This window comes from Phlebotomus papatasi, chromosome 3, assembly GCF_024763615.1.
Source record: "Phlebotomus papatasi isolate M1 chromosome 3, Ppap_2.1, whole genome shotgun sequence".
NCBI classification, from domain to species: domain Eukaryota; kingdom Metazoa; phylum Arthropoda; class Insecta; order Diptera; family Psychodidae; genus Phlebotomus; species Phlebotomus papatasi.
The window spans coordinates 79,517,951-79,625,418 of record NC_077224.1 but is presented as its reverse complement, the minus strand read 5'-3'; the positions used below and the strand labels follow the sequence as shown (position 1 = coordinate 79,625,418).

Here is a 107,468-nt window from a genome sequence, read left to right as displayed (position 1 = left end):
ACTTTTTCTCACTATTCTTCTTCTTTTGAACATCAAACCAAATTAAATTTACTTCAGGCCAATTTTGCGACCGAAAGAATGGGATATAGTTACGCAAATCTTTTGATAAAGAAGGGGACGTGTGCCGTGGGAAGGTGTGCCGAACGCATTAACTGACTATAATCGATTTCTTACTGATCAATTTTGCATTTAATTTAACCAATTTAATTTCTTTACTGATCAATGGAGTTTTTATTGGCTACTTTTACTAAAATACTTATTGAATCTCTAATATTTTTCTGTGGAAAAGTAGATATGAAAATATGAGACAAAGTTCAGTAAATTACGGTGCGAAATGTACATAGGTATTCTAAATACACTTAATAAAATTGCCTTTTCCTTGTATTTTTGACCTAATGGCCCCGGCACACCTTTTAGATCGGGAAAATTTCATAAAGTCAAAATTTACATCCCTTTTTTTCTTGAAAGTTTTGCATATGTCTATCTTATTCTTTCATACTCTTCTTCTTCCCTTTAACATCACACCAAATTAAATTTAGTTCAGTCTAATTTCGAGTCGGAAAGAGTGGGATAGACTTATGGAAGTCTTTCGATAAAGAAAGGGACATGAATTTTACTTTCATGAAATTTTACCGATCTAAAAGTTGTTCTGGAGGCATAAAGGACAAAAACTTAAAAATTGAAGTTCGTTTTGACCAGTAGATTACAGATTATTTTTTTTTTATTTTCTATAGTTCACAAATATTGCTTTTTTCAGGGAGCTATTCGGGAAAACTACTGCATGGTACTTACTTTCTCAATTCTCCTGATCTTGGTGTTTATCCTGGAATTGGCAGCTGGTATCAGTGGTTACGTTTTGCGGAATGAAACAATGGAACTTGTGGAAACGAGTCTTAGGGGTAGTATGCAGTCCTACGTCCACAACGAGACTGAAGCCATCCATACCACAATTCTTTGGGATAGTATTCAGAGAAATGTACAATTCTTCATGTGAATTCTCTATTAGTAACTATTTTAAAATTGAGAATTATTTTTCAGTACCATTGCTGTGGAATTCACAATCTAACGGACTGGACAACAATTGAGAACGTAAAAAACAACGATATCCCGATTTCTTGCTGCGATCTACCACCAGCAGCCATGGGTAACTTTACGTGCAATGACGATATTGTGGACCGAACAGGATGTTTGGAAGAGTTTGGGAACTTCATTGAAGCGCATGCTGTTAGCCTGGGAGCGGCTGGAATAGCCATTTGCATAGTCCAATTCGTGGGTATTTTCTTTGCCTGTTACCTTGCGAGGCAGATAAAGAATAAGCAAGGCGGTCATTCGGGCTTCTGAGGTGATGGTTGAGGGTATATAAGGTTGTCTTCTAGAGTAAACATCCTTCTAAAAATTGAAATAATCATAAATTGAGGATGTTTTTTGTTCATGCAAATACTGTATTCTTTTCTTTATTTATTCAACAGCTCCATAAAACCAGGTTAACATTAAAAGAAATTTTACATTTTCATTTAAATTTAGATAGAAATTTCTTTGACTTTTTTTTTCAAATACAGCAAATATTTGCCAAAAAAACCAAATGATTTTCCACAAAGAATTGCAATTGTAAGACTTCTGTGTTAAAAATTTGCGACAGAGATAATAAAAAAAAAGATTAAATTGTGATTCAACTGATATTTGGATTGTTTTTTTTTTCCTGGAATTTTTGTCTTGAAGCTCAGATATACCAACTGAAATGATTCACCAAATTTATTGATAAAGATTACGATGGCTGATAAAAGTTTAAGTGCTGCATTTTTGTAGCTTTTGAATGTCTTCACGTGAAGCAATAGTAAGGTTTATTTTATAAAATTAGTATCTTCTTGTACGAATCAGTAAGACAATTCTGTATAACTTTTCTTGAAGATAAATTACACGTTTTATAGGCGATGAAAACTACGTACTAGAATTTTTAAAATTTAAAGAATACTAAAACAGAAATTAAAAGAAAAATAGATGTATTTATATGTCGAAATAAATATTTTTATTTTGTCAAAAAGCTATTTAGAATAGATAAAAGATTAAATGTTTCGAATTAAAGCAACATTCACATGTTATCGAATATTTAATACCATGAAAAATTTTGGATCCAACGTATTTTCATATTTACTGAAGTTGTTATACCAAGTTGTAGCAAATCAGAAAAACATAATTTAATAATGCTGAAACGGGTTAGACTCATTAGACCAAATATGCACATTTGAGATAAGGGAGGTTCAGTCAGTTTCAGGTAAATATTTTTTTTTCAAAATTGTAATTATTTTAATAATAAATTAATAATCGGATGTGCATTTTCAAATATAGTCATAAGTCATGTCATTACCCAAGAGCATACTTTTGGGAAATTAGTCTTGAAGCTGCCCGATATTCATTTCATAGATTAGGCTGCATTTAGAATTTGATATAACATCTTTGCAATTGTTATTTGCCTTTTTATAGGTCTCCTTTATCTTTTTCAAAAAGCATAATAATTATACTGTGTTGTATAAAGGCCTCTACACACTAGTAGAAATTTCTTTAAAAAATGCACTTTTAAAGAAAATTTCCCTTATCCTTGTAGGCAGACACGTCAGATTTTTTTTAAAAACGCAATTTTTGACGAAAACTGCTTCTAGTGTGTAGACACCATAATACAAAAAATTGGTGTGATTAGAAGGAATCACACCTAATTCAAGCTATCTGTCTCACAATGGGGAATAAAAAAAAACCGGGATTGTAAAAAATCTCAGCTAAATAGAGTTTTAGTTGCATGCCTATATTAAATCTGAATATTTAGGATGAATTATTCTAAATTTTTATCGCTATAGGGTAAAATTTTGAATTCTGAACAACTCACAATTCGGGACAAATAAACTTAATTAGGACAACTTAAACTTAATAAAATATCGATTACGTAATTTTCACTTGAGAATTCCGTAATTCCTAAATTATCAAATTTCTAACTTTCAAAATATATTTTTTTTCGAAATTTTGGGTTATTCGGATATTCAAATTTTACTCTAATTATTCTTATTTTAATCTTTTGTGATTTAAAAAAAATTGAATAATATTTTAGACCAACATTTATTATTTTAGTACTCTAAAATTTGTGTGGCAGGTATTTAAATTAGGCTTATGTCATATTAAGGTTTCTACATCTTGGCAGCAATTTATTCAAAAATAGCATTTTTCATAGAATTTTGACGTTTCCACCAACACTCTACAGGCAATTTCCTTAAAGAAAGCAATTTTTGACGAAAATTGCTGTCAATGTGTACAGGTCTTTTAACCTATCTTGCAATATAACCCTACTTTTTGACATAAATTTTGTCTATTATTGACAAAATTTTCTTATTTTTATATGATAAGGGGGCGAGATAAAAAATGTTCCACTAATATACAGAGTGAGAGTTTTCAAAATTCATAATTTCTTTTTTAATTTAAGAAATTATTTAGCAATGTGAGGTTATGGTGAACATAACCATCAATAACCAATTTTGACTTACAAGTAAACAAAACATGAAGACTTTATTTATAAGGAAGATTTATTTTTAAAATTTTGTATATTAGATTTGAAATTATTACGTAAGAGATTTTAAACTTTTGAAGGAGTTTTCTTATATTTCAAATCATGGAAGATTCTTAAATTATAATAGGGGAAATCGCGCTACCTTCGGATGATTTATGCTTCGCAAAAATAATTTTTTTTTTCAATGTGTTATAAATGAATTTGACCCATTATAATATTATATTTTAATATCTAGTCAAATGCCTTGAATTTACAGAAAAGAGCTATGGGTGAAATCCATAAGGAACATAGAGAAAAATTGATTTGTGCGAAGCTTGAGTCGTCCGAAGGTAGCGCGATTTTTCCTATTATAATTTAAGAATCTTCCATGATTTGAAATATAAAGAAAACTCTTTAAAAAGTTTAAAATCTACTTGAATTTAAACTTCAATCAGTGGAATAAGGCTGTTATAATGTTTTCTTTTTTGGAAAAAATTTTATAACTAGCCATAGGGTTGAAATAAAATATAGAATCTCGAAAATCTGACTTTGAGGAAAACTTTCAATTTGCAATTATTCGAAAATAAATATTTTTCTTTTAAATTTTAGGTCAAAGATGTTAAAGTGATTTTTTTTAGAATTTCGAAATATTTTTCTTTGTTTTTTTTTGCATAAGAAAATCAAGCTTGTATATTAGTTGTTGCAAGAGGTTATTCATAAGCAATTAGAGTAGATCGAGTTTCCGGTTCTTTAAAAAAATATACGGGTTCCCTGAAAAAATGTATGGATTCCCCGAGTTCCCTGTGGATTCCCCGGGTTCCCCATGGTTTTTTTTTATGGCCAGATTGGCTCCCGAGTTTCCCGAAATAAGCTACCCCTTGTATTGTTAAATGACTTTAAATGACCTTAAATGACTTCAGACATTGACAATTTTATAATAAAAATAATGATCACTGTATTTAAAATTTTAAATTTGCAAATAAAATGTACTTAAGACGGTAATTTGACAACCAACGAAATTTTGATTTTTGATCAAACTTAGTTTGACATCTTCTAACATAATTTGTTATCAGTTCAATTAATAAGAGTACAAAAAATCAGAATAATTAATTTTGCACAAAGAATGACCTATGATAAGTTCAGTATTTCTAGCTAATTGAGAAGTTTCATTCGCGTCATCGTTAGAAATATGCAGCTCGCTTTATTAAATTGATACCATTATAAAAATTTTCAATTTGAATTTTTCTCATTTATTGATGATTCTAAAATTAGAAAATTGTATTATACTGTGTTTGTCGTGTGACCTACGAATTATTAACTTACATTAAATGCTGACAAGGACGTTTATCTAATGAAATTTACATGAAAGGGGAACTAATACTTTGAAATTATACTCTTCTTATTGCTCGAATTCTGAAAAGACGGGAACCTAATTTTGTTCATACACATATTTTGAGTGGTATAATTTAAGAATTCAGAAAATTTTCCCAAATTGTTTGTCTCGAGATCAAACGCTTAGAGATAGTGACTTGAGGTATTCTGGAAAACTCGCTAAGTTGACATGATCGACATGATCTTTATTTTCTCCTAATCATCCCACTTTATTTATCTTGAAGCGTACACATTTAAAGATTTCTTCTTTGGAGAACATACTTATCAATTGATTGGTATATATTTGAATTCATTTGTCTTTGAATCAATCGGTTATAACTTGTTATTTCTTTTGTCTTAGCATTACTCATGTTAATTTACACAGATTTAGAGGTCATTTATAAATCAATCTAAAGGGATTGTGGATCGTGAAGTATAAAAAAGGAAAGTAAAGTGGATTAGATTTCGCGTAGGGTAGCGGCATTACTTGTGGCCTGTCTTTACTTATGGCCTCGTCTCAATTTTTGTCAGAAAATCTTTCCGAAAACCAAAAAAAAATGTAATGTGCTATTGAAATATACATAAAATATTCTGTATTTTGAAGTTTTTCGAAATTATTCTGTGACATTGTAAAGTGTTTTGTGACGAGGCCATAAGTACAGAAGGCCACAAGAAATACCTTAATGCTTAAATTTCCGCTAAACAACTTTATGAAGCTGTAAAAAACATTATCTTTAGAAGTTTGTCCATTTTCACACAGCCCCCTCCAACTCCCTGAAAACTATATTTTTGGTTTTTCTTAAAGATGGCTCAAGATTTTTCAATGATATTCGGATATGTTTCGGAGGTATCCTAAGCGAACATTTCGTCCAAACATACCTATGACCGGAAAGTTCGTCATTTTGAATTATTCAAGATCAAAGGTTGGAGGGCTCATTTTTTATCAAAAATGATCAAACTTTAGAGGGCTTATTTTTTAACCGATTCGGTTAAATTTGATTTTTTGGAAAGGTATTGAAATTTCGAACCCAGCTATTCAGTCTTCATCGGCAATGAATAGGCCAAGTAATCGTAATTAATTAATTACCTCAAATTTTCCATGTTACAGATAGTGAACGGAAAAATAGACCTCTTTTGATTTTCACTCTTTAATTCTTCACGACGTTTCGAGGATGAATGGAGGAGAAATCACGTACAGGTGGGAAAATTTAGTGCTACACTTCACTTGGACTTTTTTACAATTTTGCACTGAGATGCTCACTATCCAAAAGGCTTCTGTGTCAGCCTTTCCGTCCACTAGGGTGGAGTAACCACTTATCGCCATGCTTAGGAAAAAGGGGAATTAATTTTATTATAACTTTTGAACCCTTATTACAAGATAACTCAAATTTGACACAAAGTTACTTAGATGTATTGGTTGTAGATTCGTGAAAACAATAGTCCTCCAATTTAACCCTGGACTACTTAAAAAAATGGTTTTTATTAACAATGCAAAAATAACCACTTCGTCGCCATTTTTTACCACTTTTCGCCAGTTCTGTAACCACTTGTCGCCACCCATTTGAAAAAGTTCAGACTCGATTATTTTGGGCAATATTATGCAAAGAACATTTAGTATTTCTTTTTCCCCAAGATCATCCTATTATTAACCACTTTAAATAATTTTTCTTCGCTTTTATTTGAGAAATCGAACTATTGGACTATTGCATAAATAAATTAAACAATGCAACAATCAACTAATAAGAGATGGCGACAGGTGGTAAAATCAATTCCAGAATATAACCACTTCTCTCCATGCCTCATTTTAAAATACAAATTTTATGTATTCCACAAGTGTAATTAAATATTCAATAGACAAATTATTTATCCAAAAATGTACATTTTGCTCGATGAAAATTTGATGACACTTAGTATATTTGGTAAGAAATATTGGATTCGATGCACTTGCTTAAAAAATTGCTCTAAAAATTACTCAAAATCGTAATTATAAAACGAATAATAATTATTTTTCGACTATATACGTAGCAGCAATAAAAATGCAAATAACTTTGCGGCTCATTTATTTCATAAATCGCGAAAAATAGCGATTTCAATATAAGTGGTAAGAAGTGGGGCACTGGCGAGAAGTGGTGATTCCACCCTATCCACTACATCCCATCAGACCGAAAATTTCTTCATTCCATTTTACTAATGACATGTCACTAGCATGTTACTAACGGCAAGAACATTATAAAATGCACAGACCATGCATTGTTTCTTAGCCAATTTTCTAGTTCGTAATTGTTTTCCGATTTTTAAATGACTTTAATCGTTAATAAACAGGAATAAGAAAATTCACGGGTAGCTTTATTACTTGAGTTCAAGCATCCCGCAAAGCTGGGACGCTTTGCCATCTTTTTTATTTACCAAACACTTACCAAATTTGCTAATTTATTTATCAATTTATCAATACAATAATATGGGCCAATCCATCTCAAAACGACCGAAAAAATCGCAAATCGAGAGGTCATGGTCTTAGATGTTTTTGAATTTTACATATGTTAAAGTACACGATAAAATAATATACCCCTATTTTTTTTTCGTCTGAAAAAAAATCCTGGCCGGAGATAGGGGAAATGCTTCTAATTTTGTCCAGTTTCTTATTTTGGACACTTTGAGGATAACATTGGACACTAAAAATAAATTGATTAAAATGATGGATTTTTATTCCAATATTTGATGAATAATGAATTCTATCTAAATATTTGTTCTTTTTGGAAGATTTTAACACTAAATACGTTAAAATTTGAATATGATTTGAGTTGAAATTGCTTTGTTGAAAATTCAATGTGAGCAATTGCTTACGAGAAATATGACAGAACTTCGTGGCTTACTTCAGTCTTATTTAGTTTTGGTGAAGTACTAACAAAGTTTGTTCGCTGTTTTTGAGTGATATTATTGAATATTTATTGAGTATTGTGTTGATTCACGTTACTGATGATTTGTACATTTGACCTGAAGTGAGATTTGCCTTGTGAATTATATTTTTCGTGTGAAAAATGGGAAATTTTTTAAGACATTCACCAGTGAGGTGATGATTCTTATTTTGGACAGGTGTTTTTCTCACGAAATTTCGTGAAGTTTTAGCTTTTGTGATGACTAGGTTGGACAAATGCCTGGAGAAATGAAGGAGCATCATCTCTACGAAAGAGATGCAGTGAGAAATGCCTTGAAAGGCTCCCGGAAAGGGCAGGGAATGAGCGAATCCGCACGTACTTGGAGTACCGAAGTCAACTCACTTTAATGAATGATATGGAAAGTTTCTGGGCGTCTTGTGACATTCCACGTTTCCCTTACATGACCAGGAAGAGGACTTGGTAAGATTGGTTCATAAAATGAAGAACTATGGGCATCCTGTTGAGGCGGATTATCTGTCCAAATTTACAGACAAGTTGTAAAAATTAATAACCAAGTTGTCCAAAATAAGAGTCAAATTCACCTCTACATATCAATTCATTTTTAAACGTATTAAAACTAATTTTAGTAAAAATGAGATGATAAATAGCTTGCCAAGTTTCTAAACAATCCTTCTGAAAAGAGAGTAACAAGAAAAGTCAATTAGTATTGAAAATATGGCACTTCAAACTTAGGATATCGATGCTTATATGCAGACTGTCCAAAATTATAAGCACTTCCCCTACATGGCGTCAAAGATGGCGCCTCGCGCTTCATTCCTCAATTGCGATTTTTAGCAAATATTTTAAAATGCTCTATTTCGGGAACGGGTTGAGATTTCTTCTTACTCTTTTTTTTATTTGAAAGATAATTTTATACTCTTTAAAACGATATACTTGATTTTGCATTATCTGCTTAAGTTTTTTTGTAACGGTCTTTTAAAAAAATTTTAAAAAAATTTAAAAATTAATTTTTCTCAAAAACCCCATTCTAAAAAAATTTGATTTTTTTACTGTTGATCAGTAACATTGGGTACTATATTCCCTGAAAAGGCGAGTTTCCACTTTTGCACTTACTTTTTTTTAAAAATATTTGAAAAATTACCATATTTTCAAAATAAAAAATAACCAGCTAAACTCAAAATTTTGAGTTCAACTTTTCAGGGAATATAGTACTCCACAATACTTATAAACAGCCAAAAAATCAAAATTTTTCGAAATCAAGTTTTTGAAAAAAAATTTTTTTTTGAGTTTTAAATAAAAATGTCTTTTATTGACAAAAATCAAACTTTAAGATACATTTGACACATGTGTCAATATGTATATTTTTTTTAAACGGAATTTCAAAAAAAATTTTTTTTTTAATTTTTTCAAAAATAATCCAAAAAAATTTCCAAATTTTTTTTTTGAAAAACTAAAAGAAAACAAAAAAACATAATTAGTACATGTGTTTAATATGATTTAAAGGCCTTTTTTTGTCAATAAAAGACATTTTTATTTAAAACTCAAAAAGAAAATTTTTTTCAAAAACTTGATTTCGAAAAATTTTGATTTTTTGGCTGTTTATAAGTATTGTGGAGTACTATATTCCCTGAAAAGTTGAACTCAAAATTTTGAGTTTAACTGGTTATTTTTAATTTTGAAAATATGGTAATTTTTCAAATATTTTAAAAAAAAAGTAAGTGCAAAAGTGGAAGCTCGCCTTTTCAGGGAATGTAATACTCAATGTTACTGATCAACAGTAAAAAAATCAAAATTTTTGAGAATGGGGTTTTTGAGAAAAATTAATTTTTAATTTTTTTCAAAATTTTTTTAAAATACCGTTACAAAAAAACTTAAGCAGATAATGCAAAATCAAGTATATCGTTTTAAAGAGTATAAAATTATCTTTCAAATAAAAAAAAAGAGTAAGAAGAAATCTCAACCCGTTCCCGAAATAGAGCATTTTAAAATATTTGCTAAAAATCGCAATTGAGGAATGAAGCGCGAGGCGCCATCTTTGACGCCATGTATCTCCGGCCAGGAATTTTTTTCAGACGAAAAAAAAATAGGGGTATATTATTTTATCGTGTACTTTAACATATGTAAAATTCAGAAACATCTAAGACCATGAAGGGTACCCCTATGGTCGTCTTGAGATGGATTGGCCCATATACAATATTTTAATTCTCTTTTTATTATCGGGATTTATTTAAAATTTCTGTCCAGAATTAATTTAGTACAGGCATGTTCTAAAAATGATCATGGTGTTATTTGAATTCTTTTCAATTTTTAAAAAAAAATTTTCAATGTAACAATTCTATGATATATGCAGATTAATAACTAGAAATTAATTTGACGAACATATTAAACATATTACATAAAAGTTAGAAATTCGAGCAGTCTGCGATGTTCATTTGTCTACCCCTCAAACAAATCAGTTTTATTTTGCTATATCCATGAAATCCATTAAGTTTTATCTTCTGCGGAATGATGAAAATCAGTATTTGTAATATCTGATCTATATTTCATAAATTTGCAGAGTTTTTTCCGCCTAGTGTTAATGAAAATTGAATTAGTGGAGTTTCCGCACGATTCCAACATGACTCTTCAAAAATTCAGGTATTTTCCAAAGAATCTTCAGTTGCAAAATGTTTAATTTTTTTTTTGAGAGTGCGAATTTCGTTAATATTAGTTTGCTTTAGTGCGAACAATGAAATTAATTTCGTGGCCGATGGATGAGGTATTGTCGTGCGTAAAAGCTCAAACATCAATTTTCTTTTTATCAGGGCAACAATGGGAAAATACATAGTTTTCTGATAGGAAAGGTGTGATTCGAGCCAGCGTTATTACACTGTGTTTCACCTCGCTAGTCAATTGAAGTGCTAACACTTGCGCATACTGGATGTTTGCTCGCGACGTGGACTTGTGGATTGAGTTTGTGTTGGGCTTCTGATATACTTCAGTCGCACCATTTGGGCTGCCTGAGGAAGTGCGAGAGGACTAGCTATTCGCCGAGATAAGATAATGATAAGAGTGAGCTTTTGCCACCTCGATACCTTTTCGTGCTCAACTGTGGGTGCACCTATTCAGTTAGTGTGAAGACAAAGTGTTAATATCAGTTGGATTTATTGTGTTGCACGACGAAAAAAAAACTTTTTTCTTTTGGTGGAGGAATTGGAAAAGCAGATAAAATGACTGCAAATTCAAATAATCTCAACGTTGGGATGCGTTGCATCAAATACATGCTGTTTGTCATCAATTTTATGTTTGTCGTAAGTACAAGAAGGGCTTTTCCATCATGCGTGACGACAAATTGCGTCCAAATGTCTTAACCTTGAGTTGTTCTTCAGAATAATAGCCCTCAAGGCAAATTAATCGATACCAAGTGCAATTTTTCACAAAGCGAGTCCTTTTAATAATTCACTGACCAACACCATAAAACCACTTTTCCACTCTTTTTCCCCCAACAAAAAAAAGAGTCTAACTCATCGATAATTTCTTATCTGAATTTCGTGATAGCGATACGATATAGCGCGTTGTTGTCGAATGAAACAGAAAAAATGTAGAAAAACCCAATAATTATTTTCAGGAAATATTAGGATAATAATAAAGTAATTTTGAAAAATAAATTACTGTGGTAATATATTTATTAAAACTTTAAAAGTGAAAATTCTCTCTGTCAATATCTTTTAGCAAATAGAAACATTATATTTTCTCAAATGGAAATATTTTTGCGTGATTCAGTTAGGTGAAGTGGCGAAAACGTTTCATTATTTCATGAAATACTTACCAAGTCTCAAAAAACAATAAAGCCATATTTCTCAGACTGTATTCGAGGCACTGATAAGGCTTGAAATAAAATTGTGTTATACTTAAGATATTTCTAGAAGAGCTACATTTAGTAAAAAAATATATATTCCTTTGTATAAATTAATGCTAGATATTTTAAAAAAATATCAAATATATTTTAAAACATTTCATCATTTTATTTAAATCTTTTTCAATTTATTTTAACGTAATTAATATAATTTAGTATATTCGTCGTACTTTTTATTTAATCTGCCTTTTATCACAAACTGAATTAGGATCCTTAATTCATTATTTTCCCATTTGCTCTAACTTTCTCGGTTGCAAAAGATTGATAAATATTTTAATTCATTTGTTTAAAGAGTAATTTATCATGGGATATTTCATTAGCTAATGTGGATCACAATAATTAAGAATACTGCAAATATTTTGCGAATGACAAAATTTTCTTTTTATTACAAATTTCGCAAATATTGCAAATATTTATCAAAAATTCAAACAATTAGTGAATACATAACACCAATTTTTTCAGAGAAATTCCTCTTGACTTTGGCATAAAAAAATTAATTTTATGTGGGTTTATTATGAAATTACAAATTCACGATCTTTTGGTTAAACCTAATTTATTTTTGAAAAGATAGGGTGAAAGGAACACCTATTGACACTTTAAGAAGTCATGTCAGGACCTATTGACGCCTTACTCCGTACCATTTGGTATACGAAATTTGAACACTTATCCTTATCGAAAAACGCAGATTAATGGAAAAACGTTATATTACTTTGATTTTATTAGATACATTAAATAAATTTCAAAATTTTGACAAAAGTGCCAATAGGGGTTCCCCGTCGAAGAGGTGTTCCTTTGACCCTATGTAGTTTATTTTCAAAATGATATATTTGCGATCAAAATGACAATTTGGTTAGGTATCGAAAAGGTTTATAGGGGGAACTGGGGCAGTAGTAAACTGGGGTAGTTGTAAACACTGTAATTTTTTTCATTAATTTTAAGACTCCAGAGGATAAAACCCATAAGCATTCATAGATACCATGGGGATGTATGTCCACAGATGAATTGGTCAATAAAATCCTAATACTTTAAAAATAAAAATCATTTTTCCCGAAAATGTTGATATTTCAATTATTTTGGTCATTTGGATTTCCACCTGGAAATTAAAAACTGTGTAAAATAATCGAAATGTAGCAATACCAGTTCTTTCCTACATCTTTTAGGATTATATTTATGCATTTACTAGACAAATTGAGATTCTTATTATTTCAAAAGAATTAATAATTGGTCAGAAAACAGCATTTGGGGTAGATGTAAACAGGCAATTTCAATTTCACAAAATGAGTAGGTAAAAGAGCGGGAAATTGACCTTCATGCGAAATATCTATAATTCATAGATTACGAAAAAAATTGGTGGCGCTGTGTTCAATAAAAAGTCACATGATGTCAAAATATGGCGAAAATCCATTGAAAAATGTCTTTGATTTGCATGCTTTTATTTTTTTTTCTATTTTAATTATTCTTTGTAAAAAGTGTAGTGATTTTTTGAAAAAATATACAGTCTTTATATATCTCTTAAGTAATTAAAATAGTTGAAAGGTGTGCAAAGTTAATTTCAAGGGTGGGAAAAAAGGTGTTTACTTCCTCCCCAGAAAGTGGTTACTTCTACCCCAGGTATTTTGTAAAAAGAGAAAAATGCACAGTGACATAGATTTTATTTTTATGGAAAACTCAATTGTTTTCCAGCATCCGCATTACCCTCGACGAATTGCCTATACCCAAGGGTAAAACATGAGCTAAGAAATATTTTCCAAAAAATCACGGTGTCCTTGGAAAATCACCTCAAATTCGCATCTATCGAAAATGGTTACATGTGCCCCAGTCTCCCCTATTATACCGTTCGTTCTATTTTTCTAAGAATTCTCTTTAATATTCCAATAGAAAAATTTATGGCTATTAGAGATAATAAATCTTTATTAAAACACATTATTAACCCTCAAGTGGACGTAAACGTGGAAAATTAACCTGCATTTCAATTAATTTGGATTATTTTGTGAGGTTACAAGTGTAGAGGAGGTGGGGTAGTTTCACGCATGCATTAGTTTCGAAAATAAACATTTTTAAGAAGAAAAATAATTATATAGGAATTGTCCTGTATATTTTCAGATAGTCAATACTTAAGAGCATCTAACGAAACATAGTTATTTTGTGTATGGTTCATATTTGTTTAGCAAGTGAGTTCTGTAAAAAAGCACAGTTGCGTGAAACTGCCCCATCCTTCGCTATCGAAAGCTACTAGTACTAAATATTATCTCTTTTTAAATATTAATAACAGGTTTCCTAATTTTAGCTCATAAGGGTTTTGAGAAATTCATTCCAGATCCTAAAACTCTCTAAAAAAAGATTAAAGATTTGGAAACAATGATAGTGGTCCCCAGATGTATTTCCTACAATTGAAAAACTGTAAAGTTTTTCTTCAAACAACATATCTCGATAAAGGATGAATAAAATTTGATAAGATTTTAAATACGTTTCAGACTGAATAATAAAGTAATTTTGTTTATGATTTTTTCAAAACATTATTTTAAATTATAAAAAAAGTTATAATTTTAAAATAATCTTCAAAAAGATCAATTCGAATAATATTGATCAAGTAGTGCAGAATTTGAAGAAATTTTCACATTTACGTTAATTGTTTGTTTTCAGAAACAAGTATTTATAGATCTTTATTTTAGTATGAGGAGAAATAATGAATATGGACTTGATAGTTTGTAGAACGAATATTCAATTTCTTTTTGATAAAACTATCGTCATAAGTTTAACCCTTTAAGGACGATTGGGTCACCTGTGACCCAAAAGTCAAACTTTTCCTAGGGCCGTCCAAAGCTGTATTTTGCACTAAAAAGTTAGAAAAAATGACTTTTTTTCTGACCCTCAATTTTTGACCTTCACATCCTTAAGGGTTAATAATGTTAATCCCTCTTTCCCACTTAAAACTTGATAGCAACTCCATTGTCGCTCAAGTAAAAAAATATAATCTAAATCTGAATCGTTAAATAAGTAAAAATAAAAAGTTAAAGATTTTTTTTCACAATTATTTTGGAAATAACTTGGAATTGAAATAATGAAAATATATAATTTAAAAATAAATGTGATGCTTTACGTTCTATAAAAAAAAAACAAAAATTTAAGAATATAAATGCTATTTTTCATAATAATTATCGTAGAAAAATTTCAGCTTATATTTGGATAGGCTTTTCAATAAAGAAATAAAAAAAAATAATAATATTTCGCTAAAGCTTTTTCAAAAACAATTTAAATATTATTAGCAAACTGTTTTTTTTATTCTGTTAATTGCCTACGTTTAGAATCTTAAGATTAATAATAATAATAATAATAATAATGCTGGCACAACATTCCATGAAGGAACTAGGCCTTCCCACACGGGGATTTCTAGACATGCATTATTATTTTTTCTTGTAAAGGATGGGATTGTCAGTCCCATGCCCGTGGAATCAAGTGCAGTGAAGCTCACTGGATGCAATCCGAACACCTTTAACGCCAGAAAAATTCCTGGTGACCTAAAGGGGATTCGAACCCGGGACACTTGCAACATAGAGCGAGTGCTCTACCACTTGACCCATTGAGAGCCCTCAAGATTAAGATTATTAACATTATTAAAGAAAAGCTTTTAATTTTATCTTTTTTTATTTTGCAGCTCACTTCGGTGCTTTTGATCACTGTTGGATTGACCATTAAAACGATTTTCAGTGAATTCGATACCTTTGTAGATGATCACTTTATGTCAGCACCTACCCTTTTGGTGGCCATCGGCTTCATCCTCCTGGCTGTGGCCCTCTTTGGCTGCGTGGGAGCTGCTAAGGAGAGCACCGCCATGATCAATATTGTAAAATTCTTTCAAGAGACATCCTCAAATCTTTTCCTAATCAACATTCTTTTTTCCAGTATGGCGTTCTTCTGGCTATTATCTTCGTTCTTGAAGTTGCTGCAGCAATTTCAGCCTTTGTTCTTCAGGGTCAGGTCGAGGATATGCTCGTGCGAACCATGTTCAAGTCCCTGGACAAGTACAATGATAATCCATATGTTCGGGATGCTGTAGACTTCATGCAGTCTGCTCTCGAGTGCTGTGGTGTCCATGGACGTGAAGATTGGGAAGGAATTCTCGCTACTGCAAACCCTGTGAACACAACTGAAATGTCCAAGGAGATTGTCCTGCCAGAATCCTGTTGCGAGATGCATTACCAGGGAGAACATGAGTCAGAGTGTGTCTGGTTTACGGATGGATGCTTCAATCAAATGAACTTTGTGATCTCACAGAGCGCAATGTTGATTGCAACAGGAGCTACAACTGTTGCTTTCGTTCAGGTTTGGTTTTTGAGTTATACGTGTGTAGAACATCGCTCAACGGCTTTATTTGAATTTGAATTTAGTCCCCTCTAGAGTAGTATCATAGTCACCTTCGTATATATGCTCGCTGGGATAGAAGTCGTCACTTGAGGTGTGACGTCTTGAGGAGGGCTATGCGCATGTCTATTCTATTCAGTCAGTCTCGCGCCGATCGTCAAAGAGTGCGTTTGGGGTTGCGCTGGGGTTAGCCCTCCAATGGGTAACTATAAATCTCCCGCGAGTTCTAGAATACACGTTGGTGACTCGGTCGCGATTTAATTAATAATCCTCCGGTTAAATGGGGTTTTCTACACGTGAGGTTGTGTAAGAAATTAATTATTTCTTTTTGGATCTAGATTCTTGGAGTTATTTGTGCATTCATGCTGGCCAAGACCATTCGGAGAACCAAGACACAGAGGGCTCTCAGACAGTGGCAACTTCAACAGAGCTTGGGTATCTACAACAAACCCATCAACCACTACAACCCGCCTTACGTCCAGCTCAATAACTCTGAGAAAACTAAAAAGGATCCAGATGCCCAGGACTTTATCTACCAGCCCAACAGTCCCAGTGTAAATTGAGGCCTTGAATTCTGAGGGAGATTCCTGCAAGGGGAAGGTTGATTGCAACAACAAACATCCGTTCTGAGATTGCTGTTAAATTCTGTTATCTACACATACACAAATTCAATCAGTGTAATGCAAAATTCTGTGAATAATATTGGAATAAATATATTGGAGGCTAGTCTACCAAAGATTCTTTAATTTATCATATGAGTCTAAAGAGTCTAAATACACCAAAGAGAAAGCAACGGAGGCACATCTTTAAGAGAGCTTTCAAGAGTTTAACCATTTAAGGACCTTTAAGGAAGGTCTAAAAACGGGGGTCGGAAAAAATCACTTTTCTGACTTTTTGGAGCAAAACATACCTTTAGAAGGCCGTAGGAAAAATTTCATTTTTGGGTCACCGGTGACCCGATCGTCCTTAAAGTGTTAAACAGTCGTGAAAGCATATTTCTCATCTGATAGATGCAAGTAAATATACTCATTTGAAAGGTCTTTAAATTATGGACAAGTCAAAATTAACTAAAACCGGTTAAAGACCGATATACCAGTAATAAACCACAAACTGATTTATAATGATTTATTGACAATTGAACAATAATACTTCTAGGCTGTTTTAGGTATTATTTGAAGTAAATTATTAGTCTGTTTGGATTAGTTACGAACCGATAACATGATCCTTACGATTGTTTCATCCAAAAAAAGGGAAATGAAACGAACTTTCATACTATCAAACTTACGAAATTAACCACTCTGCGAAGTGTATTAGTAACACCTCTTTTAACCCTTTAAGGACGATTGGGTCACCCGTCGTGACCCATAGAGAAAATAATTTTTCCTGACTACCTGAAGTTATTTCTTTCTAATGTTTGTACATAATCACGAAGTAAAAAGATGTAGGAATCTAGGATATTTTTTGCAAATCTCCAGCAATAATCTCCAATATTAATATTTTTAATATTTCTAAATTTTTCTAAAACCTCTTGGGACTAGAAACTATAATAACTATACATCATATTTTTTAACAAAGTAAAAATTATAGTTTATTGGTATTTTCAGGAAAGCTTCATAATTTTCATGGGTCATATATGACCCAATCGTCCATAAAGGTAAAAAAACACCGAATTTGTCTCTAGTGGATTTTCGAAGATTTGAGGTTAGACTGTTTCATATTTTGTTTATGTGTGCGCAAAATAGTTACTTATTCGTGTAATATTGTGTGATATATCAATTAGCTGAGATTTCCCAGTGCAATACTGACTGAAGAAGGTAATATTTTGATAATTTATAAGATACTTCTGTGTATATGTTGTAAATTCATAATTTTTTACTCTTGTAAATGACTTCAAAAATAGAAAAAAAATTTCAGGATCAATGAACCCGAAATCATCCACATATCGTCGGTTGCCTCAGCAACTGTGCTAACTGTATCTGCTTTGTGTCTGCATTCATTGCAAACGCCGCGCAGCGATGCGATGCTTGCAACGAATGGTGACACAAAGCAAATGCAGTTAGCACAGTTGCTGAGGCAACCGACGATATTATGCCCGGAAGATAGCGATGATGCCGACAATCTTGTCCTGAACGAAAGCGACATAATATATTTGGAACAAGACGTGGATGAAGTGGACTTTGAAGTCTTCATCGAAAACGCATCAACTCCGGAAGTATTCACAGATCCACAGCAATGTGCAACTGTACGTCTTAAATTCCCAGAGACAAACAACATTGCATCAAACATGTTTCGAAGAAAACTGAAGTGCACATGGTGCTGTCAGAAAAAAAGGATTATAAGACCAATTATTGTATTTGTGAGGTATGCGACATTTATCTCTCAGTATGCGAAATTTGTTTCGAAAAATATCATAAAAATTAAAAATGAAGTAAACAATAATACATTTTTTCATAAAAATGATGGTTTTTGTGTACGAGTCTTCAAGAGTCTTTGAGACCAAAAATTGAATGAGATTTTTTAAAATTAATTTTTGATCGTTTTAATTTTTACTCATACTCTAAATATTTTTTTTTTATTATTACAAATATATTCAAGTTATTTATCTGTCAAAATAACAGAGCAAACGAGTAAACTAGTCGTCTGGAAATTTTTGTGCTTTTTTACCTTTAAGGACGATTGGGTCATATATGACCCATAAGTTTTCCAGGACAGGGATGGGAAAATTTCTTTTTAACCGTAAATCTCTTATTTAGGCTAAAATACCGAGGAAAACTTGATTTCATTAAATTTCGCTCAGCGGAAAGCTTCTCGTCCTTAAAGGGTTAATAAATTTAGCTGTTAGGAAGATTTTCAAATCCAGGTTCTGTGTTGATTCAGGCGGATAGAATTTTCTAAAAAAATATTTTTCAGCCAACTGATAACCTTTTTGATAATTAGCATATTTCGGCTGATAACACTTATTAAGATGCCAAATAAATCCAAGTCATTTCAGTTGTGTTTAATTGGCTTAAAGAGATGGCGGCTTGTGAGGAAAAGAAGTTGTGGGGTGGTAGATTCTGCAAAGCAACCAATAACGAATTGGTGAAATTGAATAATTCTCTGGATATCGATCGCCGTCTATTTGCCGAAGATATTGAGGGATCACGTGCTTATGCTATAGCACTATTCGACCAAGGAATTTACACCAAGAGTGAACTTGATAAGACCCTCAAAGGGTTACAGCAGGTTCTGGAGGAATGGCAGTGTGGGAAGATTGTGTTCAGGGAAAGCGATGAAGATGTTCATACCGTAAATGAGCGTCGTCTTACGGAATTGATTGGTGATATTGGTGGGAAATTGCATACTGGTCGGAGTAGAAATGATCAAGTGGTTACAGATATGAGACTTTGGCTCAAGAAAGCCATTGCTGAGTTGAATTGCTTGTTCTTACATCTTCTGGGAACTATTGTGCGGCAATCTAAGGATAAAATTAATGTCCTAATGCCAGGATATACACATCTTCAGCGAGCTCAGACAGTCCGTTTTAGCCATTGGTTGTTGAGCTATGGATTTATGCTGCAGAATGACTACTTGCGTTTTCAGGATCTTCTCAAAAGGGTAGATTGTTTGCCTCTTGGAAGTGGAGCTATTGCGGGAAATCCTTTGGGAGTTGATCGTCATGATCTTGCAAAAATTCTCTCTTTTGCTTCAGTGATTCCCAACAGCATGACAGCAGTTGGAGATCGAGATTTTATCAGTAAGTTCCCAATGCAGTTTCAGTGAAAATGCATCTGATTTATTTTGGAAATTTCCAGCTGAATACACCTTCGTCTCTTCAATGTGTGGGATTCATCTAAGTCGCTTAGCAGAGGATTTGATCATCTACTCAACCAAAGAGTTTGGCTTTATCAGCATCTCTGAAGAATTCTCAACTGGAAGCAGTTTAATGCCTCAGAAACGCAATCCCGATAGTCTTGAGTTGATTCGAGGGATTTCTGGACAGATCTTTGGAAATCATGCTGGTTTTATGATGAGCCTTAAGGGTCTTCCTTCGACCTACAACAAGGATCTGCAGAGTGACAAACTTGCCATGTTTTCTTCCTTTGATAATCTCTCCCTGGCTCTAAAGGTAACCCAAGGAGTTATTGAAAGTCTCACTGTCAATGAAGATAAGTGCCATGAAGCTCTGAGCTATGAAACATTGGCAACAGATCTAGCTTACTACCTCGTCCGGAAAGGTATTCCATTCCGGGTTGCACATCATGCTTCAGGAGAAGTTGTTGCATTTGCAGAGAAAGAAAATATCTCCATCCGAGATGTTCCTCTCTCTCAGCTAAAGATCATTAACCCAGCTTTTGAAGAGGATATATTGAGGATCTGGGACTTTGAAAACAGTGTTGAACAATACTCATCAGTCGGAGGAACATCAAAGAAATCCGTTGAATCCCAAATTTCCACCCTTGATGAATTCATTAACAAAAATACTTCCAAAACACATTGATTTGCGATTAAAAGTGTTTTAATGATCAATTAGGAATTTCACAATGTCGAAAATGCAAATAATAATAAAACACAAAGGGCAATAAATGAAAAATAAAACAATATACAAAAAAATCATTTGGGTTTTCGCATTATAAAAGGAAGAAAAAAATTATAAAATGAGAAAATATTAGAGTGGCAAAAAATGTCAGTTAATCGCATATTAAAGTTACTAACAGCAGCTAATAGTTTATTAATCATTTCTCTCTTGCACTTCTTTTGCCTGAAGAAATTCAATTTAGGATAATCACAATTTTGGACGATTTTATAATGCATTTATAATACGCAACTTTTGCACCTTTTCACTCTATCCTGCTCTCCCTCAGAAGCCAGTTACCATTTCGAGATGATCTGCAAGAGGAATAGAGGGTATATGTTATTATTTTATAAGACTTTTTTTTAAATTTGATATATCTCAAGATTAGAATACGTCAATTAATTAATACTAAATACTGTCCTACGAGAATTAATAAACCGGTTATTTTCTACCGAGAAATGAAAAATTCGATCATTCAATAACTTTTAGTTGAGAATTGTAAATTTGGAAAATAATACAATAGAGCGAGATACCAAAGAGTTTGTATTAATTTGTTAAGATTCTTTTAATAATTGTCTAACTTTGATGTTTAACAATTTAACACCCGTTGATAAACTTATTCAAAAGATTTTATAGCCTTATTCTCTTATTTTGTTGTAAACACAGGAAGGAAAGGTTTTTTAAACATATTTGTTAAAAGTTTGTTAAATGAGATTTTTTTAAGGCTTCTATACATTGGAAGCAATTTTCGTCAAAAATTGCATTTTTGACAGAATTTTGACATTTCTGTCTATACAGCTGCAGGTAATTTTCTTCAAAAAGCAATTTTTGACGAAAATTCTCCCAATGTGTAGAGACCACTACGTGAAAAAGTTTTGTCAAATTACTCTCCAAAATGATCACATTGGTCACGAATTTGACAAAACATTTTGTAATCTTAAGGCCTCTACACATTGGGAGCAATTTTTGACAGAATTTTGACGTTTCTACCTACAGCATTGCAGCCAATTTCCTTCAAAAAAGCAATTTTTGACGAAAATTGTGCTCAATGTGTAGACACCTTTATATTTAAGGCGTTTTTTTAAACAAATTCTTTAAAAAATATTGCTTTAAAAACCTTTCTTTTCAAAGTAGAGGTTATTTTGGAAAATTAGGTTATGTCAATTAGGCCCAAAATAAGTATCATTCGGAAAGGCAAAATGTTTTTGGTCAGTATTTTTTTTTTTAAATCAGTAGAATGTGAAATTTGATCAGTGGAAAATTAAATATGATCAGTGAATAATAATTTAGTCAATAAAAAACTAAAAGGAAATCAATAAAAGTTAATACTTTGCATATCCGGATAAATAGTATTGCACATTTCGTATTGCAGAAACTTCGTATTTTAGTACATTTCGTATTTTACCATTTCGTATTTTATATTTCGTCTTTCCTAAATTTTGTACAAAAATTAAACAGGTGCTACTGATAACTTTCCAACCAAACCACTGAAAATTTGCCTTTGCCTCAACCGGTGCTACTGATATCTTCCCAAAGCACAGAAAATTTCCCTTTGCCTCAACAGGCGGTACAGATAACTTCCCGGAGCACAGAAAATTTCATTTTTTACTGACCAGGTCCTTTATTTTTTACTGACCATTTTTTATATTTTACAGATCAAATTTAATTTTTTACTGATCAATTTTCATTTTTCACTGACCAAATTTGACTTTTCACGGACCAAATTTGACTTTTCTCCGACCGAATTTGATTTTTTACTGACCAAATTTTATTTTTTTTACTGACCAAATTTAACTTTTTACCGACCAAGTTTGACTTTCCTCCGATCGAATTTGATTTTTTACTAATCAAATTTTATTTTATTCTGACCAAATTTTATTTTTTTACTGACCTAATTTTATTTTTTTACTGACCAAAATATACGCTGATAAAATTTGATTTTTTACTGACCAGATTCTTTATTTTTTACTGACCATATTTTATTTTTTTACTGACCGTATTTGATTTTTTACTGACCGTATTTGATTTTTTACTGACCAAATTTGACTTTTTACTGACCAAATTTAATTTTTTACCGATTTTTTAAAGGTTTTTTACTGACCATATTTAATTTTTTATTGAATATATTAGATTTTTTACTGACCAAATTTAAGTTTTTGCTGACCAAAAAGTCGCAGCCGTCCGGAAATAGTTTTTTTCAAAGCCTAAAAATCATTAATAGTTTGACTTTTGCTTAGCAAAGCAAACTTTCTAAGTTCACTTTATATACCTAACCTCAAATATTTAATCAAGGCTCCTTGTTCTAGTTTTCTTTAAAAAGTTTTGAGTAAAATAGCTTAATGACAAATGTGTGAATTACACCATTTGAACAATATAAGTAACGATTTGTCATATTTCCTACAGTGAGAATGTTTAAAACTTTAAATACAAAATATCGTTCATTTTAGCATTGCTGTTTTATGACAGCCTTCGTATGCAAACTGGCAAAATAATAGTGCCCAAAGCAGGACATTGCTTTGTTTTTCGAGCTGCAAAAGATAATAAAGATGCCAAAATAAAACGTATATCTGCTTCTAGATAAGGTATTATGATGTTACTGATGCAGAACAATTTTTCAAGTTGAGGTTAGGATCAACATAACCTCATCGTCTAATTTTAATTTGACTATTTGTATAAAGTTGTCAAAATAACCACAACGACATGCTGTTTTCAGTTAAAAAAAATCTATTTAGAACAGCAAAAATTCTTAAAAATTTTTGATTCCGAATAAAGTCTAGCTTGTTTTAGGTTAGGGCCAACATAACCTTACATTTTACAATAACCTCTTAATTGAATAAAAGAACAAACGGCTTTATTTGTGATGTATGAAAATCTTTAAATGGTCAATGAATTAATTTTTTTGACCATTTAAAGATTTTCATACATCACAAATAAAGCCGTTTGTTCTTTTATTCAATTAAGAGGTTATTGTAAAATGTAAGGTTATGTTGGCCCTAACCTAAAACAAGCTAGACTTTATTCGGAATCAAAAATTTTTAAGAATTTTTGCTGTTCTAAATAGATTTTTTTTAACTGAAAACAGCATGTCGTTGTGGTTATTTTGACAACTTTATACAAATAGTCAAATTAAAATTAGACGATGAGGTTATGTTGATCCTAACCTCAACTTGAAAAATTGTTCTGCATCAGTAACATAATAATACCTTATCTAGAAGCAGATATACGTTTTATTTTGGCATCTTTATTATCTTTTGCAGCTCGTAAAACAAAGCAATGTCCTGCTTTGTTTTTCGAGCTGCAAAAGATAATAAAGATGCCAAAATAAAACGTATATCTGCTTCTAGATAAGGTATTATTATGTTACTGATGCAGAACAATTTTTCAAGTTGAGGTTAGGATCAACATAACCTCATCGTCTAATTTTAATTTGACTATTTGTATAAAGTTGTCAAAATAACCACAACGACATGCTGTTTTCAGTTAAAAAAAATCTATTTAGAACAGCAAAAATTCTTAAAAATTTTTGATTCCGAATAAAGTCTAGCTTGTTTTAGGTTAGGGCCAACATAACCTTACATTTTACAATAACCTCTTAATTGAATAAAAGAACAAACGGCTTTATTTGTGATGTATGAAAATCTTTAAATGGTCAATGAATTAATTTTTGAAAGAATCCTTTAGAAGTTACAGAGTTAGAGAAAAAAGAGAAAAATTTTGAAAATGGTATTGTCCAATGAATGATAAAATATCATTTGATACATTTTATCATTCATTGGACAATACCATTTTCAAAATTTTTCTCTTTTTTCTCTAACTCTGTAACTTCTAAAGGATTCTTTCAAAAATTAATTCATTGACCATTTAAAGATTTTCATACATCACAAATAAAGCCGTTTGTTCTACAGTGAGAATGTTTAAAACTTTAAATACAAAATATCGTTCATTTTAGCATTGCTGTTTTATGACAGCCTTCGTATGCAAACTGGCAAAATAATAGTGCCCAAAGCAGGACATTGCTTTGTTTTTCGAGCTGCAAAAGATAATAAAGATGCCAAAATAAAACGTATATCTGCTTCTAGATAAGGTATTATGATGTTACTGATGCAGAACAATTTTTCAAGTTGAGGTTAGGATCAACATAACCTCATCGTCTAATTTTAATTTGAAAGAATCCTTTAGAAGTTACAGAGTTAGAGAAAAAAGAGAAAAATTTTGAAAATGGTATTGTCCAATGAATGATAAAATGTATCAAATGATATTTCCCAATCTAAAAAAAAGTCCATCAAAATTAGAGCCAATAATGAACTTATCATGCAAAAGATAATTGTGAAATTGTGTTGAAAAACTACCTAGAAATATTTGCTGATTGTGAATCTCGCTTCAATTTATCTAGAACAAAAACTACAACGTTTTTGTCATCATCTAATTTTTGCTAAAACAAAATAAAAGTCTCTTTTGTTCTACGCCAACACTCTTATGAACAAATACAATTCTTGCCGATATGTCTGGAAGTATTTTTCATTTCTCGTTTTTTCAAAAGTAACGACGAATTGCGTCGAGCCACCTTGCGACGTCTTTTGTGTCTCGGTGGCGGAACCATACTCGACTGTAATACATACGTTGTGGTAACAATGCCAGACTTGACACGGATTTTCTGGTGTTGGTCAGAAGTGCCTTGAAGAATAAGAATAGTCATTGGAATGGTTGTAAGATTGAATTGAGAAGAAAAAGACTTACTTCTGCTTATTCTGGAGGGTGCTGCTTCCTTCAGATGACGCCTGGAAGAAGAGCCCTTAGATGAGCCGGAAGATCTCCTGGTTTCAGAAACTACCGAACTATAAATAGATTCCTTTTAAAATGTATTCAGTTAAGAAGTCATATTTGTGTTGTAATACCTCTCGGGCTTCTCCTTGACCTTTAGTCGTCTGGGACGTCTGGGTTCGTTGACGTCTTCGGAGGAACTTGCCTGGGAGGGAATATTGTCCCTACTACTGGCGCGATGGAGACGTCGACACTCCGACATGCTCGTGACGCGTCGTCTGCTGGATCGAGTAGAAGAGGAATCTTCGTGGCTCCTGGTGCTGTGGCGACTCTTCGAGCTGGAGCTGTGCGTTGAAGCCCTAACACTCGAAGAAGGAATCTGCCTCGGGATGCTCTCTGATGATGATGCCGACGATACTCGGCAAGATGATCTGGCCACTCCACTGCGTCGAATACTCTCACGTTCTCCACGTGAAACTTGAACGCCACGTGATTGGACACTCTTGATCGGTGTGGATGATCGTGCTTCAGTAATCGTTTCCAGTGGCTTAGACTGGATCCTCTTCCGCATTCTGCTTTCATCTACTTCGTGATTCTTGGAAACCGACTGAAATGAAGATGTACAATTAGCTAATTCATTAGATCTCTCTCAAGTGATCTCAGTGATCTTCAGGTGATCACCACAAGGCTAATGCGGGTGTCTTTCAAGTAATTGCGGAAGACACTTACACTCAAGATCTCATCAGCTGCTCTATTGAGTTCGTCAAGAATATCTTGATCGCGTTCGTAATTGTGATGTCGTTGATTGATGTTGATCGTTTGATTCGAGTGATACTTGAGATTTTCGTAAATGGGTTCCTTGTGCTCTGGGCGGCCCTCCACATCATTGTTATTCTGTCGATGATGCAAATCGGACTTGTCACTCCACTTCCACTTGCTCACCGCCTCAGTCTTGGGCATATTAGTCAATTTTTTCGTATCGTTAGTTGAGACTGAAGTCGAAGCACGTTGTTGTGTTGTATTTACACCAAAATACGATAGCTCGTGATCACGTAATTTTCGTGTACCACTAACTAATTTCAGTGGTTCTTGTTGCACACTCTTCGGTTTTTCCTTCTCCTGCGAGATGGTCTTGCTGTCGGATGTCGGAATAGTTTTTCGTATTGCGATTGGTGTTGTTTTCACTAAAATTATAAAACATGGATGGATTAACAATAGCATGAACTATATATTTGTTACCTTCACGAATTACATGCACTTGAGATAAATTGGAAAATTGTGCCCCAATAGGAAGCATTATTTAGATTCAATTACACCTTATTATTCAATAATAATTTTAGTCTAACATGATTCATTAGGGTATCGATTAATTGCACAAGTTCTAGTCAAATAGTTAAACTGTTCTTATGTTTGATTATTACCTTTATATTGCTCTTAACTAAAACATTTAAAAGAAGATTCATTTTTCAAGTATTTTTTTTTTAAATATAACATGACTGTGACTAAATTAACATGTTAATAATATAAAAAAAGACAACTGTAAGCCATTTTAAAATGATCATTTTCAAGGTATACCTGCTATTTTTGCGTTTACAGTTTCAATTTAAAAAAAATTAAAAGAGTTAGAGCACTATAATAAGATTAATCGGCTAAGCACTAATTTAGTGACGCAAATGGCTTGGGTTCGATCTTCGATCAAATTGAATTTGGTACAATAATTGCAAATGGTTTTAACTTAATAAAGCCATATCAACCTGAAAGGAAATGACTTACACAAAAGAAAGAAAAAAAATCAAAAAATAGAGAACAGAGATTAAGTTAAGAAATATCAATTACTATGAATCTAATATTCCTTTAGTAAGAGAGAATGTCCAATGCTTTGCACAATCCTAAATTTCGTATAATGTCTAAATTTTTTCTATGTTTCTTTATAAATGTGACTCCGCAATATATTTTAAAAACTGAGTATTTTCTCCTAGTTTTTAAAATATAGGTGCGATGAGTTACATTTATTGAGAAACATAGAAAAAAATTAGTCATTATGGATCTTGGGATCGTACACAGCATGGGCACTTTCCCCTGCTGAATGGGATAGTATACTTTTGAATAATGAACTTGCTTTCGAAGGGCTTCTTATAAAATTTCGGCTTATGTCAAGTAACGTCTGAAAATGTTTCTTAATCAACGCTTAAGCATTTATTGTTATCAATTCAATTTAAACGTAAAAAAACAATATGAAGTAATAAATTTAAAAAAAACTATGTTAAGTCAATAACATGCCAAAAGAGCAATGAGATCAACATATAAATTATGTTAAATTACGAATTTCACTGATCATTTAATCAATAAACTTTTTTCTCTACTTTAAAAGCTCTACTTTAAAGTATTAACGGAACTGTTCCATATTTCGGACAGCTTTCAATATCAGTTTTTTTCCATAATTTTTTTTTTTAGAAATTATTCAATGTCAAAGAAAAAGAGGAGCGTCGCTTCTACGAACGCGATGTTGTTGAAAATCCTTGGGAAAGTTCCGGAAGTGTTCGAGAAACTTGTTGTCCGATATTTTATTCAGAGCAATATCTATATTTTTATTCAATTTTAAATGTTTTAGGAATATTTTTGAAGAACATATTATATGACAGAAATCAAGGGGTAACTCATATTGAGAAACCCTTGTTAATTGTCCGAGAAACGCTTCGCGAAAGCCGAGAAACTCACTCTTTGCATCGCGAAAACCAAGAAACCCAATTTTTACATCGTGAAACTCGAGAAACCCAAAAATTACATCGCGAAACCCGAGAAATCAGAAACCCTTGTCAGAAAAATGGGAATTAATTATATACCCCTTAATGGAAGCACTGAAAAAGAAATACGAATAAAAAACTTCAAATTTGAATTAAAGACACAGTGGGACCTCGATAGAGTCAATCTCCATTAGAGTCAACAGCTATTTTTTTACTCTACGGACTCCAATATTGTCAACTTCTCTTGTATTATAGAACTAACAATATTATATGATTTAATATGATCTTTTAGAAATAAAAACCAATCTTATTGTAGGGGAAGTGCTCATAATTTTGGACAGTCTGCTTATAAGCATCGAAGTTTCAAGTTTGAAGTGCGATATTTTCTATACTAATTGACATTTCTTGTTACTCTCTTTTCAGAAGGGTTGTTTAGAAACTTAGCAAGCTATTTATCATCTTATTTTTATTAAAATTAGTTTTAATACGTTTAAAAATGAATTGATAAGTAGAGGTGACCTTGGCTCTTATTTTGGACAACTTGTTTATTAATTTGTCCAACTTGACTGTAAATTTGGACAGCTAATCCGCCTCAATAGGATGCCCATTGTTCTTCATTTTATGAACCAATCTTACCAAGTCCTCTTCCTGTTCATGTAAGGGAAACGTAGAATGTCACAAGAAACCCGGAAACTTTCCATATCATTCACTAAGTGAGTTGACTTCGGTACTCCAAGTACGTGCGGATTCGCTCATTCCCTGACATTTCCGGGAGCCTTTCAAGACATTTCTCGCTACATCTCTTTCGTTTAGATGATGCTCCTTTGTTTCTCCAGGCATTTGTCCAACCTAGTCATCACAAAAGCTAAAACTTCACGAAATTTCGAGAGAAAAACACCTGTCCAAAATAAGAATCATCACCTCACTGGTGAATGTCTTAAAAAATTTCCCATTTTTCACACGAAAAATATAATTCACAAGGCAAATCTCACTTCAGGTCAAATGTACAAATCATCAGTAACGTGAATCAACACAATATTCAATGAATATTCAATAATATCACTCAAAAACAGCGAACAAACTTTGTTAGTACTTCACCAAAACTAAATAAGACTGAAGTAAGCCACGAAGTTCTGTCATATTTCTCGTAAGCAATTGCTCACACTGAATTTTCAACAAAGCAATTTCAACTCAAATCATATTCAAATTTTAACGTATTTAGTGTTAAAATCTTCCAAAAAGAACAAATATTTAGATAGAATTCATTATTCATCAAATATTGGAATAAAAATCCATCATTTTAATCAATTTATTTTTAGTGTCCAATGTTATCCTCAAAGTGTCCAAAATAAGAAACTGGACAAAATTATGAGCATTTCCCCTATATCAACGTAATTCTTTGAATACAAGAAAAAATATTTATGTAAGGACATGGTAATTTTGTGATAAAATTCGTAGGTTTATTAACCGTGTAATCATTTTCCAACAAACTAATTTTCCTTACATGATTTTCAGCTTTTTGACAGATTGAAAGTTCTCTTATCTTTTCTCTCTTGTCTTAAGATTGTTTGATAAGGTATATGATCACAATGTAAGGAATTTTGAGCCATCGTCAATTTGTGAGTGAATAATATTATGGCAAAAACAAAAATATGAACGCGAATTATAAAAAAAACGTACAGGATGCTAGATTTTTTTTGAGTATAACATAGTGAAGAAACTTTTCTAAATTTATTCGAACTTTTTAAAGACTTACTTCTTTAAAAAAATGTACGTGATAAACAATCATAAAAATTACGCTTCTAAAGAAAAGTGTAAATTTATTTTAACATTTTCACTTACATTTTTAATTCAAAATATCAGTATCTCAAAAGAAAATTTGGATCAAAAGCAAAAATAAGCAATAGAAAATTAAAATGTGCATAATCCCGGGACTGAGTGTATTTACTAATAATAAAAATATTCTTAAAAATCATTCCTTAATCTCCAACTTTTGCCTAAACAAACGACTTTTTTGGGCCAGAGGGTATACAATATATGGATTAATTTAATAAAATATTCTACTATCGTGTTGAATTTATCAATGATCTAGTACACACTACCCCTTTATATCAAAATTTCACATTTCAATTGATTTTTTCGCACTCCGATAGAGTCAACGAATCCAATAGAGTCAACAAGCCTGGAAATAATTAGTTGACTCTATCGAGGTTCCACTGTATTACATTTTTTAAGAACTATGGGGTTTATACGGAACATGTCCGAAATTTGGCACATCTGTTCATTTATTTGACATAAAAGTAGATTTAATTTTCCTTTTAAATTTAATTCTAATCGGTGTTTTTCTTATAAAAATTATAATAAATCGTCTTAATAATGCAAAATAATTAAATAACGTTGAGTTTGAGATTTGATACCAAGTTTCTGAAATGCCAATCTATATATTACTAACAGATAATTTAAGCAACGAGAGGCTGTATACAAGAGCTAACTTTGAGACGTTTAATAAAAGAATAAAACAGAATCTCAGCTAAATAGCGCTAATTAAGAAATAATCAATATAATTTTCTATAAGCTTCGTGAAAATCATGGCTTTTGTAAGTCGTGAAATAAGCCGTTACTGACGTCAAATAGATTAGTTTCGCTACTACTCTGAAAAAAATATTTTGTTAAACGAACAAATGGATTTTGTTGAAATTTTGTCAAAAGGATGTTATTTACCAAATTGACAAAACTTTTTCTTGCATTTTTTTTAATGAAAAAATACCCATTTAACAATCTTTTAACAAAATCCAGTTGTCCGCCGATTTGACAAAACTTTTCCATATTCTGCATGGAAGAACATCCTTTTTACAAACTTGTCTTGTTAATTTGACAAAACATTTTTTTCAGAGTAGGTAAAAATATAAAAGCAGCATATAGGTAATAAAATAAACATTTTCGTAAAAGATGGATAAAGAAGAATATCGTCGAGTTTAGTATCTAAAAATCTAGAACTCACCTGGACTTGTCGTTTTCGAGTTGATGAGAGGAACTTCCGTTTTCGGAGTAGGTTTCCTTAGGGAACTTGTTGGTGAATGAAGAGGAATAGATAGTACATTAGAATGAATCACATCTGCCTTCTTGACAGTCGTCACTTGGGGCTTGTAGTTTTCTGCAGCAAAAGATAAACGAAAGAGTCAGTAAGATACTTAAAGAAAAATCCTAAATCATCACTTAGGTTCAAATGGAAAGGATGATCTATCTTTTGTGATAAGAGATAAGATTCATGTACCTAAATGTGCATAATTGGGGGAAGTTTGCTTCGTGCAATTTCGTTTGGTTCTTAATCGACTCCAGCTCCCAGATAGTGTTGTAGTCTTCTCTTCGGGTTGCATTCTGTTGGATTGACCAAGGATGAGATTAACTTCTTCATCGGCCTGAGCACTGCCATCGCTATCCTGCCCGGCAGCCTCGTACATTCTATTGAGCTGGGTCAATTGGCTCAGAACACTGGATGTGCCCAGTTTCTTGATTCTAGGGGCAGCAATAGGTTTCCTCTCGGGTTCACTTCTCTTTGATCCGGATTGCCCATCAACATGATCCACAAAGGTTTTCTTGGGCGTCAAGAGGGAACTTATTGAACTCTGTGGTTTTTCATCAAAATTCCATTCCCGATCGTAATCTCCATTTCCATCCAATGATGAAGAGTACTTCTCTTTCACCTTTAACTTGGTCACTGTGCCCAAGATATTGCTGGCACTGTTGGACTTTGTCACAGAATAACTGGTGAGATGATTGCGATTTGGAAAATCGGTCGGAATGTCTTTCTGCGTAATTTGTGACTGGGGCACAATGATGGTCGGATTGACCGATGCCAATTTGGCCATTGCCTCATCAAATTGCTGAGCTGATTTGAGTGTCTTCATAATTAAGGTGGTGGACTTGAGTGAACTATCGTGAGACTTCTCAAAGTTACCAAACTTCCCAGTCTCGTCATTTTCACCATCAGTCAAATGAACCGTGAATCTTTGCGATTGTGGCATTGGATCGGTCTCATCTGAAAATTTTCGAGTAAATTGCATGGAATTTCTCAAAGTAAATTTGGCACAAGACATGCCTAAAGAATTTTTAGTAAATGCTTTATTTATTTTTTTTTTGGGTCAATTAGAAAAGAGAGCCAAATTGCTGTAAAAAGTATCATTAGCTTCATCAAATGGTTATGCAATGCGGCAATTTAAGCATCAATTTAATACGGCAAAGTTTCTATATAGAAAGATGGACTATTAATTGCAAATTAAAGATAGATCATCCCCATTCAGAGAGAGAGTGCATTCAAATCTAAATTGTGAAGCAAATGGCGATAGAATGACTACATGAGAAAAAGTATCCTTACCTCTGAGTGGCCAATTGAATGATTGGGAACTTGTAAGATTCACTTTTGTGGAAAATCCTGTTGGTGATTCCTTACTTCTGAGCTGTTCTACCATTCGAACCCTCTCAGCAACACTTCGTACAGACTCATTGGAGTCTGAATGGAATCCTGGAAGAAAGGGAAGCGTCGTAGATTTTTTGATAGCTTCGTACATCAAAAATTTTGCTTACCAGAATTGCAGTCTGAGTCATCCCTGATTTGATGAGGCGTTTTGTCACTGGTATCCTTAGTCCAGAGTGTACAATCTGTTGAGACTGGTCTAAGGCGAACACCCCAGAGACTTTCGCTATTCTCAATGTTCTCACCCAAGTGATAAGGTCTCGGTTTAATAGGCTTATTCTTCAAGATGCCCCTTAGTGAAATTTCGTCATTGGAATCCTCTTCCTCTTCCTTGAAACTCTTAATACCGTTCGTAGCATTACTCGTCGTTGTGGACACAGTCGATGTTGTAACCACAGGGAAGGTCTCATGATCGGCTGTACTGGGCAGTTTTGGAGGTTCAGTTTGTTGTTCAGAGTCACCAAAGTGAGTAAGGGGTACTCCAGATTTGATCGCTTCGAGGTATGTAGATCCAATATTACCTCCAGAAGATCTACGTCTGCGTCGGAAGTTATTTGTAGGAGGGGGTTTTCCGTCTGTCTCAATGATATTCACACGACCAGATTCTGCTGCGAAATGAACTTCAGTTTTGCAAAATTCCACTCGTTTCTGACCTTTCTTCTCGTCATCCGCTTTCGAGTCACTTCCTGAGGAACCATTAATGTGGACTGAGGATGTTTTGGGTACCACAGATGATGATTCAAAAGGACGTCTTACGGAATCCTTGACATATTTGCTTTCATCTACAGCAATTGAGTGTCTCTTGATGTCATCCTTGCCATTGAAGTAGATGGAACTGGGACGTAGGGGAGTGACGACACTGTTGATCTGTGATCCATTGTTGAGAATCATCACACTTGTTGATTTTCCCAGGGCCTCCTTGCCATCATCTCCCGCCAGGGTGATCACGGTACCACGTGCTGGGTTCTCAGTTGGTGACCAAGAGGAAGCAATTTCACCTGATCGTCCGATTCCACTATCTGTGGATGTCTCCATGCGCGACGTCATGGATTCAGGTGGTGGTGTCATCTTCTCAAAGCCATACGACTTTCTTCTGTAGTGCCATTCATTGGTGGCCAAATCTCTGACTTTGTTGCGTGACTGCAAGCTATTGCTGTTCCCATTTGCCATGGACACCTTCGGTCGAAACACGAAGCCACCACTTGGTGTTGTTGTGGCCAGGTGAGTGGCGTAGGTCGATGGCTGCTGAATTGCATCAGTGCGTGACTCATTCATGGTGCTCTGTTGTAGACCATTTGCGTGTTCCTCGGGCTTCCCATTCACCTTCTTCACGTCTTCGTCGTTCTGCACTAGGATGTCGTCCTTGTATAGAGACTCATCACTCAATTTCCTCAATTTTCCACGAATCTCCTTCAGGGACTCGGCTGTGATGAAGGTTGCCTTCTTAGTTGTCTTTGCCTCGGATTTGTGATCTGCTTGAGAAGTACAGAAAAAAAATCTATTAAAAAAAAACCGTTTTGGGGCAGAGGAAATGTCTGCAATATTCCACAGAGAGTGAGCATTAAATTGTGAAATTAAAGTCTTTTTTTTTCAGGAAATTTTCAATGCCAATCACTCTGAACGATCCATTAAAGTGAATTCATTGAAAAGGAAAATCCAAAATTGCACTTTGTGGGAGTACACAACATGATCATCAAGGTGTGATGTCTCTCAAAGAATAAACACTCTCGAGACTTCTGAGAAAATGATGGGCTCATAAGATGAGGAAAATCCTCTGTGAACCAAAAGATTAGCTCATAGATTGTACAGTTATGCGCATGAAATATTAACGCAGCTTTTACTTTCATCAAAAATTGCACTATTGTATGGTTAATTTTGAAAGTTTAGCGACAAATACTTTCAGAAATTGATTTGAAACAAACACCGGAAAATATATTTAATCTTTCTTCAACAATAAATAAATTTTTCAATAGCACAAGCACGTGAAGATGAGCTTCGTCAAAGCGTGAAGGTATTTCTCAAGATGAATAATAAATTTTCGTATTTTTCTTATTTTGATAGACTTTGTCGGAAATCAAGGGGCATTTCACTAATTCAATTTTGGCGTAGTAATAAATCTTTATTGAGTTTATTTGTGTACATAGGGTAAGATAGGACAATTTGGAATTATGTCTAATTTGGAACTTTGAGATTTCCTAACAGTTTTAGATGGCAAATGGAAAAGAAACAACGAATGTAAAGTCTTGTACTTCTTCGTAGTTTTCTTTTGATCTTTGACTATCTGAAACAGTGAGAAAATCTCAAAATTCCAAAATAGGCATGATTCCGAATTACTCCATCTTACGGCGTTATCACAGTTGCACATTAAAATTTTAATGTGATTCACATTAATTGTCGCTTGTGAGCGTCCAAATATGTTATTTGTGTCTTTGAGTCACTTAATATTTGGGGTTTTTCTATTTATTGATAAAGAAGCGAACTTGGCCTGCAAAAATAAGTTTAAATTTACCTAAAGCATAAATATTTTTCACATTAAAAAATTAAAGAGAAAATCGCATTAATTTTTCACATTAATGATATAAATCAATTTAAATCAAATTTTGCGGGCCAAGTCTATCTTTTTATCAACAAATAGATCAAATTTTGAATATAAAATGATTGAAACACACAAATTACACATTTGGACTCTCACCAGTGACAATTAATGTGAATCATATTAAAATTTTAATGTGCAAGTGTGATAACACAGTTACCCTATGTAGTTCTCGCATTTTTTCAAAGATTCGCAAAATATATTCACGATATTCGCTATATTCGAAGAATATTTGCAAATTTCAGATAATTCACAAGATATTTGCGAAATATTCACCATATTATCATTGTTTTTTTTATAAATTATATTCAAAAATATTCAGAATAATGACCAACGCACAAAAATTTTTGTATTGTAAATATGTTTTCGGAATAGTCTGTGACAGTGAGCGAGATGACTAGATTTAGATCTCAGTCCTTCTCACTGAAATGTCAAAAACATGTTTATAAAACAAAAGTTATTGTGCGTTGGGCATAATTCTGTACAATCCCAGTCTTAGCAAGATTGAGATTATTCGCAAAATATTTACGCTTTTGACTTGTTGTATTTATTTAGTAAATATTAGCGCAATAAGCAGTATTTGTGATATTATTCGTATCATTTCTTAATAAAATAATAATAAAGGTAATTATTCACAGAATATTCGAAAATATTCGTCAAATATTCGCTGTATTCACAAAAATTCACAATATTCACATTAATCGTAAAGCATTAGCAAGACTTGCAAAATATTTGCAATTTACACAAAATATTCATAAAATAAACGCAAGATTTTCGCAAATATTCACAAAAATTCACAATATTCTCGCTGTTAAGCAAAATATTCTGATATTTATAATATTTTAAAAAATTGTATTCTAAATTCAGCAGTGCAATGCCTCTTCTTTTAAAATTATTCTTCAATTGTTGACTCACAATTAATAAACATTTACATATCTATGAACAACAATAACTACTACTGAAACAGTGCTCAAGCTCAAGTGTTTACCGAAAATTTTCAATTTTCATGCTCACAACCAGAGACTAATTTTCCAAACATGGCAAAGTTATATTGAAAAATATAGTGTTAGAAAGTGTTTAGTGTGTTTAATTGGTGTGGAATGTGTTAATCACAAGAGCAACAGCCAAGTCAGTAGCTTTGAATAGAGCTTCAATTTCAAGGTAAATTTTTTTTTGGACAGGTGCTGCGATTTTTGATCAATATCGATCACTGTGGGAGATCAGGTCAGGAAGTAACTTCCTAGGGTCAAAAATGGTCTATTTAATTGTCTATTTTTGAGATCTTGGGGATCTATCAATGCAAAAAGAAAAGCTTCAACGGCACAAATGAAGTGTGTGAATTGTGAATGAGTGCAGACGAGAATTGTGTGTGCAAATCAATGAAAAACTCACCTGGGTCTGGAGCACCTTTTAAAATACTGTCTAAAGCTGCAAGGTCGACGTGGTTGTTGCGCATTGCACGATCCAAACGACGCCCATTCTCGAGCTCTTGGCGAATTCGCGAGACGCTGACTAAGTTCTCAGGTAAGTCCAGTGGTCGCGAGCTGTACTTGGCCGGGCTGGTGACTTTTGGATACTGAAGTGATCTACGTATTTTGCTCACGCGCTTCCACTCGCACGGCTCGGGATCGTCATCGGCCAGATCCTCGTTGGAGACACTTTTTCCGCGATTCAGTGCCCTGTGATCATACAGTTAAAATTCGTTAAAAAAAAATCCGTGATCACTGATGATCGAGTGAGATTTCAACACTGGAGAGCACAATTTTTTCTTTTCAAAAGCAACATGTGAGTGAGCGCAGAAAGAGGTGAAAAAAGACACAGGAGTGGGATAGAATAGTGCTTCAGCCCACTCACAAGAGAGGCACAATTATATTGGAAAAGAGCACCAGGTACGGAGAATTCGACAAGACTTTCTCGCAAAAAACACTAAAATAAAATAATGACATATTCAAACAATTTTTCACACTATTTGATCTCTCGTTCGTGTCGTTTTCTTCTGCTTTTCCAAAATCATTTTCATCTGTGTAACCATGTGGAGCGATCACGCTGAGAAATATCAATATACAGTTCTATGCAATAAATGCTAACGCATCTTTAAAGTTTTGCTTACTGTAGCGGAAATTATTTGTAATCATTTGCAAAGATGACTGGTAGAATAATAAGAAGAAAAAATTAATAATTCATAATTGTCTTAATGATCATTACAGCAAATCTGGAAAATAAACGATTATTTCGGGTATTGAATTCGAAAGTAACGGCATTTGAAAAGATTTTAAATTCTCCCTTGAAAAATAAGTAAGAATAAGATGGTAGATGGTATTAAAAAGTTCATATAGGGGAGAACTGGTATACCACTGACCACGGGGTAACACCGAACACTACGATTTTTTAATTATATAGACTTCAGACGACGAGAAATAGGGGAAAGCGCACTACCTTCGGACGAGTCGACGTTCGGACAAGTCAATTTTTTCTATGTTCTTAATAACATGGCTCTTTTCAAGAAATTTTAGACCACGGTCTACCTATTAAAATATAATATTATAATGGGTGAAATTCATACAAAACATAGTGGTAAAAATGACTTGTTCAAAGTTTGGGTCGTCTGAAGGTAGCGCGCTTTCCCCTATATGAATTCAAAGATCCTATCGACGGCTCCATTCCATACTATTGTAAGCCGAGTTATATTACCCCGAGAGATATATTGTTCCTGGGACCGAGATCTACAACGGGTGAAAATTTGGTGGTCATCTGTCGTTTGAGTAACAAGATATTCAAATTTTTCGAAAAAAAAAAATTACACGAGCAGCATAAGACATCGCCAACATCAAATGGCTTTCCTGAAAAGTTGTCATTCTGAGATAAAACAGTATGGAATGGAACCGTTGCTATAAGGGATGCTTGTCACCTAAAGAAATTATCGACATAGCCCGAGTAGTTTAGAAATAGAAATCAGTGTTTGAATAATAAATTCGAAAATTCTATTAATATTAGGTTCTCAAAAAAAAAATGATCAGTATAATTATCATTTTTGAAAAGTGTAAAAACCAATAATTTTGATCGCATATCGAACGACATTTAATCATATAGTCGATTCATAAAAAAAGAATTATGTGCTTTACGACAAGATAATGTTTTTCGAAATCTCTTCAAACATAACTCACGCACGGTAAGCGAACAACAACTTTAAAAAACAGTGGAATTAAATGTTGATTTTGATTTTTAAATATGTTACCTTAAGCAGTAAATAATAAATTGTAAAGAAAAAGTAAAGACTTTTCATTTTGCCTTTAGTCGTATTTATTGGATTAGGTGCCAAATACGTAAATGAAACACTTTTTTTTCTTAAAAAAAAAGTGCTAATCAAATTTTGCCAAACTAGTAGGGTAAGTGCTCATAATTTTGGACAGTTTCTAAATTTGGACACTTTGAGGGTAAAATTGGACACTAAAAATAAATTGATTAAAATGATGGATTTTTATTCCAATATTTGATGAAAAATGAATTATATCTAAATATTTGTTCTTTTTGGAAGATTTTGACACTAAATACGTTAAATTTTGAATATGATTTGAGTTGAAATTGCTTTGTTGAAAATTCAGTGTGAGCAATTGCTTACGAGAAATATGACAGAACTTCGTGGCTTACTTCAGTCTTATTTAGTTTTGGTGAAGTACTAACAAAGTTTGTTCGCTGTTTTTGAGTGATATTATTGAATATTCATTGAATATTGTGTTAATTCACGTTAGTGGTGATTTGTACATTTGACCTGAAGTGAGATTTGCCTTGTGAATTATATTTTTCGTGTGAAAAATGGGAAATGTTTTAAGACATTCACCAGTGAGGTGATGATTCTTATTTTGGACAGGTGTTTTTCTCACGAAATTTCGTGAAGTTTTAGCTTTTGTGATGACTAGGTTGGACAAATGCCTGGAGAAACAAAGGAGCATCATCTCTACGAAAGAGATGTAGCGAGAAATGCCTTGAAAGGCTCACGGAAAGGTCAGGGAATGAGCGAATCCGCACGTACTTGGAGTATCGAAGTCAACTCACTTTAATGAATGATATGGGAAGTTTCCGGGCTTCTGTGACATTCTACGTTTCCCTTACATGAACAGGAAGAGGACTTGGTAAGATTGGTTCATCAAATGAAGAACAATGGGCATCCTATTGAGGCGGATTAGCTGTCCAAATTGACAGACAAGTTATAAAAATTAATAACCAAGTTGTCCAAAATAAGAGTCAAATTCACCTCTACATATCAATTCATTTTTAAACATATTAAAACTAATTTTAATAAAAATAAGACGATAAATAGCTTGCTAAGTTTCTAAACAACCCTTCTGAAAAGAGAGTAACAAGAAATGTCAATTAGTATAGAAAATATCGCACTTCAAACTTGGAACTTCGATGCTTATAAGCAGACTGTCCAAAATTATAAGCACTTCCCCTATTTAAAAAATTGAGTTAATTCTAATATATTTTAGGTAGATTTGTCACAAAAATTTACAGAATTTATACAGTAAAGTTCTTTAAATATGAAAATTTGGGGAGGGGGAGGTTATATGGCATTTCTCCCTCTGGTAATCACTGAGAAAAAAAGAGGGTGCGATTAACTTTTTTTCCTCGTAACTTTAACACTTTTTTGGTGTAAAAATATATCAACATTTTTTAATGTTAATTTTACTCCTTTTTAAGGATAAAATTAACATGAAAAAGGATAAATTTAACCCCTAATACAACTTAAAAGGGTAATATTTACACCGATTTTGGATCAATACTGTAGGGTAAAATTACCATTTCTGGAATGTTCAAAAATGTAATGGTATTCATATGAAATGCACTTACCCTAAATAAAGAAAAATAAGTTTAGAGAACTTATCGAGAAAATTTATATAATATAGTGATAATAAAGTATAACCGGAAAAAATGTTTGTAATCCAGTTTCCACGGAAACATTTTTCACATAACCTCAAGTTTAACATTTTGAGTTCAACCGTTGTTCTTATTTGAGGAACTTGACTGTAATTTGAAAATTAACGAATGTTTATGTTTGAAGAACTGGTGCAATTGATTTTAGAGGGATATCTCCGTTGATTTTCAGTGAGACCGAGAACATTTTTTTGATTTTTCCCAGACCTTTCGATCCAGGAACTAAAAAAGGTCTCCATTAGGACCGAAAACTCTGGGAGAAACCAAAAAAGGCATTACGTATCGTTCATTAACATTTATATTTAATTTCATATGGTTGCCGCCGCCTTATTAAAAATTCGTCTCTACCAGAAAATGGCAGAAAACTTGAATCTCGGAAGTATTATGTCATGATTATAAAGTAAATTGAAATTATAATTTATAAAATCATTGCTATTCATTGCCAAGATTTACATTGACAAACACAATGAAAATAATTTTTGAAATTTTCTTTTTTATGTCCTCAATATTAGAGAAATTTATGTCCATATTAAAGCGAATTCCCTACTGAGAGAAATCCAAAAAAAGTTAAAATAATATTCCGGAAATATTAATTTTACCCTGCAGTATTGGTCCAAAATCGGTGTAAATATTACCCTTTTCAGATGTATTAGGGGTTAAAGGTACCCTTTTTCATGTTAATTTTGCCCTTAGAAAGGTGTAAAATTAACATTAAAAAATGTTGAATATATTTTTACACCTAAAAACTGTTAAATTTCTGAGGAAAAAATGTTAATAGCACCCTCTTTTTTTTCTCAGTGTACATTTGTGTAGGAAAAATCATCAACATGTACATAAATATCTCTAGTGTATAGAGGCCATTACTGATTACTAGTTTATAAATTTGTTAATGCCTATTTTTTTTAAGTTTAATAATGTAATATTTAAACCCGTTTACGTCTATGTAAAATATCGAAAAATCATAATGTCTGCCAGAATGTGTGATACTGAAATGTGATATATTTTGATGAAAAAAATGGTGACAAATTATTGATAAAAGTCAAAAAAATTACAATTTTTTTTGTTTTGTAATTAAAATTTTGAACAAACCCAAATGAATTAAATTTAGCCTTTAATCCATCGAAGCACCTGTAGTTTTGACACTTAATTTCAAGCTTCAGTTAGCATTTAACAGAGAAAATAAATGACATAATGAAAGTGTTTACGTTTGTAACACAACAAGATCGCTGTAGATAAAATATTTGTGAGCTAGTAAATTAGTAAAAAAAAAAAAATAAATAAATTCAAAATCATGGTCCGTATTACGAAACGATTTTTTTTTGGAGAAACATGAGAAAGTCTTTTTCACTAAATCTACTTCCCACTCTGAAAGTGTAATGTGATAGCATTTATCGCACAATCCTGTCATCTACTATGCGGCTCAAAAAGTAATTTCGCATGCAAAATTGATCATCGCAGATGGTTCTGTTGGTGCAGAAAGAATCCTTCACATCAAATTTTCTTTGAAATTCAAATTATATTGCCATCACTCCTCGTCACTCTCGCACGACTTTTCGCTGGTGAATCCTACACATTTTCTGCTCCAGAGTTTCACTAGATATAAAACTTTTATAAATTCAATCTGCGCACTAATGCGGCATACTACAAAGGCTCTCTCTCTCTGTGATCTTTCTTCGCCATGGGCCCTCTGCACACCGCTCCTTGGCCAGGTTCACATAACTTACGATTATATATCACTCGGTTATGATAGGAGATTCTTTTGCACCAGTAAAACACACACGCAATTTCACTGGAGGAGGAAAAATAGGTGGCCACATGGAGGATTTATGAGGAAAGACACACGATGGTACTTGGTGGAGCAGCAGATCACGAGTGGTGAGACTCACTACAAAACTCAACTTTGGGAGGCACAAAAGCTAAATCCAAAACTCACCCAAGCGAATTGAGAGCCGCAGTTTCTCTTTCATTGGGATCCAGCTGTTTGCGAGGGCCACCCACACCACAATTCACTGCTGACGGTGGCGACGACGTGGAATTCATCGATGATGATGCTGACAATGTGGGCTCCGGCGCATAAGGAGTTACAGTCTTCGATTGAGTCTCTCCATGCAATTTCTTATGCTGAAAGCTGAGTGGGCTCGAATGGGTTGATGTGAAATTCTGGGATGATGAGACAAAGTCATCAGTAAACTTGTGATTCGAAAATTTCCAAGCAAATGATCAAAACTTACCGAACTCCCATTCATCCCATTCTGGTTGCTCGAGGAGTTCCAACGGGAAGATGATGTGTGAACTGTCTGCGATCGGACAACCTGGACAGCTCCTCCTGTGGAAGTTCTGGCCTGAAGCACCTCCAGCTGTTTGCGCTGTGTGTGGTGCGTACCATTTGGTGTCGACACATTCTGCGAATCAACCACCTAAAATTATAAAATTTAAAAATTATATACAGTGGCTGCTATAATAATAGAGTCAATTACTAAATTTAGAATATTTTTAATAAATACAAAATGCAAGTACAATTATGACCAGTGCACAATAATTTTTGTTTTTTTTTTCAAAATTTCCTGTGTGAGTGAGCGAGATAACTAGATCTAGGTCTCACTCACTCTTACTGAAATGTCAAAAACATGATTACAAAACAAAAATTATTGTGCGTTGGGCATTACACAGAAAAAATATTTTGTAAAAATGTTCGTAAATGTTTGGGAATTTTTATGGGGAGTTCCAAAATTCTCGTGAATCGTGTAACCTACAAACAAGTTCGTAAAAGTTTGTACTTTTTTCACAAACATTGTTCGTAACATGATCATTTGATGAACATTTTTTGTACTTTTACAAACATTTGTTCGTAAATGTTCGTAAACACACAAAAAATGTTCGTAAAATTTTGTCATTTGTTCGTAAATGTTCGTAAAATGTTCGACAGGAAAACAAACATTTACGAACAAATGACAAAATTTTACGAACATTTTTTGTGTGTTTACAAACATTTACGAACATATAATGCTTGTCAAGTGATCATGTTACGAACAATGTTTGTGAAAAAGTACAAACTTTTACAAACATGTTTGTGGGTTATACGAATCAGGAGCATTTCGTAACTCCCCCATAGGAATTCACAAACATTTACGAAAATTTTTACAAAATATTTTTTTCTGTGTAGGGGGAGGCGAGTTACAATGAAATCGATTTTTTCACATAATTTTTAAGAAAGCTAGCCAAGCTAATGACCTAGTAATAATTTAATTTAGATCCACAATTGTTTTGTACTTCTAAATTACATTACGTTAAAGTCCATAGCTTTAACGTAATGTTAAATTTCGAGGATAAAACCGTTTGGGTGTATTTTCAATTTTTTAGTTTGACATAATTATAGAAGTCAAACAGTGAGAGATATAACCCGGATGATTGCGCAGTAAAAAAAAGATTACTAAGATAATCGTTGATTTGCTTTTTCTACCACAATTATTGTTGTAAAATTACAGAAAAATGTACATCAGAAAAATATATGATCTCAAAATACGGTTATAAATTTTATGTAGGAGATATTGGGACACCACCAAACACGGGGTAGAACCAAATAACTGCGATTTTTTAATCAGATATTCAACTTCAGAGGTCAAGACTTATAGAAATTTATAGGCATTATAGGGATGCTGGTCCACTGAAGAAATAATCGAGATAGTCCAAGTAGTTTAGAAATAAAAATTAGTTTAGAAATAAAATACTACCCCGTATTTGGTGGTGCCCCAGTTTACCTTAATGTTAAATTGTATAACTTGGATTAAAATAATGCAAGTGCGCACAGTTAATATTGAATGACATCTCCTTGCGAATCTGGGAAATTCGCAGGATTCCAAGTTCCAAGAAATTCCTTAAAAACCTGGGAAATTTTCGATTACCGTCAGGGATTCGGAAAATTTTTAGGAACTACCGTTGGGATCGTTGAGACCGTTGAGACCGGCGTCTACACATTAATAGAATTTATTTTTAAAAAATGCTTTTTTAAAGAAAATTTCCCCTATTCTTGTAGGCAGAAAAGTCAGAATTTTTTTTTAAAAAAAGGCATATTTTAAAAATTCTGACGTTTCTGCCTACAAGGATAGGGGAAATTTTCTTTACAAAAGCATTTAAAAAAAGAATTCTACTAATGTGTAGACGCCACTTGACCAAGGAAATTCTTGGGAATTTAAAACTTCCGGAACTACTTCCGGAACCGTCGGGAAATTTTGTAAAACGGAAAAATCCTGCGAAATTGAGGTACCTTCTTGAATTTAGGGAATCCAATAAATCTTCAGAAAGTCAGGAAACCTTTAAGAATTGTCAGAATCTCAACTAAACCTTGTTAGTATTTCTTTCGTCTCTACGCTAGATTTTGAGTACAGGTTTAAGAAGTTAAAACTATATATAGAAAATCTTAAAGCTAAGAGTTCTTGTTTTTAATTAAACTTCAAAATAGAAATATATTTTGCTGTCCAGTATCGTGCACGAAAATTGTTCTTTTTCTGGACGATGATTCAATTAATTGATTTTACAAAAATAAAATTAAAATAAATATTAAGTAAATATTTAAGGCTGTAAATACTTTAATTATAATATTATCTTGATTGCCCACAACTTAAGATAGAGCTTCTCTCAAAAATCTGATGGGTGACTATAACTATATTATTTTAGCGGTCACTGTATCTTCTCATCCTGAGTGGGATGAAGACCAATTCTCCAGAAATCACTTTTTTTACAGCCGTGTCAAACATTACAAATTATATCTTCGCACTTCAATTTGCTCAAAATATAGCGCAATTTGTTTGCTTGTCTCACCTCAAAAGCACCCAAATCATCCTAACCAAAAATTTATTTTTTATCTCAATTTTTCAGCCATAATATTTATGATGTTTCATCCCAAGAAAAATGATATTTTCATAACTTGAATAAGATTTTTTTCCTTTTTTTTACACATCTTCTTTCATTGTTCTTTAAAACTTTTGTTTATTTTAGATGGTATGTCTGATGATTCTCTATTTCATAAGAATTGCAGTTTTTTTTCCAATTGGTACATTATATGACCATCTAGCTTTGTCCAATAAATTACAACGATAAAAAAAATTTGAAACCAGTGAATTTGTCTATAAACAGGAGGAAAGTTTTTTTCGTGAATTTAATTTAAGTAAAAAAAATATTCATGACTGTTTTAATAGCAGTGTTAAATTCCTAGTTAGTGTGCATCTAGAACTCGTAAACATTTATTGGGACAACACGATAAAACATAACAATAAATTAATGGAATAAAACAGATAAATGTCTAATCTAAAATCGTTTTTTATGAGTGTTTCACCTTCGGAACTCCTCTTCATTGATATTAAAATTTAAGAATTAGGATATTTACAATATTTGCATAAATATTGTATTTCATTCAAGTTTTCAATTTAGCTTTTTTCTAAATGCTTATATAATAAAGCATAAAATGCTTTTGTAGCTTAATGAAGAGAGGAAAGCTTCGTATCACTGAAATACGAATTTAAACAAATTTTGACGAATAAGTTTGATTATTTTTGAGACATTTCTACACAGGGTTAGTGGTCGATTTTGTGAATTAGATTCTAAATTAAGCGCTGCAGAGCTACGACTAGAAGGTAACATGGCTGACGAAGAAGTAAAATGTTCTAAGGGACCCATAAAGACCTCCAAAGAAGGTACGCAGAAATGTAAAAAGAAATAAAAGCTTATTCAATCAAGTATCAGAGCGTTTGCATTTACAGCAAAGCGAAGTTATAAGAAAAGCAAATATGGAAATTTTTCCTGAAGGTAAGAAAAAATTAATAATAAAATTTAGTTTGAATTTTAACGACTGTGGAAGGTATGTGTGTGAATCCGAATGCAGTCAAAATACGATAACTTTTAGTTAACGAAAAGTTATCGCATTTTGACTGCATATGCATTCAATTGCACTCAAAATACGATAACTTTCAGTTAGTTAACTAAAAGTTATCGTATTTTAACTGCATATCGTATTTTAAGTCAAAATACGATATCGATTCGAGTCAAAGTTATCGTATTTTGACTGCATATGCATTCAATTGCACTCAAAATACGATAACTTTCAGTTAGTTAACTAAAAGTTATCGTATTTTGACTGCATATCGTATTTTAAGTCAAAATACGATATCGATTCGAGTCAAAGTTATCGTATTTTGACTGCATTCCGATTCACACACAATAAAATATAGGATTTTTTAAAATTATTTATTACTATTTTCCAGAAGTTGCAGTCATGCAGGCGAAATATAAAGGTATTCTGCACTGTTATGGGAAGCTAGTCCTAAAAGATTAAATAAATCCTAAAATATTAAATAAATAAACAATATCCCAAGAATCTAGGCTTATCACAAGCTTTGATAATATATATTTTCTTATTCTCTAAGGCACTATGCATGAACTTTTTCTTGTGAAAAGAGATCAACATCTTTTTGGAGGTTTTAGAGAGAGAGAAATAAATTTTGTAGTACTTTTTTATCAGGAAAGTTGAACATTATTATTCTCTTCTAAAACACAATTATACAATTGTATGTATATTATAAATTGAGGGAAAAACATTCAGTTATGGGGAGGTGGGGCTACTTTGAACTGCGGGGCTAGATTGATATACGATTTTTTGCCATATTTTTAAGGGAAACTTGGCTTTATCATAATGTAATTTATCTCTACAAAAGCAAATAATAATAATAATAATATATTTATTCACAATAATAGGATCATCCCTTTTACAATTGTGAAAGAAAAAAAAAGATAATAATAAAAAAACTAAAATAAAAAAAGGATAAAAAACAAAATAAGGAGAAATAAAGAGAGAAAAGAAAAGATTTTCCACATCCCAAGCTTCTCAGGCCTCTATTTGAAAAAATTGGCGAATGGCTGCAGCAGAAGTGCACTTATCATTCGGTATGCTATTGTAAGCAGTAACGCCTTTAACAAACAAAGTTTTATAAAGGCAGTCACTGCCCACTCTAGGCACCAAGAGTCCCCGAACCCTGGCCGAACCCCCCCTAACCAGAAGACTCGACAGGTACTCAGGACATCCGGAAATCAATAGGTGAAACAGGAATAGAACAGCTCTCATCTTCAAAAGGGATCTTAGATCACAACCAATGAAAACCAATCGTACTAAATAAAATAATTGTAAGGCCCAGCTTCCTTTAAAAATATGCGAAAATATCGTTAAACAATCTAGTGCCACAGATCAAAATAGCCCCACCTCCCCCTACTAAGTATAACATGAAAATTACGTTAAATCAAAGCAAAAAGTCACTAAAATAACTTATACGACTATTGGTGATACAATCGACGATATCTGGTAAAAGCTCAAGTTTTCCATAGAGAATCTAATAATGTGCTATATATGTTCATAATTTTTTCCATAAGTTCACAGGCAATAAATATTTCTATGATGAAGTTTATGTAAATGTACTTTCACCGCTAGTTTTAGTGGTACAACGGCATATCCTTTAATAAGAAAAATTTACTTTTAACTGCCTGACACATTTTTCATTCTGCCAAGCCGTTAATTTTCATATAAATTCATTTTTCAGCAAGAGCCAGAGGAAGACATTTTTTTTTCTTTGACTACATTTATGACTTGAACTTGCAAACTTTATGAGAAAACTTATAAGAATGCAAGGATAGTTGCATGTTATACAACTTTCCAATTTCAATAAACAATATATTCCCACAAAAATACAACTTTCAGGTGAATGTCCGTCTGTAGAGCTTGTGTTCTATGGATAGGATGCTGTTGGAGATCAACGGGTCCACCTCCAACTTTATGACCATATTTATGTTCATTGTAAGTTTTGCTGTAAGATCCAAAAAGTGTAGGAGTCCCCTGAGTTCCGCGTTTCCGTACTTTCATCCACAATCATTTCTCACAGAATGAAAGAAATTAATAATTGAAAAAGGGAAAATTTGTCGATTAGACGTTGAGATAAATACCCAATTCACACAGTAAATTTGGTATTGAATGGCTTGTAATACATTTGTTCAAGTTTTTCATTTTTTGGAATTGTATGGATCTTCGCACATAGCAAAAATTGATTAAAAAAAGGGTGGGAATCCGCATGTTATGGGGTTATAATTTGGTGCATTTGAATTTGAATTTGAAATGAATTCAAAAGAGAAGTCTCGGTCTTTTTTTTTTTTGGGAAGTTGAATGGAAATAATGCAAAAGCGGTAGTAATTATAAATGCATAACTATTTCTTTCCGTGTATAACCCATTCTTTTCTCCCTTTCTTTCACGATGATATTAATTTCCTGGCCAGAAGCCCATCTATGGTGTGCATGGAGAAGACTGACAGAGAAATTGTATGCACCAATAAATTGAAAATAATCTGCAGCGTGGAAGAAAACCCATTGAGGCTTTTCACAATCTAATTACCAATTAACAGATTAAAGTACATAATTAATGGGAATGATTTTTTTAGCGCTTCCATTTTCATTTTGTATTGCTATTTACAATTCTCCAAGTGGAATTGATAAAAGAGATGTGCGTGGTGGAGCCTCACGAGAAGATTATTACTTTTGATTGCTCGAAAATTTATGGTGAAAGAGTAGAGAGTAGTACAATCAATCAATTCCATATGTTACCAGTCATAAAAGCTAAACGGTTAAATATAGAAAATTGAGGTTTTCTTAGGATTCTCGGATTCTCTATGAAAGTAAACATGGTCCTACAATCTTCTCATTGAAACTATATTCTCAGGAATGTCTCAAAAATCACACTCGTAAAGACATCTACACATTGGGAGCAATTTTCGTCAAAAATGTTTTTTGAAGGAATTTGCCTGCACCGCTGTAGTTAGAAACGTTAAAATTCTGTCAAAAATGCAATTTCTGATGAACATTGCTTCAAATGTGTTAGAGGCCTTAAGTGGCGAATACAGGGTGCAAGGCCCAGTTAGCAAATGGTTCAGAGCGGCTCCGGATTGGGTCCCGGTCAAAATCCCGAAAGCCAAAATCCCTAAAGCCAAAATCCTAAACGCCAAAATCCCGAAAGCCAAAATCCCAAAAGCCAAAATCCTGAACGCCAAAATCCCAAAAGCCAAAATCCCAAAAGCCAAAATCCTGAACGCCAAAATCCCAAAAGCCAAAATCCCGAAAGCCAAAATCCTGAATTCTTAAAAGTGTCATAGCTACACCCAACGATTGCACCCGCGCTTACTGGAGGCAAAGGGAAATCTTCTGTGTCTTGGGAAATTATTCTAAACATTTTCCTCCACATAATTTCATCCCTTTCAGGATTTTGAACATTCGATATTTTGGCCTTTTCGGGATTTTGGCTTTCGGGATTTTGGCTGCCACCGTCCGGATTGTAGCTATTATTTAAAAAAAAAAGTGATTACATTGAAGGATTATCCTCAAAAGAAACCGTTTTTCGAACGCAAAAGAGAACTTTCTCCATAATTTTAAAAATAATTCAAATTTTCATTAATTTGAGCTTATTTAAAAATCAATAAAATCCTTAATAGTACCTTTAAGAAAAACGAAATCTACTTAAGAACTCTTTCGAGGAAAATTTGTTTATTTTTTTATTTAATTTCTGCACTGATTTTGACGGATTTAGAAAAATGGTTACAAAAACATCCTTATGGATATGAGTAGCTTTTTATTAGAGGGAATTTCATTTGAGGCTTTTGAGAATAATATCTTAAAACGATATTTTTGGATCAAAAATGCTCTCAGTCAGACTCTTTATCGAGAAGAATCTTATTTAATGGCGATTTTGATGATTTTATAAGTGGTTTAAATATAGCTCATAAACAGTCTTCAAATAGTTTTTAAAAAGCAAATATTAGCTTTTCTTTTTGTTTTAAGGATTTGCGATCAAAATCAGTTTCAGTTTTACCTTGTTGAAACTCCCTCAAGAAGATTTCAAGAAGTTTCTATTTAAAATTCACCATAAAACAATATGTCGTTTTTTATGATCTCAAATTATCTGCAAAGATTAGAACACTTACAAAAAAAAATCTTCAAAACATCAAAAGAATTTGTAAAATGGGTTTCTATTGTGAGAAAATTGCGATAAAGAAAAGAAAATGTTCCTTTTTAAGTGTTTAAAATTAAAAATTCAATTCAAATTCAATTTTTCGGAGGATTTCGTGAGTTTAAAACTTGCTAAAACCACCTAAAAGAATTTTTTGAAGAAAATAACGAGAATTTTATTAAAAGTTGAATGAAAAATTCTCTTTTCGACCCCAAAAACTTCTTCCAAGACAACATTTTGTAGCTTCATTTGAGAAAATCAATAAAAAATGTCCCCAACATTCTCCTAACAGCTCATCTTGAAAATTTTAAAAATTAAATTATACGTAAATCTTTAAATATATTTCATTAATTTTTGTCTTTTATAGATTTCTCATTCAAATTAAATGAAATTGGACATTTTGGAAAGATTATAAGATCTAACAAAAAACATTTCTAAACAGTACAACTACCTTAGGTGAAAATATCCTTAAGGTGGGCGAAATCACATTGTTTTTGAATTATTTTTCTTTTCATACTTTTTTTTTATAATATCTTGTAGGAGGAGCAACAAGGAGGGGCGTCACCCTTCTCTTGTCGGGCCCTTGTTTAGTGTTTTGTAGTAACCCGACTTTGAGGGTTACTTTCAATGACAATTTCATCATCCTAAGATTTTTCTAGGAATATAACTTCCAGAAATAATTCAGATCAAAACAGGAAAAAATTGACAAAAAATATGATTAAAAAGTATTTCTCACACCATAAGTGTGAAGTAATTAAATAGAGGCGACACTCTTATCTCAAAATGATGATGCGGAGTCTGAACACCGCTAAAGATGAAAGCAAATCGTGGTGCAGATTGAGCACCCGGAATAAAATAAAATGATAAGAGTGGAGCCTCCGAAAAATAGTCACAAAATTGCCGAAATTATTAGTTATTGGAAAAATTATAAAAGAGGGTGAGCTGGAATGAATAATTAGTCTACTCAGTCCACTCAGTGAGTACTGATACCATCCATGTACGGAATCTAAGTCGAGAAATAAATCCTTAATCACTCTCAATGAGGGTTTTATTATACTGTGACTGTGTCTTGAGTATTCTTCACAAACCCACCACTGCACTACAGTTTAATTAGAATCGAATAGTATCCACATTTTGGAAAAGTCCTCCAAAGACCATATCGACTTATTTGAACGATACTCGGCATTAGAGGGATGTAAGACACTATAATCCTTCCAATACAAGCAAAAAAGTAAACGTGAATGGTGAAGGTAAGCTAGAGAATACTCCTTAACGACCTGCGTGAAAAAAGTCCCGTGAACTTTTGCAATTATCCAATAAATTCAAACTTAGATTGCAATATTAAAGGGGCCGGATGGATAAAAGTAAGTGTCTTATGAACTAAAAATAAGTATAATATATTTATATATTTAAAAGAGCTGTTAATGGGACACCCTTAGATCGGCTTCAGACCTAAGATTAAGCCCAGTTCCCGATGGTGTCTAAAATCAAAATAGCAACCAATTTTATTAGTTTTTTAAATTTTAATGTATCCCATTTCCATGCTCTCCAATCTAAAGCGATAATTTCCCAAAAAAATTTAATTGACGAGAAATTAGAGAAGTTAATCCATATGGCTAAGCCTCAAGTCTGAAGCCCGTTTTAAAGTAAGGGCCCCGACAGCATTGCCTCTTTGCTACCCCCTATATCCTCGACTACATGTCATGCTCATCAATGTCATTCAAAATTAAAACTTTAACACCTCTAATGAATATATTTTTCAACTGATTAGGATAAATTTGGATTAATTTGAAAGGCCTTTTAATTTTGGTTTATTCACCTATTCAAACTTTTCTTTTGAGAATATTTGTGAAAAAAATCAGACTGATAAATGTTTTATTTAATAAGAAGTGAGATGTTTATCCTGAATAAATAGTAATTTGTTCAATTGAGGAGAACTGGTATGTTTGAGACATTTTTTTATGTTTTGACTTTAGGTATTACTTTCAAAACTCTGAAGCTTTTTTTTGAAATTTCATATAAGAGCTTAGTATACTCACTAGTATAGACTTAATTAAATAACTCGATTGGTGTTTTTGTCACGTTTATTAAAATTAAATTCTTAATTATTTCTGCTCCTGTTTTCCCTAGTAGATTTTCAAAATTCAAATATAATGGTATAGATCTACGTTATTTAAATCATTCACATTTAGTCAAGATGTGTGACACGGTTCAATTCTGTCGTAAGCTGATAAATATAAAATAGTAGAGTTAAGTGAATTAAACTTTGCGAAATGCTCACTTTGTAAATGTCTTCACACTGAGTGAGAGAAATCCGGAAAAGTTAATAACGTTCCGGGAATGTTAATTTTACCCTGCATTACTGATCCGAAATCTGTGTAAATATTATGCTATTTATATGTACAGTAGAGTCTCTCAAATCTGAATCTCTCAAATTCGAACGACGTTTGAATTCAAAATGTCAATTGTGAGGTTATGTTAGAAAGTTCGTATTCTTGATGAATGAAAATCATATTTATGTGCTTCTTCCTGAGTGTTTACATACATTATGGTCGTGTAAAATGAAAAGGAAGTATGTTACCACTAAGACTTGCGAGAAAGTACGGGAATTTGATTCAAAGTACAATTTAATCTCACACAAATTTCGTTAATTTTGAAAAAATCGTTCGAATTTGGGAGGTGAGAAATGTCAAAAATACCCCCCGAGCGTTCGAATTTAAGAGACTCTACTGTATTAGAGGGCCTAAATTTACCCTTTTCATGTTAATTTTACACTAAAAAAGGTGTAAAATTAACATTAAAAATGTTGATATATTTTTACACCTAAAAAGTGTTAAAATTACGAGGAAAAAAGTTAATCGCACCCCCATTTTTTCTCAGTGCATCAAAAACAATTATTGTGAAATTAATTTTTGCAACCAAGCGAGAAACTCACGAGTTCAAGCAATCTGCGAAATGCTTATTACATTGGTCATTTCTATTTTTTATTTCTCTCTCTTTTCAAAATCGCATTAATGAACGTTAGCGCCAAAGAAGAAAAAAAAGGTAACTGGGTATAGAGTTATTCAATAAAAGACTTACAGTGCGTCTTGAGCTATTTTGCCTTTTGCTTTTTTGAAGTAGGAGGGTATTATAGAGATAATTATTTTAATTAGTTCCATTCATATTTCCCAAGTGATTTTGATAATGAAAAGACCCATACTCTGTAGGTTTCAAAATTGGCGGGAATGTGCATACCTTATGCTTTTTTGCAATTATGCATGGCAGAAAAAAATACCAGAAGCTGTTCCACTTGTCGCTCCAAACAATAAATCAATCATTTTCTATATTGTAATTTTTGTTCAACTAATTTTATTTGTTGCACCGGGGGGCATAAGAATTTTTAGTGAGACTTTCACTTTTCCTGGTATAAATTTTCTTTTGTTTTTAGTATGATGGTTTTTAGACCATCAAACACTTCACTTTCCCAATGATCATCTCTTTTTTTTCGCTAATATGAAATCAATACCATCGCGAAAGATTTATTTAAAACCAGATTGTTTGGTATTATCATTTATTTCAAAGCTGAAATCAATGAGTAACTTTCAATGGACATGGCATTCAACTCGTCCAGAAATAATAATCCCCAGATAAGATCTTGATGAAATGATTTTTGATTGATTGCTACGACATCGCAAAAACAGTCTGATTTTTCAAGTTTTATTAATTAATTTCGAAGACTTTGTTATTTTTTAGTCTATGACTTATAAAACTTTGGCGAAATCGTCTCTCTATTTAAGTATTTACTGATACTTTCGTTAGTTTCGTAATCTCAAACTCAAACATCTTTTCTAACACGTTGTATCTTCAGTCCTTTTTCAAAAAATCACTTCAACCAAATGCACGAATTTATAAAGAAAATGGACATCACTTTTCTAAACGTAATCTAAACTGACACGTACAGATCTTTGTATAAAATTTACACTGACCATATGTTAGACAATTTTACATGTCCAACAATTGTGGCACAATTTTCTCCTTCGAAAATATAATAATAGTTTGCCTGAAAGAAGATTAAAAAATATCTCTTTGAATCATAATATTCAGAGATTGTGGAGTAGAAAGTGCCATTACGTTCTTCGTTTTTCCTAAATAACTTGTGTGACATTCATTGAAGCGATTTCTAGTTATTAAACATAATGCTTTTGACATGTCACACTTTGGCCATTTTGCGACATCTCGAAAGATATGGACAAATAACTTATTTCCCTTTATATTTCGTGATGACTAAAAAAAAATCTTAACAATATGCATTGCTTGAGGTCATTTGCTTCTGGCTCATTTCCGTTATTTCATATATTCAATTTTCATTTTTAACCAGAAGAAATAAAAGTGGTGAGATTTTGTGGCTTTCCTCTCGATATCGCGGTTTAAGTTTTGCTGAATATTCAAATAAAGAAATGAGATCAAATCGCGATCTTTAAATTACAAATTACTGTAAACTTCTTTGCTAATTTTTTTGATGAAATCTTGGAGCGTTTTAGGCTTTTAAAACTGGAGAAATAATTTATGAATTCACCCAAGAAACATTTTCCATATCGTTACGTGGATCACATAGACTAAAACACAAACAGATTTTTTTTTTAAATTTTCATTTCAAAATATTAAAAATTCAATCGTTGGGAAGTAATTTTTGAGGCGGTTTTTTGGAAAAAAAAGATACTTTTCGGTGGATTAGATTTCTCAGAGTAAGAGGTATACCTGTAGGGGAATTCTGTAATGATATGACAATGTCATATGACAAATTTTCATGGCAAATTCGTTAGAAGGGCAACATTAAAGCCCAGATAGCATCGAATGGCCATTGCTAGCAACTCTATGAAGCTCTTGATAACTGATATGAATCTGATTTTTGATTAGTTCATCCGTATTTAACATATAAACATTTTGAATTTGTCATATGACATTGTCATACTGCCACAGAATTCCCCTACTGTTCTGCTCCACCTTTCCCTGTAATAATGTTTATGTAATGTAATGTAATGTAATGTAATAATGTTTAATGTAATAATGCTAGTTTTATAATTTGGTTGGTTCCTTGTGCTTAAAAAAATTGTACTGTATTTATTAAGAAAAAAGCCATGTCCAACTTGTACCGGTGAATTGTCCAACTTGTATCACTTTACCCTACATTGCCCTGTATTTTAGAATAAAAGAAATTTGATCAATGATCTGCAATATAAATAAAACAGAAATCACAAACTGCAAATTTGCAAAAAATGTTAAATATTCTTGGAAAAAGGAAAATAAAGAAGTTATGAGCCATATTGGCTTTTCCAGATTTATTAAAACCATTTATGATAATACGTATTAGTTTTTACTGACCGAAACGGAATAGGGAAAAGTTTTCAGGCTTCGCACACACCCTGGCTTCGAACGCTTCATATATTCCCATATTTCTTTAATGAATGTGACCTATGGCAATATGTTGATATTCCTTAAATAGTGTCAAATGCGATTTATAACATTATTATAACTTATTTTATTGATAATATGCAAATTTATTTAACATAATTTCCGCTCTTGCTAGCAACTCTGTGAAGCTCTTGATAACTGATATGAATATGATTTTTGATTAGTTCGAATAATGTGATTTTTTTTTTATTTTCCTAAAAAAATTAGACATTTCTATTAAATATCAGTTAGTTTATAATCAATGATTGAGAATTATGTGTAAGTCTCTTAGGAAAAATAAAAAAAAAATCACATTATTCGAAGGCATGAACGTTCGAAGGAACAGTACTTTTTCCTATTAACTTATAGTTGTTAGGCCTACCGGGCCTACCTGTCCCAAAAAACATTATTACAGGGAAGAGTGGAGCAGAACAGTAGGTGAATTCTGTAGCAGTATGACAATGTCATATGACAAATTCAAATTTTTTATATGGTAAATGCGAATGAACTAATCAAAAATCATATTCATATCAGTTATCAAGAGCTTCACAGAGTTGCTAGCAAGAGCGGAAATTATGTTAAATAAATTTGCATATTATCAATAAAATAAGTTATAATAATGTTATAAATCGCATTTGACACTATTTAAGGAATATCAACATATTGCCATAGGTCACATTCATTAAAGAAATATGGGAATATATGAAGCGTTCGAAGTCAGGGTGTGTGCGAAGCCTAAAAACTTTTCTCTATTCTGTTTCAGTCAGTAAAAACTAATACGTATTCATAAATGGTTTTAATAAATCTGGAAATGCCAATATGACTCATAACTTCTTTATTTTCCTTTTGCCAAGAATATTTAACATTTTTTGAAAATTTGCAGTTTGTGATTTCTGTTTTATTTATATTGCAGATCATTGATCACATTTCTTTTATTCTAAAATACAGGACAATGTAGGATAAAGTGATACAAGTTGGACATAGTGTTACAAGTTGGACAATTCGCCGGTACAAGTTGGACATGGTTTTTTTTTCTTAATAAATACAGTACAAATTTTTTTAAGCACAAGGAACCAAAATGAAGTAGGGGAAAGTGCTCTCCCTTCGAACGTTCATGCCTTCGAATAATGTGATTTTTTTTAGTTCTCTTAAGAGACTTACACATTTCTATTAAATATTAGTTGGCTTATCATCAATTGTTGGTAATTCCGTGATAATTTAGTGTAAATCTCTTACGAAAAGCAAAAGAAATTCACATTATTCGAAGGCATGAACGTTCAAAGGGAGAGCACTTTCCCCTACTAAATTTATCAAAAAAAGCCCTGTCCAACTTGTACCACTTTACCCTATTGAGACCTTAAATAAATAAAATGCCCTCAAAGGCATAATAAAATAGTAAAACATTTCGTAGTATTTTAAAATTTTGCTTCTTAATCTACTAATTGCGAGGTTACATTGAGCATAAAATTATGATCAAAAGAATTTTTCTTGAAGTTCAAATTAACAGTTGGATTTTATGGTTACCGTGACGAAGTTGAGTCATTTGCAATTAAATTCGAATTAAATATAAAATAATTATAATGGTGTTGAGGCGCACTTAAGAAGACAATAAGTAATTACAGAGGCATTTTAGATGGTCTATAATGGCTCAAAAACATTTTATTCTGTTATTTGCAATATTCACTGATTCCCAGAAAATGTGAGAAAATATTTTATTGTATCTCTTCAATCAGTATTTAATTTGCATAATTTGTTTATTAATTTTTTTTTCTTTTTGAAACATGAACCATCGAAATTGATGCGTTTATTGCAATATAATTGCATCAAAAGCTACAAAATGTATTCATGGGAGAAACAGTGCATAATTTCTGTACAACATCAATCATAATTTTCTCGAAAAAGAGCACAGTAATTAAAAGAGAATTAATTGAATTGCTTGTAGATACTAATCACAGTAAGTAACAATATGTGTAAATTATTTTATTTGATTATGAAATACCTATTAACATAGTAATTGCAACTTATCTCACAAGTAAATTGAATTCAGTTTCTAATTAGTATGATAGCCATTTTTATAAGAGCTACTGGTGAGGCCGTGAAAAAAGGCGCACTATTGAAAGATATTTCTATTTTTTTTTTGTGGAAAAGTGCTCTTACGAGAGTATAGTTGGGGTTCTTGAGAAAATTTACATTGTGTGAGGTATATCTTCACAATGCTTTAACCTCAAAATGACGAACAGTGACGCGAAAATGTGAACAAGTTCGCAAAATCAACATAAAGCTAGCGGTAAGCTTACTTTTGCTTATAGAAGCTATGATTCTATTTATTGGAAATGGAGTTATTGTGACAACTTGAATGACATGTAAATTTTTATCACGAAATCAACTTTAGCATTTTCATAGCCAAAAACAAGAACTATCTTTATAACCTTTTAGTTTAGAACTAATGTTATAATCGTACGAACTGTACGTTAACCATTTCATTTCCGTGAATGCTGTGTTGGCGTATGGCTCCGATATACCTTTTAGATCAGGAAAATTTGATAAAGTTAAAATTTGCGTCCCTTTCTTTCTTAAAAGCTTTGCATATGTCTATCCTATTCTTTCGTACTCTTCTTTTTATTTTGAACATCACGACAAATTAAATTTAGATCAGTCGATTTTCAGATCGAAAGAGTGGGATAGACTTATGCAAAAATTTTGAGAGAGAAAGGGAAGCGAATTTTGATTTTATGAAATTATATCGAAATAAAAGGTGTGCCGAAGGTATTACTATCCAAATTGAGAAATTTTTGAATCTATTTATTAGGAAAAAAGAATTAAGTATATCTGTCATAATTGATGACTTTTTAAGGGCTAAAGAGATTGTACTACACTTTATAGTGTTTAAAGCCGATTAAACCGAACATTTCTGAGGAATACGAAATTCCGTACGCGTGTAATTTCCGTCAAACTGGACATAAATTGCTCAATTATGTAGAGGCCATTAGATTTTATATTGATATGAGTGATATGAGTAGTAAAAATCTCTCGTAAACTAAAGTCCTCTACACATTAGGAGTAATTGAAAAAAAGTCATTTTTAAAGAAAATTTCAAATATTTAAATATTTAATAAATATTTAAATATTAATATTTAATATTATAAATATTTAATATTTAATAAATTTGAGCAAAAACATCAAATATTTTTAGAAAATGCAATTTTTAAAGAAAATTTCTTCAGGTGTGTAGACGCCATAATAAATCGTAGTTTTAAAAAGGAGTCTTCCAAAATGAGATTCCAAAATGGCTGCTATTTTATTATCTTTAAAAGAAAATTTTGGAAAAAATGTTTAATAAAAGTGTCTACACATTAAGAGAAATTTCTGTAAAAAATGAGGTTCAAAAAGTGTTCTTCAAAAAATTGTCTACACATTGCATTACTGAGAATTCTCGATTATCAGTTGGGATTTTAACATTTGTATTTAACCGCTATACATTGGACAAAATTCAACAAAGTAATTTATGGACAGTTCGTGATGCAATTGGTAAGAGCGTTCGGCTCTTGGGCGGTGTGACCCTCGGCTCGACTGTCACAGTTGTGAGTTCGAGTCCCGCCCGGTGTAAATGATTGAAGCGTATGAATGGGCATTTTTCACGAAACGTTGGGCAATATAGGGTAAGTGCACCAAATTCCGGCTAGCTTGCAATTCCGGCCACATTTTTTATTCCTCAAATTTCAATGAATTTTTAGTTCTTGCACACTCTAGAGATTATACAATGCAAATAAATAAGAAAAAATATCACTTCGATGAGCAATATGATCTGAAAAAGGCATTGGAAGAATTTCGGAAGGGCAAGAAACTATGAGAATGAAGGTGGACGGAATAAGCCATCAATGCTATGTCTACGTTTCTATTCATTTTAAAATTAATTACGAATGATTTTAGAGAAAATAAAGACGATAAACTGTCTACAAGATTCCAAGCAATACTCTTTTATAAAAAAGTAACAAAAAAACTCAATTTGTATCAATAATATTACATTTTAAACTTGAGATTTTCGCTTGCATGCAACTATGCCGGAATTTGGCACTTGGCACACTTACGCTAAGCTCGATACATAGAAAAAAAAATAAATAAATAAATTTATGGACGGAATTTTTGAGGACATCAACACGATTCGAGATCTTATTTTTCTAAAAAATTTGTGAGGTGATAGGTGGAAAAGTTGTGGAAGTACCAAGGGGTGAATAAGTGTCGCTCAGAGTGAACCATGGGCGGTGATCGGTAAAATAGTGCCGGAGCTAAGAATCGACCGATCGGCACTATTTTCTAAAAAATCGACAGGTCGGCGTATTTTTTTTATTTAGGTACCCATCTGGGAGATGATTGCCCCGTCAGCACAATTTAGCCAGAAATCGGCAAATCGGCGCCATTTTTGAAAAACATTGACAGATCGGCACTCGAGTGAACTGTGAGCGTTACAGTTATGTTTGTTTTTGAGTCTTCTAGACCAACGTAAACACTTTAATAAATAAATAGAAAAAATATTGACACAAGTGAGATATTCAAGGTTAATAAGATTCTAAAGAATGTCATGAAGACTTATAACATCTCCGGTTGTATTAAGAAGAGAAAATTATACCATCTATTAAGAATCAGGGATATAAATGAGAAAATACCGTCTGAATATAAGCTATATTGAAGATGGTTGACCAAAGCGGCACCATTACAATAGCTGTGGTTGTGAAGGATTGACAAATTACAGCTAAAAGTGAATGAAGAATGGAGTCTTGAGAAGATTATTATGTAAAATGCTAATTCTCCTATTGACTATAAATGTGTACAGAATCTTCCCGATTCCCACTGATTTTTTTGCCAGATTTTTTTTTGCTTACTAAAGTTTCTTGGCCAATGGAGTAGTTAATTTGTCAAATCCGTTACAGTTTTTTCATCTGCGAATGCATAGTGTGCAAAATGATTTTGAGGGCAGTGAATTCATGCGTAACCGCGCTTCTTGCATTCGCAACACTAATTGATTTCTTCAGATTTTACTATTTTCTGTGATTTCTATCGTGATGATCACTTATGGCATTTGAAAACAAGTGTCAGGTAGATCAAAGCAAGACGACTTTGCGAATTTCATCGTGAATAACTTATATTTGCAGAAATCATGTATTTGAAGGGTGTTGAAGTGAAAATTGATGTTGCATCTCACATTTCATCTAATCTTACTAAAGAGTTGCTGATTATATAGATCAGAGATAATAGCAAGAGAGATGTGATGAATTCGTAATGTTTACGCTTTCGGAAATTTTATAGGATTATACTTGGGAAATTGGAAAGAATTCTTATCTAACATTTTTATTGGAAATCTTTCACCCGCCGTGCATTTTCTGTGATTTAAAGCCATTATAGTATATACGTGAAGCAATGCAGTTTTGTGCACCACCACAAAAGTTGATTTCTTACTTTTCCATAAGTGTTCATGTGATCCCTTATCCATCGGTCAGCCTCCAGTCGACCCGTAAGCAAGGCTCCCGTATTTGGATCCACTCGCTGCCATTCGCGTACTTCGCGCTGGAAAGGTGGGGTCGCGTTACCGATGGCTACCTCCATTATTATTTAACTGTAAAACACGAATTCAATTAACATTATTATTTACTCCACATTTAATCATAAAAATTCGTTAAAGAATTATCCATAGAGTTATCATGTAATAGCCGAGGTAAAATGTTTATTGCCAACAGGAAGCAAACATTAATAAAGTGAATGAAACTAGACGAGTATCATCATTTTTTTTTCTATTTTCTATTTATTATTTTCTTAGTACTATATTTTAAAACACCCTGAGCATGTTTTCTACTCTTTTTTTCGCGAAGGTAAAAGTGAGGTAAAAGTAAATAAGTCTCATGGTGGTGAAGCTTCAGTTTAAACCGACTTCCAAACAAACTTATATTCGTGTCAATTACTATTTACAATTCGGTGCAGTATTTAGTTTAGCACCTATTATCTCAAGACTATTACACTTTGAAGTTCTTGAAAACAAAATCAAGGTATTTCTGAGAAATTGAAGAAATAAATTATCATAAAATATTTTATATCAGTGACAATAACATTATATGGTAAAAGGAGATTGAAGTAGAAACGGAAGGGAGCCTTTTTAATGCCATAAAAAATATTAGAATTCCAGATTTTCCATTTGGATAATGCTGGATTTCCTTATTAAGTTCTGACCAAAATTTTAGGTCACGTTCATTGTTTCATTGTCAAAATTTCAATTGAAATTTTGTGCATTTCAAATTTAATATTGGGATACAGATACTCATTCTTTCATAGGGGAAACTGGGGCAGCACCAAACACGGGGTACCACCAAACAGTAATTTTTATTTATAAACTACTTGGACTATCTCGACCATTCCTTCAGTGGACAAGCATCCCTATAGTGCCTATAAATTCCTATCGGTCTAATCCTCTGATATTCAATATCCGATTAAAAAATCGCAGTGTTTCGTGGTACCCCGTGTTTGGTAGTGCCCCAGTTTCCCCTACAGAAGTAGATCTAGAAAAAATCGAAAATTTATTTGAAGATTCAAAAAAGAGACTTACTTACTTCTTAATACTTTCGCAAGGTGGACGAAGTTACATCCTGTTCGAATTTCGAAGTTTACTTTTCTTGTCCCAGTATTTAATCACTCCATAATCACTGAGTAACTGGTTTTGCCAGCTTTCTAGTGTGATATTTGATAAATTTTTCCCACCTTGTTCGAAAATGTAGTATGAAAATTCGAAATTTAATTTGAATTCTTCGAACTTCAACGACTTTTTGTGCAAATAGAGTTCCATTTACCTTTTATCCAAGACACTATTGGAGAATCAAAATCTACTTCTGTTTGGGCTCATTAAAAGAGAACCTTCTTCTACATTTTCGATATTTAATAATAATGTTTTATTTTATAAAGGATCTCCATTCTCCCCTTTATAAAAACTAATTTAAATACTATTTTGATGCAAAGAATTGAAGTTTTTAGTGTTTATGTTCAGAATGTCTTTCCCAACCCCCTGGCAAGTTGCCTGAAATTTGAAGCCACTTTCTCATACTTCGATTTAAATTTATATGGGATTTTTTTTGCACTTGCTACCGTTATGCTAAATATTTAAAAAGTGAGGAGTTTTTCCATATTATAAGATACCTTTTCGTATGAAGGGATAAATATACTAATTTTTTGTTTAAATGAATATTTTTCTCGGAGCACTGTGAGTTGAGTCCGAGATCAATTTAGGAATTGGCTTCAAATAGCTCCATATAAAAAGGCCAACTTTCCAGGCGCTTGGTCTTTCCGGTGTAGAAAATTTTAATATACTTTTTGCATATTATCACACAAATGCTGAGAATTCAATAAAACTCGTTTTGCATTTAGCAACATTTAAAAATCTTTTTGAATTAATTCCATTTACTATTTTTATTTATTTACGCAACAAAATTCTTTTTTTTTTGTAGTAGTAGTGTATGTAATATTTATCGTCAGTGATTTAGAGGTATTGCAATGTTTTAAATAAACAATACGTGGGCCACATAAACCAACTTATGATGAAAGATTATTATTGGATATTGCATTTTTAGAGTTTTAATGGGAAAATTTGTAAAATCTGTCGAATTTTCTCAAAGCATAAAAACTTGTGAGTCAATAAACTAATTATACCACATTAGGAGTTGCATTTTCTACTAAAATCTTGTTTGTTTCTCTCCAAAAATATACATAGTTACTTTGTAAGTTTTTCTAACGAGAAACTCTCACTGATTTTTTTTTCATACTGGAAATAGATTTTACACAACATATCGAGGGAAGATCGTGCTGGTACAAATGAGGCATAATATTGTGTGTGAAATTGAATGTTAATTCTTCTGTGTCGATGACAAAAAAAATACGAAGGCACTTCCATTTACGTAAGATTCCAGCAAGAAATTCCCTGTTGACGGATAATTTATTAGAACATCTGTTGTTTCCCCGTGAAAGACTTTTTCAAACCACGAATCCAGCGGATTGAAGATGAAACGCCTCAACAAGCGGAATTTAATTATTTCTGCTCCAAAGCACAGACACTTTGTTCTCCTCTCTCTATTTTGGTAGCACTTGGGGTCTTGCGAGACAAAAACAAAGGAAAAAGACAATTTTGTTGTTGGAACTTCAAGTGCTACAGAGGCTTTGACTCTACTGTTCATACTTGACCTTATGTGTCCATCAACCAGATTATAATCCCCAATATTCTTGGAACAAAACACCAAAAAGAGTGGGATGATATAGAATAAATATTGAGAAATGTCCTTTACTGCAATTAAAGTTATTACAGTGTTGTTGCTACACACAAATGCCAGTATGAGAAGGCCCACGGTGAATGCCACGGTACATCAACTTTATCATCTATAATGTATAAACATTTTTCATTTTTAACTGCTTCACTATAATTTTTATGAATGTACCTCAAATCTGTTGTACAAAGAATACCATCTTTTTGTGAAGAGCTAGTGAATGAATAGCGTGATATTTTGTGTTACTTCTCTGTATTTTTTTTTCTACACCTATAATATTGCATTAGAATTGCTAATTGGATCTTTCACTTAAGGTGTTATACAGTGTGTTATAGACAAAATGTCCCAAATAACTTTGGTCTAATGACTTTCAGTAATCAGAAATTGCAATAGCAAATTGTATCTTAACCCAATGACTAAAGAGTTTCTTTAAATTTGTGTTTATTTAATTATTGTTGTTGTTTATTTAATAAAACAAAATTTTAAAAAACACAAATTTTGTAATATTAGTTTCAAAATTTATATTTTTGTAATTACAAGCAATTCTTTTATAAATTATGAAAATTTCAAAAGATATGTTTATTTATTTTAATTGATTTTGTGATATCACAGTTTTGAAATGTCCCTATATTTTAAACTATCACTGATTGAAAAAAAAAAAGAAAGTGATTTTACAGAATGGCAATCCTTTATAACACTTTATTTTATAAATCAATAAATTTTATTCAACTGAACGTTAAGAAATGCAATTGTGAATGTTTTCTAGGGTCTTTAACCCTTTAAGGACCATTGGATCACCGGTGACCCAAAAATGAAATTTTTCCTATAGCCTTCTAAAGCTATGTTGCGGTCTAAAAAGTTAGAAAAACTGATTTTTTTAGATACCCAATTTTTGATCTTCTCGTCCTTAAAGGGTTAAGAGTAATTCGACTATTGGTGATCCTTTTTTAAATCTGTATTTTTTCACTTTTTTTACGTTTATGAACTATAAAAGTTGATAATTTAAGCAAAAATACTCCGTCAATTTTAGGATAATTTTTGGACACTATAAAAAATGCATTAAGGGCCTTACGTGCTTCATGAAGACTAAAAACAGAATATTTTTTTTATATTTTTTAATATAATAAAAATATATTTATTTCAAGCTCTTAAGCATATAAAAGCACAATCTCGTCTGACCAGAAAAGTTCAAATTAAATCCTAAATTAACCCTTGTATTTTACTCTGTACTTTTTAAGAAGCTCCCTTAGAAAATATCCCTTACTATTTTAAGGACGAGCAGGACACCGGTGTCCTAAAAATGGAAAGAGTTTTTCTGACTATTTAGAGTTAAAAATAAGTTAGTTAAAAAATTGATTTTGTTTTTAGGACATCGGTGTCCCACTCGTCCTTAAAGGGTTATACGTGAAGGACACTGTTTTGCGCTCGTAGCGGCGAGCATTAGAACTTAGAAAAAGAGGTGTAAGAGACAATTTCATTCCATTTCATGCCATTAAACTTCGTCGAAAAATCGAGTCTTGAATTAAGTCCTATCGTTCTAATCTTAGCGTCAATACCTTAAGGACGATCGGATCACCGGTGATCCAAAAATGACATTTTTCCTACGGTCATCTAAAATAGTGTTTTGATCTAAAAAGTGAGAAAAAGTGATTTTTTCAGACCCCCGATTTTTGACCCTCTCGTCTTTAAAGGGTTAAGGCCTTGAATAATGCCTAATGTTGGATGTTATTTAAAGCCTGAGCGCTGGCCCCTTACACTGTATCAGACGGGACATGCAAACTATACTTCTTTGAAATTTTCAATAAAAAATTCAACCGTTGTTACCTGATTTTTGGAGATCTTTTTTTGAAAAAAAAAAAAACTTACTTTGTGGTCCCTTCGCTTTCTTTTGTTAGCTTACACTTTAAATGTTTTAAGGCAATCAGACTTAAATATTTAATTAAGTGTGGGTAATTGTGGTGAAATAATTGAAAAATGTATTGTCAAAGATATAAAATGAAAAAAAAAACTTCAATTTCTCAAATTTAAACCCAATAAATAGTTTAATTACTTTTATTAGTATATAAGGTAAAGTACCCTTACTCGACCGGGTTCCTCTATTCGACCGGTGGGTCAATTTTTGAATATTTGATGGTGAATTTCATCAATTTCTATGAATTTGTCACTGATTCGTATTATTTAAAGAATAATTGACCTATTAATGTTAGATCATACACAAAATATTATAGCAAATATAATTAAATTGAATAAATAAATCTACCGGTCGAATAGAGGAACCGGTCGAATAAAGGGTACTTTACCTTAAATAAGGGATTTTCTGAGATTCTTAAATATTAATGTACTATACCTAGTAGAGCACCTATATTTTGGGGCAGCTTTGGAATTCGGTATTTATTTCCTATTTTTAAATTGAATTGAGCCTTATCATTAGGTAATTTAGCTTCGCAATTGGTTTGAAGAGCTAAATTATATCATGATAAAAGGTCTAGTAACATTCAAAAAATTGAAGAAAAAAGCCTAATTTCAAAGTTACCCAAAGGTCAAGCTGGTCAAAGGTGTCTTACTTCCCCCTACATCTTGCATAATTGATTTTTATTTTAAAGGTGAAAAGGAAACTGATGTTTCATTTTTTTTTGTCACATTGCGTCTCGTTCTGAAAGGACTAATCCTAAAATTTATCTAAAAGACATCTAGGCTAGAGCACGCTGCTAAATTTTGAATATATAAAAAAGCTTCCATGCGGATAGTCACTGTCTTGCCAATATATTTTCTCACCGAAGCACAAAAGAAATTTTAAATAGAGTCGCAGAAAAGTAATTTTAATAATGCTTTATAAAGAAAAATTATTTACAAAGTGAAATATTTCACTTTTTCACGTGTGTGTGTGAATCGGATTTGTTTTTAATAGCTCAACAAAACAATGCTAATAAATTTCTGTCATTTTTTTTTTGCTTCATTTTGCAAAATAACATGAATTTATATTGCTTTTAGACATACTCCTTCACTTTCACAGGAAATGCATAAGGTCTTTCTCCTGCACTCCAGCCTATTCTCACATGAAAGCAATATAGCTTTTGTGCCGAAATGAATTGAATTTCTCTCTTAATACTCGAATGCATAAAATTCCCAATGTGAAAAGTTAGGGCAGAAAAAAAAATCAAGCGTGGAATCAAACTGGAAAGAAAAAAAACCTTTCAGAAAAAAGTGCATTTGACGAGCAATTTTCTTAGAGAATTGCATTTGATGTATGAAGAGTTTTGGTGCGAAAAGTAAATTACATATGTTGTACCAGGAATGTTAAGTCTATCGCATGAATCGTCTGCAATGTCTCTATAAAAGAGGTGGGATATAATGACGACTGCCCACGAATATTTTATTTAATTTTTTCACGAGTCTCTCCAGCAAAATTCAAAAGAACTTTCTCTCCGGAGTCCATAAGATATTCGTGTGGCGACTGAAATCAAAATTTATTGATTGAAATTTTGCACGAGCCAGTTTTTCGCCAGCATAATTTTGCTGACTGAAGAATTTTTCTGTTGGCATAGGAATTATCGCAATAAATAAGATATCAATAATTGAGTTAATTTTTATTGAATAGCTCCTACATGAAAATATCTTTCTGACAAGAAGATAATTATCTCTCCTTCGAGACTCGTACCAAAAAATCTGTTCAAAGACGCTGAAGGAATGGATTTTTGTTGCTTATTACCTATTCATATTCCACATTCCAAGTCAGATAAATATATTTTTGTGAAACTCTTTTTTTCTGCAATACGACCTCGAAATCTCCCTATTTGGACAAAGACAAGAATCTCAAGCGCGCGAAGAGAGCCTTTTACATTTATCATTACAACATTTTGCAACTCAATCGCCCAAAGAAAAAAATACACAATTCGATTCACAAAATTGACAACAATAAAATTTATGCTACCACAAGTCTTTAGCTTCTTCGGGTTTTTTTTTTTTTTTTGAGTTCTATTCTTGAGGAGAGTAAACAAATCCCAAAGAATCACCCATTGTATCGTTGAATATTTGATTTGACTAATTGTATGCGGAACTGAGGTATTTAAGTAATTCAACAGCATTGTGAAATCTTTAAAAGCAAAATGTGATAAATCCTCAATTAGACCTCGTAAAAGATTGAATAATGCGCCACTGATATTTTACAAATTGCACTCTGTGAGATTTTTTTTTTTGGAGAAATGTCTTCATCTAATGATTTTATTGCGTGCTTTTGCGTAATTCGTATTTCGTTAACGTTTAATGACCGCACACGACTTACAATGTTATTAACACCTTTTGGGGAAATTTTTAATTCAATTATCTGCTAAAGAGTTAATTGGACCTGATTTACTCTCATTTTCAGTCATATTTGGCATGATTTATAGATTTCACACCTTTAATCGAAATTCTATTATAGTGAGGAACATTAACCCAAATTTTATTGCTATTTCATTTTCATTTAGTACATAAAAGCCATACTATTTTTTCAAATTTGCGCATTTTGCTATAATTCCAACAAATATCTCAAACAATATTTTGTAAGAATTACCGTGAAGAAAGATAATTTTTAATTTATGAGAATTAGTAATTTTAAAATTATCTATTTCTCATACTATAAAATATTTCTAGAAATAAACTATGAAAAATTTAAGAGAAAATTAAAGAAATAAGACGTAATGACTGGTATGTGTGAAGCTAGTCCCCGGCGAGTGGCCTTCAAAGTTGAAGCCAATTTCTTATTTTCACATACAAATGCGTATGGGATTTTTTCTGCACTCGTGATCGTTATGCTAAATATTTAAAAAGTGAGAAGTTTTTCCGTATTATAAGATACCTTTCCGTATGGAGGGATAAATATATTAAATTTTTGTTTAAATATTTTTTTTCCTTGGAGCACTGTGAGCTGAGTCCGAGATCAATTTAGGAATTGGCTTCAAATAGCTCCATATAAAAAGGCCAACTTTCCAGGCGCTTGGTGTGAAGTTTTTGTCTCGGCTAAACTATAAGTATGTTGGGTTTCCTCCCGCAATATTTTATTATTCTTTTATTTGCTTCTATTAATTCTATTTAATGCATATGTTAGAACGATCTGTGGATAAGCTTAATATTTAATAACGAAATTGTAACAGTAAGTAATTTAAAAATGGATCCTTGCAATCAGAAATGTCTTGGCTTTCCTTCCAGTTCTACAAGTGTCCATGCTAAAGAAGCGTATAGCACATTAATTTGAGAATAATATCACCTATGTCCGAAAATTCAAATTATTTTTCGCTTAACGATTTAAGAAAAATGAAAACTGATATGTTGCTATACGAATTACTCCGAAATTCGGATAAGAAATCACGTGATTCTTATACGGAAAAACAGAAGGGAAAAATTTCGTGTTTTTTTCAAGAAACAAGATTTTATGCAGAAAGATTTATGCTAATATTTTTGCTAAATTAAGAAAATATCGTACGTTTTTTATTTTCCTATAAATAAACTTTGACAATTCGACCATTAATGAAGATTAAACGATGCATTCAGAAGAGTGATCAATATCGTGTCCCTCTTTTGCCTGTTTTTCGACTCTTAATAAATTTGAAAATAGTTCACGAGAAAAACATCTCTTGAAATACAAAAAAAAATTAAAATCGCTTGAATTGTCAAAATATTCGAATATAAACAAATTGAGCTTTTGAAGAGGGAGATTTTAAGCGCCGAAAGATAGGCACAAATGCACCGGTCTAAAGCTCAGTGGGTGATTTTTGTGTCAAAATGGGAGTTTCGAAATAAAATCCCCCCGTTTAGATGCTCCCTTATATATCGCAAACTGTCATATACGTAGGGCTTAAGATCATCAATTTATAGATCCTTTGCATAAATTTCCTTTACCTAACTCTCGAGGATTAGCCTGTGTCTATTTGGGCCCTATGCAGAATTATAATAGGGGAGAGCCTACATATTTGAGACGCGGGTAGTTTGATGCGCTGTGGATTATTTTTTGATTATTTAAGTAAATGTAGTAAAAACGCTAATCCAGTTATATTAATAATGTCTGTATTTACAGTAGACTTTCGCTCAATCGGCTCTTTCTCAATCGGGCGACAAATTTTGTTGACAATTTTCACGTTTAATTATTAAGCTAATTCGATCAAATTCGCTGTAGTTCTTCCTATTTTATCGTGATTCTTTATAATTGAGCGCTTTTTGTGGAATTTACAAAGGCTTTGACGCTCAATTCTATCGCTAAACCGGATGACATTTTGCCCCATATTCCCGATTGAGAGAGAGTCGTCTACTGTATGAGTATACTAAGCGCTATACACAATTTCAAGATAATTTTCTGAGTTATTGCCTTAAAGTCAAAAGATAAAAAAAAAAAACTCAAATATACCGGCTCTCCCCTCAAGAACATTTAAATGGTAAATAAATTTTTAAAAATTCTCATAGTAAAGAAATTTTATTTAAATCTTTACACTAAAGTTAATGCCGAAAAACATAAATGAGGCTTTGATTTACAGAAAACTTTGGCCTTAAGTAATTTATAGTGTATAATTTTTCCTTTACTCGTCTTCAGACGGTTTGTTTACTTATTTGTTAATTTTTATGTTTACATTTAGATTATAAGAAGTTATATTTCTTTATAAAATTAAAAAAAAATTTTTACCTTAAAAAGAAGTTCCGTAAAGAAATTTAGCATAAACCAAAATACTTTTAAAATAATTTAAATATCTATGGTAATTTCGACAACTACTTTCTTTTTGAATCATTTAGCAGGTAGACTAAGAAAAAGATCAACCAGACATCATGAATCACATGATGTGAAAAAAATGTATGAATGGCGCGAAGAATATATCGTGGTCAGCACATTCTCAATAAAATCCACAGAATGTGAGTGTCAATAGAAATAAATAATATTTATGGGTAGATTTATTCCATAAAGAGATAAGCAAATAAATTTGCATTATCACTCCAACAATGGGTGATTTGTTCCCCACACTCAAATTTACCGACCAACAATTTTTCCTAATTCATTTTCTTTTTATTGCCACTTCGGACTCTCAGTTGGGGATTTCATAAAAATGTTTCTCTGACCAAGGTTAGCACTCCAAACACGGTGAAAGATTTTTCGTAAGACACTTATTTTGACGTCTTTGAGATCATGTGTGCAGATGTTGGGTATATCTTGATGACAAATTTTTCATACAATTCGAATAAATTGGTCTCCCACAATTTTTTTTTGTGTGCCCGGAAGGTGGATAAAAAGGTGAGCAAATATACTGTGAGCATTTAGGGCAGAGTTGGGCAATTTCGGAGAGAAGAATAGGGGAGACTGGGGTAAAAAGTCACAAAACGGATATTTTATTTTTTTACAAGCTACTCGAGCGCTTCAGAAATTTTTAATTAGCACAGTTTTATAGGAAATTTACCGCTCTACAACTTTGTGGAAGTAATTTTTCCTCTATTTTGTAAGGAAATACGTTTATTGAGCCGATTTCTAAAAGGTGATGTTGTGACCATTCTCAAAAATGCTGGGGCAAATAGTATCAGGCATGGGGTAAAATTATCACATTTTGATACCCTTTATTACGGGCTCCCATAACATTAAAAAATGCCTAGATGACATATTTTCATAGGATGTTTATTTCTCTATACCTTTGTGCAACAGAGTTTTTCCTATTTAAACGAGAAAAGCATTTTTAAAGTTATTTTCCAAAGGCTTTTTTTGGCAAGAAAATTCTATTTAACCATTCTGAAAAGGCGAAAATGGCGAATTGGGCGAGATGCATTTGACGAAATCTGCCGAAGAGTTGCCGAGTAAACGTCACTTAAGTACAAAATAAAAACAAATTAAAGGAAGAAGTGCTAGTGCAAAATAGAGTTTTTTCATAGTATATGCCACTCAATTTAACTATGTGTGTCCATTCAGTAGTGCTATATAATATAGTTGATGCCTATAAACGGAGGAATGCAGATTCTCAACGTGTCATCGCAATCTTTTTAGGTTCCATGGGGTATCCGGGGTGTTCAATTGCTTCTGTGTCTCGCAAAAAAATGAGCACGATGATCAAGTGGAGAACCAGGCAAAACTTCTCAATCGGGGAGTAATTCAGAGAACATCGATGGTTGATGGGCTAAGGGGAATGAGGTAACGAATCACAGTTCTGTGATTCATGAGTATTATTTCAATAAAACTGCAAATTGTTTGACCCATGCAAAATAAACAACAAGCGGCGACACATGGCAATGAATGACGTTTCTTTTCGCCGTAAGACATCAGGAATTGCTTCGGTTTTTGTTACTTTCTGCCCCATACCTTTTGATACTTTTTACCCCAAGTGGTCATTTTTAAGAAAAAGATTTCTGGAGAGAAGAATATTTGGAAAAAGCTAAAACGGATAGTGGATTCGTACTCAGGGAATCCAAATCATTTAGGAAATATTCGCCAGTGCATCAATTTTGGAAATTAAGTAGGTAAAAATTGATATCTCTTGGAATAAAAATATTTCAAAAACAGGCCTAAAAATTTCAATATTTTTTATTTTCTAAATCCCCTGTTCGAATTCTAAGAAACTTACGACATTGAAAAAGGTTCATGGAAGCTATCTAAGGAAAAAATTTGAAGCCGCTATCTCTTTTATCTTGGAAGATATTGAATTATGAAATTTTCGACTTGTGACTTTTTACCCCAGTCTCCCCTATAAAATGTTTTGTGTTTGTATTATGTTTCTCAATATAAAAAACTTAATTGATGTTAGAATTCAGGGAAAGTAAGAGATAATCCTTTAATTTCCAACAAAAGAAATTTCGAGGTGGATAATTTTTCGTTACTAACGAATCGATAGTGTCGATAAATCTATATAGCTTTTCACGTTTCATTGGATTTACTGTGACATCCTTGAAAGAATGTGACAATCAATACTATTGAAGTCATCATAGGTCTCCCCAGCCTTCACATGGAACTGGAGAACCCTCGTTAGAGGTACTCTGATTAGAAATTGTAATTTCTGCAACATTCACATTGATTAAAGTTTTATTTATACATAAATTGAATTCACCCAGCGAGCAATGTTTAGCTGAAAAAAGCAGCGTTTTCAGCATATTTTTGCTGAGTTAATCAGCTGACCGGTCAGCACTTTTCGAACAAAAAGTGGTAACAAAATATGCCTCGCGAGTGTCGTTTTAATGTTAGGGTCGAAGGAATACCTCTTCGACAGGGAACCCCTATTGACACTCTTGTCAAAATGTTTAAATTTATTTAATGCATTTAATAAAATCTAAGTATAATATAACGTTTTTTCATTAATCTGCGTTTTTCGATAATGATAAGTGTTCGAATTTCGTATTGCAAATGGTACAGAGTAGGGTATTAATAAGTCCCGACACGAATTCTTAAAGTGTCAATAGGTGTTTCTTTCACCATACTAGAATTTAGCTGAAAAAACATATGTTTCTAGCTGAATGGAAATTGTTTAGCATTTCATTATCGTTAGGCAATTCCAAATACATTCAAATGAGTGTTCAATTAAGTGTCCTTATCCTCGAGAAAAAATACATTACATGTGGTCTGTTTTCCATCTATCTGTAACAGAGCTAGAGACCAATTGGTAACAGATATCGACAGATATCTTTGGTGACCCCTCCATAAATAGAAAATCTCAAGAGTTAGTTTTTTTCTATTGGTCCTCAATCCCTTTCTACATTCTTTTGGTATTGTCATAACTCATAAAAAGAATTTTAGTTTTTGAATGAAGGTTTGATTGAAATTCCCCCACTCTCCCCTATACAAAAATATTGCCAAAGGAAATGTATTGGTAAATGATTCTTTAAAGTAGACAATGGAAATTTATGGTTGATCAGTTAATTATGCGGGGAAATAAAATATATTTATTTACCTCTGATTTTCATATTTTCACTATCTTTCGAACCATTTCTGTAATTTATTGCACAAGATTGTGCAAAGGTAAAGTGTCTCAAAACTCACCATTATGATAATTCATGACCTCAATAAGCAAAATGCAGCAACATTAAAACTATTATTTTCATGGTGGTTTTTTTTGCTATTTCATCTTAAATAATTATTTATAAAATAATACCATATAATATGTTTTTAATTCATTGATACAGAAATGCATGCTTTTATTTATAAATATTGCAATTGCAATCATTTTTCAAGAGAAGTATGTCAACATTTGAATATTTATTATCAATGTGGAATACCAAAGTATTTTTGCTAACGAATAAGGAAACAGATCACATGGATAATTTATTTGAGAAATTTGATAGAGATTCAATAAATATTATGTAGAATGATTTTCACTTTTGGAAAATCAACTTCGTGCAATGAAGATTTATGATTTAATAAAAGAGTAATTTGTGTCACTGACTAAAAGATTTTCCACATTTTTATGGAAATCAACTGCCTGTTTGCTTTGTAAGACAATTTTTACCGGGAGAACAATCCATTTTGTACTCATCATTATAAACAATTTATAATATAATTTATTATTGTTTCACGAGGCATCAATGTGCACAAAGAGCTGTCTTCTTTGAATTCACAAAGAAAATAGCCAAAACGATTAGGGAAATTGTGCTAAAATTGACTAAATTCGTCTCTACAATTGCAAATTAATGTCAAGGTGCTATTTGAATAGTAAATTGTTCTTTTGTGTGTGAGCATACCTGATAAGAAATTGGAAAATTTGGTTAACGTGCATGCTTCCAATGAATCATTCGTGATGTTGCGAAATATAGACAAAAGTTAGCGGTAAATTGTAAGAAATTTCTCTCTCGAAAAAAAAAATTAATAAACAGCTTCTGGAAGTTCTCAACATCAATTTGATTAACTGTTGATTATGGGAAAAATTGTGCAATTGAAGACATTCTTGTGCAATATTTCATGCATCAAGTTCAGAAGCATGGAAACATCTTCCATTCCATGCCACGATTCAGACAAAAGCATATTAAATATTTACAATTTTGTGTCACAAAAAATAATACGGTTTATGTGTACTGCTCATGAAGAGTTCTTTGAGTTGGCCGAAATTACTTTGTTTGCCGGAAAGAGATTTAGCAATGGGATCCACCCTGTCTGGTCAGAAATCCAAGACTACAAAAACTTATGGCGGAAAAAATGTATGTTGTGATTTTATGAGCGGTAAATGTTAATTAAATTATAATATTTTCAATTCAGTAGAATTATTTAAATGGACATGACTGCAGTATTCTAATTATTTTAGTCATAAATGATTTAAAAAGTTTAAAACTGAGTATTTTCCTTTTAATTTCTTTTTAAATGAAATAATGAAGGTTGAGAAAGTGGTTTATATTCTATATACTGTCTGTACGTATATATAGAACTGAACGTTTAAATTATAACAGTAGTATAATAACCCCAATTTCAAATTAATATTATGATTCCTAATCATTTGAATTAATTTTCTTAGTTTTGTAACTATTCATTGAATTACTTCCAACTGTTATACTTCATACCTTATCTTACAAACGATGTTCTAATTCAATGTTACAGTTCTAAATTGATAGAAGGCTAATTCAGAGACTTTATGTGTTTACCTAGTCCTATAATACTCAGATCTACACTTAATATCTGGCATACTTCTATCAATTATTAAAATTCATTTATAACAGTTAAAATTCTAGTATGGGGAATATCGATTTAATAATCTGTTTTTCTTGTTTTATGAAAACTTCTGATTGTAATTATTATCCTGATCAATAGGGAAGTATAACCATTTTAAACACTTTTAAAGTGACTTCCAATAGTTGACTATTACATTGCGTTATAATTACAATAACATATTATAAATGACTTTAAACTCATAAAATCCTTTACATTTGCTAGATAATTTTCGGTCAGTAAACTGAGTATAAGGGACAGTAAAACACGATATTGACCTTTGGCTTTTTTACATTTGTCTTTGTATTAAATTACAATTCTAAATTCAAAGCCTTGTTTGTATTGAATAAAATAATTTTTTTATGTCGTAAATCTATTGAAACACAAGAATTTTAAACTGTCACAATATATAATACAGTCTACAGCAGTATAACAGTTATTAGGTACAGGGCTAATTAACTTTAGTCCTTGAATTAAGTTTTTTTTTAATTTTGGGCGATATAATTTAATTTTAACTTAAAATTTTTAAGAACTTTGCTAACTGATTATAGGATAAGTTAATTGTTATTAAAATGAAAATCAATCTTTCTAAATGTTGTATGTCAAGATATTAAAGAAAAATCCTTCTAGATTGAAAGGTTACATTACATCTTAATTAAATTAATGAAACTTTAGGTAAAAAATAAGTTGTCTTTATACATTTTAGTATTTATAAGGCAGAAAAATTAGAAGTTCAAAACCTTAAACAGTATTTGAACCTAAGGTTTTGCCATATGGCTATATGCCCTGTTGTCGTTGGTAAAATTTTTGGAAAAATGGTTTACGATTGGATATTAAGGGCCAATGGTTCATTATGTTAAAAAACAATCCTTAAAATTTTCGGTTATTTAGAATTTGAAAACTTTCGAGAATTGAACTAAGTTTACAGCCCGTAACTACTGTTATATAAGTGGCATACTGGAGGTTTGGTCTAATACCCAAAAGACTCGAGATCAGTATAACAAGCAATATAAGTCATTTTCCAAAATATAATGAATCATTTGCCCTTGATTTGCAATCCAAAGACAAGGATTAAAAAAAATGTTGCCTATTAAATAAGTTAAACCACTTAAATAAATTAAATAAGTTAAATAAGGTCTGAATATCATATCACTCGGATTTCAGGTTGGAGGTTTAGCCCAGTTTCCGAAAGTATCGAAATTCCAAATTAAAAAAAAAAAACTATTTCTATTGATTTTTCAATATGTAATAAATCATTTACCTTTAATATCCAATACTATGCCACAATTTCCTCAAAAATTTGGCTGGATGAGAAATTAGTGAAATTAAGCCATATAGCTTAAGCTTAGGTCTGAAGATTGTATTAGGGAATGCGGTTAAACCTGGAGTCTGAAACCCGACATATTTTTCGAAATTTATTAATGTCTGAAAAATCAGGCGATTTATTTAATAAAATGATCTGGTATAAGTTATGTTCTATCGTTCTTGAACGATTATTGTTTATGTATTCTGAAAAAAAAAAATACACACATTTTCTAAAGATTTCCATGATTAAAACTGCCCCTTCTCACCCTATTCTTCATTGTAATAAATTATAATATTATAAAATATAGATTTGCGCTGGTAATTCGTATGTCTGAAAATTTATTTTTCTTAGAAAAGAAAGATTGAGAAAATTTAAAAAAAATCTGTGCCCCTGAAATATTTGGAACTAGGGCTAGTAGATATTTATCTTTTATTGTTCTTCTCTTTGATTCAATTTCAGTGTCTTTTACCGTAAATTTAATTTTTTTAATTTCGCAATTTATTTTAAAGCAATCAATAAAAAATTCCAATCTATATATGCGATATCATATATTCACCAATTCTGCTGATTATAACAATTTACCTATCGGATTGAAATTAAATCCGCACGCGCTATCCGAGTGGCATTCAGTTATACCGCTTATAGCATGCTTAAGCCTGTAACTGTAACGTTTTTTTTATGTCTTTCTGAAATCTTTTCAAATGAAAATGAAGATGATACTTTGCCTATTCCTCAGCGAGTGTAGCAATGCATAAGACTCAAGTTGTAAATGTAATTACTCAGAAATGCATGGATTCATTTGAGATGATTAAGTAGCAACAGTACAATTAAATTTCCCTCTAGTAGATACTCGTCTTTTCTTTCTCCACTTGCCCATTACTTCACTATGTTTTCTTTTATAGCTTTTCTCCAAAATCTCCCAATTTTAGACTGAATAAAAAAGTCTTTTCACCATACCTGGATTTTGCAAGATATTGTGCAGGAGATTGTTCTTTATGTCTTATAACTGGTTTCTCTATACTGAGATCAGCCACAAATCTCGATCGTCTTTTGCGTCAATTGAGTCTTTAAAAAAGTTTCTTTTTTTTATCACAAAGTTCTAACGGGATTGCAATTGTGAGATAAATCACAAATATAAAACATGCCTGTATTTTCACTCATTAGTCCAACAATAGCCCAGGTGAAGGAAGAGTGGGCATCACTTGATGAGTCTTGAAGAAGTAAGAAAAAAAATCAATTCATGCTCTTGTAACACTTTTAAAATAACACTATAGGAGTCACTTAATCTTCTTTTCCATAATTCTTTTTTTCTGGCTTAAACCTGAACATCGCACAAGAAACTCAATTAGTTGGTTTGGAAAGAAAAATGGGTCTCGGTGATCTCTTTTTGCCTGTCCAAATACGATCACGGTGCATAAATATCAAAAAGTAAGAAAAGTCTCAGCGACTGACCGATTTCGCTAAGTTCGCTCACTTACAAGAATTTACTTTTAAAACACATCCGCCTGTGTTGCCCGCCAACGCGAAACTAATCGCAACACTATACTCAGCTTCAGCCTCAACTCTCCAGGTGAATGTTTCGTGTTCGAGTATGTTGGATTTGGGGCCGACAACTTTCCAGCCACAGTCGCACAGACGATCGACTTGATCGCAGTCTGAGTGCCATGATGCAATAAGTCTCATCGTTGGTTGTTTTTCAGGAAAATAGAAATAAATAAAGAAAAGGGTCGACTGGCAAGAATTAAGAGCAGAGTGACTAATTTCTATCTTGGAGCTTAATCTACCTTGCATTTTACTAACTGTGGAGAATCCGCAAAATTGCCCAAAGTCATTAAAGTTGGGCACGTTTTCCAAGTCACTATCTGACTCTTCGGCTCTTACCCTCAGTCATGAGGTCATTTCCGAACAATTCTCTGCCTGATTACCACTTCTCACGTAAGTGCTACAGATCTTTTGTTTTTACAACTCAAAACGGCTTAAAAGCTATCAATATTACTAATTAATTTGAAAAATAAAAACAATTTTGAGTATGAAAAATTGAGATTAAAATATGGGTATTTTAAAACGAAAAGTTGAAAAAACCATAAAAAAGTTTTAACAGGGGTCCATCAAGCATAATAAAAAATGAAGCTATTTTTTATTTTTCCTTGTAAAAATTTTGCAGATATTGCACCGCGACTTAAATAAATTTGTTTGTATTTTTTGTATTATTTCGGCGAACATTATGAAATGCATATTTTTAGATAACTGTTATTGCACGATTTCGAAATATATCAGACTGATAAGTCAATTTCCTGTAGGAAAAAACTTGCTATTAGTCTTTACCTTTAGTACATCTATGCAAAAACGTATGGATAAATGAATGTCGAGAGGCCCCTGCTTTTAAGATAAAACATATATTAATAATGATATCGCATATGTTAAAATAGCATCAATTTTTTCGGATTTAATTTCATATTCATTTTCAAGTAGGGTAATGTGGTACATTTAGGACTGGGTTTTAGCATTTTCAACTTTCAAACACATTATTGAATTCCCGAATTATTTTTTTCTTTGTTGAAATTAATATTTATATTCTTAATTTTATCAAAAATAGTAAACTTATTGAAAATGATTGAAAAATGTATAATTTATAAGGTACATTTTATTTATAAAACTCTTTCTCATTTCATATAATCGTATAAGAACGATTAGACTAGAACACTATCAAGAAAATCTTCAAAACATTTGGATTTAGGTAAATTTGTAACATTACCTAAACCTCTAACATAAATAGTAAGTTTCGCGAGGTTTCTTTCATAAAAGTACTACTAATACCACATTATTCCAAAAAAAATATCTAACAAAATAAGAAAAAGGGCAATTTGAAAGTAATTGCTTAAAAACCTAACTAATACAATATTTTAAAATTGCAAATGAAAGATTTACTAAAGAAATTGTAAACATTTCATGGGGAAATTAAAAGTAATAGAAATTTTGAGAACTCAGTAGATTCATGATGATTAATTTTTATTTATAAAAATAATTTGTTAGTTATTTGTAAAAATAGTTTATTGTTATAAAAATAATATAAGATCCAAATTATAACTAAAAAAAAGATGCCTCAGACCTTATAGATTATTTTTTCTTCCTTTTGAAATTTGGCTATATGTAAGAAACCAATACTTTATTTTTCGAAATTTAATAATTTATTTTCAAAATTGACTAGGTACGTACATCCATTTCTCCGTTTTAAGGGGTTTGTGGATCACGCTGACTAAAGAAAAAACAGCATATTTTCTTGATATATATTTTCAACATAGTAAAAAAATATTTAATTTGAGGTCTTACTGTGTTATCACACTTGCACATTAAAATTTTAATATGATTCACATTAATTGTCGCTGGTGGCAGTTCAAATGTGTAATTTGCGTGTTTGAATCATTTTATATTCGAAATTTGTTCTATTTGTTGATAAAAAGGTAGACTTGGGCCGCAAAATTTGATATAAATTGATTTATAGCATTAATGCGAAAAATTAATGGGATTTTCTCTTTAATTTTTTAATGTGAAAAATATTTATGGTTTAGGTAAATTTATACTTATTTTTGCAGGCCAAGTCCACTTCTTTATCAATAAATAGAAAAACTCCAAATATTAAGTGACTCAAAGACACAAATAACATATTTGGACGCTCACAAGCGACAATTAATGTGAATCACATTAAAATTTTAATGTGCAAGTGTGATAACGCCGTTAAGCATATAATGGTACAATATCTAAACTATATTATCAGAAATTTTCTTTTAAAATTAAAAAAAAATCCGCCGTTATAATTTTCGGAGACCTTTTCTGCAAAAAACATACTTTACGGTGGACCAGATTTCTCAGAGTATATTTATTTACACTTAAGAAATTAAATTATAATAAAAATTTATTTTATTAAAAAAAGTGGAGAAAATATTCTCTTTTTCAGTCTTTTTAACCCACGTAATAACGTCTTAACATGTGCGATAGTATAGCTTTAATTCTTTCCGGATAGAATAAAATTATTACAATTGATTCTTCTTTCAGAATGAAATTTTAAAAATAAAGTATATTTTTAATTTTAGAATAGCGGAAGTCGCCTAACTAAAAAAAAACCTAACTAAAAATTAAAACTAAAAATTTCTCAAAAATTGCCTAAGAAAGCAACTTTTGAAAAATCATATAATTAAGTTCTGTACACTAGAACCGAAGGAATAATTTATAATATGAGACAAAACAGCAAAAACAAATAAAATGAATTAAAGAAAATTTTGACGTATACATAGGAGCAAAACCAAGAACAGATTCTTGATCAAGAGGCTCGACTCTACCAAACGTACTATGTGAGATCCGTGTGCTAAAAATCGTGTTGCATAGTGTAATGGATGTCCTTTAAATCTCGCTATATGGGACTCATCAACATATTTGGTATTTTATTCAGTAGTTACAGACGTGGGGAACCATTTGAGGCCAATTTGGTACTCCTTATGGCCAATGAATTCTTTGATTATGCAAAGGAGTTTTAGCTTTAATTGACGTTTTTGATTAGGGCTTTTAGTAAAATTACACAATAAAGGATATCTTTTTCCTATTGATATTGGATATTGTTTTTCGAATTTTTGTTCAATATAAATAAATCTCGCAACTGAAATCCCTTTGTCTGTATGACTATACACAAAACTACAAAATATAAATTCAGCTCTGTTAAAATATTGATTTGTGTATTGTGAGAGAACATAACTCAATGGAAATGTCAATTTTATTAAAATTCTCCAAACAACTCAATATATTAGGTGTAAATAGTGAATTATCTGATTTCAGAGATCTCTGTCTTCATTTAATTGCCACGATATAAATCTACCTCAATTGCATAAGAAGAAATATACATGAAATATCAGAAATGAGAGGATGTATAGAGAAATGTGGAGACCTAATTAAACCGAAAGATAAATTACATGAAAATGAACTTTACTGGGTAATGCTGGTATTGTCTGGGTTATGGATTGTGACGATGTTCAAGATATTTACCAGACATGCACATCCAAGCCAGAGGGTCTTTGGGTGATCCAAAGAGACATCCTCACATGATTTTCTCCCAGCCATTTGATCATGACTCACCTACATCTTAAAGTTTGAGGTCAAAATCAATGAACTTAAGCGGATGGAATGAGGAATCATTCCGGAGACGCCAGATTACGGTGCTCTTTCGGAAGTCCAAACATATTTCCGAGGTGAATTGTGGATTTAAAGCTGTTGAGGAGGACATTGGAATTATTTATAAGATCACTCCACAAGTCAATACATTGATGACCTAATACTATTTACGCTGGATGAATTGAGGTAAGTTGCTATTTTTGAGGTAAGAATTTCACCATCAAATGCTGGAATTTTCTGCCCAACTATCTCAGCAATTTATCTCATTTTCTTCTCATGGATTTCTTTAGTGCAACAATACCAAGCAATGAAAGAATCCATCAACTCCGATATATTCACTTTTTCTCAGCCGGAAATTTTGAAATTTCGCCAAAGTACTTCTGCTATGAGAAAAACACATTCTTGGGATCTAGTTAATCTGATACAAGAAAATAAAACGTGAATACTCTGGTGGCTGGATGCTTACTATGAAAGATTCATTATATGGCGAGGAAGAGGTTTTAGAGTGAAAAATTCGATTGTAAACCACAAAAGATAGGGAAAAGCGTGCATTGCTGAAGATTTCTCTTAAAATAATATTTTTAAAAACACTTTGTATGTGACTTTTAGCTGGGATTCTTTCATAATCACAGCTATTGTGATGGTGCAGTTTAGTCAAACAACAGTAACGGACCTCAAGTCTACATTCTTCAAGAATACTCAGTTTAGAAAATGACTAAAATTCCAAAACTGATACCAACTGACAAACTCATTTTTAGATATGTATTCTTTTTATAAATTTTCTATTTTTATAAATTTATTTTTAATTATATCGATTTTTTTCAGTTTTTAGGTATATTTTTTTGAAAAACACTATAATATTAGATGAATTTTTGATATTTTTTACAATATTCTCGGATCGGTATTTTTTCGATTTTCAGGATTTAATTGTTTTTGAATTTACTAAAATTAATAAAATTAAAATAAAGTTAAAATAAAATTATAAAACATATTTCATAAATTCAAAACAATTAAGACATTGAAATGAAAAAATACATAGCAATATAATAACTTGAGTCATTCCTAAAACAACAATAATCTAAAATCAAAATGGCCATTCCGAAATATTTAATTTTTTAATTAATTGTTTTTCCAAAATTTCCAAATGGACAAAGTAATAGCTTTAACATTAGTTTGAAAATAAATATGTCAATATTTTAATTTGATCTTAGTAAATTTTTCAATTTTGATTCAGTTATCTCATTCTGCATCACCTGGTGACAACTGGATCACCTGGTTACCTGTCTTCCCTCTTGACGAGGGGGGGTTTGATTAGAGTTCAGGGATATTTAGTGCCTAGGGCAGAGCAAGATCTTTTTTACCGCACTCTTTTTGTAAAAGGAGTTGCTCTCTATAACTCTCTTTCCCGTGAAGTACGTAGCTCTCTACGGAAAATTTAAAAACATTTCCAATCTGGGCTTAGCTAATTAGTTTAACTTTTCACCATTTTTCTCTTTTTTTGTAATTTTTCTTATTGTATATTTATTTACTTGTTTGTTTATTTTTTTCTTTTCCTAATTAAATTCTTTGTTCTTGTCACGCGATTGCAAGAGGGTTGTACCCTATTTGTTGTGTATTTTTGAAATAAATTAAATTAAATTAAAAATTAAGACCCCTCCAAAATAGTTGCATAGTAAAATGTACATCCCATTTACAATTTTTCTAATTTTGATTTTTTTTTTGTTTTAGAAAGTTTGAACCGATTTTGATGTAGGGGAAGGTTTTGCACCTTCGTAATGTTGCAGCTTCGTAAAAGTTGATTTTTTTCCAAGTTACTAAATGAATTTCATCCATGGACATATAATCTAAAAGCTAGTCCTACATCTCACATTTCCTGACAAACTTTGAAGCATAGGCCTTTTTCCTGAGTTTAAGAAGCAAAAATAAAAATAAAATGGGCCTACAATCGTAATATTGATGTGCAATATTTTATGCATTTTTGAACTCTGCAAGTGACTTTTTGAAAAAGCAACTATTCCAAGTTATAGAGTATTTATTAGGGCTAATATTTACCGTGAAAATCTTTTGCTTGAAGCGGATCGTTTTTGTGGATGGAGGAAAATTCATAAAAATTACCACCTTTGCAGCTCAGGAAAATTGAATTTTGCAGCTTCGTAAAAACATCTGTCAAAATTACTAAGCACCGAATTTGAAAATTCCTTACTGTTTTGGGTCAGACTGTGCACTCTTCTCGGTATATTTGACTCATCAGAGATTCCACTGAATAAATTTATAAGAAAATTAGGATATTAAACAATTTTCACTAAAATCTCGAAGGAAAACACGTACTTCCCCATCAAAGTGAGACTTCATCAGATGATTTTTGCTTTACTTTTGTCAAATCAAACATTAAGCCTAAGACTGCTCATGGTACATGTGATTCTTTCATTGCCCCTGCGGTGCGTTTTGAGCATTGTTCATCCAATTTGCATCGTTTTCAAGCGGAATTTTTCACATTTTACTTTAAATTAATTACTGGTAATTCTAAGAATCACTAATGTTCAAAAAATGTTCTGTAAGACAGATTCGAGACGTTAGAGAAAAAGAAGGATTACAATAGGTGTGATTACTAATTTATGATTTTTGCAGTGATGAAATTAGATTGCTTATGGTAGATGTGATTCTTTAATTGTCACTTATATGTATTTTGAGTATTTCTCATTAAATTTTACTTGTTTTAATGTTCCTGGTGTAATGTTTTCGGGGAAAATGAGGCCTACAGAAGTGGGAAAAAGTGGTACGAAGCTGAGTCAACCAGGGCACCTTCGCAAAAAATGCCGCTACATTTTCATTTTCCTGTAGAGGAAAATCCAAGGAGTTCCAGGAATTTTGTGAGGCAGAATTATGAACACAATAAGTTAGAGATTTTTTTGATAGAGTGTTATAATTGATTCGGTGTGTGGGGCATTCAGTAAAAAATCTTAAATCTTGGACTCCTTTTTTAATACGAAGCTTCAAAACCTTCCCCTACCTTTAATGGTGCCAAATTAAAAAAAAAAAAACAATGTAGTTTTAAATAAGTTTTAAAATTCTGCTTTTGAGTGAATAAATCACAGATTCCATAAACTAAAACAAACTAATCTCAAACTTTAATATATTTACCTAAGTGAGCAAATATAGATCTCTTGCAAGGACGCAGTGTGAGTTGATTCATATGGTTCTTGATATGAAATATTATAGCAACAATAAACCAAATAAATTAATAATACTTTCCACTGATTATGCAAAATAAATTGAACTTTTTGGATATACAGCAAATCTTTCTAAGTACTCCAAAAGCATCTAGATTAGCACACAGTGTTAAATGAATGGCCTGGGGCGTATCGTAAAGTAAAGAAGTGAATTTTACCTCTGAAGGTTCTTGTATGGCGGACTCGAAGGTCAATCTAGATTTTCAACCTTTCGGCTGTTTTATTTATGAATCAATTTCGATAATCTCTCGCAATTCTTGTTGGTAAAAGCCTTATCGTTTCCAATGATCTGGCTCACATGCGAGATAAAGAGTCTACAAAAATGCAGAAGAGATCATCGAGATTTATTGCATCTTCGCCTGAAGAGAAGAATAAATGCAATTTTCATACAATCATGTCATGAAGGTTGAGCAAGGAAATCATAAACTTCAATCAAATTTGTCTTATTGTCTTCTCCATCATTGAGCCAAGAATAAGGAGAATTATCGAAGCTTATTGAACGGGTATTATATTTTTCTGGTTTCTCCTCCAATTCAATTAGCCATTTTCTCTGTTTGCCGTATCTGTCGCGCATTTATCTTAATTAAAAGAGTTGGAAAATATCTTTTGATGAAAAAAAAAATTAATATATAGAGGTATCTGGATTACATTTGAGCAACAAGCGACTTTATCAAGACTGAGATCACTCTATTAATAAAGATCATATAGAATAATTGAATATGTAAAATTGCAATTTTGCATAGTTTGAATGTGTTGAAAAACTCATAAAGTGGTTCAATTTATTACTAAATGGTGCTCCAGGTGTGTTTTTCAAATAGCCTGTGTACTTAAATGTGATGTTATAGTTTGCTAATTACCCTTAGTAATTTATATATTATTTATAGCAATTTTCTCAGTAATGGCATGATTGCCCAATAACTCAATTTCCAATGACCAGTAGCTAAGTGCACTCTAAATATGGGCTACTTCCCCTCTTCATGTATAAACTTCAATATATAATTACTGGGAGTTTTCCCATTATGGGTCTCTTCTTAGTCGTGATCCGATGATACAATGAACCATTTAATTAGCATGAGAAAACCCTGAACATGTCACAAGTCCACGTAACCGGAAGAAAATCTTTTTTTTGATGAATTACTCCAGCATCTCCATCCATAAGATATGTGAATTGGACTCCCCGGCAGCATCGGTACGCCCATTTATGGCCAAAGTACACAATCTTCTGGTGAGGGACTCTCTAGAGTACCGGAATATTGTTGCTGCTGCTATATAATCTCCGTATGGGATCTGATAATTTGCGTATTATAGCCAATGTGTAAATTTGCCACGCCGTGCAACACATACCTGATTAATGGAATTCATGCGAAAAGTGTTAAAAGTGATGTAAGGTCATCTGCTACAACTGCAAATTATTAATTAATCACTGTTGTGATACAAAATAGGGAAGAAATTATACTAAAGGAAACTTTAAAGCCATTTGAATGATATTTATTTAAATTTATATTCTTTTAATGAACATAGCTTTAGGGCTGAATCACATTGACCGTGAAATTTTTACCACTACATTCAACATATTATAGTTTTCTCTCAAATTTGAAGATTTTATCGCAATTAGTTGACACATTTTGCAAGTAAAAAGTTTGCTTATTACCAATTCTAATATTCCCCGGTCGACTTATGGGGGAGGTCCCCGAAGGTCTCAAGTCTCTATCTGTAACCGTTTGGGCTCCAGGCGTGGTAATGACCGAACGGACAGACGGGCAAATAGTATAACATCATTGCCCAGAAAATTGAATTTCTGTGAATTTTTTTCGAAAAAAAATTGAATATCTCGTCAACTGAATGTCGGATTACCACCAAATTTTCACCAGTTGTAAGATGTCGATCCCATGAGCAACATATTTCTCGAAGTAATAAAAGGCTAAGTCAACTTATTGTAGTATGGGATGGAAACGATATATAGGGTAAAGTGGTACAAGTTGCACAGGTACAATTTGGACAGGACTTTTTCTCTTGATAAATTTAGTACTTCATTTTTATTTGTATATTTTTAATGCTTTAGTTTTCTAATTTGGTTCCTTATGCTTAAAAACAAATTTTGTACTGTATTTATCAAGAAAAAAGCCATGTTCAACTTGTACCGGCGAAATGTCCAACAACACTAATTCCAAATTATATCACTTTACCCTATTGCTCTATATGTGGAGTTCGAGCAATAAGACTAATTAGTTAGTGCAAAATTGTACACGTACACGTGAAACTCAATCAATAATATTTTCAAAATCATTAAATTACCTCACTGATTAAAATCTCAGGTTAAAAAATTTAAACAAATTAACAATTTATGTAAAAATTAAAATTAATGCTTGAAAATAAATTTTTATTTTACCTTTGCAAAGGGATAACTTGTAATCGTTACTAAATTGGATTTTTTTTTTAATTTTCTCACTTTTTTAGATTGACAATTGGAAGAAAACCAAGAAGAATTTAAAATGAAGTACAGTGTTGGCCATAAGTTTCAAATCTACGTTCGAAAAACCATGTAGGAAAAATAACACAAAAAAATTACATTTTAAAATTTTTCTTTTTACAAAACGATTTGCTTGTAATCCAGAAATGTTATTTATGTATTTAAAAAATAATAATTCATTTTATTTTATATCAAAAATAATTGTTTTGCTAAAGTTGAGAATTTTTCATCGGCCATAAGTTTCTTGACAAATTTCAAAAAGTGGCTCAAAATGGTCACAATACAACTAACTTCTTTTAACCCAGTTATATTTTGAAGTTATGTAATTTGAGAGACAAATGATGGGTTTGCAAATTTCTGAACTTTCCAATAAGGGTCAATTTATACATATAAAAGTAATAATAAATAACAATAAAATAATGCATTATTTGTTACTTTATAATTTAGGTTAAAATGGCAAGTTACAAAAAATTTAAAGATGTAAAATCGTCCGGAGATGCCGACGAACGGAATCCGCGTCGTCAATTGTTTAATTTTGTGGAAAAACATAACAGGATATACATAAAATCGTCTACCAGTAGCATATTCCAAATGTACTCGTGCCTCGTTACCATCAATTTTGATGTTTTATGTATATTCTGCCATGTTTTTTTCAAAAAATTAAATAATTGACGACGCGGATTCCTTTCGTCAGCATCTCTGGACGATTTTCCATCTTTATTTTTTTTGTAACTTGCTATTTTAACCTAAATTATAAAGCAACAAAAAATGCATTATTTTATTATTATTTATTATTACTTTTATATGTATAAATTGACCATTATTGGAAAGTTCAGAAATGTTCAAATATATAATTTGTCTCTCAAATTACATAACTTCAAAATATAACTGGGTTAAAACAAGTTATTTGTACTTTTTTGACCATTTTGAGCCACTTTTTAAAATTTGTCAAGAAACTTATGGCCGATGAAAAATGCTCGACTTTTGGAAAACAATTATTTTTGATATGAAATAAAATGAATTATTTTTTTTAAATACATAAATAACATCTATAGATTACAAGCAACTCATTTGCAAAAAGAAAAATTTTAAAATATTATTTTTTCTATCATTTTTCCACCTGGTTTCTCGAACATAAATTTGTCAAAAAAACCTTAAACAATCTTAAACAGTAAGGAATTCTCAAAATTCCAATTTAAAAACGATTTAAATGACTCCATGGCAACTTTTTGGTAATTAAATAAGCACAATACTATAAGTTATAAAAAAATGTGACAATTATTTAAAATCGTGTTTCTTAAATTATAAAATAAAGTAAGGTAATTGAGTTTATTAAAATAATTTCCGATCGTGGATTTGAAAGAGAATTTGTACAAATAATGAGAAAATTGCGCTAAAGGCTAATTTTCCCAACATTAATTATTTAATTTATGATTGTACAATTTAATAGCTTATAGACGGACTTTAAAAATACCATTAGAGGATATCCAGTCATGTCATAAAAAGTGTTTATAATATGGTATTAATAATTAAAAGAAATCCAGATTCCGAAATATAAAATAAGTAATAAACATGCTTACGAACTACGGAAAATATTCTCCTTTTTTTTTATCAAACTAAATGTAAATACTAAAACGTTCGTTGGGCAATAGCCAAAAATATTTGTTTGTTCATGACCAATTCCGTATAATTTTCACAATAAGATTTATTTAAAGTCTTCTGATCGCATTTGGTCACAATATTCATGCTATATTATGCGCAATATATATGTAGATTGAATACTTGGTATTTCCTTTTAAGTCCCAAGTACTGACTGAGATGAATTATGTCTGTATTTGTGATTTCTTTTGGTTTCGCACACAAATGCTCAAGAGATATTGAACTCGTAGCCTGATCATAAATTCTTCCTGCTTCTCACCATATAAGAGATGGGCACATTTCTTCATGGGCAAAGAAAGGTGATTCTGTGCGTCCTCATCGGTCGATTCTTGTGCCACTTGGTGAACACGGGGATAGTACAAAAAGATTGCGCCATTGGACTCCAAATAATGAGAAGAATGCAATTTTTGTGATTTATAAGACAACCCCCTTTTGTTTGGCTCAAAGGCACAACAATATTCTATTTCTTTTGTGGCTGGTGAGCATAAATAACAACCCACAACTTTATTTCAACTATTTTCAGTAAGAGCCACTTTTTCAAAACAATATCTGAATTTATTGGTGCAACGTCATCATAATCAGCGAACAAAATGCATAAATCACAAGTTCACTCACTGTGGGCTTTTTGACTATATATTTAGTCATTTGATGCTTTTGGAGCTACTTACGCGTGTATCGCAGATTAAGTTGATATGCCCATTGTTGGGAGAAAGAGTATTGTCCCAATGGAGGAAATATTTATGATTTCTATTCCTTAGCTTTAACCAGCAAAACTATGATTTCCATGGGAATATCTAAATGAATTTTACTTAGAATTTGCAAGTGATATTTTCAGAATTCTCTAATCTAAAATGTGTGAATTTTCTATTTATTTTCATATTCCCAATCCCAAGTAGCAAAACCTAATCCTAATGACGTATATATTAGTAAGTCTAACTATATCATCACACATAGGTATTCATTAAAACTTAAATGCAAATTATATTAATTATCGCTCATGTGTGTTCAAATGTTGAAATGATAAGTCGAAATAATAATAATAAAGGCGATTCCTGGCAGGAAAAAGTTCAAGAGCAATAAAGTGTCACAAAATACTTTTTCTAAGTGATTGAAAACTAGAATCGGATTAGGGGAGACTGGGGCACATGTAACCATTTTCGATAGATGCGAATTTGAGGTGATTTTCCAAGGACACCGTAATTTTTTGGAAAATCTTTCTTAGCTAATGTTTTACCCTTGGGTATAGGCAATACATCGAAGGTAATGCGGATGCTGGAAAACAATTGAGTTTTCCATAAAAATAAAATTTGTTTCACTGTGCATTTTTCTCTTTTCACAAAATACCTGGGGTAGAAGTAAACACTTTCTGGGGAGGATGTAAACACCCTTTTTTCCACCCTTGAAATTAACTTTGCACCACTTTCGATTATTTTAATTACTTAAGAGATATATAAAGACTGCATATTTTTCAAAAAATCACGACACTTTTTACAAAGAATAATTAAAATAGCAAAAAAAGTAAAAGCATGCATATCAAAGACATTTTTCAATGGAATTTCCCCATATTTTGACATCATGTGACTTTTTATTGAACACAGCGCCACCAATTTTTTTCGTAATCTATGAATTATAGATATTTCGCATGAAGGTCAATTTCCCGCTCTTTTACCTACTCATTTTGTGAAATTGAAATTGCCTGTTTACATCTACCCCAAATACTGTTTTCTGACCAATTATTAATTCTTTTGAAATAATGTGAATCTCAATTTCTCTAGTAAATGCATAAATATAATCCTAAAAGACCTAAAAGATGTAGGAAAGAACTGGTATTGCTACATTTCGATTATTTTACACAGTTTTTAATTTCCAGGTGGAAATCCAAATGACCAAAATAATCGAAATATCAACATTTTCGGGAAAAATGATTTTTATTTTTAAAGTATTAGGATTTTATTGACCAATTCATCTGTGGACATACATCCCCATGGTATCTATGAATGCTTATGGGTTTTATCCTCTGGAGTCTTAAAATTAATGAAAAAAATCACAGTGTTTACAACTACCCCAGTTTACTACTGCCCCAGTTCCCCCTAACTAAGTGTAACGTTTAAAGATATTCCGAGTGGATACACAGGAAATTCCATTTATTTTCCGCAGAAATTCCACGAAATGATGCTGCATTTTTTTATTGGGATGAACTAAGGAGTTTTTATTTCAGAAATATTCACTCTCTTGATCCAAGTCTTGGACAACATAAAGAACTAACCACGTTCTTTGTGTTTTCGCAACTTGCTCATGTCGTCCATCCAAATTTGGAGACTTGCGCTATTTGGTGTCTCTCGGAATTTTGCCTCTTTTTTTTCTTCACTTCACCAATCGATTGACTCACTGATTGGTTGGTGGAATTGTGTAAAAAGAGCCAAGATATTTTGGCCAAATGGCGTGTATAATATTTCTCAATAAAAAGGTACTATAGGGTAATTGACCCTAGCAATATTACCAAAGACATTTAAAAAACCATCTTGGATTTTTTAGCACTCCTTCGCTCATTAACAGATTGATACGCACAGCGAAAAATATAACGCCCACCAGGTCTGAATTTAATTAAAAAATTGTTCATACATTTTTACAGCATTCTGGTTTATCTCATAAAGACCATGATGTGTCCTCTCGAGTGTCTTCTTGGTGAGCTTTTGCCTCAATAAAAGTTCAAGTGGTGATTTGTACGTGATTGATGGAGTTTCTGCAAGATATATTGTCTCAAGGTGGCTTTAGTCCATTTTTCAGGTCAATTTCTGTAGTCCAAAGATATTGTAAAATACTTCGACAGTTGTATTTATATGTCTTATGGACTCAGTGGTGATTTAGCAAAAATCTTCAAGAGCCACTTGAAATTCTATTAGGAATTAACAATGTCTTTCTCCTTATGAACTTGACGTCCAGTCAATGTCTTAATTTCTTTCTCAAATAAGGCACGTGCTTATTACCTTGGGAAATGACATAAATTTCTTCCTGGGTGACGCTTCCACAAGTCACAGATTATCAATCAAGGTATTGTCTGCACATAAATGCGCAAAAAATTACCCAAAATATTTTGAGATCATTGTGAATGGGATTAGCAGGCACAAAAGGCTTAAGTATAGTCACAATAGGGGTGACACAGTAGATAAAAGAAGACACAAAGTCATTTATTTCAACAAACAAATTATAATGTCGAGTGTTAGTAATGGTTTATATGAGATTATTTGACCAACTGACGGCAACTTTGTCGAGTTAATTTGTGCATGTTTTGTCTCTTAATTGAGTCAAGTGGCTTTGCAAAATGATTAAGAAAGTTAAACTTTCTGTTTATACCTAGAAATTTGTTGTATTTTCTAAGAAAATATTCCACTTTATGGTAGAAAACAAGCCACAATTACATGTTTACACTGAAAGAATTGATAATAAAATTTACCACTATGACCTATTTAGATGAGAAATATTTGTGCAAAATATTCAATTCCATGTAGAAGAAATGAGATATTTAGAAGAGAGAGTTTGAGAGTTAAAAATTGGAAACAATGAACAGCGCCACTCGCGGGAGAAATCAGCGCCATCACACGTGGTTTTCCTTGACTGTGTAACTTATTTTTAGTACAAAAGGTGTTTTATTCTGTAAACTCTTATAGTATCCGGATGGTTAATTTTTGGTGAATTCTATATTCATCTAATATACTGGACATACTTATGATTTAGGGTAGAATCACATTGACAGTAAAATGTTCACCGCCACCGTCAAAGCCTCACCGTATTTCATTAATTTACGCATTTTCATTGCAATTCTTGCGCAAATTCTCAATTACCGTATTACCTTATCTCATAATCGGTGGCATTAGGTGAAAATAATATAAGAAAATTGAAGAAGAAGTAAGAGAAATTAATCGTACAGTTTTTTTGCTCACCGTTTATCGTATTATCATTTTATTACTTAAATTTTCTTACATTATTTTCACCTAGTGCCACCGAGTATGCGATAAGGTAATACGGTAATTGAGAATTTGCGCAAGAATTGTAATGAAAATGCGTAAATTAACGAAATACGGTGAGGCTTTGACGGTGACGGTGAGCATTTTACTGTCAATGTGATTCTGCCCTTAAGCTGAGAGACAACTTAACGTAATTATATTCAAAATAATGATCATTTGATTAATCCGTCTCTTGGCTTAAGCTGAAAAACGGCTAAGTTAGTGGGAAACTGATGGAAATTTAGTCAAATCAGTATTTTGAATATAATTACGTTGACCTGTTTCTCGGCCTAAGACTGAGTTAGTAACCCTTACTATTTTGTGATGGATTTTTCTCCAAGAAAATTCAAAAGATATGAATTTTATCAATTATTTTAATATTTTTAATACAAAATGAAATTGCCTTAAAACATATTTATAGGATATGATCATTTTTATCACTTAGAAACAATAGCTAATCTAGACAACAATTGTTACCAATATTTTGTAAAATATAAAATAAAATAAATTATTTTCTAATAAATTTGACGACTCAGAATATAAGTCGAACAATTATTACAAAAATCGTTTTATTCGCTTTCTTTATACCCTTTACCTTTTCCCAGTGAATATTATATACTTGAAAGATAATTATTTTCAAAGTTATAGGGATTTTAAATCTCAAAAGTCCTATACTTTTCATGTAAAATCTCAGCTTCAAATCGCTCTCCTGTAAAATTTGCCTACTACGAGTTATTTGGTTCTTATTCTAAGCGATCAAATACGCATACATTTTGGATCCGAACACTTCATATTTTCGCATATTCCTTTAGTGAATCTGACCTATTGCAATATATTTTAATATTTAGTCTTATGTCAAGCATTTCCTGAAAAAAAATGCAAGATTCTTTAAATCAGAGGTGAGCAAAAACCGTTTGAAACCGAACAAATGCCAAATGAAGTCAAAACGCTTTTGACGTTTATTCGATTTCATGATTCTTGCTCACTTCTGCTTTAAAAGAAACATGGGAAAAATATGAAATGTTCAAAGCCAGAATATGTGCGACGCCTCAAAGCTTTCCCATCTATGGGTTCTAATTTTATAATTTCCTACAAGTAATTAAGTAAGTAGCATATTAAAAGAGAGAGGTAATATCTATTTCCTTTAAATTTGTCAAAAGAGACAAAATGAGTTTGAAACTCAATAAATGTAAAGTTTGTAGAAATTTAAACTTACATAAATTACTATCGTGGTTTTCTTCAGTGTATTTTCTTAGGTCAAATGTTAGAAAGTCTCTCTCTTGATTCAAATAATAACTTCCACCTTGAACTATTGTTGGGAACAAGAAAGTATGTTTTCATCAAACCTCTTTGACATTGTTTTCCTATCAAACTGTGGAATCATGAAATAATCTTTCATCTGTGTTTATTACCATCTTGACCGTGGAGATTTTTCATTTGATTTGATATGTGCATTTATTAATAAATGTTGATCAATAAAACGCTAATATCGTCTGCGCTAACGAACTTTTTCTCCCATATACCCGGCACTTCCATCATGATATTCCCATCAAGTGCACGGTAGTTCGCCAACAAGCTCTTGTGAAACGTAATTCGTTATGTTGTCTGCTTCCTTTATGCACACCAAGAAGTCCCCTCTTTAGTATAAAGGGAATCGAGGAAATCATAGAGCTAATCAATTAAGTTAACGGAAAGCGTAAAAACGGTATATATGTGAGCCATTCGGTGAAATTTTCATCAAATTAAACACAAAACTTTTCTGAACAAAGTCATTGCATAGTTTTTGCCATCAATAAAAACAATCAATATTGCTTGTTGCACAATCTCAAAGCGGATGGATTGGTAAATCACTTGAGTGTTTCAAAGAGATTCAATCTTGAGCTCTTTTGACCGGTTATTTTGGCTCATTTTGGTGGGAATTACAAAAGATTCCTGAAATGATTAAAATATGAGATATATTGATTGATTTTCTTCGTCTTTACAATAGAAAAACATTAACATAGACGCTTTGTAATAGTATTCAATTATAAATAATTCAAATTAGAGACTTTTAGGATTCTATTGAAACAAAGCATATCTATATCGACTGTTCTGAAAAATGTCGTTCAATTTATTGATCATTTATTAACGTCACATCGGCGCTAGGATGAGCAGTTATCGTAACTTTTTTATCTAAATATATCATAAATTCTTGTAGCAGTATTGAAATACACAGATAATATATAAGACTTACTGTGATATAGGTGTTAAAAAAGTTACGATACTTGTTGATCCAAATGACAAAATCCTTTTATGCATGGAATAGTGACCGTGGTGTCACATATACAGTAGAACCCCGCTATAGGCCATCCCTCTATAGTCCACAATTTATCGACCGTTGATTTCAAAATACTGATTTTAAGTTAGGTTATGTTTTTTAGTACGCGACATGCAATGTTGTCATAATTATTTTAATATTTTTGGCAAATTTTATTGAGTAGTTATGATAATTGTGATCCATAATGAAGAGAACAAGGACAAATACCACAATCGCAAAGAAAGTGGAAGCCGTCGAGCAATTTCAATACTAAAAGTCGTTGATAATTTTAAAAAATGACATGGACTAGTGCGACCCAAGTGTCAAATCTGGAACCAAATATGGACTATGCAAGGCTCTACTGTAAGATTAATACTAAGAGTATGAAAAGACGGAAAGAGAGGTGTATATTGTGCAAAATTTCAAATGGAAAATCACGTATGTAAGAAAGAGTGCACTCTAGCGAAGTAATACGAGAATACGATGAGTAAGATATGACTTTTCGTATTATGCTGACCGCACAATAACTTTTGTTTGTAAATATGTTTTCAAAATTCCCTATGAGAGTGAGTGAGATGACAGATGACTATATCTAGGTGTCACTCACTCTCATTGAAATGTCGAAAACATGTTTACAAAACAAAAGTTATTGTGCTTTATGACCAGCGCACAATAACTTTGGTTTGTAAACATGTTTTCAAAATTTCCCATGAGAATGAGCGAGATAGCTAGATCTATGTTTCATTCACTCTCATTGAAATGTCAAAAACATGTTTACTAAACAAAAGTTATTGTGCGTCGAGCATTATGCATTAATTGCTTTCTGAATCGTATTACAGGCAATTCGAGCAATTTTCCATGCATGCCAACTGTGATTCGGTCAGTTTTCGAGCGAAACGCGGGAGAGAGACAAGATAAAACACTTGCTGTCTTTTTTTTTGGCGTTCTCGCAGTTCAGAAAGTATCAATCTTAACATTAATCCTAAATGTGACATGGTCATCAGAAAGCAATTAATACGAACAGTAATATCTTACTCATCGTATTATTCCACTATAGTGTACTCTTTCTAACATACGTGATTTTCCATTTGAAATTTTGCATTCTATATACTTCTCTTTCCGGCTTTTCTTAGTAGTAATATTAATCTTATATGTGACACCACGGTCAGTTCCACTTAAATATAGGTGAAAAAACCTAATCTCAAAGGTGCCTCACTTCCCCCTATTGTGATTAATAAATCATTTGATTTGAATTTTTTTCTCATAGAAAAGAATATAAATACAAATCGTCAGTTAAATCAGCATTTGTCGTAACTTCCTTTTGACAACTTTTCAGGAGACGAAATTTTCAGTTCAATATTATTTTTCTTAAAAATTAGCCCCGAATGCGATACTTTTGAGTCAAAATATTAAAAGTAGCACTAATAAACTGTAAGTTAACTCGAGAAAATCTTTATAAAATTATTTAAAAGCTGCAATATTGAGAAATATGTTAGAAGAAACACAATAATATTTTGTCGTAACTTCCATCGTTTATAAAGCCGTAACTTCCAATGTATGGAGATTCTGGAAGTTACGACAATTTTCTAAAATTCATTATATCAATTTAAATTATTCTAGTGATAATAAGCGCCTTTATTTGACTAAATTAGTCAATAATACTGTTATCCCTGTCCCTAAAAGCTTTTATTTCATAAGTTTTATTGAATAAATTTTGAGCGCCACGTCGCTTGTTTTGTTTTGAATTAATGACAGATGGATAGGGATTTTTTCTCACTTTTTTCTCGCAAATATTGAATTAAAATGATTTGATGTTACACTATTCGCACTGTCTTTCGATATTTGGAAGAGTTTATAAACGTTTTATTGAGAAATATTGCAATTTTGCTGCAAATTACAAGCCACGCAAGTGAGCAAAAGAAGTTACGGCAAATGCTGATTATTGAAAATTTTGTATGGAAATTTGTCGTAACTTCCCCAAAAATGGAAGTTACGACAAATTCTGATAAATTTTTCTTAATTAAGGGCACATACGATAATTTTTATTTAAAATAAATTTTATTGGGCTTATAAAAGTTTCCTTTTCACAAGTGCGTTTAATAAACAAAATTACGCTGATTCCAAATATGTATATATCTCAAAATCGCAAAAATGAAGTTACGATAAATGCTGATTTAACTGACGAAATATCACGTGTTTAATCACGCGTTGATCAAGCTAATTTCAATTTAAATTTGAATGAGAAAATTTTGATAAAATGAAAATTTCTTGATTTTTTGTGATAAAATTTGAAAAAATTATTAGTGCTTTACTTACATTTTCAATTGACTTTTTGAAAGACAAGTGAACCTATTGTCAACTAAAATTGTTGAGCGCATTCGTGATTTTTTCTTTCATCTCTCTAAACTAGTGAGGAAATTTCAAAATTTTAAATTATTTTTTTTTTAATTAATAAAAGAATAATGAGAGGAATTAAATGTATAAAAGTGTAATAATCAAAGATGTGCAGTTCAAATCGTGCACTTTGTGCAAAGTATAGCTTTGTTATTTAGAATTATGTTAAGAATATAATTATCACAATTTAACTCCATGGAAAAAGAGTAATTGGTAAAATAAATCAACAAAATGTAATAGAAATTATGATAAAGAATAAGGTCAAGTTATATCACAAAGGTTAATTTCTAAAACAAACGTTCAATATGACCCTTTTGTAATAGACTGTGATGTAATCATCATCAATTTGTTTCCACGTTAAGCTGAAAAAGTGGAAGTCATGAATTCCCAATCCTAATTATCGTATTTACTAAATTGGAACAAATTTAATAGTTTCATGACTGTATTATTTAATTTTAAATATAAAACCCGGATTTGCAAACACCTCCTCATAAAACAGGATATTTAGCTCAGCAATGCAATATTGATTCAATTTCCACATTTCTGAGATACACTTTAACGCCAAACCTAAATAAATTCAGTCATTCGAATTAATTCGTAATGATAATTTGATAAATAGTTTTTCTGTTATGCAAACCTAATCGAATTTGCATCAATTAAACCATGATAAATTGCACCCCAGAAGCGTTTTGAGACACTGCCAGTGATTGCAATTCTTCCAAATGGATAATTTTACAATTTAATACCTATTGCAATGGTTTTACACGCAAATTTAAATAAAATTGATAAATCCCATGTTATTTAACATTCTCTCATTACCAATGTAACATGGATTTTATCGCCAATTTGCTACATTTGCCCGGGCAATTCAGTGAGAGTTGTCTTGGTGATTTTAAATGTAAGATAATCCCAATGTGGAAGTCTTCATTCATCGCGATTTACCTTAATGTATACGGTTCTTTTTTTTTACTTGAGAAAGACCACCTTATCGCAAATTAAAATGTGAAAGGTTTCGAGGGACATTTTTCTTATTGAGTCAGATTCTCTTGGTGAAAATGGTCAAAGGAGAGATTATGACCATTTTAAGTTAAAACTACATCTGTTGTAGCCTCATTTGCCCAAAATTCCGTCATCAGTATTCCACTTCTGAGAATTAAAAGTCAATATTAAAACCAGATCAACTTATTGTACGTGAGATTCTATATGTAAGCCAACTTTAAATACCCGGAAAGGTAGATATTATAATGAATTATATCCACTGTTTTCATTACTTTCTATTTCTACTATTTTGAACTGATTCCATTTCAAAATGTTTGAATAATTTCTCTCATAGAAATTATTTTTGCAGTGAAATAAACAAAGAAATTTCCCAGCATTTACTGATACTGACAACACTTTCCTCCGCATGAGGACACTGTTTTCTCCCGCAAATGGCGCTGGAAACTGTTCTCAATTTTTATTTCTGAAGGTCAAATTGAAAATTTTACTCTAATTTGATATAAATTCATGAGAATTATCCTAAAGTTCTATGGCATGTACAAATTACATTTTTAATACATATTCTTCAAGTGAAAGTAACATCAAGCAATCCCTTATTTGTGCATAATAATAAACTAAAAATTAAAAAAAAAACCATGATGATATTCACAGACTATATCCCAATAAAATCAAATACCTGCACTGAGAGAAATCCAAAAAAGTTAAAATAACATTCCGGAAATGTTAATTTTATCCTGCAGTATTGATCCGAAATCGGTGTAAATATTATGCTTTTTAGGTGTATTAGGGGTTAAAGTTACCCTTTTTCATGTTAATTTTACCCTCAAAAAGGTGTAAAATTAACATTAAAAAATGTTGATATATTTTTACACCTAAAAAGTGTTAAAATTATGAGGAAAAAAAGTTAATCGCACCCTCTTTCTTTTTCTCAATGTGATGAAGCTCGTTGGAAACGTTAAATAGGAACCGTTAGTTTTGAGTATTTGACAGCTGTCATCCGTATATTGAAAAATTGAGTGTAATAAAGCTTTATAGACAATCGTGATGAAGATACTGCAAGAAACACTTTGGCAAAGTTAGAACTCGATCCGAGAATATAAAATTACGTGACGATTAATAAAGCGTGGAATCATTAAGAATCTCACCTAATGCTTTTAAAGTGAAATTCGCAGCTTTTTGCGCTGTCTTTTTTTTATATCCATCTTATCCGAATAAATCATAAATTAATAAAAGTTTATTGGTGAATTTTCGGATTTTTATTGCGGATAGTTTTTGATCTTTATATCTGATCCCATTTTTGTCAACAGTTAACCGCGTAAATTTTTGTCAACATCCGCGGTATTATTAACATAAATTTTCTAATATATAATTTTGTGAATATTGGGGCCAAATTCATTTCACTTCTGGCAAATGAATAATTTATCAATATTGATGACTTTTTAATGATGGCTGGCTGAAGTGTCTAAAAAATAACAGAATTTCTTGACCAAAAATAACAACATAAACCTCCACGATCGAGTAATCAATTAAAAGTCAATAAAATTCCGCCAACATAAAATTCCATGTTTGAGATAATTTTAATTTCTCGTAGAACAGATTAATGATTGTAGATTGCAATCTTGTGATTAGATTTATACTTGTAGCAGCATTTTGGTATTGTATCTATTAGAAGAGAATATATGGTATCTCTTGAAATTGAGAGACTTCTTGGAAGGTGCTGTGAAAGCTATCGAGGTCACTGGAGAGCACCCAAGCAATAAAACATGGAAATCTCAAGAGGAAGGACATAAAATTGCTGCTCAATGCAGAAATAAAATTCTTAATATTAATAATACATTTATTATGGTACATGAATGAATTCTAATTAGTGATTCATAGTTTGAGTCTGAACTTCAATGGAAGTTTATAATACCAAATTGGAAGGTATTTTATTGAGAAAAGAATCCATTTGATCGTAAAATATTTCATGTCAGGGTATTCTCGATTTTGCCATGTGAATATGAGTCAATTAAAAGCTTTAATTTTTTTTAAATGTATTCTAAACATCTCGACACATGCTGTAAATTAACTTGGGAGCTCAAATATTCTTGCAATATACTCAGACTGTGTTGAATATCTCAAATTTGCGTGGGATTATATGAGAAAAAGGCCCATATGCTGTGATTCTATTCAGAGTTTCAGAGAATTGTTAAATATTTCCTTGTACTGCTATATTTAATTTTTCAAATTTTGCAGAAAATATCTTTGGAAAAAGTTCACATTTCTTTTCCCACACAAATTCACCATGACAAATAGAGAAGAATAATATTTAACTAACTGAGACGTTATAGAAAAGCCACATCAAAATGTATTTGCCATATATAAATTTGGTTGAAAGAGATTTATGGAAAAAAGGCAGGGAAAATGTGCATATTTGTCAATAAAAATATATATATATTAATTAAATAAGTGGAGTTTCTCGATTGGGTGAACAGGTTTCTGTAATTTCGGCTATTGAAGTCTTTCGTTTTCGTGAGAGTTTCTTGATCTTTCCACTGAATAATTACATGGGAAATATTCACGATAAATTGCACATGTCTCTTAATTCTCTATATAGAATATTTACAGGTTATTTTATACGTTAATAAAAATAAATTCTCTTTCATTAACAATAAAATTACATCATATTTGAGATTTTATTACTTTCACATCAAATAAAATTTTATACATGACAGTAATATTTTACAAAAAAAATCAAGGTTTTATTGCGTAGAATCTGTCACGATTTTAACTATAAGATAATATTTTTTGCACCATTTTACTAAAAAGAAAAAACCTAAATAATTTAAATCTAATTTTATTCAATATTTAACTAAAGTTAGGGGGAAGTGGGGCACCTTTGAAACTGGGGCACCTTTGAAATTAGCATTTTTCACTTATTTTTAAATAAAATTGAGCCTTATCGTGATATCATTGAGCTTCTCAATCTGTTTGTGCAGCTAAATTGAATCACGATAAGGCTCAATTTTATTTAAAAACAGGTGAAAAATCCCAATTTCAAAGGTGCCCCAGTTTCAAAGATGCCCCACTTCCCCCTATTCAATTTTAATGCAAAAAATAAAGACATTTTTTATTTTCAAAAAATTTTTGAAAATGTTGGTTTTAAGTTTTTCCCATTCTATTCTGAGATGAAGAAAACTTAAAGTTTTAAGTTAAATATTTATTGTCAAATTTAAGATTTAATATTCTTAATTTATTTTATTTGTTTTTTTTATTTATTTGTAATTTTATGTCCCAGTATATCTTGGGGCTACATACATTTAAATTTATGAGTTTTCAGAAAAGAATTGGAATAATTATTTAGATCGATAGATAGATAGGCTGATATGTATAGAAGTGTTAAGCGAGGAAGTTTACTTAAAATAATCTAATAATTTTTGTTTCAAAGAAAATATTATTAGTTACTACGTGAGACTTCTATAGTACTTAAAATCGTTATATTCAGTGATTGAAGCCTAAAGATGCTTCATATTTTATAAGGTCACATAATAATTTCCACTAATTAAAATTAAAGGTTTAAGGAAAGTTCCTTAAAAATAGGTTTAAAATAAGCAAAACTTATGAAGACTTTCATTTCCATCGTAGCCTTGTTTTGTAAAATATAATACTTAGGATTAAAGAAATCTGGAACTTTAAAATTAAAAAAAATTTATTAGAGGCTATGTTGGTCAAGAAGACTAAAAAATAGTATTTTTTCCTTATTTTTTTTTTCAAAATAAAAACAAAAATTTAAGCTCATAGGTATATAAAACTACAACACTATTTCCTGAAATTTTAATTTCAAAATCTTAAAATTATATTCGACCATAGATATGATTTTCGGAAATCTTTTTGAAAAAATCTTTTCGATGGCAAAAATTTAAACAAAAAGAATTAAACTAGTTCTTGAACAAAGGATCTTACCTTTCCTTGATCACAATTTATTTTACAAGACGAAACATGATGTTAAATAAAATCAAAAAAGGTATATTTTTTGTATAAAGTACTCTCAAAATTCTAAATTGAATTCCGTTTTTCAAAAATCCTTCATTTAAGAATATGTAATTTAAGGAATATATTTGGTTATTTGACGTAGATGTGAGTCAACTCTGAGTAATTTTATTGTCCACCTAAAAGTTAGTTTTTTCAAAAAAGTCTCCGAAAATCCGCTTTTAGCAGCCGCATTTTGAAAATTTTTAAATGAAAATTTCAGGAAATATAGCTTAGATCTTCTACTTTTCATGCAGTTTTTTTTTTATCTTTTTGATCCACGTAATCACTTAAGAGAAATAGATCTTTTGAGACCGATTTAAATATTTAACCTTCAAAGATTTATCTCAGATTGAAAAGTATTGTCAATATTTAAGATTTTGTACATTTAAATACTAAATAATAATTCTTAACATTTAATGAAAGCGTAAAAGATTCTCCTGCGCATGTTTAAAATTGAAGAAAATTTAAATAAGATTGATATTTTTATTTTTATTGTGTCTTGGCTTTAAAGGGGTTAGCTGGGTCAAAATAGACAAGAATACAGCATGTTTTCTCTGTTTTTTCAACATGATAAAAAAAAATATTTAATTCAAAATCTTGATCACATAAAGTACAACATTTAGGGCAGAATCACATTGACAATAAAATGCTCGCCGTAGCCTCAACGTATTTCGTTAATATTGCCATTGCAATTCTTACGCAAATTCTCGATTACCGTATTACCTTATCTCATACTCGGTGGCACTAGGTGAAAATAATATAAGAAAATTAAAGAAATAAAACGAAAATTCGATAAACTGTAAGAGAAATTAATCGTACAGTTTTGTTTGCTCACCGTTTATCGCATTTTCCTTTTATTTTTTCAATTTTTTTATATTCTATAGTGCCACCGAGTATGAGATAAGGTAATATGGTAATCGAGAATTTGCTTAAAAATTTCAATTGCAATGCGTAAATTAACGAAATACGGTGAGCATTTTACTGTTAATGTGATTCTGCCCTTAAACTACTTTTTTTTTTAATTTTTATTTAAAAATTTTAAAAATTCAGCTTCTGGGACTTGATTTTCAAAGCATTTTTGAAAAAGAAACCCATACTTTCGGATGGGCAAAATATCTTGGAATTACCTGATCTGAAATCGAGGAAATCAAATATTTACTGTTAGCTGATACGTTAAACAAGTCCATGAATTAAAGATTTTTGAAAAAAATAATTTTGTTTTTTTTTTGGTGAATTTTATACAAAAAATACCATTTTTGAAAATATTTCGGATGAGAACTAGGGGAAAGTGACCATGCTTGATACTGTAAAATGATGTCCAAGGTTTGTGATTTTTTTCTGATTAACACACAAACCGAAGCGATTCTTCCACTATGACAAAAAAATGTCTCACTTATTAGGTTCATAGTCCTACCTAACATAGTTCCTGGAAATCCTTAGATTTTCCTCAAGAAGAAAATGAAAATTCAGTGGCGACTTTTATACAAGTCGGATCCGGGGCCTTCCTGTATAATAATTGATTCGACAAATCGGAGGCCTATTTTCACTGCAAAAATTTCACCGGATACAAAAAATTGCACATCAATATTTAGACGGAACTCTAATCTATCTGCTTAAATCGTTTGTATGATTGGTTATTAGTTTTAAAATCACTTTTATGTAATTTTTCTAAGCCGTGTTTTTATGACATTAGGGCACTAGCGAAAACCATTTTTTCACTTTGAGTCCATGAAAATGTCACTCTGCAACCTTAAAATTCAAGCAACAGGGTTGAAAGCTATGTCAATTGTCGATAAAATTGGAGGATTACAATAGGTGTAATTATGAAAGAATCACATCTAATGATAGAGTTGCCACAATTAAATTATCATTCATGGACCCTTTTTAAAATATAGGATGGACACAGGTAGAATTTATGAATTTGTCACCACCCACAAAAACAATGTCCCCAAGTAAAAATATTTTTACATAAATATTAATACTGATGAACCCTCTATATGCCTATGATAGTAGTTTTCCTGAAAAGCGACATTAATTAAGAAATACTTATAAAATATCATGTATCGAAATTACAGTTTTGGGCCTATTTTTGATTTTTGCTTCCTGAAACTAGGAAAAAAGAGCTAGGATCCTAATTTTTTTTAGGAAATTTGAGGCTTAGCACCAGCTATTGAAATATATTGCGATAAGTCATAACTATTGATTAACATAGAAAATAAATAGTTATTATTAAGCTTGGATCGTATCAAGCATGGTCACTTTCCCCTAGTATTACTAATCAGCTAAAAGTAAATATTTGTGTTTTTGGATTTCACGTGGACCAATCCAAAAAAAACTTGTCCTCCAAAAAGTATGTTTTTTTTTAGAAAAGAAATCTCCAAAAATTAAATCTCACTGGCTGAATTATTAAAATAAAAAAAAAAAGATAATAGAAAATTTAGCTCAAAATTTTTACTTTTTTATGTATGCCTAAGAGCTTGATTAAATAATTTTTTATTAGGCTGAAAAAAATAAAGAAAATGTATGTTTTTTTTAGTGTTTTCTTGATATACGTAAACCATTAAGGCTTAAAGGAATTTGACACTTTAAAATTGAAGATAATTACTGGAGAATATAAATCAGTCTTTAAAAAAACCGATCCACAGATGTTACATCTAGGGTAAAGTGGTACAAGTTGGACAGTGGTACAAGTTGAACAATTGGTACAATTTGGACAGGGCTTTTTGTCTTGATAAATTTAGTACTTCATTTTTATTTGTATATTTTTAATGCTTTAGTTTTCTAATTTGGTTCCTTGTGCTTAAAAACAAATTTTATACTGTATCTATCAAGAAAAAAGCCATGTCCAACTTGTACCGGCGAATTGTCCAACTTGTAACAGTAATTCCAAATTATATCACTTTACCCTATGTATAACAGTTAAAAATGTTTCTTAAAATTAAGGGAATTGTGAAGCTTTTTAAATTTATACGATGAATTACAGCTTTAGAAGACCTATTTCAAAATTTAATTAATTTTTTCATTAGGCTTCTTAAAGAAACTGGGCATTTCGAATTAAATATTTTTTGTTAGATGGGTTTTTTTATGTTTTTAAAGGGCAATTTCAAAATTTAAAGTTTTGCTTCAAAATAGAACAGTTTGTAGAACTTTGATATTCTATTTCAGTTCAGTTATTGTGAATTTTATTTTTTTAATTAAACGTTTTTATTGGGGAATACTAACCAGCTGCTAAAGGCTTTTTATTTAAAGATTAAAATCTTATAATTTTTTCAGAATTCGGAATTAAATATAGTAAAATAACATTTTAGGGTATCATTTGGGAGATATCATTTTTGGATTTGAATAATACAACGTTTTACATTAATTTTGCCTCGAGACACTCAATGAGTGGATTAGTCACACTAATCCTTTCAAATTACTAATTTAAATTATAAATTTGGTTAATAATAAAAAAAGCCGACATTTTCGGTGCTTTTGATTTGAATTAATCAAAAAGCGCAAATCTGAAACTCTTAAATTAAAAGACAAATGAAAATATAGCATTTGTGCAACATTTTCAAAAATTGTAGCCAGTTTTTGCACTCATTGCTGTCTTTTTTTTTCTTGCAAATTAACAATCTGGATAAAGCAGAAATCACATATGGTATGTCAGTGATGAAATAAACACCAGAAATGGCTATTTGAGTGACCTTACATGAACTTTGGTGTAATGAAAGGTAAATTATGCTAATTCGTAGTACCATTTTTGGACCATTTAATGTACATATTACATGAGTGTTTACCAGAGAAAAATTTTCATTCACCACTGATTATTTCATACCAGCATGTGGGTTGGCTAATTTTAAGCACACCTGCTTAATTTAATATCTTTTGGTCTTTGACCAAGTTCCCAATAAAAATCCGCCAACTGTCCATCATTCATCTCAGAATTTTATTTGTTTCTTCCTTGCAGAAACAAAAACGCTCATACACAAAAAATAAATAAATAGATTGGTGTAGGAAAAATCACTCACCTTGAGTTTCGTTTTTCAATGGATCATTCGATAAAATAATCCAGATTGTTTCATCCACTGAAAAAATCGCCGCAATTGTTCTTAAAAATTGTCTCTTTTTCTGCACACACTCTTAGTGAGATAAAATGTTGTAAGGTAAAGTACCCTTTATCCGACCGGTTCCTCTATTCGACCGGTAGATTTATTTATTCAATTTAATTATATTTGCTATAATATTTTGTGTATGATCTAACATTAACAGGTCAATTATTCTTTAAATAATACGAATCAGTGACAAATTCATAGAAATTGATGAAATTCACCATCAAATATTCAAAAATTGACCCACCGGTCGAATAGAGGAACCCGGTCGAGTAAGGGTACTTTACCTTAAGTGAAAAAAAATATCGTTTGTCGTTGAAGAAAAAAGTTAGTCGAAGAAAATTGTTATTC

The 107,468-nt window shown here is 31.7% G+C and overlaps 4 protein-coding genes across 9 annotated transcripts in view; 3 read left to right on the top strand and 1 right to left on the bottom strand.

The window, feature by feature from the left end:
• Positions 1-1,677, top strand: part of LOC129805925 (CD63 antigen) — a 13,956-nt gene extending 12,279 nt beyond the window's left edge. Inside the window, exons 4-5 of the mRNA XM_055854181.1 lie at positions 758-976; positions 1,039-1,677. Coding sequence (XP_055710156.1) covers positions 758-976; positions 1,039-1,341 — 522 coding nt within the window. The 3' untranslated portion in view covers positions 1,342-1,677. The remainder of the gene's footprint in view (positions 1-757; positions 977-1,038) is intronic.
• An 8,692-nt stretch (positions 1,678-10,369) lies between these two features.
• Positions 10,370-16,790, top strand: LOC129805924 (CD63 antigen). Its single transcript, XM_055854180.1, has 4 exons — positions 10,370-11,087; positions 15,348-15,536; positions 15,596-16,015; positions 16,393-16,790. Exons 1-4 carry the CDS (start codon positions 11,007-11,009, stop codon positions 16,615-16,617), a joined length of 915 nt encoding a protein of 304 aa, XP_055710155.1. The 5' UTR covers positions 10,370-11,006; the 3' UTR covers positions 16,618-16,790.
• Positions 16,791-19,049: 2,259 nt separating this feature from the next.
• LOC129805923 (argininosuccinate lyase) lies at positions 19,050-20,647 on the top strand. The gene is made up of 2 exons (XM_055854179.1): positions 19,050-19,790; positions 19,849-20,647. Exons 1-2 carry the CDS (start codon positions 19,070-19,072, stop codon positions 20,532-20,534), a joined length of 1,407 nt encoding a protein of 468 aa, XP_055710154.1. The 5' UTR covers positions 19,050-19,069; the 3' UTR covers positions 20,535-20,647.
• Positions 20,535-107,121, bottom strand: LOC129805922 (uncharacterized). 6 transcript variants are annotated; one of them, XM_055854174.1, is made up of 14 exons: positions 107,037-107,121; positions 61,032-61,188; positions 42,345-42,530; positions 42,047-42,273; positions 36,574-36,860; positions 32,699-34,063; positions 32,490-32,636; positions 31,389-32,153; positions 31,116-31,268; positions 26,100-26,554; positions 25,505-25,977; positions 25,347-25,444; positions 25,229-25,283; positions 20,535-20,923 (listed from the first exon to the last, which is right to left on the bottom strand). In XM_055854174.1, the coding sequence occupies exons 2-14, from the start codon at positions 61,176-61,178 to the stop codon at positions 20,875-20,877; spliced, it is 4,407 nt and encodes a 1,468-aa protein (XP_055710149.1). In that variant the 5' UTR covers positions 61,179-61,188; positions 107,037-107,121; the 3' UTR covers positions 20,535-20,874. The 6 variants fall into 6 exon arrangements, with proteins under 6 accessions (XP_055710149.1, XP_055710148.1, XP_055710151.1 ...); XM_055854173.1 differs by lacking the exon at positions 107,037-107,121 and adding an exon at positions 77,758-78,345; XM_055854176.1 differs by lacking the exon at positions 107,037-107,121 and adding an exon at positions 77,758-78,345 and having other exon boundaries at positions 32,699-34,060.
• Between the last annotated feature and the right edge of the window lie 347 nt (positions 107,122-107,468).

Bases quoted from the DNA above. Each gene is read 5' to 3' on its own strand.
- LOC129805924 (XM_055854180.1), top strand. From the start codon at position 11,007: ATGACTGCAAATTCAAATAATCTCAACGTTGGGATGCGTTGCATCAAA. The intron at 11,088-15,347 runs GTAAGTACAAGA...TTTATTTTGCAG, and splicing joins TCATCAATTTTATGTTTGTC to CTCACTTCGGTGCTTTTGAT. The intron at 16,016-16,392 runs GTTTGGTTTTTG...TTTTGGATCTAG, and splicing joins CAACTGTTGCTTTCGTTCAG to ATTCTTGGAGTTATTTGTGC.
- LOC129805923 (XM_055854179.1), top strand. From the start codon at position 19,070: ATGGCGGCTTGTGAGGAAAAGAAGTTGTGGGGTGGTAGATTCTGCAAA. The intron at 19,791-19,848 runs GTAAGTTCCCAA...GGAAATTTCCAG, and splicing joins TGGAGATCGAGATTTTATCA to CTGAATACACCTTCGTCTCT.
- LOC129805922 (XM_055854172.1), bottom strand. From the start codon at position 61,178: ATGGAGGTAGCCATCGGTAACGCGACCCCACCTTTCCAGCGCGAAGTA. The intron at 31,269-31,388 runs GTACATGAATCT...CTTTTGCTGCAG, and splicing joins CCCCAATTATGCACATTTAG to AAAACTACAAGCCCCAAGTG. The intron at 25,284-25,346 runs GTAAGTCTTTTT...TTATTCTTCAAG, and splicing joins ACCCTCCAGAATAAGCAGAA to GCACTTCTGACCAACACCAG.